Source organism: Phoenix dactylifera, chromosome 10 (genome assembly GCF_009389715.1).
Source record: "Phoenix dactylifera cultivar Barhee BC4 chromosome 10, palm_55x_up_171113_PBpolish2nd_filt_p, whole genome shotgun sequence".
In the NCBI taxonomy this organism is placed as follows: domain Eukaryota; kingdom Viridiplantae; phylum Streptophyta; class Magnoliopsida; order Arecales; family Arecaceae; genus Phoenix; species Phoenix dactylifera.
The window spans coordinates 11,221,588-11,365,766 of record NC_052401.1 but is presented as its reverse complement, the minus strand read 5'-3'; the positions used below and the strand labels follow the sequence as shown (position 1 = coordinate 11,365,766).

Genomic DNA, 144,179 nt, shown 5'->3' with positions numbered 1-144,179 from the left:
AAGCAATTGCAAAACTTGAGGTTAGTCTGAGCCAAATAGCTAACTCTCTAGGGGATAGGAAGAAAGGTGAACTACCTAGTCAACCAGTGCCTAACCCTAGTAGATAACAAAATCAAGGTCAGATAGGTCAGTATCAAATCAATTCTAATGGAAATCCGACCTATGAAGTTAAGGCAATTACCACTTTAAGGTCTGGCAAGCAAGTGGACAATAAAGTCCAACTTCCTAAAAATGAAAAAGAAAATAAAACTGAATCCGATAAGAATCCTATTCAGAAGAGGGGTCAAGAACAGGACAAACCAGAAAAAAAGGAAGAACCCATAGAAACATACAAACCCAAGGTTTCCTTTCCCAGTAGACTTCAGGACTCCAAGAAATAATCTAACTTTGATGAAATCATGGAAGTCTTTAAAACTGTTCAAATAAATATACCTTTTCTCGATGCCATAAGACAAATTCCCTCCTATACAAAATTCTTGAAAGACCTCACCACGGTCAAAAGAAAAACAAGTATTCCTAGGCAAGCTGTTATGGCTGCACAAGCCTCATCTCTCATTCAACAACAGATTGCCCCGAAATTCAAAGACCCTGGTTGCCCAACTATTGAAATAAAAATAGGAGAGATGATCATCCAAAGAGCTCTATTAGATTTAGGAGCCAGTGTAAACCTACTTTCCTACTATGTGTACCAAAAATTAGGTTTGGGGGAATTAAAGCCTACAAATATTACCCTTTTCTTAGCAGATAGGACAGTGAAGTACCCCAAGGGGATTGTAGAGGATGTAATAGTGAAAGTAAATGAGTTTTACTATCCTGTGGACTTCGTTATCCTTGAGACTGAACCTGCAATACATCCAGACAGTCACACACCTATAATTTTAGGTAGACCTTTCTTAGCCACAGCAAATGCTGTGATCAACTGTCGAAATGGGATGCTGAAGTTATCTTTTGGCAACATGAAAGTCGAGCTTAATGTCTTCAACATAAGTAAACAACCACGAGACGACAAAGAAATCAATGAAGTTGACATGATTGAAAGTCTGGTTCAGGAGACTTTCTTACAAACTTATAATAAGGACCCTTTAGAAGCTTACCTTGCCCATTCCGAGGAAGGGGTCAAGCATGCGCCTCTTAGTTCTATTCCCCTTTTGAGCATAGATCGTCATCAGCCGACTGTTCTTCATCGGACTCTTCCAAAACCATTCTGAGATAATGGTTGAAAAAAAAAGGAGATTTACATTTTGTCTGGCTGAAACATAAAACTTAGCGCTCTTTGGGAGGCAATCCAACATGTAAGTTTCTTTTATAAAAAAAAATAAATAATAAATTACTAACATGCAGGTTTGGGGGATTTTGCCCCAACTTTCAATTAACCCACCTATATCAAGTACTTCTCCTCTGTCCTCTTACTGCTTTAAATTTTCTTTAACATTGAGGACAATGTTAGATTTAGGTTTGGGAGTATTTTTACGCATTTGAAACTTTATTAAAAAAAAAAGTTTTTAGTTAAAATTTTTGAAAAAAAAAATATACAACACACAAGGTATATAAAATCTAAGAGCCCAATGACTAGTTGAAAGTAGTGCAAAGTGAGTTCTTTTTATTAAGTTCCTTTTTGTGAGTTGTAAGCTAATTAGTGCTTTGAATTTCACAACACATCTGGCCTGCATTTTCTAAGGTATAGGTTCGACATTGTGTTGAAGAATATTGTAGCAACCTCGAATCCTGATGAACCATCTTTTTCTGATCCAAAAAAAAAATGGTGGATTTAGTCAGGTACATCGAAAAGGGCTACCTATTGTCAAAGGTCAGCGGGCTTGTGATGAGGAACCCGAGCATAGGTCCGTAGGGGAGTCTTGATGCCCGACACCTCATGCCAACTGGTGTGAGAATTGTCGACTAATTGCTCGCTACATGGAGGAATAATCACAGGAGTAAAAGTGCACAACATATACATTATCATTTCTCTTTAATGCAAAAAAAAAAACAAACAAAAAAAAATTTAAAAAAAAATGTATATTGACCTTAAGAAAGACAATAGTGTGAAAGCCGTCGTTGTAAAAATTCGAGTAAACTGGAATATTACAGATAAAGCCCATGAGGTATTAAAGTAAACATCCACAGCTCTCGAAATCCTGCAGAAAAGATGATTTTGAATCAGCAAATAGGTCTTGTCCGACCAATTCTTGGAAACTACTAATATTAGCGATATTTTGGAGATCCAAAACCTTAGCTTGTGTATGGTCCAAACTTCACTGAGCACTCAAGTATAAATAAGTCTTACAACTTCCTAATGAAAAACTTAATAACTTCAACTTAAATTGCATACTAACCTAGAAATTGGGCTACTTAGTAATTAAAACCTTGTGTGCTTTTGAAATTCTTATCAGTTATGTACTTGAAATAAGACTTTCATTTCACAAACCAAATTTTATTTTGGGATTGAAGTCTGTGGGTAACTTCACTGCAAACCCTCACGAGACAACACTCGTCCACTAGGGTAACTTAGGGGTTTAAAGGCTTGTTGCACGTGCTAAGTGCAATCGTAATGCTCTACGAAAGTGAGTATTTATCTTAGTATATTTATATAATAAATAACACTTTTGCACTCTCATTTTATCATTGTCGCACTAAATTGCTAAAGACTAGCAATAAGCTGGTTGGGGGGTGTGATGAGAGCACAAAAGTGCAATCGTCAGGCCATTTTAATTAGTATTTTAGCTAATCATTTAAAATAAAATTAACTAATTAATGTTTTATTGTACAAGCATCCCACATTCCATGTCCAGGTTCAACCGAGCCCAACTGCATCTGACTTGTCTTAATTCCCACGGGCATCACCCTGATGGAGTCGAGTCACTACCGGCTGCCACCCACCGTTGTCTCAGCCCAACTTTGATTCCAGCTCCCAATTGCGCGCATCAGAGTATCATTGATTCTGGTATAGCACCAACTTGACCCAAGCATGGCACGTTTCCCCCATCTCAGCAATCAGAGCACCATCCCACGGCCACATCTTTCCAAGCTTCATCCCAGCGTATCACCTATTTTCTATCGCACCCATGCATGCATGGGAAGCCCACTTCCCAACACAACATATCCATTCCGGCAGCCTGAGCTCAAGCCCAGCCAGCCATTCCGGATATTCTGCCATCAGCAGAGTACCACCATTTCAGCCCGCATGCATGGAGATTCGGCCAGCGTTGCAACCTCCCATCCGCATCAACGATCCGGCGTCCCCCTCTCCCGGATTCGAGATCCCCGCGACCCAATCTCAGCTGTGCGCCCATTCCGTGATCGGCTCTTCCGGCTTCAGCCCCTCCTCTGCATTCTTCTCCCAGTAGCCGTCCACAAAGCTTTCGCCCGTGATCAGCGATCCAGCCTGCTCCCAGCGCCCGGATCTCGTCCGTGATCGACTCCTCCCCGCCTTCCTTCCGCGATCCGGAAACCCAGTAGCCTCCCAGCAAGGCAGATCCCAGCCGCGTTCTTCACGCGCTGCCAGCATCCCAACCGCGCCCCAGCCTGCTCCCAGCGCCCAGATCTCGTCCGTGATCGACTCCTCCCCGCGTCCTCACCGCGTCTGCCATCTTCCTTCCCCATTTGAGCATTCCGGCCATGGCATCACTTCCAAATCCGCCACGCCATCAACGCGTCCAGCCCCTTCTCCGTGATCCCAGCAGCGCCCGAAGAAGGAACTCCGCGCCTCCCTTCCGCATCAGGCATCCGTCCGCGGCTATAAAAGGAGGAGGAAGAGGAAGGGGGGTGTGCTCGGTTGGGGATCAGTTCCAAAGAACAGAGGAGCGAGGAGAAGTCGAGCGAGAGGAAGAAGAAAGGATCGGCAGTAGTGCTCTGTTTTCAGATTTGAAAACAGAGCATTACATTTCTTTTGTTTTTTTATTGTTTTAGTTGTTTTTCTTTTAAAGGTTATATTTTTAATTGGTGTTTAATCGTTCTATTTTGGGTATCATGTTGTTCTTATTTATTTATTTTTATTTTGATTGAGAGCAATGTTTTTAGTAAGAGTTTTATTTTGAGAGCATGTTGTCTTGGGGTTTTTAGTTTTAGTTTAATAGAGAGATCTATTTATGCTAAAGTTTTTAATTTCTATTATTTTTAATTTCCGTTCTCCAAATTCTATAATCTTTCTTCTTTGTTATGCAATACAATTAAATCTTCCTTCATGCAATTTGTGCTCGCTTCAATCTTCTTATTTTATCCATTTTAATTTATGCCAAAACTCTTCTTTGATTAATTAAATAAATGCTTTTTGAATTTAAATACCTGTCTTTTAGTTAATTTCAATAAAAAAAATATTCTCCGGTAGACTAGAGAATCCATCAACATCCTCAAAATAATGTTTTTCTTCCATCATTCAAAAGTCGATTTCGAATCCACGTGAATGTTCTAATTTTTATGCAACTCCAATCGCCTCCCTGTGGATCGATCTCTTACAACCGCTATTCTTCGAGTCGAACAGGTAAGAGTAAAAATTTAAATTAAACTTTGTTTGTCGGTTCTAACAACGATCTGTTTAGCATATTTTTAGTTAGACAGAAAAGGACGAATAGGGTCGGCCAGTGTGTAATGAAATTCCAAAGTATTAATTAGCTTACAACTCTCTAAGAGAGACTTAATAAAAAGAACTTAAATTTATATTACTTTCGACTAGTTATTGGGCTTTTTAGATTTTATATACCTTGTGTATTTATCATTCTCACATTCATGTATAGAAATTAGGTTTTTAAAAACAAAAACTTTTTTTTATTTATTTTTTTTATTATTTATTTATTATTATTTTCTGAAAATGAACACACATTTTTTTTTTGGGATGAAAATCAAGATAAATACCCCCAAACCTAAACCTAACATTGTCCTCAATGTTAAAAAAAAAAAAAAAATCTAAGAGAATTGGGTTGCCTCCCAACAAGCGCTAAGTTTATTGTCTTCAGCCAGACACAGTGCATCCTTAATTATTTTGATAAACAGGATTCGTCAAATTAAGGGATTCGATCAATTGCCCATCGGTAACACAGTCCACATAAGGTTTTAACCTTTGGCCATTGACTTTTAAAACATGTTCACCATTGAGGTGTTGGATCTCTACTGCACCATAAGAAAAACCTTTTTCACTACGAATGGTCCATCCCACCTAGAGCGAAGTTTACCTGGGAAGAGTCGCAACTTGGAATTGAATAGTGTGGAGTGATTGATTATAACCCTATTTGATTTTGATGAGCTCAAAGCATTTGAGTATATCTTATGTTTACTAATGAATTCAATCTAGCGTTTCAGTGATATTCTTGTAAATTTTATTGTTAAGTGTCTCTAGATTTGGTTCAAGACATTTTGGATAAGTTAAGAAGTCAATATGAACCAAAGTCTGAGACTCGAGTCGACTCCGGGATATTTCGAGTCGACTCCAAGCGTATCAGAAGCACTGGCACAGGCTCGAGTCGACTCCGGGACATTACGAGTCGACTCCGACTGAGAACAGACAGACGAACAGAAAGATACAACTCAAAACCTGTCAGCGAGTCGACTCCTGAAGAACGCGAGTCGACTCCGATGCTTGCCGAGTCGACTCCAGAGTAGTATGAGTCGACTCCAGGGGGTTACAGACAGAAAGACAGAGAAGGTATATTGGACCCTGAGAGCCGAGTCGACTCCTGAGGAACGCGAGTCGACTCCGATGGTTGGCAGGTCGACTCCAAAGGAAGCGAGAGTCGACTCTCAGTGTAATACAAGGCAAAAGTCAGAGAGCAATTTTCGGACACTGAGAGCCGAGTCGACTCCCGCAAAGGCCGAGTCGACTCCGAGACAGCGCGACCCCAAAATGACAGAAGACAGTATTTTTGTCTCTGAGAGGCGAGTCGACTCCAAGACAGTTCGAGTCGACTCCAAGGCAGCGCTACCCCAAAAAGACAGAAGACTGCTTTTCGGATACTGAGAGCCGAGTCGACTCGAGAACAGTCCGAGTCAACTCCAAGACAGCACGAGCCAAAAGACAGAAGCTCGGGAGTTCGGACTCTGAGTGCCGAGTCGACTCCCAGAATTCACGAGTCGACTCGAGTGAGCAAACTTGGAAAATGCATCCATGGATTCCTTGGGATGAGCCGACTCCAAAAGTGCCAGGTCAGCTCCAGACTCTGGAGAGTCGACTCCGGGTTAAGTCGAGTCGACTCCGGGTTAAGTCGAGTCGACTCCCAGTCGAGAAGACCACTTTAATTCAAATCCGGAACAGTTGCCGAGCCGACTCCAGAAAAGCATGAGTCGACTCCTGCTGCAGCCGAGTCGACTCCAGATCACGCGAGTCGACTCCGATCCCAACGAAAATATTATCAGGATGTACAGAATGTGCAGAACGGCTAGTAAAGTGTGTCTAACGGCTAGTTTCCATGGAGAATGGCTTAAATAGCCACAGAGGACTGTAGCAAGGTAGAGAAGTGACACTCCTTTCAAAGTAAACTCAAAATCTTCCTCTGCCAAAGGATTTCAACGAAAAAGAAGGAAGAGGGTCATTAACTCCATTCAACCAACTCTTCCAAGCATTAAAGAAGTCTCCTCCAGCCTTCAAGTCTTCAAGACATTCAAGAGGAGACCCAGAGTTCAAGAAGCCCTCCTCTACATCATCTTAACCTTGTTTGAGGGCTCTTAACTTCTTTTTTATTTATATCGCTGTATATCTGCTTATTTAGAAGCTTTACTTTTTCTGTTTGTCTTTGTTCAAACTGTTTGCTCATTACTTGATTCAATCAGGGGATTGAATCAAGGGTGTAAAGATTTGTTGGTGAGCCTAGGTTGAAACCAACGGTGTAAGGGTTTGATTGTGATCCCGGGAAAACAATCGGACGGTTCTAGTCGGTGAGCCTGGAAAAACCGACCGAGTTCGTTGTGACCTCGTAAAACAACAAGTTAGGTTGTGAGCTTGTAAAACAACCGGCTGTAATCCGAGGGGTTATAGTGAATTCCCAAGTGAGGCTTGGGGAGTGGACGTAGGAGCAAGGGTTAGCTCCGAACCACTATAAAATCTTTGTGTTTGTGATTGCCTTGTCATCTCTTACTTTCATTTCATTCACTGCACATAGCATCTAATTAATTAACTTGCAAAAAATATTAATTAGTTATCCACAGACATTTTAATTGCAATAACCCCAATTCACCCCCCCTCTTGGGTTGTCTATCTGGGCAACAAGTGGTATCAGAGCCTGAACTCTACTACTCAAAGAGTAAAAGATCAAAATGACAACCCCATTTGGATCTTCTCACATTGAGGGCCAGTCCACACATAGACCTCCATTCTTAATGGATCCGACTACTCATATTGGAAGGCTAGGATGAGAATATTTATCCAAGCCCAAGACTATGAGATGTGGACCACCATACTAAATGGACCATACATCCCATCCATTCATGTAGAAGGTGTCACTGTACCCAAGCTTGAAAAGGATTGGGATGACAATGACATAAGGAAGGCACAACTAAATGCCAAAACCATGAATGTACTTTATTGTTCTTTAGATAGAAATGAATTCAATAGAGTCTCTACTTGCAATTCTGCAAAAGAGATTTGGGATAGACTTGAAATGACCCACGAGGGCACAAATCAAGTAAAAGAATCCAAAATAAATATATTAGTTCATAAGTATGAATTATTTAAAATGGATTCTAATGAAACAATCACTTGCATGTTCACTAGATTCACTGACATTGTCAATGGCCTAAAAAGCCTTGGCAAAAATTATTCTAACAGTGAGCTTGTCAGGAACATTCTTCGTTGTCTACCAAGGTCATGGGAAGCCAAAGTGACGGCAATCCAAGAAGCCAAGGACTTGAACAAGCTTCCACTTGAGGAGCTTCTTGGATCCTTAATGATGCACGAGCTCACAATGAAACAACACAGCGAAGAAGAATCATCTCATAAGAAAAAGGTAATAGCTCTTAAATCTACTTCTTCTAACAAGAATTTATCTTGCAGTAGCAGCAGTGAAGAAGAAGATCATGAGGGAGATGATGATGAGGCTCTTCTCGTACGTAAGTTCAGAAAATTCATCAACCGAAAGAAGTCCTTTCATCAAAGGAGAGGTCCCTCAAGTTCCTATTACAAGGATAAAGGTAACAAAAGGGAAAATGAGGGAATCGGATGCTACGAATGTAAGAAGCCGGGACACTTCAGAGCGGACTGTCCTTTGCTCAAGAAGGCCAGCAAGCACAAGAAAAAGAAAGTCCTCGTCTCCACCTTATCGGACTCCGATACATCATCTTCATCATCGGAGGAGGAACAAGAAGAAAAGGCCAATCTATGCTTTATGGCAAACGAAAATGAGGTAACATCTGAAACGCATTTAGATTTTACATTTGATGAGTTATATGATGCGTTTAACGAATTAATGGATGAATATAAGACAATAAGCCTTAAGAATAAAGAGCTAAAACTAACCAATCAATCTCACCTCCATAAATACGATAAATTAGTTAAGGATAAGGATTTTATCACTAAAGAAAATTTAGAACTTAAGACAAGCAACCAAATGTTAACTCAAAAAACTCATACCTTAAGTAAAGATAACGAAAAACTAACCAAGGAAATTTCTGAACTTAAAAAGGATAAGCAAACTATTGGAGGTAATTTCATAAAAGACTTAAATGCACTAAAAACAGAAAAACAAAAATTGACACTAGAACTTGAAAAGTACAAGCCTTTTGTAGAAAAATTTACATATAGCTCAGAAAAATTAGAAATGATACTCAATAGTCAACGAGCTGTGTTTAATAGAGCCGGTTTAGGGTATAAACCTAAGAATAAGCAAAAGCTCCTTAGTAATTTCTTTGTAAAAGCAGGAGAAAGTAAAACTAAGGATATAACCTGTTTTTGCTGTGGAAAAGTAGGACATAAAGCTAATATGTGTGACCATAGGAAAGGAAAAGCTAAAAGGAAAATTAAAAAGGTTTGGGTTCCAAAAGGAACCAACATTACTAACCATGAAGGACCCAAGAAAACTTGGGTACCTAAAATTGTATGATTTCCTTATGTAGGAGTGTCTTGCAGCCAAGGTCGACAAAAACTGTGGGTACTTGGATAGTGGCTGCTCAAGACACATGACGGGTGACAAAGACCAATTCTTCACCCTTGAGCCCAAGAAGGGAGGTGCTGTGACATTTGGAGACAATAACCAAGGTCACATCATTGGTATAGGTAAAGTACAAATTACCCCCTCAACTTTTATTGATAATGTTCGATATGTTGATGGTCTTAAGCATAATCTACTTAGCATTAGTCAATTATGTGATAGAGGTTTTGATGTGTTGTTCAAACCAACCATATGCATCATAACCAACTCAAATGACAATAGTTTAGTTTTCAAAGGAATAAGACGTGGGAATGTGTATGTAGTAGACCTTGAGGATCTTGCCAAACATAACCCTTGTTTAGTTGTTAATGAAACTAAGGATAATGATGCTAGTTGGTTATGGCACCGTAAGTTAGATCATGCGAGTATGGACACAATATCAAAACTAGTTAAAAGAGATTCGGTGATAGGTTTGCCAAAACTAAAGTTTGAAAAGAATAAGATATGTGAAGCTTGTCAATATGGCAAACAATCAAGGAACTCCTTTAAATTCATAAATTGTGTCTCTACCTCTAGACCTCTAGAACTACTACACATGGATCTATTCGGACCAACTAGAACCACAAGTCTAGGAGAAAATAAATATGGTCTAGTTATTGTAGATGACTTTTCTAGATATACTTGGGTCATGTTCTTAGCTCATAAAGATCAAGCATTTTCAGTTTTTAAGAAATTTCATAAGGAAGTAATAAATGCTAGAGATACTTCAGTCATAGCTATTAGAAGTGACCATGGAACCGAATTTGAAAATCATTTATTTGATGAGTTTTGTAGTAAAAAGGGAATAACTCATAATTTTTCTGCACCTAGGACTCCACAACAAAATGGAGTTGTAGAAAAAAAAAATAGAACCCTAGAGAAAATGGCTAGAACCATGCTATGTGAAAGTAACCTCCTAAGTACTTTTGGGGAGAAGCCATTAATACCTCATGTCATATACTAAATAGAGTTTTATTGAGACCCATTATAAAGAAAACACCTTATGAACTTTGGAAAAACAGAAAACCAAAGGTAAACTATTTTCATGTCTTTGGATGTAGGTGTTTTGTTCATAATAATGGAAAAGATAATCTAGGTAAATTTGATTCTAAATCTGATGAGGGTATATTTTTGGGGTATTCTACAACTAGTAAAGCCTATAGAGTCTTTAATAAAAGAACCCTTGTTATTGAAGAATCAATACATGTAGTTTTTGATGACTTTAGTGATAATTCTTCTAGCAAGAGAGTTGATCTTGATGATGATGCTGAAATATTTGAAGAAAAGATTGATGAGATGACATTACAAGAAGATGAACAAAAATTAATGGGATGCATCATCAAGCCAAGAGGCTGTTGTGGATCATGGGCTGACTAAGGCTTGGAGGTATGCTCATGGGCATCCTAAGGATTTAATTTTAGATGATCCATCTCAACCTGTTAGGACTAGAGCATCTCTTAGGAACTTAAATAATCATCTAGCTTTTGTCTCACATTTCGAATCCAAACACATAGAAGAAGCTGAAAAAGATGTAAATTGGATAAATGCAATGCAAGAAGAATTAAACCAATTTACTAGAAACAAGGTATGGAACCTAGTTGAACGACCCTCTGAATATTCAATTATAGGTACCAAATGGATATATAAAAATAAACTTGATGAAAATGGAATTGTAATTAGGAATAAGGCTAGACTAGTAGCAAAGGGCTATAATCAAGAAGAAGGTATAGATTTTTATGAAACCTTTGCTCCTGTAGCTAGACTTGAGGCAATCTGACTATTACTAGCATTTGCATGCTCTAAGGATTTCAAATTATTTCAAATGGATGTAAAAAGTGCATTTTTAAATGGGTATATTAATGAGGAGGTGTATGTGGAACAACCTCCTGGTTTTGAGAATCATCAATATCCTAATCATGTGTATAAATTGAACAAAGCACTTTATGGTTTGAAACAAGCACCTAGAGCATGGTATGAAAGACTTAGCAAATTTCTACTAGATCATGAGTTCTCTAGGGAAAATGTAGATGCAACACTATTTTTGAAGAAGAAAAACAAAGATATGTTATTAGTGCAGATTTATGTTGATGATATTATTTTCGGTGCTACTAACAATCGCCTCTGCGAAGAATTTGCTGACTTGATGCAGAGTGAGTTTGAAATGAGCATGATGGGAGAGCTGAACTATTTTCTCGGGCTTCAAATCAAACAATCAAAAGAAGGGATCTTCGTCAATCAAGCTAAATACATCAAGGAGATGCTTAAGAAGTTTGATATGGAGGAAAACAAGTCAATCAGCACACCCATGAGCTCATCATGCAAACTAGACCAAGATGAATCAGGTAAATCTGTAGATCAAAAGCTGTATAGAGGTATGATAGGATCTTTATTGTATCTCACTGCAAGTAGACCTGATATCATGTTTAGTGTATGCATGTGTGCTAGATATCAGTCTAATCCTAAGGAATCTCATCTTATTGCAGTAAAGAGAATCTTTAAATACCTAATAGGAACAAAAAGTATAGGTTTATGGTATTCTAAAGAATCTAGTCTGAACTTAATAGGATACACAGATTCAGACATTGCTGGTTGTAAACTTGATAGAAAAAGCACCAGCGGGTCATGTCAATTCCTAGAAGAAAATTTAATTTCATGGTTTAGCAAGAAACAAAACTCGGTTGCATTATCTACTGCTGAAGCTGAATATGTAGCTGCCGGGAGTTGCTGTGCTCAAATCATATGGATTAAACAACAACTTGAAGACTATGGCATTAAACAAGACAAAATTCCCATTAATTGTGATAATACAAGTGCCATTAATCTCACTAAAAATCCAATTCAGCATTCAAGAACTAAACATATTGAGATAAGACATCACTTCATAAGAGATCATGTACTGAATGGTGATGTGACACTTCAATTTGTTTGCACTAATGATCAATTAGCTGATATCTTCACAAAACCTTTGAGTGAAGAGAGATTTAGTGTGCTTAGGAGAGGATTAGGAGTGATTGATCCATCCTAGTGATATTCTCTTCTAGTTCATTGATTTTGATGATTAGCTTGTGTTAAATATGGAGTTTCTCATCTATAATCATCGAATCAGATCATAACTTAGTGATTGTCCCTTGGTTGGTACGAAAATAGCATGATTTTTAAGTGCGTGCCAGAGTTCGAGTCGACTCGAATAAGTTTCAGAGTCGGCTCATGACGGGGAGTCGACTCGCACATAGACGGGAGTCGACTCGAGGTCGATGGAAGCATAAGGGGAGTCGACTCGCACATTGACGGGAGTCGACTCGAGGCCAATGGAAGCATAAGGGGAGTCGACTCGCGCATATTTTGGAGTCGACTCGAGGTCGAGTCGACTCGAGGTCGGGATCCGAGTTTTTAACCCTAATCCAAGCGTTTAATCAACACTTCTATTCACCGCCTCCACTGTTCACAAACCCTAGAGCCGTCTCCTACATCGTCTCCGACCTCGGTTAGAGTTTTTCCGTCGACCTTCTTCCGTCCATTAGGGTTCTACCCCATACCTAGGTCAACCATGCCCCGTAAATCGGTTGTCCCAAGCCGGAAGAGGCCCCAACCCGCGAGCGACACCGAGCGACGGTCCAAAGCTTGGAACGATCCCGTGAGGCCACAACCTCCGGTTCGTTCCCTGCCAAGGCCGGTACCCTCGCGACCGTGCGTCGGGAAGGCGGTCTCCACCGGGAGATACGTCAACTTCGACTATCTCTCTCGGGAGGGCTTCACTATAGGAGATAGGTTGAGGGCCCAGGGACTCGAGTTCTTTTGTTCCTTAGATCTTCCCACGTACCCAGGGCTAGTTAGGGAGTTCTATGGTACCGTGTCCAGGGGGAATGGTGGGATACAGGGAACCGTAGCGGGTGTCCCGTTATTCATTTCGGAGGATGTCATTGCTCAAATCCTCCATCTTCCCCAAGTGGGGGTATCTCCTACACATCCGGCCGATAGGACTGAGGCCCTTACGGCCATATTAGGGAGTCCACCCCAGTCCCCATTAGATGAGGTGTCCGCCAGCTCACTGTCAGTTGAGATGCGGCTCCTCTTGAGTATCATCTCTAGGACCCTTTTTCCGAAGACCGGCCGCTTTGATTTTATTTCTGAGAGGGACCTAGCCCTTATGTTCTACATCCTCCAGGACACCCCAATTAACTTTCCCAAACTAATCTACAAATACCTGTGTGAGCCACTAGACAGACCTAGGCTCACCCTTCCATACGGGATGCTGTACACTTTGATCTTTAGGGAGTCCGAGATCCCTATTCCTGAGGGGGAACCCTCTCGCGCACTGCGATGGACAGATCGCATGGGTGAGAAAACCCTACACAGGATGGGTTTTCATAAGGTAGAGGGAAGCTGGGTCAGAAAACCATCCACCTCCACCCATACTACTAGACACTCCCTCAGTCCAGATCCAGATTCTGACTTTCCCACCTATCCCTCCACCTCAGCACCATCCACCTCTGCCGGACCCTCCACTGCACCACCTACTCTGCCACTAGAGGTCCGGATCTCTCCTGAGCAGCTTCGGGAGTTGCGGCAGGAGATTGTACGGGACCTTCGGGACGACCTACTGAGGGAGCTCCGAGGTCCAGCCACTGCCCCATCTTCTGCATTGGTTCCCTCCCTATCAGCCGTGACCGAGATGACGGCCCATCTGAGGGAAGAAATCTACAATGTCAGAAGTCTGATCCAAGCCCAGTTCTCCAATATGAGCGATATCACAAGCAACACAAGGAAGATGCGAGATGACATCAGACATGACATGGGCACCCAGAGCCAGGGGGCCGAGCGTCTGGCGAACGTGTTGATCGCCAAGCTGGACACACTCCAGGAGAGTGTGACTGAGCTCTCCTCGATTCACAGTAGGGCTACTTCGGCGATCATTACACAGCTAGGGCACGTCACAGATGGGGTCTCCCTACTCATGGAACAATCCAGACTGCCCAAGGGAGCCACATCCTCCTCCAAGAAGCCCTAGCTTTTATTTTAGACTTGTACTCATTGCTTTCCTCTTTGTATTCACAAGTGTACTTACTTATACATCAATACAAGGAGTAGACTATTTTCTTCAAAAATGTGCAAATCAATATCTTATAGCCTTACTCTCATTGCTTGTGTAATGTGCTTTTTTTCTTTTTGCTATGATGACAAAAAGGGGGAGAAATATATTTAATAGACATGTAAAGAGAATCAATGAAAATTAATAAAAAGAAAACTTTTACAACACACAATAATTTGTTCTTAGTGGATTCGATACCTCGAGGCTCATTATCTCTCTGTTGGGGCTCCTAATGGAGTAATCTCCAGAATCTATTCAAGGGATATTCGGAGATTAGTTGAATCATACTCAAGAACAAATTGACAGATTTTCTCTCAAAAAAAAAAACCAAAAATTTAAGTTCAAAAGCTTCAATGCACTAAAAGAAAATTCTGAGAATCAGAACAAAGTTGAATGCATGTGTTGAGGGGGAGAATCTGAATTTTTAAGAAAGCAAAATCATTAAATATATATAAGCCAAACAATTGATTGCATGATATGAAGGCTTATATAATTCCAAATGAAAGGGGGAGCCTTAACTTCAAAATTTATTGTTTCACACCTTTCAGGTTTGGATAAATTAAATAACCAGACATTTGAATTCATTTTAAAATTTTACTATAAATCTCATTGTTTGTTGAGCAATTCACTTTACATATACTCAATGTTTTGTCATCATGAAAAAGGAGGAGATTGTGGAGTGATTGATTATAACCCTATTTGATTTTGATGAGCTCAAAGCATTTGAGTATATCTTATGTTTACTAATGAATTCAATCTAGCGTTTCAGTGATATTCTTGTAAATTTTATGGTTAAGTGTCTCTAGATTTGGTTCAAGACATTTTGGATAAGTTAAGAAGTCAATATGAACCAAAGTCTGAGACTCGAGTCGACTCCGGGATATTTCGAGTCGACTCCAAGTGTATCAGAAGCACTGGCACAGGCTCGAGTCGACTCCGGGACATTACGAGTCGACTCCGACTGAGAACAGACAGACGAATAGAAAGATACAACTCAAAACCTGTCAGCGAGTCGACTCCTGAAGAACGCGAGTCGACTCCGATGCTTGCCGAGTCGACTCCAGAGTAGTATGAGTCGACTCCAGGGGGTTACAGACAGAAAGACAGAGAAGGTATATTGGACCCTGAGAGCCGAGTCGACTCCTGAGGAACGCGAGTCGACTCCGATGGTTGGCAGGTCGACTCCAAAGGAAGCGAGAGTCGACTCTCAGTGTAATACAAGGCAAAAGTCAGAGAGCAATTTTCGGACACTGAGAGCCGAGTCGACTCCCGCAAAGGCCGAGTCGACTCCGAGACAGCGCGACCCCAAAATGACAGAAGACAGTATTTTTGTCTCTGAGAGGCGAGTCGACTCCAAGACAGTTCGAGTCGACTCCAAGGCAGCGCTACCCCAAAAAGACAGAAGACTGCTTTTCGGATACTGAGAGCCGAGTCGACTCCAGAACAGTCCGAGTCAACTCCAAGACAGCACGAGCCAAAAGACAGAAGCTCGGGAGTTCGGACTCTGAGTGCCGAGTCGACTCCCAGAATTCACGAGTCGACTCGAGTGAGCAAACTTGGAAAATGCATCCATGGATTCCTTGGGATGAGCCGACTCCAAAAGTGCCAGGTCAGCTCCAGACTCTGGGGAGTCGACTCCAGGTTAAGTCGAGTCGACTCCCAGTCGAGAAGACCACTTTAATTAAATCCGGAACAGTTGCCGAGCCGACTCCAGAAAAGTATGAGTCGACTCCTGCTGCAGCCGAGTCGACTCCAGATCGCGCGAGTCGACTCCGATCCCAACGGAAACATTGTCAGGATGTACAGAATGTGCAGAATGGCTAGTAAAGTGTGTCTAACGGCTAGTTTCCGTGGGGAATGGCTTAAATAGCCACAGAGGACTGTAGCAAGGTAGAGAAGTGACACTCCTTTCAAAGTAAACTCAAAATCTTCCTCTGCCAAAGGATTTCAACGAAAAAGAAGGAAGAGGGTCATTAACTCCATTCAACCAACTCTTCCAAGCATTAAAGAAGTCTCCTCCAGCCTTCAAGTCTTCAAGACATTCAAGAGGAGACCCAGAGTTCAAGAAGCCCTCCTATACATCATCTTAACCTTGTTTGAGGGCTCTTAACTTCTCCTTTATTTATATCGCTGTATATCTGCTTATTTAGAAGCTTTACTTTTTCTGTTTGTCTTTGTTCAAACTGTTTGCTCATTACTTGATTCAATCAGGGGATTGAATCAAGGGTGTAAAGGTTTGTTGGTGAGCCTAGGTTGAAACCAACGGTGTAAGGGTTTGATTGTGATCCCGGAAAAACAATCGGACGGTTCTAGTCGGTGAGCCTGGGAAAACCGACCGAGTTCGTTGTGACCTCGTAAAACAACAAGTTAGGTTGTGAGCTTGTAAAACAACCGGCTGTAATCCGAGGGGTTATAGTGAATTCCCAAGTGAGGATTGGAAAGTGGACGTAGGAGCAAGGGTTAGCTCCGAACCACTATAAAATCTTTGTGTTTGTGATTGCCTTGTCATCTCTTACTTTCATTTCATTCACTGCATATAGCATCTAATTAATTAACTTGCAAAAAGTATTAATTAGTTATCCACAGACATTTTAATTGCAATAATTATTTTAAAACCCAATTCACCCTCCCTCTTAGGTTGTCTATCTGGGCAACAAATAGCCAAACCTTTTGACCAGGTTCGAAGGACTTACGGTTAATATTTTTATCATGAAAAGCTTTAGTCCTTGCTTTATAAATTTTAGCATTTTCATAAGCCTCATTGCGCAATTCTTCAAGTTCACTTAGTTGGAGTTTTCGGTGAGGACCAGCTACTGCCATGTCTAAGTTAAACTTTTTGATAGCCCAGAAAGCTCTATGTTCAATTTCTACCGGTAAGTGGCAAGCTTTTCTAAAAACTAATCGGTAGGGAGACATGCCAATAGGAGTTTTGTAGGCAGTACGGTATGCCCAAAGAGCATCATTTATCCTTTGAGACCAATCTTTTCTATCGGGACGTACCGTTTTCTCTAAGATGTGTTTTAACTCCCTATTGGACACCTCGACTTGTCCACTCGTTTGGGGATGGTATGGGGTAGCAAATTATGGGTGATGTTATATTTGCGAACCAAAGCCTCGAATGACCGGTTGCAAAAATGAGATCCCCCATCACTGATGATGGCTCTGGGTGTGCCAAAACGACAAAAGATATTTTCATGTAAAAATTTAACCACAACTTTGTGGTTATTAGTTTTAGTGGCGACAGCTTCTATCCATTTTGAGACATAATCAACCCCTACTAGAATGTATTCGAAACCAAAAGATGGTGGGAAAGGGCCCATAAAGTCAATACCCCATACATCAAAAATTTCTACAATTAAAATAGGATTGAGAGGCATCATATCTCTACGGGAGATGGTACCCATCCGTTGGCACCGTTCACAAGTTTGAAAAAAGTTATGGGCATCTTTGAAAAGTGTGGGCCAATAAAATCCACTCTGTAAAACTTTTGCTGCAGTTTTTCTACCCCCAAAATGTCCCCCACAAGCTTGTGAATGGCAGAATGAAAGAATACTTTGAAATTCGCATTCGGGGACACATCGACGGATTACTTGATCGGAACAATACTTGAATAGATCGGGATCATCCCAATAATAGAACTTTACTTGTGAAAAGAATCGGTTCTTGTCTTGAGTTGACCAATCATCAGAAATTCGTCCTATGGCAAGGTAATTTACTATGTTTGCAAACCATGGCGTTTTCATTCCTTGTACCCCAAATAATTGTTCATCTGGGAAAGCATCATGTAAGGGTGAGGTATTCTTAGAGGGCTCAAGAAGAATCCTAGATAAGTGGTCTGCTACGACATTTGCAGTTCCTTTTTTGTCACGAATTTCTAGGTCAAATTCTTGTAGTAAAAGAATCCATCGAATCAGACGGGGTTTGGTGTCCTTCTTTGCAAGAAGGTGTCGAAGGGCAGCATGATCAGTAAATACGGTAACCTTGGATCCTAATAGGTAAGATCGAAACTTGTCTAGCGCGAATACTACAGCTAACAATTTTTTCTCAGTGGTGGTGTAGTTCAATTGTGCATTTGAGAGTGCTTTACTAGCGTAGTAGATGACATGAGGTACCTTATCTAGCCGTTGCCCTAAAACTGCCCCAATGGCATAGTCGGATGCGTCACACATCAGTTCAAATGGAAGGGTCCAATTAGGAGGCTGTATGATAGGTGCAGTGGTCAATTTCGAGCGAAGATTTTCAAATGCTTCTTTGCATGCTTCATTAAAGACAAAGGGAGTGTCCTTGGCAAGAAGATTGCACAAGGATTTGGAAATTTTACTGAAATCCTGAATGAAGCGACGGTAGAATCCATCATGGCCAAGGAATGATCGGATTTGTTTCACAGTTTTAGGTGGAGGGAGATGGGAAATAAGATCGACTTTGGCTTTATCTACTTCAATGCCCCTCTTGGACACGACGTGTCCTAAAACTATGCCTTCTTGAACCATGAAATGGCTCTTTTCCCAACTTAATACTAGGTTGGTCTCCTTACATCTTTTCAAAACTAAGATCAAATTGTCCAGACAATCGTCAAAAGATAGGCCAAAAACTGAGAAATCATCAATGAACACTTCTAGAAAGTTTTTCACCATATCTGAAAAAATGGCCATCATGCATCGTTGAAAAGTTGCGGGTGTATTGCATAGTCCAAAAGGCATCCTCCTATATGCAAATGTCCCAAATGGACAAGTAAAGGTGGTTTTCTCTTGATCGTCCGGGTAAACAGGTACTTGATTATATCCAAAATAACCATCTAAGAAGCAGTAGAAACCTTGACCAGCCAACCGTTCCAAAATTTGATCTATGAAAGGTAGAAAAAATGGTCCTTCCTAGTCATTGAATTAAGTTTTCTGTAGTCAATGCACACGCGCCAACCTGTGGTTGTGCGTGTTTGTATCAATTCTCCTTCCGTATTTTCAACCACAGTGATACCTGATTTCTTGGGTACCACTTGTGTCGAACTCACCCACTTTCTATCAGAAATTGGATAAATGATTCCGGCATCTAATAACTTCACCACTTCTTTCTTGACTACCTCCTTCATGTTAGGATTGAGTCTTCTTTGCATTTCTCGAGTGGGCTTTGCATCATCTTCGAGGTGGATTCGATGCATGCATATGGAGGGGTCAACCCCTTTCAAATCAGCTACAGACCATCCTATGGCATGTTTATTCTCTTCTAGTACCCTTAAAAGTTTACCCTCCTGTTCAGTAGATAAGTTGGCCGCGATGATTACAGGGAGGGTATCTTCTGGTCCTAGAAAGGCATACTTGAGAGTTGTCGGAAGTGGCTTTAACTCAAGTTTAGGTGGAGAATCAATGGAAGGACAAAGTGGTGCGCTAGCAATGGGGGGAAGAGGTTCAGGTCGGATCTTCCAAGGAAGGAAACTCATGGGAGATTGATTGTCGAGTAAGATGTTGACTTCTTCTATGGCCTTGTCTATGTCAAAGTTGTCAATGTCAAAATGGGCCAAGCATGCCTCTAGGGGGTCATCTGCTAAGATATAGGGAAGGGCTTCCTCTACAAGATCATCCATTTCATCAATTAGGCAACACCCGTCTTCCCTCACATGTTGGTCAGCGGCATGAAACACATTCAACTTAATTTTCATGTTCCCAAATGATATATCCATTGCCCCAGTTCTACAGTTGATACATGCATTGGCTGTAGCTAAAAAGGGACGACCAAGAATCACAGGGATTTGTTTTTTAAGGTTGGGCACATGTTCCATGTCAAGGACGATAAAATCTACTGGAAAATAGAATTTGTCTACCTTGACAAGAACATCTTCAATCATCCCCCGTGGTATCTTCACAGATCGATCAGCCAATTGTAAGGACACCGAGGTAGGTTTTAATTCACCTAACCCAAATTTTTCATAGACTGAATAGGGTAGAAGATTCACACTTGCCCCTAGATCTAAGAGTGCTCGGTCGATGGAGTTATTTCCTATGACACAGAAAATAGTGGGAGCACCAGGATCTTTGAACTTTGGAGGGGTGTTGTGTTGGAGAATGGAACTTACCTGCTCAGTTAGGAGGACCTTTTTAGGCACATGTGTCCTAGATTTCCGCTTTTGGGTGCAAAGGTCTTTGAGAAATTTGGCATAGGAGGAAACTTGTTTGATGGCATCAAGGAGTGGGAGGTTGATTTTAACTTGTTTGAAGACCTCCATCATCTCTTCTAATGAAGTTCCCTTCTTGCCAAAGGGAGAGGGTGCATTAAGTGCTTTAGGGAATGGAGCCTTTGGAATGTGGGTTGTGGCAGATGGTGGACTAACTGAAGAAGGTTTTGGATTTTCATGTGATACATTCCTCTCCTCTTCTTCACCTTCCTTATTGTTACCCTCCCCAACCTTATTATCTATTATACATCCACTCCTTAGGGTAGTCAAAGCATTGGCTTGCCCATGATTTAGTCGAGTTTCTTGAGCCACGTATTGTCCCCTAGGATTACTCATTGGTTGACTTGGAAGCTTACCTTCCTCTCGCTTGTTTAATGCATTGGCTAGTTGACCCATTTGGGATTCTAGCTTAGCAATTGATTGCGTGTGAGAGTGCAATAGTTGTGTGTTTGCCTCCAAACCTTGAAGGGCAGTCAACACTTTCTCCTCAAAGGCTGTATTTCTTTGGGTTGCAGGAGAAGGGTGTTGAAATTGAGTTGAGGGACGTTAGAGATGAAAATTCTGAGGGTTTTGAAAATTTTGGGAGTAGGGTTGGGTAGTATTCGAAGCTTGCTGCCTCCAAGAAAAATTTGGATGATTCCGCCATCCCGGATTATATGTATTGGAAAATGGATCATTACCCGGTCTGGGTTGTGTTTGAGCAGCATTGATGTGTTCTTGCACGAGTTCGGAGAATTGGGGTGCTGAGGGGCACTCATGAATAGGATGCGATGGGCTAGAACAGATAGCACACACTTGTGCTTGGGAAGAGCTAACGACATGTCCTCCTATCATCAGTTGGTCGATCTTATGGGACAATGCATCTACCTTGCTAGACAGGTCCATAGAATGACTTATTTCATAAATGGTCCCTTTTCTTTGAAAACTCGGAGGTACTTGACGAGAACAGAAAGCATGGTGGAGGGAGTTTTCATTAAGATTTTCAAATAATTGCCATGCTTCATGCTCATTTTGAAGCATGAAAGTCCCCCTGCATGCAGCATCGATCATCTGACGGTTTCGTTCAGTCAATCCGTCATAAAAACATTGCACTAGTTGCCACTTAGGTATTTGATGATGAGGGCATTTACGGATTAGGTCCTTAAATCTCTCCCAAGTTTCATGAAATTCTTCTCCCTAAGTTTGGAAGAAGCTTGTAATGGCACGTCTAAACTAGTTCGTTCTTCCTATGGGAAAGTATTTTTTAAGGAATTCTTGTTGCATTTGATCCCAAGAACGAATCGAGTTAGCTTCTAAAGAATTCAGCCATTGTTTGGCTCTATCTTTAAGGGAGAAAGGGAATAATCTAAGTTTCAGAGCATCATCAGTGAAGTTCTGAATCTTGACTGTGGTGCAAATCTCAAGGAATTCATCTAGGTGTTTATATGGTTCTTCGTTGGTGAGCCCATAAAAAGATGGGAGCATTTGGATCACACTAGACTTTATTTCGTATTGTACAGCTGCTACTTCAGGTAATCGAATACAAGATGGGGAAGTATAAATAGTTGGAGTAAAGTACTCCCTCAGGAGTTTGGATTGTTCTTCAGCCATCTTAAGAGGTGGGGATGATCCTAATGTTTTGATCTTAGCTCGAATGTTCCTAAGGGTTCGTTCTATTTCAGGGTCAAAAGGTAATAGGTTTCGTACTCTAGAACGACTACCTTGCATACACTAGTACTCGATCAGTCAAGCATGCAATAAAAGATAAACACATCAATCCTTGTATTTGTCCTAAAATCACTAGACAGCTCCTAACTGGTTTGAAGAGGGCACCTAAGCCTCCAATCCGGTCTAATGAACCGAGTTGACCAGGTAAGCTCCCAGGTAAGTGGAGGGGTCACGATGCGTTCGCAAAAGTCCTACTTAAAACCCACTTGCCTCGAACAGATGAACTGTCTCCCTTATAGGGACAAAGCTTGCCTAGACATCAACTAAGCCACAGAGTGAAATTGGTGCAACTTTCGGTGATCTTCGTCCTATTGAGCTCGAATGTCCCTAGGGGCCAATGTCTAATTGATTTTAATTAAAGTGACACTATGTGAGATTGAGTTCACCTAAATTGGGCAAGAGTCCGGTGATGAAATCCGGCTCTTATCTTGTTGGGGTGATTGTCCTTACTATGTGCGGATTAATTTGTGTATGTGTATCAAGCATGCATTCACACTTTTGCTAAAATTAAAATCAAACAATCATCACAAAATTTCAAGCTAATAATTAATTTAAATAAGAAAGGTTTAGAGGTTACCAAAGGGAATTTTTCCAGCAATTTAAAATTTTTTTAAGCAAACCTCTAAAGCATTCCTTTTTGATAGCCCAGATCTCCTCTTCGATTCCTGATCAAATAAGACCAAAAGAAAAATTAAAAAAAATAGTAGAAGAGAAAAAGGAGATAAAAAAGTAACAATAATAGAAAATAATTTTTTATTTTATTTTAGATATATATATATTATTTTGAAATTTTTTTTAATTAATTAATTTTTTTTAATGATAGGAAAAATAACTATGCTAGCAATCCTCGGCAACGGCGCCAAAAATTGATCGATTCTTTCAATTTCAAAAATAAACCACGCAATAGTACGTATCCTGTAGGATAGTGATTACGGGTGTCGGTCCACAGGGATTGAAGAATAAGTTATTTTTCTTTTAAAAATAAATCAAGAAGAAGAATTTGCTAACTTGATTTAATTAAATTAATCTATGAGTACGAATTGAAATTTATCAAAGTAGATAGATCTAGGGTTTGGAATCCACCGCGTAGCATTGCATTAGAGACTGTGTTCTTAATTTTTATCTTTTGGAGAGGCATGCAAATTGGCTACAAGCCTTTTAAAATAAAAGCATAAAGAGTGTTAGGAAGATCCATCTTCGGTGTAGCATGAAGTGTCTACCTAAGTATGCTAATCTAGGATACAGCACACTTCATCTTCCAAGGCATGAATCATCTTAGACTACTTTAGCAAACATGATTAGTAACTAGCATGCTCAAAGTTTAAATATCATAAAGAAATATTTCATTGAAAATAAGAATTTAAACAAGCTCCAAAATAATAAAAAAAATAAGAACTACAATGCCCTGATACATTGCTAGGGCTTCATCCAGCCCTAGACTAGACGTTTAGCCGCGCATGGCTTCCGGACGACCTCCCATCTTCAAATGAAAGCCTTCACCTCCCATTATTCCCAATATATCACAAACTATTCTCTTTCCCCCCTCCTTTCTCTCATTTTTTTATTTCTTTTTCTCCTCTTCCCTCTCGATTTTCTTCTTCTTTTCACTGAAACAGGGGGTCTCCCCTGTTCTCTCAACCGAGCTCTCCCTTCATTTCTTCTCCCCTCTTCCTTTTATAGATCCCCACCAAGAATCAGCCAACGATGGATCCATGATTTCGCGTGGAGAGGAGGAAGAACGCGTGCGTGATCGTTGGGATGGAATCCATGGGATCGGCTGGAGCTGACCGTGGGATGGAGGCGCTAATCCGGAAAAAGCTGGCTGGGTGGCTGAATCATGGGAGTCTGGGATCTCGGAGAAGACGGGAACGGAGCTAATCCATGGGATCGGCTGCAGCTGGAAAGGACTGATGCGGAAGAGCGGGATCTCAGCTGCAGATGAAGAGGCGGAGGAACTGGGAAGAGAGGCTGCACCGGCTGATGGCGGAGAAACAGGATGCTGGGGGGAGCGGAAGAAGAAAGTGGTCGGATTCATGGCGTGATACGCTGGGATGCGATGCTGTCTCGGATGCTCGGAATGGCAGCCGTGCGGAGGCGCTGGTCACGGTGTGGAGCTGGAAATCCGGAAGAGGAGATGCCATGAACGCGGTGGACACGACGCGGGATCGACGGGAGGAAGGTGGACGGCCCTGATGCAAGGAGGGAGGAAGAAGATAAACAGTGGCTTATATATATATTTATTATTTTTTTATTTTATTTTTTTTATTGTAACACTGTTCATATGAAGAGTGTTTTTCATGGAACACTGTTCATATGAACAGTGATTCCAGTAATTTTTGGGAAAAATTATTTTTCTTGCTTTATTTTGACGTGAAAATGGGCATATATGAATTTAAAACAAGGATCTCCTCTATTTTGCTTAGTTTGGAAACATGATGCGGAGACGGGAGTTTCTGAACCGTTGGATTGCTTGGATAGTGGTCGCGAGAAAGGAATAGGATTGGTTTGGAAATTGGCTTTGAATTTGAGGTAGGTTATGATCTTTAATTTGCTTGAACTTGGTCTCGAGCCCAATATTATTTAAATTCAATTCTTACTAAACTGCTTCAGACCGGACTCGACAAAACTAAAAACAAGACCGTGACTTAATAAAATTAATCAAACATTTTCCCCATACAAAAATTATTAATTATAGCTTTTAATCTAATTAGGACCAAAACCCATTTAATTATAACCTTAGCCGAGTCAACACAATCTCCTTATATGTTTTTCTGTAGTTTTCATGAAAGATTGCAACCAAGAGAGAACAAGTTCAGAATCTGGTTTAAGAAAAGAATTATTATTATTTCTTTTACCATATTGTAAATTTATTTCAACGATTATTCAATTTTATGGTAAAATACGTATTTATCAGTTTAAGAACATTGATAAGTGCTATGGAAAGATAACTAAATTATAAATTATTATGCACTTATCAGAGTCCTTCTAGTCACTCTTCCATATTGAAAACTCCAATTAGGCTAATTCTTTGAATCTATAAAATAATAAGAAATCATATAATAAGCTAGACAACCCAATAAGCAATGATCACTTTAACTAAATAAAATCAGATAACCAAATAGATAATAATTTGTAGAAAATAAGTATATATGCAATACTAATATACTAATCGAATCTTTCTTAAAATATTAGATTTTGTTCATGGATTCAAATTCTTTCAAATATTTAATTCATCTTACCAATCCTGAGCTATTAGATTCAAAGTCCTTCAGGATTGCTGGTCTGCTGGTGGTATATCGCTAATCATCTTGGACATAACTTTTAGAACAAATGTGTCAACGTATTAGCCTCCATTGGCAGGGTTCTCAATATAGCCAGTTTGAAATTCAAATAGTTCTAAGTTTCATATTTTAGTTCTAAAGTCATGCGATATCAAAATCAATCAATCATATCTATTATAAGATCGTATATTGTCATAATATTTCAAAATAATGTTTTCCATAATAATATACTATCCATCAAATTCATACATCATGAATAATGCCACTCAAAAGTCATGAATATAATAATTTAATGATTGCTGATAAATTTAGAAAAAGTGAAACAATACTTACGTTGCGAGCAAATCTAAAGTATCAGTCCAATCAGTTTCAAAAATCCTTCTAAGATATTGATATTTAAAAATTATCAGAATTTATCATGATCATTCTGAAAATAGAAACTCTAATTCTAATACTCTACCAAGCGAAAGTACCCGACACCTCAGTTAGTCTAATCAAGGCAAAACTCATATGATCATATTCGAACTAGAATACATGTGGTTCAATATTGATCGGAGGTGACCAAATATAATAGTGTCCGAAAAGGGCCAAAATAGGGGCTAGCATGCTGCCTGTCGATCATGGTTTGGGGCCCTTCACCAAGGTTGATCCAAAATTTCGAAGAGAAGTATCTTACTAGGTCTATCATATTTAGAGAGAGTACAGAGAGAAGTCCAGTAAAGAGAGGAACTCCATTAGAGAGAATCAAGAGAGAGAAAAGATGGAGAAAAGAAAGAAAAGAGAGAGGAAAGAGAGAGAACAAGCTTCTCTATCTAACCAAAGAAGAGGAAGGGAGGCGGCCAAGTGGTGCCTAGCATTAGGGAATCGAGGTGTCCCGGCAGCCGAAACTCTGGCTAAGGCTATAGGCCGCTGCGAAGGAATGTAGGGAGGCCTCAGTGACAAGAACCAACAGCAAAACCTACCGGCATCGGAAGAAAAAAAGGCTTGTTTCTCGAAAATAGGGGAATCAAGGGTTTTGCCTCTTCTTGGCCAAATTCTTGAGATTACCGGCCGGAATTGGACTTCCAAGATTCACAAAAGAGGAAGAAGAAGGTCAATCTAAAGTTGTCGGGTTCTTACGTAGCTTCCAGCGATGGTGGACCACGACGGCGATGTTGATACGGTCGACATGTTGGAAAAATTAAATGCGCACGCGGCCATTCTCGGGCCGCGTGCGCAATAGCCAGCGGGCGCCTGCTGGCGCCCCCTGCTGTTTTTTTTCGTTTTAATAAGTAGCCTACTTGACAGAAAGGGCGGGCACTCTCGGCTTTAATGAAACACGTTCGTGAAATCACCGCGGGCGTGCTTTTCACGGACGTGTCCGTAAAAAGACCCATTTGCCCTTGCACAATTACCCCTATAAATATCCCTTGATTTCATCTCTTTTGGGACATGAAAAAATAGAAAAAAATATTGAAAAAATTCTGAAGAAAATTTTTTCCTCCTCTTAGCCACTCTAATTTTTATTTTTTCTCTTTTATATTTTATTTTATTATTTTTTTTTCATTTTTGGCTAGATCTGCAAGTCCGATCAGGTTTGTTTTGACTTCTTCCAAGACGTACTGAAGAAGAAATTGTAGGGCCGTCGTATCTCAAAGGAGGATTGCTGGAAGACCTGTACGTGGGGGCAAATACTTCTTTAGGACAGCATCTATGCGCTTTGACCTGCTTTCAATCAGGCTATTTTCTCTTACTCTTATTTTAAATTTAATATTATTAAATCTATAGGATTTGCAACTTTATAATTTAAATTTATTAAATGAATAGATTTATTTTGTGCTAGAATAGATTTTTTTTGTGCTATAATAGATTTATTTTGATGCCAAATAATATTCATATATATATTATTCCGTTTAAGATTTTCTATTAATTACAATTATTAGATTTATTTGTTTATTTAGGTGATATATTACTAACAATCCAAAGAAGTGTTTGTTTATTTTTTTATTAGTAATATATAATTCAATAAACATTCTAAAAAAGTAATAATTTATTTAACCTCCAAGAGGTTTATCATACCTCCATTTGGACTCCTCAAGGAGTAATTTTTAGATCCCATTCAAATAAAAATTCAAAAATTGGTTAATACATAATAATTAATTCATTGAATTGACTTATTAGATCTTAATCAATTATTCTAATAAGGTAATAAATCTTATAATTCATTGAATTGATATTTTAGATCTCAATTACAATAATTGATTTGCTAGCACAAAATTAGTAATTAATTATTCTAATAAGATAATAAATCTTATAATTTATTGAATTGACATTTTAGATCTCAATTACAATAATTAATTTGCTAGCATAAAATTAATAATTAATTATTCTAATAAGATAAGAAATCTTATAATTCATTGAATTGATATTTTAGATCTCAATTATAATATTTGATTTGCTGGCACAAAATTAGTAATCAATTATTACTAATTCAAAAAATTAAAATAAAAAATTTGAAAATTGGTTAATTTGTAACAACAAATTTAAGTTTGCACTTAGGCTTTTGTAAAAATTAAATTTGTGTGATTTCTAGTGATTATATCCACTAACTAATAGTGTCAAAGAAAAGCTTGTCAAAAAGGCATACATACTTAAGAAAGGCTGGTACTTAAGTGAGCCTAGTGCTCCACCACCGATCTGGAGCTGATCTAGCTATTATTTTTTAGATATATCAATTAGACATTCAAAATTCAATACAAATTTTAGTACAGTCTTTTGACATAGACATTTTGCTTTTATTCAGATTTTTGTCCCTTCTCTATAACCTTGAACCTATGGCCTCAAACACTAGTTACCACCTTAGTGCCAAACCTGAAAAATTTGATAGACATAACTTTAGAAGGTGGCAGAACCAAATGCGATTCTGGCTCACCACATTAGGATTGATCTCAGCCATAGATGAGAGCACCACTGAAGTTGATAATGAGTCCAACCCAACTACTTTACGATATGCTACTCGCCAAAACTCAAACCGAAATTCATCCTCCTCCCACACTGAACCTTCTGCCTCTATCAGTACATCCTCTAGGATACTTGATGAAATAGACTATAATTGCATCCATAGAATTCTAGGTGCCCTTTCTGAGAGGCTGTATGACATTTATTACACAACCAAGAGTGCCAAAGATCTCTAGGACACCGTAGAAAGCAAATATGGTCTTGATGATGCTGGGGTGAAAAGGTTCAAGGCCTCCGACTTCAATAATTTTAGGATGGTGGACTCAAAGCCTATGAATGACCAAATCTATGACCAAATCTATGATTTTGAAATTCTGATCCACCAGCTTAGTGCTAATAGAACCAATTTGGATGAATCATTCCAGGTAGCCTGTTTGATAGATAAACTACCTAATTTCTGGTCTGATTTTGCTAAGATTCTGAGCCATACCCAAGGATGTCTTATCCTAACCCAAGTTTTGAACTCCATTAGAATAGAAGAGCAGCATAGGCTAAGGAGTAAAACCTCTACTGGACACAAGAATAATGCTTATATTGTAGAAGCCCCACCTAGGAAAAATCAGAACCGACCCTTCAAAAATATGCATTACAAAAAGAAACCTTACAACCCTAAAAACCCTAACCACCATAATGAAAAACCTATCCAATCCCAGGAGCAGAAAAAGAAGAAAGAGGATGGTGATGTCTGTTTCTATTATGTGTGTGGTCGGACCAACCATTTGTCTTCCCAGTGCTTCTATAAGAAGACTACACCTCTTCAATCCAAGAAGAAGGGTCCACATATAACCAATGCTCAAGTCAATATGGTGACTTCCGGCGTTGGCTCCTCTGAGACAGTTTTTAGATCTGTTTCCTTCACTCCTGAAGTTAACATGACTTTACAAGCACTTGATTGGTGGATTGATATCGGAGCTGATATTCATATTTGTTCGGATCGCTCCTAGTTTTTTTCTTACCAGGTCTCAAGTGGAGGAGCTGTGATCATGACAAACAGCTCGGAGACGCGTGTGCTAGGAGTGTAACGAGTGGACTTAAAGCTTACCTCTGGAAAAGTCTTGTCCCTGCACGATATCCAACATGTTCCAACTGTTAGGAGAAACCTCATTAGTGGTTCCTTGCTTGTCCAGCAAGGCTATCGTCTTGTTTTTAAGTCCAATAAAGTTGTAATTTCTCATAGTGTAATGTTTATTAGAAAAAGGTTTCTAAGTAAAGAATTGTTTAAGTTGAATGTAATAGCTCCTTCAATGAATGAAAATCCTTTGATTATGATCATAGAACCTCCTTCTATTTAGCATGGTAGATTAGGTCATATAAATTATAATTCAATTAAGCAACTTATGAACCTAAATCTAATACCAAAAGGTGATCTTAAGAACCATGAGAAATATCAAATTTGTGTAGAAGCCAAGCTCCCTAGGAAGCCTTTTAAATCTGTTAATAGGGATTCAGATCTATTAGAGTTGATCCATAGTGATATTTGTGACTCAGGTAGAACTTCTAGGGGAGGTAACAGATACTTTGCGACCTTCATAGATGATCTATCCAAGTTCTGTTACATCTACCTAATTAAAACGAAGGATGAGATGCTTAGCAAATTTAAGATTTTTAAGATCGAAGCTGAGAACCAACAAGAGAAGAAAATTAAAATTCTTAGATCAAATCGGGGAGATGAATATACATCAAATAACATAACTCAATTTTGTTAAGATCATGGAATCATTCATGAAGTGACTGTACCCTATTCTCTCCAATCAAATGGAGTAGCAGAAAAGAAGAATAGGAATTTAATAGATATGGTTAACTCCATGCTTATAAGCTCAAAAGTACTAGAGAATTTGTGGGGAAAAGCTCTAATTTCAGCCTGTTATATCCTCAATAAGATTTTCTCTAAAAATAATGATCTAACCCCATATGAAGTTTGGAAACATAGAAACCTAATCTTAGCTATTTGAAAGTGTGGGTGTGCTTGGCAAAAGTGAAAATACCTGATTTTAAAAGAAAAAAATAGGACCTAAAATAGTGGATGCGATATTCATAGGATATGCAGCCAATAGTAATGCCAATAGATTTCTGGTGATTAATTCAGAAGAAAATGATATTAGTAACAACACTATCATAGATAGCTAGAGATGCAACATATTTTAAAGACACCTTTCCACTTAGGACTAGAGTAGATAGTGGTATAGCTAGTAGCTCTAGTAGAATAAGGACAAGTGAAATAGAAGTAGAAGCAGAACCTAGGTGGAGTAAGAGATCTAGGGTAGAGAAAATATTTGGAGATGACTTCTATACCTTTCTTATAAAATACTCTCCAACTACCTTTAAGGACGCAATGAAATTCTTGGATTCACCTTTTCGGGAAGAAACTGTGGACAATAAGATGCAATCAATTATCCAAAATCATACTTGAAAATTGACTGATCTTTATCCTGGCTATAAAACTATAGGGTGCAAATGGATCTTTAAGAAGAAACTTAGGCCTGATGGCTCTATAGATAAATTTAAGGCTAGATTAGTTATCAAGGATTTTACTCAAAGATCTAGGATAGATTTTTTTAATGTCTATGCACCTGTAGCTAGAATTACAACTATTAGGGTCCTTATAGCATTAGCCTCCATCTATAGATTAATAATTCATCAGATGGATGTCAAGATAATTTTTCTAAATAGAGACTTAAATGAAGAAATCTATATGAAACAGCCAGAGGGATTTGTAATCCTGGGCCAAGAAAATAAAGTTTGTAGACTAGTTAGATCTCTCTATGGTCTTAAACAAGCACCCAAGCAATGGCACTTGAAATTTGATGAAACCATAATGACATTTGGATTTGAAATCAATAACATAGATGAATGTGTATATCATAAGAGAGTTGGATACAAATTTATGATCTTGTGCCTCTATATAGATGATATACTGATCTTTGGGACAGATCTTCAAATAATTGATGAAGTAAAACAATTCTTAAGTCATAAGTTTGGTATGAAAGACTTGGGACAAGCTGACTTAATTTTAAATACCAAAATAATTAGAAATGCAAATAGAATTGAGTTATCCCAAAGTCATTATGCTGACAAGATACTCAATAAATTTAATTACTCTGATTGTCAGCGTATCTCTACTTTCTTTGATCCCTCTACACACCTTAAGAAGAACTTAGGAATTCCTATCCTTTAAAGCCTATATGCTCAAATCATAGGTTCACTAGAATTCCTAGCAAACTATACCAGGCCAGACATAGCATATGCTGTAAATAGACTTAGTAGATATACTGTTAATCCAAATAGAGATCATTGGACAGTCTTAGAGAGGATCCTTAGGTATCTTAAGGGTACCAAGGCCTATAGTTTGCACTTTAGTGGGTTTCCTGCTGTTCTAGAAGGCTATAGTGATGCCAACTGGATCAGCGATACCTTAGATATTAAATCTACCATAGGATATGTTTGTCTCCTAGAAGGTGCTGCTATGTCTTGGAAATCCACCAAACCAACCCTGATATTTAGGAGTACCATGGAGTCTGAACTAATTGCCTTAGACACCACTAGCACTGAGGCTGAGTGGCTCCGAGATCTACTAATAGACCTTCTGTAGATGAGTCACCTTTACGACCTGTCTCATTATATTGTGACTGTAAATCTGCAATAGATAAGTGCAACCAAGGAAATGCCAATATAAAAATGAATAGACACTTAAAAGTGCGTCATAAATCATTAAGATATATATTCAAAAATAACATTATTGCTCTGAATTTTGTAAAATCAGAAAATAATTTGGTTGATCAGCTTACAAAAGGTTTATCTAGAATAGTGGTTCTAGAGTCGTCGAGAGGGATGGGGCTTAGTCTATAAAGATAGATCACCACGGTGGGAACCCAACCTTAAAAGGCTCAATGGGTAGAAACAAACCGGAGTATGACTAAAAGGAGCACTATTTTATGTTTTCCTCATCCCTATGGCACTAGTACTCATAAAAGCAAGCGGTAGGATGAGTTTATTTGTATAACTCTTAATGAGTCCGAGACCCAAGAGGCAGGAGCTTCCTTGCTAGCTTCTTTATTAGGACTCACCTATATGTGCAGTCGTGAGGCCGCGATTATGAAAAATGGGCGATTCCCTAAACAACACATGAAAGATAACTGCGCATGGCCATATTAGCGCAATCCGCTTAGAACCCATATCAGGCTATATTATGTGTGCTGTTGATTTATTCTGAGCCATGGACCGAGGTTTAAAGTTAAGACCACCTTAGCTCCACAAATGTAATCATTTGTCACTAAGTGAAGGTTCAAACCGAAAGGTACCTGCACCTATTATATAATATAAGATATCCAGCATTTTTTTGATTTTAAAATTATTAAAAAAATAATTTTTATGGAGGATTGTTGGAAAAATTAAATGCACACTCGACCATTCTCGGGCTGCATGCGCAATAGCCAGCCCCGCTGCCATTTTTTTTTCTGTTTGAATTTCGCAAAACACGTTCATGAAATCACTGCGGGCTCCGCGGACGCATCCGCAAAAAGATCCATTTGCCCCTGCACAGTTACCCCTATAAATATCCCTTGATTTCATCTCTTTCGGGACACGAAAAGATAGAGAAAAATATTGAAAAAAATCTGGAGAAAATTTTCTCCTCCTTTTAGCCACTTCTGATTTTTATTTTTGCTCTTTTATATTTTATTTTATTCTTTTTCTTTCTTTTTTGCTGGATCTGCAAGTCTGATCAGGTTCATTTTGACTTCTTCTGAGATGTACCGAAGAAAAAGTTGTAGGGTCATCGTATCTCAGAGGAGGATTGCCGGAAGACCTGTACATGGGATGTTGGGAACCCGCCCATGCCGCTGATATTTCAAAAAAATTCAGATGGCAGCGGAATCGGCATAAGCGGGATCGACGTTCATCGCATGAACGTTGTTTCATGAACCGTTCGTAGTTAGGCAAGAATTAAAAACTTTTAAAACCTTTAGGAAGATCAGATCTTCACCTTGTGCGGGTAGATGATCACCGCAAACTGATGATCGTGGTTTTGGATGAAGGTTCGCTTGAAGCCGTTCAAGTGCCCGACCTCTACGGGTATCCACACGAAGCAGAGGACCGATCAAAGCTTTCTTGTCTTCCCGGGGTGCTAGCTCCCTTGCAAAGACTTCTTTTGATGGCTGATTTCCTCTCTTTCAATCAACCCTTGATTGTGCTTGAGAGGAGGAAGAAGAAGGATGAAGAAGAGGAAGAAGAAGAATCCCCATGCAGCCTTCTTTCTTTTCCCTGCGTTGGAAGGAAGAAGGGAGGAAGAGGATGCCGCCAACACCTTTGGCTTTTATCTTCCTTGCTTGCGGCTGAACCAAGAGGAGAGGAGAGGGAGGCGTACGGCAAGGAGGAAGAGGACTTCTTCGATGCACTAGGTGCCGCCCACAAGTCCCTTTTTATAGACATGTGGAGCTCCTAACATTTAGGAGTTCTTGATGTCTTTCCTAAGAGGGGGCTCCGTCTCTTCTCCCTTCTCCACGTGGAAAGGGGAGGGGCTTATCCCCTTCCTCATGGTAAACCCTAATCCATATTAGGTAGGGATTGGAATGCCCTAATGTGGTCAAGCCCTAATCCAATTAGGCTTAGCCCAGGGTGAACCAATTTGGATCCAATCTAGGTAAGTCCTAATCCAATTAGAACTTAAATCAATTTTGACTCAATTGAACTCTTTAATCCTAATCCAATTAGGAGTCTTATTGATTCATTAGATTAATAATTAATTGTGACTTAAGAAACCCTAATCCAAATTAGGACATATATAATTTTAGTCCTAATCCAATTAGGACTCTATTTGAATCCGAAGTCCTAATCCGATTAGGACTCTAGGAATCCTACTCCAAGTAGGAATCCAATTTTGATTCAAAACTCCTAATCTCATTAGGATTGCAGGAATCCTATTCCAAGTAGGAATCCCAGTCCTACTCCAACTAGGATTTCCAGTCCTAATCTAATTAGGACTCTAGGAATCCTACTCGAAGTAGGACTCTTGTTTCAAGTCCAATTAATTAATTCCCTTTGTTCCTTCTTCAACTGAATATCAATCGAATTGATTACTTGTGATTCATAATCACTTTTCAACCATCGGATCGGTCAATACTTCTAGTGTGTGTGACCCCATAGGTTCTACTCTGACTGGTAGTGAGATATATTGTGATCTCTATCACTATATCATTGAAAACTCCTTTCAATGGGTTGGAACGATTCCAACTCAACTCATTAGGGTTTATCGATCATCGAGATAATCCCTGTGAGTCCCACCATCCACCAGTGACACCTAGCAGCATGTAGTGGCTACCCAGTAGAATAGAAAGATGAACCTCTAGGTGCAGTTACCATGTGATACAGTCCTACTATCTTGGATCCCTACAAGACGGAGGTCATGGACAACTGTGGAGTGATTGATTAAAACCCCATTTGATTTTGATGAGCTCAAAGCATTTGAGTATATCTTGTGATTACTAATGAATTCAATTGAGTGTTTCAGTGAAAATCCTGTCCAAGTGTCTCTAGATTTGGTTCATAGTATTTTGGATAAGGTAAGAAGTCTGCTGAACCAAAGTCTGAGACTCGAGTCGACTCCCGAGTATCACGAGTCGACTCCAAGCGTATCAAGTTCACTGGCACGAGCTCGAGTCGACTCCAGATTAGTACGAGTCGACTCCGACTGAGAACAGAAAGAAGAACAGAAAGCTTCATCTCAGAACCTGTCAACGAGTCGACTCCTGAAGTGCACGAGTCGACTCCAATGTTCACCGAGTCGACTCCAGGGAAGTAAGAGTCGACTCCAAGCAGTCACAGGCAGAAAAGTCAGAGAGCAGTTTTCGGGTCTAAGATTCGAGTCGACTCCAGTGGAACGCGAGTCGACTCCGATGGTTGGCAGGTCGACTCCAAAGAAGGTAAGAGTCGACTCTCAGAGGAACACAAGAAAAAAGTCAGAGAACGATTTTCGGACTCTGAGATTCGAGTCGACTCCCGCAGTACACGAGTCGACTCCGAGACTGAGCGACTATCAACAGACAGAAGACCATGTTACTGCCTCTGAGATTCGAGTCGACTCACAGACAGCTCGAGTCGACTCCGAGACAAGCTTCACGTCAAAAGGCAGAAGACCAACTTTCGAAAACTGAGAGCCGAGTCGACTCCAAGGAAGTTCGAGTCGACTCCAAGACTGGATGAACCAAATGACAGAGAATCGAGAGTTCAGGCTCTGAGATTCGAGTCGACTCCCAGGACAGTCGAGTCGACTCGAGTGGACAAAATTCAAATTTGGATCCACGGACTTCAGTGGATGAGCCGACTCCAAAAATTGCCAGGTCAACTCCAGAAGTTGGCGAGTCGACTCCAGGTCAAGACGAGTTGACTCCCAGTCAAGACGGCAACTTTAATTCAAATTTGGAACAGTTGCCGAGTCGACTCCGGAAAAGCGTGAGTCGACTCCTGCTACAGCCGAGTCGACTCCTGATCGCGCGAGTCGACTCCAACCCACCAACGGTCATATTGTCAGGCTGCGCAGAGTGTGCAGAACGGCCAGAAAAAGCAGAGTAACGGCTAGTTTCCGTGGGGATTGGCTTAAATAGCCACAGAGGACTGTAGCAAGGAAGAGAAGAGATACTCCACTCCAAGCATTCAAGTTTTCAATCTCTCCAAGTGCTCTTAAACGAAAAAGGGGAGATCTGCATTTACTGCTCCAACAACTTTTCCCTAACAATCAAAGCTTCCTCCTCCTGCATTCAAGTCGACCACTCTTTCAAGAGGAGACCGGAGTTCCAGAAGCCATACCTCTTCACCAGCTTAAAAGCGTTTGAGGGCTTCTAACTCCTTTACGATTATATTGTCTTAAATCTGCTTTTTGAGAAGCTATTTTCTGTTTTCTCCTATCTCTTGTATTTACTTGATTCAATCGGAGGATTGAATCAAGGGGTTTAAGGTTGGTTGGTGAGCCAAGTTAAAACCAACGTGTGTAAGGGTTTGATTGTGAGCCCGGAAAAACAATCGGGGTTGGTTCTAGTCGGTGAGCCTGGGAAAACCGACCGAGTTCGTTGTGAGCTCGTAAAACAACAAGTTTGGTTGTGAGCTTGCAAAACAACCGGCTGTAATCCAAGGGGGTTATAGTGAAATTCCCAAGTGAGACTTGGGGAGTGGACGTAGGAGCAAGGGTTAGCTCCGAACCACTATAAAACTTTGTGTTTGTAGTGCATTGTCTCTCATCTTCTTCCCCGCACATTACTCACAGCACTAGGCTTTAATTAAATAACTTGCTATAGTTTTTAATTAATCATCCACAAAGTTTTAATTAGCCAAATTATATTAAAAACCCAATTCACCCCCCCCTCTTGGGTTGTCTATCTGGGCAACAAGTGGTATCAGAGCCAAAAACTCTTCCACTCAAGAGTTAAAAGATCAAAATGACAACCCCATTTGGATCTTCTCACATTGAGGGTCAGTCCACCCAAAGACCCCCTTTCTTCAATGGATCTGACTACTCATATTGGAAGGCTAGGATGAGAATATTCATCCAAGCCCAAGACTATGAGATGTGGTCCATTGTAGTAAATGGGCCATACATCCCATCCATATACGTAGATGGTGTTAAGGTACCTAAACTTGAAATGGACTGGGATGAACATGACATGAGGAAGGCACAATTAAACTCTAAAGCAATGAATGTCTTCTATTGTGCCTTAGACCGTAATGAATTCAATAGGGTCTCTACTTGCAATTCTGCAAAAGAGATTTGGGACAGACTTGAAGTGACCCATGAGGGCACGAATCAAGTGAAAGAGTCCAAAATAAATATTTTGGTTCATAAATATGAACTATTTAAAATGGACTCTAACGAAACAATTACATGCATGTTCACTAGGTTTACTGATATTGTCAATGGCCTAAAAAGCCTTGGCAAGAACTATACTAACAGTGAACTTGTCAGGAAAATCCTTCGGTGTCTACCAAGGTCGTGGGAAGCTAAAGTGACGGCAATCCAAGAAGCTAAAGACTTGAACAAGCTTCCACTTGAAGAGCTCCTTGGATTCCTTATGACGCATGAGCTTACCATGAAACAACACAACGAGGAAGAGTCCTCCCATAAGAAAAAGGTAATAGCTTTAAAATCTACTTCTTCTAACAAGGACTTGTCTTGCAGCAGCAGCAGTGAAGAAGAAGAAGATGAGGAAGATGGTGGTGAGGCTCTTCTTGTGCGCAAGTTCAAGAAATTCATCAACCACAAGAAGTCCTATCATCAAAGGAGAGGCCCCTCAAATTCCTACCGCAAGGACAAAGGTAAGGAAAGGGAAAGTGAGGGGACCGGCTGCTATGAGTGCAAAAAGCCGGGACACATCCGAGCTGAGTGTCCCTTACTAAAGAAGAGCAGCAAGTACAAGAAGAAGAAGAAAGCCCTTGTCACCACCCTATCGGACTCCGACGCATCATCTTCATCATCGGATGAAGAACAAGAAGAGAAGGCCAATTTTTGTTTCATGACCAACGAAAATGAGGTAACTTCCGATACGCACTATGATTTTTCATTTGATGAACTTTATGATGCATTTAATGAATTAATGGTAGAATATAAGGCTATAAATCTTAAGAATAAAGAACTGAAAATAACTAATCAATCATACCTACATAAATACGATAAATTAGTTAAGGATAAGGATTTAATCACCAAAGAAAATATAGAACTTAAAACAAGCAACCAACTTTTAACTCAAAAGACCAACACCTTAACTAAAGAAAATCAGACACTAACTAAAGAACTTAACAAATACAAACCCTTAGTTGAAAGATTTACCTATAGTTCTGAAAAATTAAACATGATACTAAATAGTCAACGTGCAGTGTTTAATAAAGCCGGTTTAGGATATAAACCAAGGAATAAGCAAAAACTTCTTAGTAACTTCTTTGTTAAAGCTGGGGAAACAAAAACTAAGAAAATAACCTACTTTTGTTGTGGTACAGTAGGCCATAAAGCAAATGTATGTAATTTTAGGAAAAGTAAAACTAAAAGAAAAATTAAAAGGGTATGGGTTTCAAAAGGAACCAACTTGACTAACCATGAAGGACCCAAGAAAACTTGGGTACCTAAGATGACATGATTTGCTTGTGTAGGAGTGTCTTGCAGCCAAGGTCAACAAAAATTGCTGGTATTTGGATAGTGGCTGCTCAAGGCACATGACGGGTGATAAAGACCAATTTTTCACCCTTGAAGCTAAAAAGGGAGGTGCTGTGACGTTTGGAGACAACAACCAAGGTCACATCATTGGTATTGGTAAAGTTCAAATCACCCCTTCTACTTTTATAGATAATGTTAGATATGTTGATGGTCTTAAGCATAACTTGTTAAGCATTAGTCAATTATGTGACAAAGGAGATGATGTTATGTTTAAACCATCACTGTGCATTATAACAAATACTAATTGTTACGGGGGAACTTAGCCACCATGCCCCACGTGACCGGCATGCGCGCCCAGGAAGACTACGGCAGCCCCTTGATCCAGCAATCCGACCCTGAGTCGGACATCTTCGGCTCCGCAGCCCGACCCCGAGTCGGCAGCCCCTTGATCCAGCAATCCGACCCCGAGTCGGACATCTTCGGCTCCGCAGCCCGACCCCGAGTCGGCTGCCCCTTGATCCAGCAATCCGACCCCGAGTCGGACATCTTCGTCTCCGCAGCCCGACCCCGAGTCGGACATCTCTCGACAACGACAGGCTATTCCCCAGAGGCACGCCGCAGCCTCCTGCTCCACTACTCCCTGCAACGGTTGTATCTGGCGCTGCTCCACGATCCCCTGTAACAGCCGTACAAGGCGGAGCTCCACTACGCCCTATCATGGCCGTACCCAGCGCTGCCCCACGACGCCCTGTAACGGCCGTGTCAGTGGCAGCTCCATCGTGCCCCACGATGACGAACCCCCCTGAAAGACCCCCCCAGCCTGGTATATATGCAGCTGGGGGGAGGAGGGGGGGGTAAGCAAGAACTTCCAGTGCATTCTCTTACTTGCTACTATTATCTCTCCTTCTCCCCCAATCTCCTCTGACTTGATCGTCGGAGGGCCCCCACTACCCCAGTGGTGGTGCGAGGCTTGCTTGCAGGTTTCCCGGTGGAAGGTGGAGCGCAATCAACACCAACCAAGGCAACTCAAACGGAACCCCGTTCACACCGCTGTGCCAATCATTCTCGGTTTGGACCACCAGCAACAGTTGGCGCTAGAAGGAGGGGCCGAATCTCAGAGCGATCGTAATGGCACGGCGAGGTGGTCGTGGAGCTTCCAATGCCTCCGACCGCGGGGCCTCTCACGCCTCCGGCCGGGAGGCCGCTGCGTCTCCAACACATTCTCAGCAACACTCCACCGTTCCACCCCCCATTCAGATGGTCGAAGCCGCTCAGTTCGACCAGTTAGCCCAGCAGGTTCGCACCCTCGCGGAGGCAGTGCAGAACCTGCAGGGTGTGATGTCTCGGGCGCCACAGCGGGCCCAGGAGCCGCTGCTCCCTGAGCGCTCACCTGTCCTCCTCAACCCGCACTCCTTCCTCTCCCATGGGGAGGAGCGCCGGCGCGAGGAAGATTCTCGAGCACGGTCTATTCTGCCGGGACCTTCCCATCGGAGCTGCGCGGGGTACGAGAGGCGGGCCCGGGCGCGTTCCCAGACCCCCCAGTCCTCAAGGAACCCGCGCTCCAGTCGGTCCCCCTCTCGGTGCTCCTTGTCTCCCACCCATCGGTCGCGCTCCCTGGACCGGCGGGTGGACGATCTCCACCGACAACTCCAGGTCCTGAAGGGCCACTCCAAAGATCCCTTCGCCGACTTGGAGATCTCCTCCCAGCCGGCGCTTGCCTCGAGGATCCTGCGGACCCCGAATCCGCCGGGGTTTAAAATGCCGGCGATCGAGCCCTATGACGGGGCGGCGGACCCGCGGGATCACGTCGAGAGTTTCAGGACCCTTATGCTCCTCCACGGAGCATCAGATCCTCTCCTCTGCAAGGCCTTCCCGGCGACCCTCCGTGGCCCGACAAGGGCGTGGTTCGCCGGCTTGGAGGCTAACTCAATCCAGTCCTTCGACCAGTTTACTCGCCTCTTCATCACCCATTTCGCCGTCAGTAGCCGGCGGCGACTGGTCTCCGACTCCCTCTTTGATGTCCGGCAAAACGAGGGAGAAAGCTTGCGGGATTATCTTACCCGCTTCAACAAGGCTACGCTGGAAGTCCGGAACCTGAGCCAGGAGGTGGCTCTTTCAGCCCTGAAGTGTGGCTTCCGAAAGGGCAGACTCACCTTCTCCCTGGACAAACGCCTGCCGCGGAGCTTCCCGGAGCTGTTGTCCCGGGCGAACCAGTATGCGGACGCCGAGGAGGCGGCCGCCCACCAGAGCAAGGAGGCCGCCGAGATCCCTCCAAAGCTCGGGAAGAAAAGGCGAAAAGAGGCACGCCAGAGGAGGAGCCCGACGCCTCAACGTCGGCGCAGAAGCCTGTCGCCGGCGAGGAACCACGGCGCCCTACGCCCTCGTTCTCCGCCCCGACGTTTCAACCGGTACACTCCTCTCCTGACTCCCCGGGCCCAGATCCTCATAGAAATCAAGGGGCGGGAGGACCTCCCGGTCCCGAGACAGATGAAGAAGATTCCTGGGAGGAGGCCCTCTCGGGCGTACTGTGAGTACCACCGGGACCACGGCCACGACACCGAAGACTGCTTCCAGCTTCGGGACGAGATCGAGGCTCTCATCCGCCGAGGGCGTCTCGGTCGATATGTGAACGACCGACGTCCCCCCGCAGACCCGCGTCCGGCCGACCCGGCCCCTCAGGAGCCTCGGAAGCAGAATCGACCCGTCGCGGGCGTGATCCACACTATCACTGGGGGCTGCCCCCGGCCCGAGAGGAACGCAGGGGGCTCGACTGAAGCGTCAGGGGCAGCCGTCGCAAAGAGGCAGAGGGTCGGTAATGTAATCACTTTTTGTGATGAAGATGTAAAGGGGGTTCAGACCCCCCACGATGACGCCATGGTGATCTCCCTCACTATGGCAAACTATGATGACACTCCGGGTGGCCTGTACCCCTAGGTCCACATATCTCCGCTCGCGCCCAGGCCGCATCCGCCTCGAAGAACGCGCGTATCGCGGCCGCTTAACTGACACTCCTCGCAAGCAGCAACTGGCGATCCGATTTCCCAGGTAACTCCTCAATTAGCATTTAATGCCCATCTGGTGTTCCCCAGGCGACGCTTGGAGAGGAGGAGAAACACGATCGCAGCTGGCCACGGAGAAATCCCGTCGGGCGGCAAGCGACAGGCGCACGACCAGCGAGCGGAATTTCCCGAGGCTCGGCCCTCGGATGCCAGGCTAACCCGATGGTCATCCCGGGAGCAGACTAGCCTGAAGCCCCGACCGGTCGCCTCGGCTTGCGCCAGCCTTGGCCGACCAATGAGCGGAATTTTTCGAGGCTCGGCCCTCGGATGCCAGGCTAACCCGATGATCATCCCGGGAGCAGACTAGCCTGAAGCCCCGACCGGTCGCCTCGGCTTGCGCCAGCCTTGGCCGACCAACGAGCGGAATTTCCTGAGGCCTGACAACCCTCAGATGCCAGGCTAACCCGATGATCATCCCGGGAGCAGACTAGCCTGAAGCCCCGACCGGTCGCCTCGGCTTGCGCCAGCCTTGGCCGACCAACGAGCGGAATTTCCCGAGGCTCGGCCCTCGGATGCCAGGCTAACCCGATGATCATCCCGGGAGCAGACTAGCCTGAAGCCCCGACCGGTCGCCTCGGCTTGCGCCAGCCTTGGCCGACCAACGAGCGGAATTTCCCGAGGCTCGGCCCTCGGATGCCAGGCTAACCCGATGATCATCCCGGGAGCAGACTAGCCTGAAGCCCCGACCGGTCGCCTCGGCTTGCGCCAGCCTTGGCCGACCAACGAGCGGAATTTTCCGAGGCTCGGCCCTCGGATGCCAGGCTAATCCGATGATCATCCCGCGAGCAGACTAGCCTGAAGCCCCAACCGGTCGCCTCGGCTTGCGCCAGCCTTGGCCGACCAACGAGCGGAATTTCCTGAGGCCTGACAAGCCTCAGATGCCAGGCTAACCCGATGATCATCCCGGGAGCAGACTAGCCTGAAGCCCCGACCGGTCGCCTCGGCTTGCGCCAGCCTTGGCCGACCAACGAGTGGAATTTCCTGAGGCCTGACAACCCTCAGATGCCAGGCTAACCCGATGATCATCCCGGGAGCAGACTAGCCTGAAGCCCCGACCGGTCGCCTCGGCTTGCGCCAGCCTTGGCCGACCAACGAGCGGAATCTCCCGAGGCTCAGCCCTCGGATGCCAGGCTAACTCGATGATCATCCCGCGAGCAGACTAGCCTGAAGCCCCGACCGGTCGCCTCGGCTTGCGCCAGCCTTGGCCGACCAACGAGCGGAATCTCCCGAGGCTCGGCCCTCGGATGCCAGGCTAACCCGATGATCATCCCGGGAGCAGACTAGCCTGAAGCCCCGACCGGTCGCCTCGGCTTGCGCCAGCCTTGGCCGACCAACGAGCGGAATCTTCCGAGGCTCGGCCCTCGGATGCCAGGCTAACCCGATGATCATCCCGGGAGCAGACTAGCCTGAAGCCCCGACCGGTCGCTTCGGCTTGCGCCAGCCTTGGCCGACCAACGAGCGGAATCTCCCGAGGCTCGGCCCTCGGATGCCAGGCTAACCCGATGATCATCCCGGGAGCAGACTAGCCTGAAGCCCCGACCGGTCGCCTCGGCTTGCGCCAGCCTTGGCCGACCAACGAGCGGAATCTTTCAAGGCTCGGCCCTCGGATGCCAGACTAACCCGATGATCATCCCGGGAGCAGACTAGCCTGAAGCCCCGACCGGTCGCCTCGGCTTGCGCCAGCCTTGGCCGACCAACGAGCGGAATCTCCCGAGGCTCGGCCCTCGGATGCCAGGCTAACCCGATGATCATCCCGGGAGCAGACTAGCCTGAAGCCCCGACCGGTCGCCTCGGCTTGCGCCAGCCTTGGCCGACCAACGAGCGGAATCTCCCGAGGCTTGGCCCTCGGATGCCAGGCTAACCCGATAATCATCCCGGGAGCAGACTAGCCTGAAGCCCCGACCGGTCGCCTCGGCTTGCGCCAGCCTTGGCCGACCAACGAGCGGAATCTTCCGAGGCTCGGCCCTCGGATGCCAGGCTAACCCGATGATCATCCCGGGAGCAGACTAGCCTGAAGCCCCGACCGATCGCCTCGGCTTGCGCCAGCCTTGGCCGACCAACGAGCGGAATTTCCTGAGGCCTGACAACCCTCAGATGCCAGGCTAACCCGATGATCATCCCGGGAGCAGACCAGCCTGAAGCCCCGACCGGTCACCTCGGCTTGCGCCAGCCTTGGCCGACCAACGAGTGGAATTTTCTGAGGCCTGACAACCCTCAGATGCCAGGCTAACCCGATGATCATCCCGGGAGCAGACTAGCCTGAAGCCCCGACCGGTCGCCTCGGCTTGCGCCAGCCTTGGCCGACCAACGAGCGGAATCTCCCGAGGCTCGGCCCTCGGATGCCAGGCTAACCCGATGATCATCTCGGGAGCAGACTAGCCTGAAGCCCCGACCGGTCGCCTCGGCTTGCGCCAGCCTTGGCCGACCAACGAGCAGAATCTCCCGAGGCTCGGCCCTCGGATGCCAGGCTAACCCGATGATCATCCCGGGAGCAGACTAGCCTGAAGCCCCGACCGGTCGCCTCGGCTTGCGCCAGCCTTGGCCGACCAACGAGCGGAATCTCCCGAGGCTCGGCCCTCGGATGCCAGGCTAACCCGATGATCATCCCGGGAGCAGACTAGCCTGAAGGCCCGACCGGTCGCCTCGGCTTGCGCCAGCCTTGGCCGACCAACGAGCGGAATCTCCCGAGGCTTGGCCCTCGGATGCCAGGCTAACCCGATGATCATCCCGGGAGCAGACTAGCCTGAAGCCCCGACCGGTCGCCTCGGCTTGCGCCAGCCTTGGCCGACCAACGAGCGGAATCTCCCGAGGCTCGGCCCTCGGATGCCAGGCTAACCCGATGATCATCCCGGGAGCAGACTAGCCTGAAGCCCCGACCGGTCACCTCGGCTTGCGCCAGCCTTGGCCGACCAACGAGCGAAATCTCTCGAGGCTCGGCCCTCGGATGCCAGGCTAACCCGATGATCATCCCGGGAGCAGACTAGCCTGAAGCCCCGACCGGTCGCCTCGGCTTGCGCCAGCCTTAGCCGACCAACGAGCGGAATCTCCCGAGGCTTGGCCCTCGGATGCCAGGCTAACCCGATGATCATCCCGGGAGCAAACTAGCCCGAAGCCCCGACCGGTCGCCTCGGCTTGCGCCAGCCTTGGCCGACCAACGAGCGGAATCTCCCGAGGCTTGGCCCTCGGATGCCCGGCTAACCCGATGATCATCCCGGGAGCAAACTAGCCTGAAGCCCCGACCGGTCGCCTCGGCTTGCGCCAGCCTTGGCCGACCAACGAGCGGAATCTCCCGAGGCTTGGCCCTTGGATGCCAGGCTAACCCGATGATCATCCCAGGAGCAAACTAGCCTGAAGCCCCGACCGGTCGCCTCGGCTTGCGCCAGCCTTGGCCGACCAACGAGCGGAATTTTCTGAGGCCTAACCCTCGGATGCCTGGCTTAGCGCCGGAAGAATTCCCTGAGGCCTAACCCTCGGATGCCTAGCTTAGCGCCGGAAGAAGTTCCTGAGGCCTAACCCTCGGATGCCTGGCTTAGCGCCGAAAGAAGTTCCTGAGGCCTAACCCTCGGATGCCTGGCTTAGCGCCGGAAGAATTTCCTGAGGCCTAACCCTCGGATGCCTGGCTTAGCGCCGGAAGAAGTTCCTGAGGCCTAACCCTCGGATGCCTGGCTTAGCGCCGGAAGAAGTTCCTGAGGCCTAACCCTCGGATGCCTGGCTTAGCGCTGGAAGAATTCCCTGAGGCCTAACCCTCGGATGCCTGGCTTAGCGCCGGAAGAATTCCCTGAGGCCTAACCCTCGGATGCCTGGCCTAGCGCCAGAAGAATTTCCTGAGGCCTAACCCTCGGATGCCTGGCTTAGCGCCGGAAGAAGTTCCTGAGGCCTAACCCTCGGATGCCTGGCTTAGCGCCGGAAGAAGTTCCTGAGGCCTAACCCTCGGATGCCTGGCTTAGCGCCGGAAGAATTCCCTGAGGCCTAACCCTCAGATACCTGGCCTAGCGCCAGAAGAATTTCAAGAGTCGGGAGTCAGCGAGACGCTACCAAGAGTTAAAAAGAGGAAGGATGTCCGCCGAAATCCTCAGACTGCCAGGTCAGCAACAACCGCTGTTGCCCAAGGTGACAACCCAAGAGGGGGGGTGAATTGGGTTTTCTAAAAATTATGTTCCCTAATTTTTACTTTGAATAGAATGCAGCGGAATAATAAGATGTTATTTACTTAAGCTCTAGGCAATTACAAGTAAAGCAGTGGAAGATTAAGCTAGAGCAATTATACTATGGCTTTAGGGTGCAATTGATCTAACATTAACTTATAGTTGTATGATCAATTTTAATCTATGTGTATGGTAAGAATGGAGTGGAAGCTAAGCAAATCACTTATAACTCTATAGAAACAAATCTAGAGATATTACACAATCAAGCATGAATGGAAGGCATGAAATACAAGAGATAAAGCATCACAAACACAAAGATGATAGTGGTTCGGTGCACCCCAGCACCTACATCCACTCCCCAAGACCTCTTGGGAATTTCTCTATAATCCCTTAGATTACAGTCGGTTGTTTTACAAGCTCACAACCCAACTTGTTGTTTTGCGAGATCACAACGAACTCGGTCGGTTTTCACAGGCTCACCGACTAGAACCAACCGATTGTTTTCACGGGCTCACAATCCAACCTAGTTGGTTTTCCCAAAGGCTCACCAACCACAATCTTACAATGATTGTTTTCCGGGTTCACAATCAACCCGGTTGGTTTTCCCCAAAGGCTCACCAACCACAACCTTACAACGTTGGTTTTTCCCTTTGGCTCACCAACAAACCTTAACCCCTTGATTCAATCCCTTGATTGAATCAAGTTACAAGATATTAGAACAAGAGTTTAAATCAAATACAAGCTTCTCAAATAAGCAAATATAGCAAATGTAAATAAGTAAAGAAAAGAGAAGAAGCCCTCAAACTAATTTGTAGATGGAGGAACTCGGCTTCTTCTTCACTTGCCCCCTCTTCTGATTTTGCACGAAGTAGAGGATCTCCGAGGCAGCACACGGATGGAGAGGAAGCTTTGGGATTCACTTGGATGCTCTTCTTCTCTCTATTTTACTTTGAATGGCCCTTTTGTGCTTATGGAAGATTTTCCTTGTAATCTCTTTCAAATCTCTTTCCTAAATGTTTTCTCCCACTTTCATACCTTCTCCCCTAGCTCTTCTCTTGATTTTATAGCTTTAGAGGGAGTCCCAACAAAAATCTAGCCATTAGAGACAAAAATAGAGCCATTGGAATCAAGAAAAAACTAGCCGTTATGCCTCCCAGCGTGCTCGAGTCAACTCGGCTGAAGTAGGAGTCGACTCGGCTGAAACAGGAGTTGATCTGTGAATAGTAGTCTGCCGGCACTGTAGCTGGGAGTCGACTCCTGAAGTTGGGAGTCGACTCCTGAAGTTGGGAGTCGACTCGAGATCACTGTAGCGCAGAAAATCAACTCTCTGTCTTTTTGTTTGTTCTCAGTCGGAGTCGACTCGTAGAGTCCCGGAGTCGACTCGAGCACTGTTCCTTGAAACTCTAGAGTGCCAGAGTCGACTCGAAACTTCCAGGAGTCGACTCGAGGACTATTCTTTTGAATTTTTCTTTGAATTTGCTCCTTCAACTTGAATTCTTTGAACTTGAAGCTTGGGCCAATGAATTGTAGCTTTCTTCCAACTTTTCTTGAGAACTTTGGAGGCCTTCTTGTATTCTTCCAACTTGCTATGTTCCTTGCAAAATAAATATCTCTCCTTGCAACACAAACATTAGTATTTATACTTCAAGGTTTTGTGATCATCAAAATCAATCTTTGAATCAATCTTTGGGTCATCAGTCTCCCCCTTTTTGATGATGACAAAACTTGGAGTATATGCAATATAAAAGATATTGTTTTCTAGAAGTAATACATAGCAAAGTTGCATGAAGTAGAAAACATATATATTTAAAAAACATACTTCATGATAATGCTTTAGATTTAATCAACTTAAGATAATCAATATATGTCAATTCCAGCTGATTTGTATTCAATTCAAAACATAAAGCATTATGCTCACTTAAGATAATCAATATATGTCAATTCCAGCTGATTTGTATTCAATTCAAAACATAAAGCATTATGAGCATATACTTAGATATTTCTCCCCCTTTTTGACAACATCAAAAAGATAGGAAAACATTAAGCACAAAGATCAGAATACTCATATATTTCTTTTCCTTATTGTACTCTGATTTGAATGTTAAATTATTGCAAGGATATGAATCATATAACTCAAGGCAATAATATTGGAATCAGATTAATGAGCACAGATCAGAGCCAATTAAGATAATTTCAGAACAGAACACATTAAATGTGATTTCAAGAAGTTTTCTAATTTGATACCACAGATAGTTTTCTATTCAAGTGTAGGTGGAATCTTCCTTAGGTTAATCCAAGAAGTACTACAAATGATATTCAAAGAAAACACGAGTGGAAATCTAACCTCTCTTCAATAATAAGTATGAAAGCTTGTTCATTTAAGACCTTTTGCCCAATCTATTAAGTATTTTATCAAACATGAGAGCAATTTTAGTTAATTTTCAGCGTAAAAGATCAAAACTTATATATTTGAGAGACATATCATCATGTTGGATCATTAATTTTTAATGTCTTCAAAGTTCTTTTATTCCTTTAGAAAATAAGCACAATTTGATACATATATAAAAATATGAATTGGCACAGAATTGACGTTCTAAAGAGCAAGCTAATTAGGACTTATTAGTGAATTTCAAAATAAATTTTCTAAGAGATACTCAAGACCATTCAACACGTTATTCTCCCCCTTTGTCATTAAGTTAAAGGCTCTTAAGATCAACTTGCAATTTGGTTCATGATTTATGCATAAGATATACTAACCAAATAACACGCCTCAAGGTGTATCATAAAGGTTTTCAGATTTAAATTTCAGATGATACATATTGGAGAGTATTAGGATCACTTTTCATTTAGTATTCTTTCTCTCTCCTTTATAAATTTATGCAATTAAGTTCCATCAGACCTCTCCTTCTGAAATTTTCTTTCTCCCCCTCAATTGATCATTCCATCTAAGAGTTTTAAAATTTGAAGATAATGTTCAATAAAATCGTCAATCTCAAAAATATATTTTCTATAAGTTTCAGCTTATTTTCACAAGACTCAAGGTTTGAGATAAGACAACCTTTATAGAACTCATCTCAAGGTAATTAAAGCATGTCTTGCAATATAAGGAGGTTCATCAAAATCAATCCATAAAGTGCAAGGTATGCATCAAATTGAAGTGACTTTAGGATAAGATACTGAATATCTAAAGCTCCCCCTTAAAAGATGCATTCTTCTTTAATCTTTCTTTTCTTTTGTCGAATTTCAGATTTTAATGATAAACGTGAATAGAGCTGAAACTTTATGATATCAAGAATGTAGAGTGATCTAGAAATATTCACAATTTATAGTAATCACTCTTTTTAATCTTTTAAGAACAAGTTATGTTTTCTCCTAATCTTAGAGAAAATGTATGAAAATATTAATCAAAAGTAATTCATTTGAAGCTTAGTTTCTTTCAAAAGCATTTACATTTTCTTTCTTTTAGATCATTCACTCTATTGATGAAAGTCTTTAATGATATAGGAGACAAAAAACATATAGATGATCATGGAAGTATATGTATTTATAGAACTCAATTTCTTAATCACAATTTTTCAGCAATGTATACATGAAACTCAATAAATTTTTAAATATTAAAATAAAGTCATATATTTTAAAAATATTTACTTGCAATCAAGATCATTGAAAGACACATCATTTAGACCAATATTGGTACATTTTAATGATAAGAAAAGATATGTTTCGGATGCGTATCGGAGCAATCAAAATAAATTCTGTTTTTCTTACATTAACATTTTATTTAGTAATCATATGGAGTTTAAGCTTTTATACAAAATCAAATTCTGAATTTCATAAAGATTTTCAATAGAGGCCTTTTAAGTCATAATTTGAGATATGTATCTTTCACATTGTGGCTCATCTTAAATTATTATGATTGAAAAATACATATTTCAATACCATTAAAGCACTTTCAGAATCTTTGTGTTTAATTTTGAGTTTCGATACAAAATAAAGAATATTTTAACAAGTATTAGGACATTATGTATCAAAGTTAGGCGAGTAGAAAGATAGATCAAAATCAATTTATTTTCCCTAAATAGAGATATTCTTCTCTTCTCCTTTCTACAATTTTATTTAGCTTTCAGATTTTAACAATGATTGTGAATGACAAATCTGAAATTTCTTTTCAATAGAACTAAACAAAAGATGTTATGTAGCAATTCATGCATTCAATCAAATTGTCCAAGTATGAAACATTACAAAATATTGAGAACCCATAAATCAAGACATCATACTATATGCAAAATATATTAAGTGTTAAGTCATGCATTAAAATAATAATAACAAGCATGTCAAGGATCAAAGTCAATTCTTTTCAAATACACTCCCCCTATTTAAATATCATCTTGCATTGACTTCATCCTTATGGTGTGTTTCCAAGTGACTAATAATTAGACTTGATTCTTCTTATATATTTTCATTTACTGTGTCTTTCATTTTCAACTTTCTTATGCTTTATATTCTATTTGCTCCCTATCCGGTGGAGTTGGGAAGGGGCACGAGGTACTACCACTAGCCTCCCTCTTGTGCCGTCCCTAATATGCCCTACACCGAATAGTTGGGTCAAATAGTGCCGGGTACTACCACTAGCCTCCCCATTGGCACCATCCCTATGATGAGCAATATAGAAGGATTAAAATGTTTGCTTCGAATTCTCCCTGTTTAAGTGTAATTAATTATGGATTTTATCCCTTCCAAATGTGCCAAATATATTATGCTTGTTTTACTTTTCCTTAAGATTAGAGTATTTGCCTTTGCTTAGATTCTACACCTCTTGAATAATATTCATTTTCTTTTCTTTATCTCTCTCTCTTTTTGTTATTCTCAAGTAATTTACATGAAAGAGCAGAATAAAGAATTAATCTTGTGTATCATATATATGTATATCATGCAAACAACATTTTTATTATGCTCATGGATTCATAACTTCTCACAAGTTATTTTACATCAAACTTTTAAGCATATACTTGTGTATTTCATGGTTATGATATAGGCAAAGAAATCATTTAGTTTAGGCAAACCATGAAACAATTTCTAAGAGCATAAGTCAATCAATATGTATAGAGCCATGATATCAAAAGTTAATAATTAAAGAACTTAATCATGCCATAATAAAACTTAAGTTGTTGACTTTGCTCAAGAAGTATCTAGAATTACCAATCCATTCTGCATTCTTCAGTCAAATACCTACTAGATTTCTTATGTATGAACCTTTGGCTGAAGAAGGTCCTCTCTCTTGTTTGCAAGTGAATGTTTATTGTATCTTACATGGAGATATCCTTCAAGTTGAGATCTCTCATTTTCTTGCTCAAGGATCCTGCATTATTAACAAACTCCTTTTCTTTCTTGAAAGAAAGTCATTGGTTTCTTCAAGATACAAAACATTCATCCAACATATTTTTTTTTAACTAGATGACTCAATATAAGATATGACAATAGTTGAATATTGAGTCACTTTACGCCAGAGATTGCCTAAATATAAGCAAGCACATATCACTTGAACTAAAGAGATAGTTTCATTAACCAAGATGGTTCAAGGACAAGTATGTGAGGCAATAGGAAGTTTTATCAAGGTCAAATCAATTTCTCAAAAACGATTTAGTTTAGATTTTATTTGCTTAAGATAATTATTAATAAGACATGCTAGCTAAGTTTTAATCAACTTATCTTAAACAGTTGTTTCTATCAAAATTCAGATTATGATTTATTTGTTATCAATAAAATATGATTCATTAAACTTAGATTGAAGGCTTGCACAAGTGCACATAATGAGCATACAATCTGGTCTACTAGCTGTATGATAAAATAATTATTCTATCATGCTTCACTACAGTTTTAAAATAATAGATCTACTTTGCTCATCCTTTTCAAATTCTACAAGATGGGGTTATAGACATACCTTCTTCATGCCAATCTTCTATAAGAGTTTTCTTGTGGACTAACTTTGGTCAATGAAGATCCCCTTTCTTGTTTGTCTTAATTTGGAGTTTGAGAGAAGATGTTAATTCATTCATCATACGTATTTCAAACTCACCTTACATGAGCTCAGTAAAATCTTCATATAACTCTTCATTAGTAGGACCAAAAATGATGTCATCAATGCATATTTTGGGCAAATAAGATATCACAAATTCTTCTTTTTGATGTGTAGATTTATCACTATTACTTTCTATCAAAAAGGTTACTTAAGCTTTTATATTATGCTTTTGATGCTTGTTCCAAATTATATATTGCTTTATCATATTTATAATGAGTGTTTTCAAATATGGTGGTTATTTAATATATATCTTCTTTAATAAAGTAAGCATATAGGAGTCCATTCTACACACTCATTTGATAGAATATAAAGCTCATAAAGCAAGCAAATAATAATGGTGATCTTTATTTCTAATCATGCAAGAATCAAGATCTATTTCATCTTCTAAGCAAACAATTTTTCTTCATTAAATGTATTTCTGAAAAACTCAATTTGGTTATAATTATTAACAAGTTTTTAGATTGTTATATGTAAAAGATTAACCATATACATATATAATTTAATTTTAGTATTTTGATAATAAATCAGTAGTCTCATAAAGAATAAGATACCTTGATATTTTTGCACCTAAAAACTTTTCATTGAATACTCTATATGCATTGCTTGATGAATGATATCCAAGGGTAGACATATCTCTATCAGATTTGGCATTATTTTCATAAGAGCATATTAAGCATAACATGTACGACTGAAAAATGTGAAAGATATGCAATGGTTCATTTTCCATTTTTTCAGAAGATCAAAAGGAGTTTTCATCAAAAAATAGATCTAATAGAAATCATATGTATGACAAGCAGTGATGATAGCTTTTTTTAAAAATTATTTAAGTAGATGACTAACATACACAATTGTCTTTTTCATTTCTTCAAGAATTCTATTAACCCTATTTTACTTAAGGTGTTCTTGGTGCTGAAATAATTAATTTCTGTATAAACTTTATCAGGATTTTGGTTTTCAACATTGTGCCATGATACTCTTTATCTTCACAGTTTGGAAACCTTTATCATTTGAAACATTTTTATATGATTTAGCAAATACAGAAAATATTTTAATTTTATTTGCCAAGAACAAATCCAATGTAAGCTTTTGAAAACTTAGTGATGGAAACAACAATTTAGAAATTGATTTTTGTTTGTTTCCTTAGTTAGCATGCATAGCAAACTTTGACCTTTCAGAAGATAATCTAAGTAAGCCAATGGCAAGGTCTTTTGAGATTAAGTACATACTAGCATGAGTTGATTTTATATGCCAAAGATGGTTTCTTTAATCTTGGTATTCATAGTGCATATATTCAAAAGCACACCAAGTACACATTATCATATCTATGATCAATAAACAATAATGCCATGGATAAAAAACTCTCAATCAAGCATATAGAGAATTCATAGAGTTATTTTTAATAAATTGATTAATCATTTAGCAACTTATCCAATAGTGAGTAAAGTATACTATAAAATGAAGTGATTTGATTATATTTCCAAAATTATTTTCTATATCATAAAATTGATCAATACTTGCAATTCATATTTTAATCAAATACTAAGGCAAAAATAATGATGAGATGCAAGGATTACTGATTTCATTATTATTATTATTATTATTATTTATTTAAAAATTACTTTTCATAAGTATGTTTTAAGTTTCATTTTTCTTGACGTGTGTCTAGAACACCCATTTGTATGAAAGTTCTATTTGTTCCATGGGTATCTTGGCACACCTATGTCTACATCCTCATATTTTAATTTTGGGTACCCAAGCTTGCTTGGGTCCTTGAGAGTTAGGACATATGGTTCCTTTTGGAACCCAAATTTGTTTAATTGTAATAACTTTACTACTTGATTTAATTATGTTAGAACGATAGGTAAAGTTGTTATGTCCATTCTTTTCATGTTCGAAATATGTTATCTTATTTAATGGTTTGCTTGATAAATTCAAAACATTTTTCTTTAGGGATTCATTGCTAAGTGAAGGAATCAAGCCAAATTTTGATTTATCAAAATCAGCATGTTGGCTTTCAAACATCATTTTTAATCTTTCTGAACTTACAGTGAACTTGTTAATAAGAGATTTCAGTTGGTTAACTTCTTTACTCAAGTTTTGGTTTGTTTTGATTAAGCTATGATTTTTCTGAATCAATTCTTCTGAATTTAACCTTAAGCTTTTATTTTCAGAATTTAGTTTGTCTTGTATTTCAGCAATAGAATTTCTTTCTTTTGAAATTTGCAAATTTAGCTTTTTAAGATTTTTATTTTTCATAGCTAATTTTCTACATTCACCATACAAATCATGGAAAGCATTTAAAAGTTCATCATAAGAAAATTCTTCATGAAATTCACTAGATTCAGATTTTACTTTATTTTCTAGTGCCATAAAACATAAGTTAGTTACCTCTTGTAGTTCATTGTTGCTTCTAGCTTTCTTGCTTTTTATCTCTTTCTTCCTTTCTTCTTGCTTCCTCTTCTTCTTTGACTTTAGGAAGCTTTTGAATTTTCTTGCTGTTATTTCTTCCTCGAGTCGACTCGAGTTTACATGGAGTCGACTCGACTGACTTGAGAGTCGACTCGAGATCTTCGGGAGACGTCTCGTTCTCAGAGGCCTAAAAGATGATTCTCTGTCTTTTGAATTGTTCTGCCTCGGAGTCGACTCGGGCCTTGTCGGAGTCGACTCGGCTAACTTGGGAGTCGACTCGGAACTACTTGGAGTCGACTCGTTCACAGGGTCTTCAAGAATGTGTCTCTGCCTTTCAGACTGTTCTTCTCTAGGAGTCGACTCGGACAAACTGGGAGTCGACTCGGCTACTGTGGAGGATTCTGCAATCTCATTGTTAGTATGCAATTGAAGCACATGTGAGCTAATCTGAGATTTATCATAAATATTTTCTAAAGTATCCCAGATCTCCTTAGCAGATAAGCATGCAGAAATTTCATTAAACTTCGTTTCATGAATAGCACAATATAATATGTTCATAGCATTAGCATTCAATTGTGCTAAGTCCTTTTCATTAATAGTTTGAGAGAGTGTGTGAAGGTCATTTATTATGATTTTCCATAAATAATAGTTTTGTGATTGAATAAAAATGCGCATGCGTGCTTTCCAATATGTGTAGTCTATGCCATTAAACAGTGGAGGCCTATCAATTAACTGTCCCTCTCCTAGAAAACTATCTATTTGAGTTGTCATGATCTTTGGCTCTTGATCGTGAGATCAACAATTAATCTTGAGCACCTGCTCTGATACCACTTGTTGCCCAAGGTGACAACCCAAGAGGGGGGGTGAATTGGGTTTTCTAAAAATTATGTTCCCTAATTTTTACTTTGAATAGAATGCAGCGGAATAATAAGATGTTATTTACTTAAGCTCTAGGCAATTACAAGTAAAGCAGTGGAAGATTAAGCTAGAGCAATTATACTATGGCTTTAGGGTGCAATTGATCTAACATTAACTTATAGTTGTATGATCAATTTTAATCTATGTGTATGGTAAGAATGGAGTGGAAGCTAAGCAAATCACTTATAACTCTATAGAAACAAATCTAGAGATATTACACAATCAAGCATGAATGGAAGGCATGAAATACAAGAGATAAAGCATCACAAACACAAAGATGATAGTGGTTCGGTGCACCCCAGCACCTACATCCACTCCCCAAGACCTCTTGGGAATTTCACTATAATCCCTTAGATTACAGTCGGTTGTTTTACAAGCTCACAACCCAACTTGTTGTTTTGCGAGATCACAACGAACTCGGTCGGTTTTCACAGGCTCACCGACTAGAACCAACCGATTGTTTTCACGGGCTCACAATCCAACCCAGTTGGTTTTCCCAAAGGCTCACCAACTACAACCTTACAATGATTGTTTTCCGGGTTCACAATCAACCCGGTTGGTTTTCCCCAAAGGCTCACCAACCACAACCTTACAACGTTGGTTTTTCCCTTTGGCTCACCAACAAACCTTAACCCCTTGATTCAATCCCTTGATTGAATCAAGTTACAAGATATTAGAACAAGAGTTTAAATCAAATACAAGCTTCCCAAATAAGCAAATATAGCAAATGTAAATAAGTAAAGAAAAGAGAAGAAGCCCTCAAACTAATTTGTAGATGGAGAAACTCGGCTTCTTCTTCACTTGCCCCCTCTTCTGATTTTGCACGAAGTAGAGGATCTCCGAGGCAGCACACGGATGGAGAGGAAGCTTTGGGATTCACTTGGATGCTCTTCTTCTCTCTATTTTACTTTGAATGGCCCTTTTGTGCTTATGGAAGATTTTCCTTGTAATCTCTTTCAAATCTCTTCCCTAAATGTTTTCTCCCACTTCCATACCTTCTCCCCTAGCTCTTCTCTTGATTTTATAGCTTTAGAGGGAGTCCCAACAAAAATCTAGCCGTTAGAGACAAAAATAGAGCCGTTGGAATCAAGAAAAAACTAGCCGTTATGCCTCCCAGCGTGCTCGAGTCGACTCGGCTGAAGTAGGAGTCGACTCGGCTGAAACAGGAGTTGATCTGTGAATAGTAGTCTGTCAGCACTGTAGCTGGGAGTCGACTCCTGAAGTTGGGAGTCGACTCCTGAAGTTGGGAGTCGACTCGAGATCACTGTAGCGCAGAAAATCAACTCTCTGTCTTTTTGTTTGTTCTCAGTCGGAGTCGACTCGTAGAGCCCCGGAGTCGACTCGAGCACTGTTCCTTGAAACTCTAGAGTGCCAGAGTTGACTCGAAACTTCCAGGAGTCGACTCGAGGACTATTCTTTTGAATTTTTCTTTGAATTTGCTCCTTCAACTTGAATTCTTTGAACTTGAAGCTTGGGCCAATGAATTGTAGCTTTCTTCCAACTTTTCTTGAGAACTTTGGAGGCCTTCTTGTATTCTTCCAACTAGCTATGTTCTTTGCAAAATAAATATCTTTCTCCTTGCAACACAAACATTAGTATTTATACTTCAAGGTTTTGTGATCATCAAAATCAATCTTTGAATCAATCTTTGGGTCATCAACCGCCATACGCCATAAAGAAGGCGGGGAGCTCGAAGCGCGCGCGCCTCTCCGAGGGATGGCGGCAATCTCGATGCATCACTCCCTTCACCCGTTCCCCTTCTGGTTCCGGGCTCGGAAGTGGGGGGCTACTGTTACGGGGGAACTTAGCCACCATGCCCCACGTGACCGGCATGCGCGCCCAGGAAGACTACGGCAGCCCCTTGATCCAGCAATCCGACCCTGAGTCGGACATCTTCGGCTCCGCAGCCCAACCCCGAGTCGGCAGCCCCTTGATCCAGCAATCCGACCCCGAGTCGGACATCTTCGGCTCCGCAGCCCGACCCCGAGTCGGCTGCCCCTTGATCCAGCAATCCGACCCCGAGTCGGACATCTTCGTCTCCGCAGCCCGACCCCGAGTCGGACATCTCTCGACAACGACAGGCTATTCCCCAGAGGCACGCCGTAGCCTCCTGCTCCACTACTCCCTGCAACGGTTGTATCTGGCGCTGCTCCACGATCCCCTGTAACAGCCGTACAAGGCGGAGCTCCACTACGCCCTGTCATGGCCGTACCCAGCGCTGCCCCACGACGCCCTGTAACGGCCGTGTCAGTGGCAGCTCCATCGTGCCCCACGATGACGAACCCCCCTGAAAGACCCCCCAGCCAGGTATATATGCAGCTGGGGGGAGGAGGGGGGGTAAGCAAGAACTTCCAGTGCATTCTCTTACTTGCTACTATTATCTCTCCTTCTCCCCCAATCTCCTCTGACTTGATCGTCGGAGGGCCCCCACTACCCCAGTGGTGGTGCGAGGCTTGCTTGCAGGTTTCCCGGTGGAAGGTGGAGCGCAATCAACACCAACCAAGGCAACTCAAACGGAACCCCGTTCACACCGCTGTGCCAATCGTTCTCGGTTTGGACCACCAGCAACACTAATGATAATAGTTTAGTTTTTAAAGGGATTAGACGTGGAAATGTATATGTGGTAGACCTAGAAGACCTTGCAAAACATAACCAATGTTTAGTTGTTAATGAAACTAAAGATAATAATGCTAGTTGGTTATGGCACCGTAAGTTAGGTCATGCAAGCATGGACACAATAACTAAATTAGTTAAAAGAGATTCCGTGATAGGTTTGCCAAAGTTAAAATTTGAAAAGAACAAAATCTGTGAAGCATGTCAATTTGGCAAACAATCTAGGAATTCTTTTAAACTCATAAAATGTGTCTCTACCTCTAGGCCTCTAGAATTATTACACATGGACCTATTTGGTCCAACTAGAACAACAAGCCTAGGTGGAAATAAATATGGTCTAGTCATAGTAGATGATTACTCTAGGTACACATGGGTCATGTTTCTAGCACATAAGGACCAAGCATTTTCCATGTTTAAAAAGTTCCATAAGGAAGTAACAAATGCTAGAGAGTCTTCAGTCATAGCCATTAGAAGTGACCATGGTACCGAATTCGAAAATCAATTATTTGATGAATTTTGTAGTAAAAAGGAGATAACCCATAATTTTTCTGCACCTAGGACACCACAACAAAATGGAGTTGTGGAAAGGAAAAATAGAACACTAGAGAAAATGGCTAGAACGATGTTATGTGAAAGTAACCTCCCTAAGTACTTTTGGGGAGAAGCCATTAATACTTCTTGCCATATATTAAATAGAGTTCTATTAAGACCCATCATAAAGAAAACACCTTATGAACTGTGGAAAAACAGAAAACCAAAGGTTAACTATTTTCATGTTTTTGGATGTAGGTGTTTTGTACATAATAATGGGAAAGATAATCTAGGAAAATTTGACCCTAAATCTGATGAAGGAATATTCTTAGGTTATTCTACAACTAGTAAAGCCTATAGAGTCTTTAATAAAAGAACACTAGTTATAGAAGAATCTATACATGTTGTATTTGATGACTCTAGTGACATCTCCTCTAGTAAGAAAGCCAATCTTGATGATGATATTGAAATACTTGAAGAAAAGATAGATGAGGTGGGATTACAAGATGGTAATCAAAAGTTGATTGAAGGAGAATCATCAAACCAAGAGCCTATAGTGGATCATGGGCTAACTAAAGCTTGGAGGTATGCTCACGGGCATCCTAAGGAACTAATTCTAGATGATCCATCACAACCAGTTAGGACTAGAGCATCTCTTAGAAATTTGAATAACCATCTAGCTTTTGTTTCACACTTTGAGCCCAAACATATAGAAGAAGCCGAAAATGATATAAATTGGATAAATGCAATGCAAGAAGAACTAAACCAATTTACTAGAAACAAAGTGTGGGATCTAGTAGAGAGACCTTCTGAATATCCAATAATAGGTACAAAATGGATATATAAAAATAAACTAGATGAAAATGGAATTGTTATAAGGAATAAGGCTAGACTAGTAGCAAAGGGTTATAATCAAGAAGAAGGCATAGATTTTGATAAAACCTTTGCTCCCGTAGCTAGACTTGAAGCGATTAGACTTCTATTAGCATATGCATGCTCTAAGAACTTCAAGCTATATCAAATGGATGTAAAAAGTGCTTTTCTAAATGGGTTTATTAATGAGGAGGTGTATGTAGAACAACCTCCTGGTTTTGAAAATCATCAATACCCTAATCATGTGTATAAACTGAACAAAGCGCTTTATGGACTAAAACAAGCACCTAGAGCATGGTATGAGAGACTTAGTAAATTCCTATTAGAACATGAATTCTCTAGGAGAAATGTAGATACAACATTATTTCTGAAAAAGAAAAATAAGGATATGTTATTAGTACAGATCTATGTTGATGATATCATTTTCGGTGCTACTAACAATCGCCTCTGCGAGGAATTTGCTGATTTGATGCAGAGTGAGTTTGAGATGAGCATGATGGGAGAGCTGAACTATTTCCTCGGGCTTCAAATCAAACAATCTGAAGGAGGCATCTTCATCAATCAAGCAAAATATATCAAGGAGATGCCCAAGAAGTTTGATATGGAGGGAAACAAGTCAATCAGCACCCCCATGAGCTCATCATGCAAGTTAGACCAAGATGAATCAGGTAAATCTGTAGATCAAAAACTTTATAGAGGTATGATAGGTTCTTTACTGTATCTTACTGCAAGTAGGCCTGATATTATGTTTAGTGTGTGCATGTGTGCTAGATATCAGGCTAATCCTAAAGAATCACACCTAGCTGCAGTTAAGAGAATCTTTAAATACTTAATTGGAACTAAGAACATAGGGCTGTGGTACTCTAAAGAATCTAGCCTAAACTTAATAGGGTACACAGATTCAGACTTCGCTGGATGTAAGCTTGATAGAAAAAGTACCAGCGGGTCTTGTCAATTTCTAGGAGAAAACCTAATCTCATGGTTTAGCAAGAAACAAAACTCGGTTGCATTATCCACTGCAGAAGCTGAATATGTTGCAGCCGGGAGTTGTTGTGCTCAAATCTTATGGATTAAACAACAATTAGAAGATTATGGCATTAAACAAGATAAAATTTCCATTAATTGTGATAACACAAGTGCCATAAATCTAACTAAAAATCCAATTCAACACTCAAGAACTAAACACATTGAGATAAGACATCACTTCATAAGAGATCATGTATTGAATGGTGATGTGTCACTCCAATTTGTGTGTACTGATAATCAATTAGCAGATATTTTTACAAAACCCCTAAGTGAAGAGAGGTTTAGTGTGCTTAGAAGGGGATTAGGAGTGATTGATCCATCCTAGTGGGAGTTTTTCACTAGATTAATTGATTTTGATGATTAGAATGAGGTTAAAATAGAGTTTCTATGCAGTGATCATCAAATCAGTCCTTAATTAGGTGATTTTCCCTCATTTGGCACGATTATGGCATGGTTTTTAGGTGCGTGCCAAGGTTAGAGACGACTCGAGTAAGTTTCAGAGCCGGCTCCTAAGGGGGAGTCGACTCGCGCATTAGCGGGAGTCGACTCGCAAAGTTGGCAGGTGAGGGGGAGTCGACTCGCACACTGTCGGGAGTCGACTCGAAGTCTACATGAGCTAACAGAGAGTCGACTCGCGCACTTCAGGAGAGTCGACTCGCAGTCGGGATCCGACTTTTTAACCCTAGGTTTGTCGTTTCGCAAACACTTTTCCTCAAGCCGCCACTGTTCACAAAGCCCTAGAGCCGACTCCTAGGTCATCCCCGATCGTCTCCAAGCCCTTTTCCCGTCGATTCTTCGCCGGACATTGAGTTTCCGTCCGTTCCTAGGTCATTTCCGGTCCGTCCCGAGATTCCTCTGTCGGTTCTTCACCGTCCTCTAGGTATTTTTCTTCCCGTTTAAGTCAAGATGCCTCGTAAGACCGTCGTTAGGAAGAGGTCCCGTCCCGAGGCCGGTCCCGAGCGACGCTCCAAGGCGCGGCACGATCCCGCGAGGCAACCACCTCCGGATCGGTCCCCGCCTAGGGTGGTTCTCGTTAGGGCGTTGGCCGGGAAGGCCGTCACCTCCGGGAGGTTTGTCGATTTCGACTATCTCTCCCGGGAGGGGTTCACCATAGGCGATAGGCTTAGAGCCCAGGGCCTAGAGTTCTTCCTCACCTTGGACCTTCCCACCTATCCTGGCCTAGTTCAAGAGTTTTACAGTACCGTCCATCGGGGAGATGGAGGTATCGAGGGTACGGTAGTAGGTGTCCCGTTGCGTGTCACAGAGGACCTCATTGCCCATATCCTTCATCTTCCATTAGTAGGGGTGGCTCCCGCACACCCTGAGGATAGAGTTGCGGCCCTTACGGTCGTCTTAGGGCATCCACCTCAGTCCCCCCTAGATGAGGTATCTGCTAGCTCACTTCCTATTGAAGTGAAAATCCTTTTGAGCATTCTGTCCAGGTCCATCTTCCCTAAGACAGGGAGATTTGATTTTGTGAATGAGAGGGACTTAGCTATTATGTCTTATATCCTTCAGGACACCCCGATCAACTTTCCAAAGCTCATTTATAGGTATATGTGTGAGCCCCTAGATAGACCTAGGCTCTCACTCCCATACGGGATGTTGTTCACTCTTCTTTTTAGGCAGTACGAGATTCCCATTCCTGAGAGGGAACCCTCTCGTGCCTTGCGATGGACTGATCGCTTATGTACGGGGACTATGCACAGGATGGGGTTTCGGAAGAGAGAAGAGATCTGGGTTAGGAAGTCCACTCTTACTGCTCAGACCACCAGACCATCACCCAGTCCTGAGCCAGATTCAGACTACCCAGACCTTCCAGACCATCCAGACCTCCCATCCACTCCTCCTGCTCCTACCACCTCTGCCGGACCTTCCTCCTCAGTTCCACCATCTATGGAGGTCCGTATTGATACAGAGCAGCTCCGGGAGCTGCGGCAGGAGATCGTCCGAGATCTGAGGGATGAGCTGCTTCGGGAGCTCCGAGGTGCAGTGCCTGCCCCCACTCCTGCACCCGTATCTTCTCAGTTGGTCCCTTCCTTGACAGCCGTGACTGACATGACGGCTCATGTACGAGAAGAGATCTACAATGTCCGGAGTTTGGTCCAGGCCCAGTTCCACAGCATGAGTGAGGTCACGAGCTCCACTCGACAGATGCGAGAGGAGATAGGTCGTGACATGCACACCACCACCGAGGGGGCCGAGCGCTTGGCGAATGTACTCATCGACAAGCTGGACGCACTTCAGACATCGGTGACTGGGCTTCAGGCGTCGGTGACAGAGCTCTCCACTACACATAGCAGAGCCACCACGTCTATTATCACGCAGCTCGGACATGTGACAGATGCAGTCACCCTCCTCATGGAGCAGAGCCGATTGAGAGGAGGTGCCACATCCTCCAGAGGAGGAGATGCATCCTCGAGAGGGGGATCTTCATCCTCGAGGAGACCATAGATGTTCTTTTTGTTTTGTTTTGTTTTGCTTTACTTATTGTATGCTCAAATGTATTCACATTCATATCAATACAATGAGTAGACATCTTATCTTCAGTTCTGTGCCATTTGATGATGGGTTGTGCCATTTGTGCCATTGATTGTGTGTGATTACCTCCTTTTTGGTATGATGACAAAAAGGGGGAGAACTACGTATAAAATGTGTAAAAGGGGAGAAATATGGAAAAATATGTAAAAGAAATCAATGGAAATAAATAAAAAGATAAACTCTTAAAAACACACTCAAATTTGTTCTAAGTGGATTCGGTACCTCGAGGCTCATTATCTCTCTTTTGGAGCTCCTAATGGAGTAATCTCCAGAATCTATTCAAGGGATATTCGGAGATTAGCTGAATCCTACTCAAGAACAAATTGACAGATTTTCCCTCTAAAAAGATAAAATTCAGTTCAAAAACTTCAAAGCATTAAAAGGAAATTCAGAGAATCAAAACATAGTTGAATGCATATGTTGAGGGGGAGAATCTGAATCTTAATCAAGCTAAATCATTAATGACATATAAGCCAAACAATTGATTGCATAATATGAAGGCTTATATAATTCCAAATGAAAGGGGGAGCTTTAACTCCGAAATTTAATGTTTCACTCCTTTCAAACTTGAATAAATTAAATTATCAGACATTTGAATTCATTTATGGATTTTACTTCATTATTTTATGAGCAATTCATTTTTCACATACTCAAAGTTTTGTCATCATCAAAAAGGGGGAGCTTGTGGAGTGATTGATTAAAACCCCATTTGATTTTGATGAGCTCAAAGCATTTGAGTATATCTTGTGATTACTAATGAATTCAATTGAGTGTTTCAGTGAAAATCCTGTCCAAGTGTCTCTAGATTTGGTTCATAGTATTTTGGATAAGGTAAGAAGTCTGCTGAACCAAAGTCTGAGACTCGAGTCGACTCCCGAGTATCACGAGTCGACTCCAAGCGTATCAAGTTCACTGGCACGAGCTCGAGTCGACTCCAGATTAGTACGAGTCGACTCCGACTGAGAACAGAAAGAAGAACAGAAAGCTTCATCTCAGAACCTGTCAACGAGTCGACTCCTGAAGTGTGCGAGTCGACTCCAATGTTCACCGAGTCGACTCCAGGGAAGTAAGAGTCGACTCCAAGCAGTCACAGGCAGAAAAGTCAGAGAGCAGTTTTCGGGTCTAAGATTCGAGTCGACTCCAGTGGAACGCGAGTCGACTCCGATGGTTGGCAGGTCGACTCCAAAGAAGGTAAGAGTCGACTCTCAGAGGAACACAAGGAAAAAGTCAGAGAACGATTTTCGGACTCTGAGATTCGAGTCGACTCCCGCAGTACACGAGTCGACTCCGAGACTGAGCGACCATCAACAGACAGAAGACCATGTTACTGCCTCTGAGATTCGAGTCGACTCACAGACAGCTCGAGTCGACTCCGAGACAAGCTTCACGTCAAAAGGCAGAAGACCAACTTTCGGAAACTGAGAGCCGAGTCGACTCCAAGGAAGTTCGAGTCGACTCCAAGACTGGATGAACCAAACGACAGAGAATCGAGAGTTCGGACTCTGAGATTCGAGTCGACTCCCAGGACAGTCGAGTCGACTCGAGTGGACAAAATTCAAATTTGGATCCACGGACTTCAGTGGATGAGCCGACTCCAAAAATTGCCAGGTCAACTCTAGAAGTTGGCGAGTCGACTCCAGGTCAAGACGAGTCGACTCCCAGTCAAGACGGCAACTTTAATTCAAATTTGGAACAGTTGCCGAGTCGACTCCGGAAAAGCGTGAGTCGACTCCTGCTACAGCCGAGTCGACTCCTGATCGCGCGAGTCGACTCCAACCCACTAACGGTCATATTGTCAGGCTGCGCAGAGTGTGCAGAACGGCCAGAAAAAGCAGAGTAACGGCTAGTTTCCGTGGGGATTGGCTTAAATAGCCACAGAGGACTGTAGCAAGGAAGAGAAGAGATACTCCACTCCAAGCATTCAAGTTTTCAAGCTCTTCAAGTGCTCTTAAACGAAAAAGGGGAGATCTGCATTTACTGCTCCAACAACTTCTTCCCAACAATCAAAGCTTCCTCCTCCTGCATTCAAGTCGACCACTCTTTCAAGAGGAGACCGGAGTTCTAGAAGCCATACCTCTTCACCAGCTTAAAAGCGTTTGAGGGCTTCTAACTCCTTTACGTTTATATTGTCTTAAATCTGCTTTTTGAGAAGCTATTTTCTGTTTTCTCCTATCTCTTGTATTTACTTGATTCAATCGGGGGATTGAATCAAGGGGTTTAAGGTTGGTTGGTGAGCCAAGTTAAAACCAACGTGTGTAAGGGTTTGATTGTGAGCCCGGAAAAACAATCGGGGTTGGTTCTAGTCGGTGAGCCTGGGAAAACCGACCGAGTTCGTTGTGAGCTCGTAAAACAACAAGTTTGGTTGTGAGCTTGCAAAACAACCGGCTGTAATCCAAGGAGGTTATAGTGAAATTCCCAAGTGAGACTTGGGGAGTGGACGTAGGAGCAAGGGTTAGCTCCGAACCACTATAAAACTTTGTGTTTGTAGTGCATTGTCTCTCATCTTCTTCCCCGCACATTACTCACAGCACTAGGCTTTAATTAAATAACTTGCTATAGTTTTTAATTAATCATCCACAAAGTTTTAATTAGCCAAATTATATTAAAAACCCAATTCACCCCCCCCCCCTCTTGGGTTGTCTATCTGGGCAACAACAACTCGTCAAACCCCATCGTCTGTCATATGTCAAAATTTATTCGACTCGAGTTCGATAGTGGAAAACTCTTTCTCCACTTTATATTACTGCCCTGGCCAAGGTCTTAGAACTCAGTCTAACAAATCACATAGGATCACTCCTCTTCTATCAAGGTCGATAGATTCCTTGTAGGTGCATACCCTACTCCTACAGTGAACCTACTGCAGCCAATCTACACTGCATGGACCCATATGGCTAGAGACCATGTATGTGTGCAGTCAAACTACAATAACCTTACTGTGAGTAGCCGAAGCACCGCAGGTCAAAGGACCAGTCACACTACTGCAACATCAAGCAAGTCACTGACGAGTGGATAGACATCCAAGTGACTTCTTGTCTTGGTCACGCTCAGTACCCTTGTTCTCTAACAAGCACCTGCACTATCACTTCAGTGTCCCTACACTGTGGACTCAAGTCTCGTCCATCCAGAAGGAAAGTGATCTGTGCACTGATCGGATCGATCACCGTCCTCGTGATGATCCATTGATCAGGAGCATTTAGAAATTAATCACCAATGATACATGGCTCAAATTCTCAACTCTTGAGAATATGTATCATCATCTTATTAATTTCTTGGACGATTCATAGACACATAAATAATATGAATGAAAAGATGCCTTTTATTTATTCAATAATAAATAGTCAAGTACAAAATTATGTCCCTAGAATTAACAATGTGTCAGCCAGATTGGCTTCTAGGGCATACATCTAACAATCTCCCACTTGCACTAAAGCCAATCAGTCATATATCTAAGCCCCATCTTCTCAATGTGGGCTTCAGTCTTTTGCTGACTTAGCTGCTTAGTGAACGGGTCTGCCACATTTTCTGTGGAGTCTACTCTCTGATCCTCTACTTATTTTCTTTCGAGGTAGTCGCTTATTAGGTTAAACTGCCGCTCTATGTGCTTCAATTTTTGGTGAGACCTTTGGCTCCTTAGCTAGTGCTATGGTGCCTTTGTTATCGCAGTAGAGTGTTTATGACATCTGATGACATTACACCTAACTCTGCAATGAACTTTTTAAACCAAAAGATTTTCACTGCACCCTTAGAGACGGCTTAACATTCAGCTTCTAAGGTAGAATCTATAATGATCGGTTGTTTGGAACTCTTTCAATTTACTGAACCACCATTGCACATATTCTGATGTAGACTTTCTATCATCAATATGTGTGCATCCTTCTACCTTCAACTCTGATCTTCTCCCAAAGACCAAGAACATGTCCTTAGTTCTTCTCAAGTACTTAAGACTGTTCTTCACAGCTATCCATTGCTTTTTGCCTGGATCTGATTGACATATGCTCGTGACATTCACAGCATTTACTATATCAAGTCATGTACATAGCATGGCATACATGAGGCTCCCTATTGCTGATGCATAGGGGATCTTGCTCATGCGTTGAATCTCTTCAGATGTGTTGGGGCACATCTTCTTGTAGAGATTAATTCCATGCCTTAGGGGTAAGAGACCCCTTTTAGAGTTTTCCATGCTGAACCTTTTCAGCACTTCCTCTATGTACATCTTCTGTGATAGGCCAAGCATCCTTTTAGATCTATCTCTATAGACCTTTATTCCCAAAATATAGGATGCTTCCCCAAGGTCTTTCATGGAGAACCTTTTTAACAACCAGACCTTGACCGAGGTTAGCATGGGAATATCATTCCCTATCAGGAGGATATCGTACAGCACGAGAAATACGACAGCGCTCCCACTAACCCTTTTGTAAACACACGGTTCCTTTTCGTTTTTGATGAAATCAAATGTTTTGATTGCGTCATTGAAACGAGTGTTCCAACTCCGAGATGCTTGCTTTAGTCCATAGATGGACCTTTGCAGCTTGCAGACCTTGTGATCTCCATCACTGAAAGTGAAACCCAAAGGCTGTTCCATATAGATGTCTTCATCAAGATATCCATTCAGAAAAGCTGTTTTCACATCCATCTGCCAGATTTCATAATCATGAAATGTTGCAATGGCAAGCAATGTTCGGATGGATTTCAGCATGGCTACAGGTGAAAAGGTCTCCTGATAGTCAATGCCCTCGCGCTGACTATACCCTTTCGCCACAAGCTTTGCCTTATAGGTCTCTACCTCTCCATCCGAACCTATTTTTTTTTGTAGATCCATTTGCATCCAATAGGTACAATACCTTCGGTGGGTCTACTAAGGTCCAGACTTGGTTGGAATGCATGGAGTCTAACTCTGACTTCATGGCTTCCAGCCATTTCTTGGAATCGATATCAGATATCGCCTCGTCGTAGGTTTTGGGATCTTGTGTATGATCCCTATCTCCCACTAGGAACATTTTCTTGGTATCCTCTTCTAGTATACCTAAGTATCTATCGGGAGGATGGGACACCCTACTAGATCTACGAGGTGGTCGAGGGACATCGTGTACTGGCTCTGTATGAATGGGTTCGATAGGATCCATGACTTGTTGCTTTTCAGAGACTTTCTCTTCAAGCTCAATTTTCCTCCCACTACCTCTATCAAGGATAAATTGTTTTTCCAAGAAGATGGCATGACGGCTCACAAACACATTGTGATCCTTTGAGACGAAAAATTGTATCCTAATGACTCTTTAGGATATCATATAAAACAAGCACTTATGGTCCTAGCTTCTAGCTTGTCCGCTTGTAGTCTCTTGACGTGGGCCGGACATCCCCAAATCTTGAGATGACCAAGACTTGGTTTCTTACCATGCTATATCTCATACGGTGTGGTAGGAAGGGATTTAGAGGAAACTCTATTCAACAAGTAAATAGCTGAAAATAGGGCATCTATCTAAAGAAACAAGGGTAAATCAGTGAAGCTCATCATGGACTGGACCATATCAATAGAGTCTGATTCCTCCTCTCTGATCTCCATTGAGCTGAGGTGTACCAGGAGGAATCCATTATGAAACTATACCATTCTCCTTGAGATAATCACGGAACTCTCCATTAAGGTATTCACTTCCTCGATCTGATCGAAGGACCTTAATGAGTTTTTGTGCTTGTTTTTCTACTTCATATCTAAGTTTTTGAACCTTTCAAAAATTTCATATTTGTGTCTCATACACATATCCATACCGTGAGTAATCATCGGTAAAATGAAGTAAAAAATTACAACCCCTAGCCTGCACATTGAATGGGCCACACACATCAGTGTGTACTAGGGTAAGTATTTCAGTGGACCTCCCTGTGTCCTACAAAGGATAATTTGGCCATCTTTCCTTGAAGGCAGAATTCACAAATCAAATATGACTCAAAAGTCAATGAGCCCAAAAGCTCATGTTTCTCCAATTTGTTTATTCTGTCTTCTCCTATATGGCCAAGCCTGAGGTGCCATAAATACTTTAGATTTATCTCATTAGATCCTATGGTATTCACTGTTTGCTCAGATATATTCACAGATACATCCATATGTATGTGATAGAGACTGTCAATCATAAAACCATTTTGAATCAATTTAATTTTCAAATAAATAAAAATCTTTCTGTGCTACAGAAATCAAATTTCTGCTAGCAATAGGTAACAGTCCCCAAGTATCCTGAGCATATCTGACAAACCTTCTGAAGGTCTGTCACCCTTCATGTTCTTTATGCTTCCCATGTATGTAGGACAGTTCCTCTTCCAATGGCCGCCCATTATGCAATGGAAACACTTTTCCTTACAATTGGCCTTTTTCTTGGAACTTCCTTACTTGGTGTTTTCTTAGTCTTCTGCTTCTTCACAGGCTTCTTCTTCTTCCAAATAGACTCTCTCTTGAAAGTAGAAACCTACTTGACAGTGAAAACGATGCACCTTGAACTTCTTCTAGGTCCCTAAGGTAGTTACCAATTTATTTAACAATTCTATTTTAGTGCATACAACCTTGTTCATATGGTAGTTTACTATAAACTATTCATATGAAGCTGGAAGGGATTGCGGGATCAAATCCGTTTGCAATTCCTTGTGCATGGTCATGTCAAGCTTCTCAAGCTTCTCTAAGTCCTTTATCATGGTCAAACCATGATCATGGACAGACTGCCCATCGTGCATCTTGGCTTTGAAGAGCCTCTTGGACACTTCAAAACATGCTGCGCGACTCTGATCGCCATACAACTCTTGCAGGTGATTTAATATGTTCCTGGCAGTCTTCATGTTCTCATGCTGGCAATGTAATTCATTGGACATGGATGCCATTGTGCAGCACCTAACCTTATTGTCATTGTTCGTCCACTTAACAAGCGTCTTACGCTGATCAGTGATCGGACGGATTGGTAACATGGGGATTCCATGGTCTAGCATATATCCGAATTTCTCACAATTCAAAACTATTTTTGAAATTTGCTGAGCCAATCTTTATAATTGGGTTTGGTCAAACGGTTGTTCTATAGGATATGAGTTAAGAGTCTAGAAGCTGACTTTATAATCCTCAGAGAGTAAAGATTCTAGTTAGACTTTTGTACTTGATCCTAATCTGTTCTAAGGTCTTTTAGAACAAATGTAACTCCCACTATTTTCTCGAATTCCTCACACTCCCCTGGTAGAAAAATGGAAATCCCACACGACTAGGGTTTCTAGTGGGTACTGCGGTCCCACCGATTTACATGCCACCTCACCTAACAGTTATTGGTAACACATAGATTGATGAATGTACAACTCTTGTACAATGCTTCTCAAGCATGTTGCAGTGTAACTTGGTCTCTAAGCCATGAAGACCTCACCTAACAGTTATTGGTCCCATTTCTTAGTTAAGTCAGACCCACCGTATAACCGTAGGAATAAAGTCGTCATTGGGTCCTCACCTAACAGTTATTGGTGCCCAACCCCACCTTTATCCTACAACATCTCATGTCTATAGAGAGGTCCAGCCCCCCGATGCAACTTGACCACTGTATCCAGCCGAGACAAATCAACATCAGAAAGGCCTTAGCAGCTCTACTACAGTGGAAGACCTATTGACTTAATATTGGTTAATCAGGTCTTAGCGTTTGCAACTTGAGCTCTTCATAAGAGGTAATCGAACAATTGGCCAGGTAAGCAAGTGGGAGGCTCCCCTTACTCAGAGAGTAAGGTCCTAATTAATTAACCACCTTTCATGCTTTTCTAGACACCAATTAGATCAATTAATCTAATATGACTTGCTCATGTCGATTCACTCTCGACTTGATTGAGGAGGTTTTGATTTAGGTCTCAATTGGGTTTGCTACATCACATGTAAACCTATCTACCCGACTCACATTCACATCACATGCAAACGGCACATTGCAGGCAGTTATAATCGCAGCAATAATTAAAGCTAAACTTTAAATAGGTGATGATCATGGATTCTAGTTAGGTCGTATTACAAGCACATGCACGTCAATCGATCAACTGGTCTTCAACTCTTGAATTGGTTCCAAGCCTCCTTGATCCGATCCTTGACCAACTCTTGATCCAATCGCCATCAACCGCTTAGACCCCTGCTCATCTCATGCATCATCTTCGACTTGATTGTTGACGTACATCACATCACAGAAATACAACCAGATGTAAAATAAAAATAAAAATAAATTACATCTCCTTTTAGGAGGCACGCAGGCCTCTCAAAATATCAAATAAGATGCATGCAAGCATCTAAAAAATTACATGACATTGCAGATCACATCGCAGGTCATTACATTTGATACCAAAAAGGTTTGAATCCTATGATCATCACCATATGCAACAATTATAATTTTCAGATCTGAAAACTAACTGATTATATCATGACATAGGTTGCTGATCATGCTAATCATGATTCTAAACTTTGTAATCTCATTAACAACGCAATTAGAATCATCATTTTATCACATAAAAATCAGCATGCAAAAATCAGCACCCCTAAAAAATCTGCATGCAGAAATTTTCAGCATGCATGATCATTCAATTTTCAGACCTAATAAGCCTTTAGATAATTAATTCTTACCTTAATCTACGAAGCCTAGGCTCTGATACCACTGTTGGGAACCCGCCCATGCCGCTGATATTTCAAAAAAATTCAGATGGCAGCGGAATCGGCATAAGCGGGATCGACGTTCATCGCATGAACGTTGTTTCATGAACCGTTCGTAGTTAGGCAAGAATTAAAAACTTTTAAAACCTTTAGGAAGATCAGATCTTCACCTTGTGCGGGTAGATGATCACCGCAAACTGATGATCGTGGTTTTGGATGAAGGTTCGCTTGAAGCCGTTCAAGTGCCCGGCCTCTACGGGTATCCACACGAAGCAGAGGACCGATCAAAGCTTTCTTGTCTTCCCGGGGTGCTAGCTCCCTTGCAAAGACTTCTTTTGATGGCTGATTTCCTCTCTTTCAATCAACCCTTGATTGTACTTGAGAGGAGAAAGAAGAAGGATGAAGAAGAGGAAGAAGAAGAATCCCCACGCAGCCTTCTTTCTTTTCCCTGCGTTGGAAGGAAGAAGGGAGGAAGAGGATGCCGCCAACACCTTTGGCTTTTATCTTCCTTGCTTGCGGCTGAACCAAGAGGAGAGGAGAGGGAGGCGTACGGCAAGGAGGAAGAGGACTTCTTCTATGCACTAGGTGCCGCCCACAAGTCCCTTTTTATAGACATGTGGAGCTCCTAACATTTAGGAGTTCTTGATGTCTTTCCTAAGAGGGGGCGCCGTCTCTTCTCCCTTCTCCACGTGGAAAGGGGAGGGGCTTATCCCCTTCCTCATGGTAAACCCTAATCCATATTAGGTAGGGATTGGAATGCCCTAATGTGGTCAAGCCCTAATCCAATTAGGCTTAGCCCAGGGTGAACCAATTTGGATCCAATCTAGGTAAGTCCTAATCCAATTAGAACTTAAATCAATTTTGACTCAATTGAACTCTTCAATCCTAATCCAATTAGGAGTCTTATTGATTCATTAGATTAATAATTAATTGTGACTTAAGAAACCCTAATCCAAATTAGGACATATATAATTTTAGTCCTAATCCAATTAGGACTCTATTTGAATCCGAAGTCCTAATCCGATTAGGACTCTAGGAATCCTACTCCAAGTAGGAATCCAATTTTGATTCAAAACTCCTAATCTCATTAGGATTGTAGGAATCCTATTCCAAGTAGGAATCCCAGTCCTACTCCAACTAGGATTCCCAGTCCTAATCCAATTAGGACTCTAGGAATCCTACTCGAAGTAGGACTCTTGTTTCAAGTCCAATTAATTAATTCCCTTTGTTCCTTCTTCAACTGAATATCAATCGAATTGATTACTTGTGATTCATAATCACTTTTCAACCATCGGATCGGTCAATACTTCTAGTGTGTGTGACCCCATAGGTTCTACTCTGACTGGTAGTGAGATATATTGTGATCTCTATCACTATATCATTGAAAACTCCTTTCAATGGGTTGGAACGATTCCAACTCAACTCATTAGGGTTTATCGATCATCGAGATAATCCCTGTGAGTCCCACCATCCATCAGTGACACCTAGCAGCATGTAGTGGCTACCCAGTAGAATAGAAAGATGAACCTCTAGGTGCAGTTACCATGTGATACAGTCCTACTATCGTGGATCCCTACAAGACGGAGGTCATGGACAACTCGTCAAACCGCATCGTCTATCATATGTCAAAATTTATTCGACTCGAGTTCGATAGTGAAAAACTCTTTCTCCACTTTATATTACTGCCCTGGCCAAGGTCTTAGAACTCAGTCTAGCAAATCACATAGGATCACTCCTCTTCTATCAAGGTCGATAGATTCCTTGTAGGTGCATACCCTACTCCTACAGTGAACCTACTGCAGCCAATCTACACTGCATGGACCCATATGGCTAGAGACCATGTATGTGTGCAGTCAAACTACAATAACCTTACTGTGAGTAGCCGAAGCACCGCAGGTCAAAGGACCAGTCACACTACTGCAACATCAAGCAAGTCACTGACGAGTGGATAGACATCCAAGTGACTTCTTGTCTTGGTCACGCTCAGTACCCTTGTTCTCTAACAAGCACCTGCACTATCACTTCAGTGTCCCTACACTGTGGACTCAAGTCTCGTCCATCCAGAAGGAAAGTGATCTGTGCACTGATCGGATCGATCACCGTCCTCGTAATGATCCATTGATCAGGAGCATTTAGAAATTAATCACCAATGATACATGGCTCAAATTCTCAACTCTTGAGAATATGTATCATTATCTTATTAATTTCTTGGACGATTCATAGACACATAAATAATATGAATGAAAAGATGCCTTTTATTTATTCAATGATAAATAGTCAAGTACAAAATTATGTCCCTAGAATTAACAATGTGTCAGCCATATTGGCTTCTAGGGCATACATCTAACATGGGAGTAAACACTTCTTTGGGACAGCGTCTACGCGCTTCGACCTGCCTTCAATCAGGCTATTTTCTCTTACTCTTGTTTTAAATTTAATATTAGTAGATCTGTAGGATTTGCACCTTTATGATTTAAATTTATTAAATGAATAGATTTATTTTGTGCTAGCATAGATTTCTTTTATGATATAATAGATTTATTTTGATGCCGAATAATATACATATATATATTATTCCATTTAAGATTTTCTATTAATTGCAATTATTAGATTTATTTGTTTATTTAGGTGATATATTGCTAACACGACAATTGTGGAAGAATCGAAGAGGAGTACGACGACTAAACTCCGATTAGGCTTGGCTTTCTGATGGGGGAGGATGGGGAGGAGCTTGTATAGAGCGGATTCCAGGATTTCTAGTCTCCGGCAGAGTTCGAGGAGGAGGAGGACTCATCCTCTTCTATCGTGCTCAACCAGGTCTCTACCCCGGTTCTGGTTCAAACAGGCCTGCGGGCCGCGTTCGGATGCTGGGCCAGGCCAACAGTCCAGCCCAATAAAGTTGGGCCTCACACATGGCATCCAAACATCATGTTGTCTGATATCTTTGAATAATTTATATTGGCCAAAACATTAAGAATTTATATGTCAAAATATTTTGCATTTGTGAATGCTTGATCCATCAAGGTCTCAGCTGTAATAACAACAATTTCTTTTCATAGAAGTAGGCATAACCCCTTTAAATCAGCGGTTGAACCAGCTGATGAAATATTCGCAAATACGGGCACAGAAATTCCAGAAGCAAAGGTAAATTTCATTCTTTCTTCCATCTCGTTTTCTCCGTCCCATTTGCACTCCCCAAGGATGGCATTTTGCAAAACCTCGGGCCTTGTTTTGTCTTCTCCAATCCTTGCCAAGCAGTCCACTTGCCAGATATAATCCGTTAATTCCAACACTCTACTTCAAAATTATCATAAAAATACTATATCCAATTCCTTCCTTTGCACGCTATTAAAGCCCCAAGAGACCTACGCAACAATTCCGTTTCCTTCGCATGGCTAAAGCTCCTCTAATCTCATTCTCCTAGCATTATTTTTCTAACGGGTATGGATGAAGAAGCTGGCCGCCGTGATGCCCGGGGGATGGGAAGGCACGTCCCTGGGCAAGGGAAGAAGGAATTGCCCGCCGAGGATTTGGACGCGCCCCGAGAGTCGCCCGACTCCGGTTGTGGAAGCAAGCATGTGGTCGTAGTGATGGATGCACTCGAGGAGTTCTCCACCAAGCCTCTCGAGTGGGCCCTCGAGCACTTAGCGGAGCCTGGATATCTCGTCACCCTCCTTGGGGTCACGTCGTGGCCCAGCCTCCCTCGTAAGCATCATCTACCGCCCTTCGTGCATATTTATTAGCAATTAGAGTAGGTTTGATGCCTCATTAGATTATTTGATTGCCTTTTGCATACTTCAACTACAATATCATGCATCAAGATGCATGTCATACACAGTATATTGCCGTCCGTGCTCGCACCATCTGCATGCAGCGACATATTGGCATTTCATCAAACTTAAAAATTGGTCTAATGGCCAACCACAGTATTTTGTTCAGAAAGAGAACAACAAACAAAACATTGACTTCACCTACACATGGACATGTTGACCCTGATCTGTCAATGGGGTAAGTGATAACTGGATATGGTCATGACTAGCTCAAGTGCTGTGTGGGAGAGCAAGTGTCGAGAGAAGGTAGGCGACTGATGATATCTTTGGATTGCGTCATGAACGAGGATTTTATGTTCCCCGAGAATTAAGGTCACCCAGTTACAACAATTCTTAAGATAACACTGACATAGGGTACATTTGGTTCGCCATTGAAATCGGAATCAAAATAAATTGAAATGAAATTTGGAATGACCATATCAGAATGGGAATGGGTCTCTTTCTAACCAAACGGCTAAAATGAATCACGGCCCTGAGGTAGCCATGTGATAGCAAGCTGCCTTCAGTGTGCCTACGCTCGATTACCCTTTAACATGACAATAGATGCAAAAATCTGAATGTTAATCCTTCACAACTCTAGTTGTAGAAGATCCCAATAATCATGGTAAAATACTAGACAATTATATATGGGATGAAACAATTTAATAAATTCACCTTTTATTTTTTAATATATTCTATTGTACGATATTAGATGGTTATATTTTTAATATAAATCTTTTTTCTCTTATATATTCTCATGTCAATTTTTCTTTTATTAATTAAGATAAACATATGTCCAAATTTACCCATGTCTCTGGTGTCCATGCAACACTAAAGAAGAAATGTTGAATGAATTTGTACAGTTTTTACATTGGGCTTAACATGCTTAACCATGATATATTTTGTAGATATATGGTTTTACTCGGTGTTGCCGCTGAGAACTGGCATGTCCTAGGCACCGGGTAGGAGAGGTGCTAGAGTGCTTGGCGACGAGCTATTCCGAACGTGAAAGACCACGATTCAGAATAAAAAGCTGCCATTGGGGTCCTGGCCTGCAATAAAATGTAGATCTGAAACAACAAAGACAAAAAAAATCCTCTTACCGGAGTGTGTCAAACGGGGAACCCTCCAATATCTAAGTCAGGACGATGCTCAGAAAATAGAGGATATTGCCAGAGCACGTGAACGCTTCTTTGGTTCCCTAAGCATCGTTCTAACTTAAACATCAGAAGGTCCCCCGCCGGATGCACTCCAATAAGAGGACTTCTTTGTCTTTGCTATTTTAGGTCAGAACTCAGGCCAAAAATCCAACGGTAGCTCTCCATTCTGAACTGCAGCTTTACACGACCAGAATAACTCATCGCCGAGCACTCCAGCATCTCTTCCGCTCGGTGCCTGGGACAGGCCGATTCTCAACATTAACACTTGGAATCTGTCGGTTTTGAAGAACTAGGAATGAAATCAACAGAGCTACTAGCCGGCGCCATTATCATGGTTATAAGTTGGATCTAGTTAGTATTTTATGATATGCTCCACCTTGACCCAACCTGCTGACATCAGCAAGTGCCAAAAGACTAATGTACGTACAGAACAACTATGTACAACTGCAATTGCTAATTATTGCCTCCTAACTATATACTTGATACGTATCGATTAAACAAGGATGGCTAGGCTATGCTACGTGAGAATTCTTGTAAAATAAAGTCAAGATTGTTCCACGAAGTAATATTTGGTATATAGTTAAGAGCCTCGCATTCTATCACTGCACTTCGCGCAGTTTCGTGCAAAACCAGGTTGGACGTATGGACCTTGGACTTTGAGGATCTATCTACCATGAAAGAGTGCCCTGAATGGAAGAATGACGCTCGCTATCAAAAGCTTCACACAGTAGTTGAGCTCTGTGAAGCTCGTGGGGTATGTGCACCACTAACAACTTTACCACAAATTTTAATATCTTCATTTGATTATTTCTTTTTTCCGTTTCGAAAGTAAAGTTTTTTGCTTCATGAATGGATTGCAGGTGGTTCCATTGAAAAAGGTAGCCATGGGTCATCCAGTACAACTTTTAGTTTTGGAGCAGACCACAAACCTTCATGCAACGTGGGTGGTCTTTGACAGGTATATCAGAGAATCCTAGGATTTTAAATTAACAACATTCGAGGAATTAACTTCGCTTTGTGTGATCTGGTAGACACCACAGGAAGTGGAGCACTTTCTACGAGCAGAGGATACCATGCAATATGGTGATCATGAATGGTGATGGGCAAGCGGACATGCTTAAGGTCAAATCTATTTTTGAGGAAACCATCACTCCCAGCATTGGCAGCACCAGTGCCCCTACTTCTATCTAAAGCATGGATGGAGATCTTTAACAAAGAGAGAAAGAAGGAAGTCAATGAGCGTTTAATTCATCTTGAGTGATTTTAACTATTTAATGTACTCGGAGAGCAAGTTATAGAGCTCTTAGATTGTCCAAAATATTGTATAGAATTGGATTTCAGAGAGTCTTTATTTGTAGGGAAAACTAGTAAAGCCTACTGAAAGAGTTAATGTGCCCGACAAAGCCAATATTATATTAATAAAGTTCTGTTACATGCATAACCTGGATAAATTAATTTTATTATATGATGATAAAATTTGTCCATGATTACAATGTATGAAGATCATGTAATAATAGAGATTAATACAGACAGATATGATACACCAATTTTCTTGTAATCTAAAATAGTTCATAACCTAAATAAATATATATTGGGCAAATATATTTATAGTATGGTTGTCACATGTTGTACTACTATAAATGATAGCATGATGTGTTTCAATCATCATAATAGAGATTCTTAGTAAATATGTTGGTATTTGTAAGATAACAGATACTAAACAGGACCAAATATTAGAATACTCTTGAACCATAAAATCTATTAGAATGAAAGAGTGGTTCTAGTTACATATTCATAATTCCTTAATGACCTAAGGATATTACACAATCCCATGTGGAGTTTGTGTAGCTTTGACATTGTCAACCGTTGATGTCTTGTAAAAGACTATATACGGATATATTGGGTTGCATAAAAAAAATATGAAGATTTGTGAAGAGTCATAAACATCCAAAAAGGAAATTCACCATTTCTTAAGAAGGAAAGAATATTCAAAATTGTGTTCTTTAGAATGGAATTTGAAACCCGGCTGATACAATTTTGAGAAATTGTATAATTCAAATTAAATAAAAGAACACATATATGAATTACTAATAGACAGTCTCATGGTAGACCATATCAATACAGTAGTTCATATGGAATATTAGTTGAGGAAGAAAATTATATGAAAATATAATGTGACAAGGGATACTCACTACATGTTCTATTCTTTGGGTGAGACTATAGTTTGCAAATAGGTATAATTGCAGTTGCCAAACTAAATTAGATTTTGGCTTACCAGAGAAAAGAATATCCCTAATGAGTCCCACGCAACATGCTCATTCTCTTACTAATTGGCATCCAAAAGGTCATAATACGAAATGTCATATTATGAACAGTCTCTTACTATTCATTAGATGAATGTTACTAAATTTGATTAATTTTTCATTCCAATGAATATGGTAGACTAAACATTAGTATATGAAAAGACATGAATAAAAGTAGTTTCATTATAATGAATGTCATTGAATGAGATTTCTATTATGAATAGTTTCTTACAATTCATTAGATGAATGTTACTAAATTTGATTATTTTTTTATTCATTACAATGGAATGAATATAATAGACTAAACGTTAGTATATGAAGAGACATGAATAAGAGAGGTTTCATTATAATGAATGTCATTGGATGAGATTTCAATATACTTCCTCTACAAAAAAAAGTGAGAGCAAGTAGAGATGATATACGAGAAATTTTTCTCACCAATTAAAAAGGATAGCCAAAGTTGTAGAAGAGGCATCGCGTGTGAAGTTAGGAGGACTTTGCTTTTGTGAAGTCTTTTGTGAGTAATATCATCACTAAGGTATGTCCCATGACATAAATCCATGTACATCAAACAATGATTTAGACTCCACCAAATTTTCATATTATGAATATGGATAAAATGAAATTATTTTGAATAAGATTTGAAATTCTGCTACAAACTATCAATGGTATCAAAGCAAGATTCTTTGATGTACATGGATTCATGAATAATTTTTGAATTATTCGTTTGTTGATTTTTGTTGATATAATTGGGTTAGACTCATTCAACATATGATATGTTTCTTTGAATGTTAAATTCATAACTTGCTATGTATATTTAATGTGATCTTGTTTTATTTGATTGAATGAGATTGTGACTTAGAAATTCTTTTAGTTTATATGTATTTGGAATATATTTTTGACTTGTGTAGCATTTCAAAATATGATTTTAAGAATTACACAAGTTTGGAGTTTTTTTTTATGGTGATGGATTTGTCTATAGGATAAACTAAACATTTATATCTAATTGTATGACAATTATATGCTCCCTTATTTTATTATTTCAAGTATGGAGATAGAGATATAATCCTATGAAGATTTTCTCTAAAGGCCTTCCATTGTTGATAAATAATTGTGATAATTTTAGAAATGAGTCGATGCTAAAATGATAAGACTTATTTCGAAGAATCATTGTTGCTATTTATTTTATTGGATAATAAATATGTCATGGTTAGTGGGAACTACAACTAAAATGGGGTTGCTACGTACAATAACATAATATATTTAGACAATGGAAATGTACATGAACAATGGGAGTGTGACAATCTAAAACGATGGTGGTCTACTCTGATTGGAGGCCAAATTATAACATAAGTCCTTTAATTGTTATTGGTAGATAAGTTGTATCTGCTTCTTGTAAGAGCTTAATATATCCTAAAATGGGTTATTGAGTTTTTTGAATGAAGTTCATGTTACTCACAATAATATTTTATGAAAATATTTTATGCATCTAAGGGAATTATTGTTGTAAGAAATTGTGAGTGCACCATTAAAATTAAAAATAAAAAATCCCAATTTTAATGGTTTTATGCATGTATATGTTGTGGACTTAATTTTTCTTTTATCTTATTGTATTGTGATGTAGGCATCATGTCCAACTATACTCCTTTAGCAAAGATTTTGGATGACAATCATTTAAAGGGTTCAAACTATAGTGATTGGAAAAGAAATCTGAATATTGTACTTACTTTTAAAAAATTGAGTCATGTGTTGACTAATGATGTACCCGAAAAATCCAACAATAATGCATCCCAAAAAGCACTGGATGCTTATGAGTATTGGAAACAATGTGATTCTTTGGCAAAATGTTACATACTTGCATCAAACTCTAGCCAAATCTTGGTCTAAATTAAAAATGTCAAATTCGGCTTCAAATATTCATAAACACAATCATAAATTCGATTTGAAATAAATCATATTCAACTCAGCAATCTTTAATTATGGCCACACTTATACCCAATGGCAAAGTCACAACCAATGTGCTCAATAATAATTAAAGTGCCAATGTATAACCCCCAGTTGGTAAAGTGCAGAACATAGTTAGTCTGAGAGTTCAAATCTGATACATATCAAAATTCTTTCACAAAATACATATATATTATAATCCAATCAAAATATACATACACGATGTAAGATCAATAAATAATATAACAATAGTCCAAAAAATATTATTCTGAATTACATTTCTATTTTTCATTCAAAACACAATCTTATAAAATTCATAAATTACATATAAATCAATTAACAATTTATTTTATATAAAAATAATATTATATAAATAAAAAAATCTAGAAAGGTAAATTATTATTTACCTTGCGAGCAAAACCAAACTATAGATTCATATAATTTCAATACTTTCTTTTCAAACCTTAGCCTTTGGTGAGCACTTGACTGAAATCTTCGATAAGGACTAGGAGACAAGACCATTGGAATTCAAGAGGAGAAGGAGAAGGAGCCAACGGTGGTGATTAGCAAATCCTATCGGTGGTGGGGTGAAAGGGAGTCTGGGGGTCTCTAAATAGCTATTGGAGGCTAGGTATCCAAGCTCCTGTAGAAAATCGGGATGAAGGAGGAGTCCGTCTCCTACTCCATATCGAGCAAGGCTCTATTCCTATTTTTTCGGTCTCCTACTCCAAGTCGAATAAGACTCTCCTTTTTTTCCATATCCTATTCCAACTCTTATATCTGGGACAATCAAGTGGCTAGGTCCGGTTCATTATTACTTGGGTTGGGTGTTACATTCTCCCCCCCATTAAAAAAAAAAAAAAAATTGTCCTCAAAATTTTCTTGAGTCTTCAAAAGGTTGAAGATGCTTTTTCTAAATCAAGTCACAATACATCTCAAATCAAAGTTATAGTATCTCACCAGTTTCAAAATAATTTAATTCACCATGCTTTTGCCGCAAAACTCTAATTTAACCCACCTATATGTTGGATTGCCCCACAGCGGCGCGACGTTCGCGGCGGAATCCGCATGCCGGGCCCGGTGCATCGCATACTGAATCAGAACGATTCAGAACCCTTTTGAATTAAGATGGGAACTAAACTAAGATCTAATAATTAATTATGAATTGTTAAACTACCAGAAAATCAGAAATATAAAAGTTCAAATGAAGATCTCATCTTCACCTTTGTGCGGGTAGAAGAACACCGCAACCGATGATCGTGGTTTGGTTCCTTGTAGCCGCACAAACGTCCGGCCTCTACAAGTATCTACACGAGGTTGCTGAAGATCAGAGATGGGGCTTCACCGGGGTGCTAGCTCCTTGCAAAAGCCTCTCTTGGATGTCGAAGAAGAAGGAAGAAGAAATCACAAGGATCCCACCTTGTGCAGCCTTCAAAAGGAAGAAGAAAACCCTTCACTATTTTGATTCTTTTCTCTCCCTTTTTGCTGATTTAAAAATCCCCAAAAACATAGCCTTGCTGCCCCATGTCTGGGAGAAGAGCTCTCCTTTTTCTTGGGGCGTGGGGCTCCCTTTTTATAGGGTTCAAAACCCTATGCGCCAGGAAAGAATCAAGGGGCTCCGGCTCACAGCAAAGAAGGAGAGGGGGCCACGCCCCTCCTTGCCCTCTTGGCTGCCCCCTCTTGCCTATTTTGACTCTTCAAAATAAGGCATCAAGAGGGAGGCTCTATTCAGGGAAAAAGGCTGAATTAGGCAGGGTTTTTAGGGACTCAATCTAGCCAACTCTTGACTAGGATTTGAGTCAAATTTCTTTGGGTCAGACCCAACATAATTTGACTCAATTAATCAGCAATAATAGACTTAATTATAATCTAATTATAATTATTTAATTCTTCCATTTAACTCACTAACTCTTAGTGGATTATTTCGAACATCAATCTTATTGACAATTGACATTGTGATTCTAAATCACAATTCGACAATCCTAATAATCAGAACCTCTAATGTGTGTGACCTCATAGGTTCTAATCTGACTGGTAATGAGACATATTGAGATCTCCATCTCAATATCACTGAAATACTTTTCAGTGGACTGAAAACTTTCAGTTCTACTCGTCAGGGTTTACCGATCATCAGGTAAATTCCCGTGAGTCCCAACATCCACAAGTGACACCTAGCAGTATGTAGTGGCAACCCAGTAGAATAGAATAATGAACCTCTAGGTACAGTTATCGTATGATACAGTCCTACTATCGTGGATCTCTACAGGACGGAGGTCATGGACAACTCGTCAAACCCCATCATCTGTCATATGTCAAGATTTATTCGACTTAAGTTCGAGAGTGGAAAACTCTTTCTCCACTATGCATACTGCCCCGGCCGAGGTCTTGCAAACTCAAGCTTATAAATCACATAGGATCTCTCCTTATCTATCAAGGTCGATAGATTCCATATAGCTGCATACCCTAGTCCTACAGTGAACCTACTGCAGCCAATCTACACTGCATGGATCCATATGTCTAGAGACCATGTATTCGTACAGTCAAACTACAATAACCTCACTGTGAGTAACCGAAGCACCATAGGTCAAAGGACCAGTCACACTACTGCAACATCAAGCAAGTCATTGACGAGTGGATAGACATCCAAGTGACTTCTTGTCTTGGTCATGCTCAGTACCCTTGTTCTCTAACAAGCACTTGCACAATTGCTCCAGTGTCCCTACACTGTGGACTCAAGACTCGTCCATCAAAGAAAGCAATATGTGCACTAATCTCAGCGGATCAATCACCGTTCTCGTGATGATCCATCGATCAGGAGCAATTCAGAAATTAATCACCAATGACACATGCCTCAAATTTTCAACTCTTGAGAATATGCGTCATTATCTTATTAATTTCTTGGACGATTCATGGACACATAAGAACATGAATGAAAAGAATGCCCAACTTAATAGGTCAAGTACAAATTTATGTTCCAGAATAAAATAATGCGTCAGCCAAATTGGCTTCTAGGGCATACTTCTAACACTATATTCTCTGAATTCACTAAATATATTCCAACAAAAAGATCCCAAAGTATCAAATAGATATTGTACAATATTTTTTTTATTTAGAAATTCTTGAATAAGATGTCTCATCTTCAAATAACTAATTCTGTAATCAATATAGATTAACATCCTAATGTCCATAGTGTCTACCACCTACACTCAACCTATGTTTGATTCTTTGACTTATATTTTATCTACTTATGCTCTAATACTATATTAATTATCACGCCCCCGACCAAAGATTACGAGCTAGGGGTCGCGGCAATAGCCGCATACTCATAGGGAACTCTCCCTACAAGCATGCAAGGCATTTCATCACAATATCAAAAAGCAAATAGTAAAATAAATTTAAATAACCAATATTCAAACTTTAATTTAAATAACTAGAACCAAATTTTTAATGTCTTACAGAACCAACAATATTCAAATGATCTTGCATCAAACTCTAGTCAAATCTTGATCAAAATTAAAGATGTCAAATTCAGCTTCTAGTCATTCATGATCATAACCCCATGCCATCTTAGTTCTCATATCTATAAAAATAATAAAATATAGTGTAATGAGCTAGACAGCCCAGTAAGTAATGAATATCTTAACTAAACAATTCATGTAATAAATATAATACAATAGTAAAACATAAATTACCATGAATCAGTGTAAAGACGTAACCAATTCTATTTCAAAATACAAATCCATTAAGATCCATATCTTTCAAATATTCATATACATAATCGTAAATCTAATTCAAAACAAATCATATTCAACTCAACAACCTTTAATTATGGCCATACTTATATCATGTGGCTAGGCCAGAAATAAAACCAATCAGTAAATAATATAACAATAGTCTAGAAAATATAGATATGAATGAAAAATCTAGAAAAGGGATCTTTAAATAGCCGTTGGAGGCTAAGTTTTCTAGCTCTTGTAGAAAATTGGGATAAAGGCAGCCTTACATTCCGGAATGGGCAGTGTTCGAGGGCGACTCAGCCCTCGAGAACGTTGAGACGGCGCGGCAAATCTTCCACATCGCACTTCTTCCAGCCGACAGGGCGAAAATCCAGGCCATGAGCCTAAACAATTTTTTGGAGTCAACTCGCCTCTCTGCTGTTCGGGTAAGTCTTTATTATTTACTATTATTCATTCTTTGCGCTTTTAGCTTTTATGCCCTAATTTTATCCTCGGCCTAATTTCTCTTCACCTTGCTCACAGCATCTTCATGAGATCGATACGCTGATCTCGATCAGCGCGGACTATAACGAACGAGCTCGTCGGTGTTTACGGGCACAAGAAGAGGCCGAGAGAAAGCTGGCGGAGCTCGAGCTCCACAAGAAGGAGCTTTTGCTTAGAGTGGGGGCCACCGAGGACGAAGTCCGAATTGTGACCGCGGTGCTCGAAGAAGAGAAGGCCGCTCATGCTCTGATTAGATCAGAGCTGCGGGCCGCCGAGGCTCGCTTGGCCGAGGCACGGTCCCTGCTCGTCGTCCGCGAGCAGGAAATAAAGAACGCGGAGCTCAAGGCCGAGCAACTCGAAGCTCAACTCGGAGCTCGGGAGAAGGAGGCCCAGGAGCAGGCCCAGAGCACCGTCCAACTCTTCCGTGAATCGGAAGAGTTCCGTGACCTACTCGAAGAGGAAGCCGTGAACGGGCTCATCCAGGGCTTCAATGACTTCCGCAATCAACTGAGGCGGCTTTGCCCCGATTTCGACCTCGACCTGCTCCAACCGGGAGCGGGGGTCGAGGAGTCCGAAGCTGAAGAAGCCGCTCGAGAGGCTGAGGCTGCTGCCAAGGAAGGTCCGGCGGGAGCACCTGAGGCTGCTCCCGAGGTTGCTGAGGACGGCCGGGCCGAGGCCGCCGCGGAGGAACTAGCTGCTGCCGAGGGCTCGGCAGGAATTCCTGAAACTGCCCCCGAAGCTACCGAGGACAGTGGAGCCGAAGGGATCCCGGCTGCTGGTGCCGCGCCCGCCCCCTAGGATTTTCTTTTTTCTTTTGTTATTTTTGTAAAGGAGGCGGCCTTTGTCTGTTATGCGGCCGAGCCTCGATTTTGTACTTAGCCTTCGGACTTTTCTTCTAAATGAAATTCCTTTTCTAAATTCGTGTAAATTGATTTAGGTCTCGCCTCTCAGTAGATCTAGGGTTCTTCGAGTCCACTCAAGTCCATGGACTTGGGCTCTGCAGTTTCAACCACGTTCGTTACGTAGTCAGACTTAAGTCTGGCATATTTGCCAAGTCCCTAGATTCGGGTTCAAAGTTCCCACTGCTCGGACCCTCGACCAGCGATCTCGTCAAGCCTTCGAGCTTGGCACTGAATCCTGACGAGCCCTAGAACCTGCCGAGCCCTAGAACCTGAGGTCGCTAACTCCGTGAGCTCGGAGCTCTAGTTGCCGAAGCGAATTGTCGGACCCTCCTCCCGACCTAAACAAGTCTAGGTACAGGCCCGATACAAGTCCCCAAGCTCGGGATCAAATTTCACCGAGCTGCTGGTATCAATCGAACTAGGGTTCATTGACGAGTGGTGCGCGCGGGGTCAATGAGGTCGGCCCGTGATTGACCCGAAAAAGCGCCCCAATGCTGGTCGGGGCTTTATCTAAGCATTCAATCGGTGCAGGAACGAATGAAACAACATAAGTACTGATTGAAATGTACCTTTTGTACTGTTGGAGTCGAGCGTCTCACGCCGAGGTCGGCAGCTTTGCTCCTTGGCTAGCTTTTGAGGATGCTCTTTTGCTCGGGGTCCGCTTTCTAGGGACGCCGGCACATTAGGAAAAATAGTTGCCATCTGAGATCTGTGTGGGCGTTGCTTTGTTGTCAATCACGAACATTTTGGAGGATCGCAAAGGTACTACCCCGTCATCCCGAGGTTGAGGGAGCTCGGGCTCACTGTCGACTCGTCGGGGCATCTCGACCTTAGTCGAGGAGGCGCTACAGGGGGCTGCGAAGGTACTACCCCGTTGTTGGTGTTGAGCGCCACGGAGGGCTGCGAAGGTACTACCCCGTCTTCCCGAAGTGTCGAGGGGTCTGGGCACGCTCTGTCGACACTTGGGGTATCCCGAATCATCGGAGGGTCGTACACGAGGTCGAGGGGTCTGGGCACGCACTATCGACCTGCGCGACGCTTTCCGAGGCCGAGGGATCTGAGCACGCACTATCGGCACTCGAGGCATCTCAACCTTGGCCGAGGTATCGTACGCGAGGTCGAGGGATTTGGCCACGCTCTATCGACCCACGACGCTTTCCGAGGTCGAGGGATTTGGGAACGCACTGTCGACCTCGAGGCATCTCGACCTTAGCCGAGGTATCGTGCGCGAGGTCGAGGGGTTCGGGCACGCTCTATCGACCTGCGACGATTTTCGAGGTCGAGGGGTCTGAGAACGTACTGTCGACCTCGGGGCATCCCAACCTTTGCCAAGGTATTTGAGGAAGATCGAGACTGAGCTCGACATTGGCACTTCGGACTCCTGGCCAGGGCGTTCGGTGTCGCCCGGTGTCGATTGTAGTATCCGAGCGAGGTCGTATATACGAGCCGGGCCGGGTCGTCTGAGAATCGCGAAACATTTAGTCATCAGGGGAAACGCAGCATGATTAAACGATTGCAGATAAATCATTGTAAAAAGGTGAGACTCATGTTCCGATCAGAGAGAACCCCTTGGGGTCCTACTGGTAATACACCCAGAGATTTTTAGAACTCCAGCTTCGTGGAATGGGGGTCCCCTCGAGAGACTCCAGCTTGTACACCCTGGGTCGCTGGACGCGCGCGACCCGGTAAGGTCCTTCCCAATTCGGAGCCAACTTTTCTTGCTCGGTCGGCTGAGAGGCTTCAGCCCTTCTGAGGACGAGGTCCCCCACTTTGAAGGATTTGACTTTGACTCTGGCATTGTAGTATTGCGCCGTCTTTTGCTGGTACCTCGCCATATGAACTCGGGCGGCTTCCCTTGTCTCCTCGACTAGGTCCAAGTTATTTCTGAGCTGCGATGAGCTGGAGTTGGCGTCATAATGCTCTACCCTCGGAGAAGGGAGCCCGATCTCCAATGGGATAACGGCTTCCGTTCCATACGTCAAATTAAAGGGAGTTTCGCCGGTGGGTACACGGAACGTGGTCCGATAAGCTCACAGGATGTTGTATAGGTCTTCGACCCACTGTCCCTTGGACTGGTCGAGCCTGGCTTTGAGCCTCTGCAAAATAGTACGATTCATTACCTCGATTTCTCCATTTGTCTAAGGATGCGCGACCGAGATGAAGCGGTGGTCGATACCGAGCTCGGAGCAGAACTCTCAAAAGCGAGCGTTATCAAACTGGCGGCCATTGTCTGATATGAGGATGCGGGGAAGTCCGAATCTGCAAATTATTGACTTCCAAACGAAATTCCGCATCTTCTGCTCAGTGATCCGGGCCACTGGCTCGGCCTCAACCCATTTAGTAAAATAGTCAATAGAGACGACCAAAGACTTTCTTTGCCCGGTTGCCAGGGGAAACGGTCACAGGATATCAATTCCCCATTGGGCAAATGACCAAGGGGAACTGATCGAGATCAACGGGGTCGAGGGTCGGCGTTGAATATTGGCGTTCCTCTAGCATCGGTCGCATCTCTGGACGAAGTCTAGCGTATCCTTCTGGAGTGTCGGCCAGTAATATCCCTGGCGTAGAATCTTATGTGCCAGTGCTCGGCCTCCCAGATGATTTCCGTAAATTCCTTCATCGACTTCGCGCATCGCATAATCCGCCTCTGTCGGACGAAGGCATCTAAGGAGGGGAGAGGTAAAAGATCTCCGATAAAGCTTGCCTTCGTACAATATGTATCGAGCGGCTAGACGCTTGACTCGGCGAGCCTCGCGTTCATCACTGGAGAGGACTTCATCCTGCAGATAGCTGATGAGCTCGTCCATCCAGCTTGGCTCGACTTCAATGTAAAGGGCCGGCTCGAGTTCCTCCGTGCAGGGCATTTGGAGATACTCCAGCGCTGCTGGTTTGGGGAGCTCGCTCATACGGAAGGATGCTAACTTCGACAATTGATCTGCCCTGAGATTCTCCGACCTGGCAATGTGTTGGATATGGAAGGAGCTTAGAGTCGAGATGAGATACTGCACTTTCTGAAGATATTTCTGCATTGATGGTTTCCGGGCTTCGAACTCTCCCAAAACTTGGCTGACAATTAGTTGGAAATCGTTGAAAACCTTCAGGTTCTCGACCTTCAGCTCCTTGGCCAATTTGAGTCCGGCAATAAGTGCCTCATACTCCGCCGCATTATTCGAGGTGGGGAATTCGAGGCGCAGAGCTTGTTCTGCAACCACCCCATCCAGGCTAGTGAGGATGAGGCCTGCTCTGCTACCCCCCGAGGTTGAGGAGCCATCCACATGCAAGGTCCACGGCTGTTCTAAGGGCTCCTCCACTGTAGGTATGGGCTCGGGCTCGTCGGGTACAGTACACTCCATGATAAAGTCGGCGAGTGCCTGCGCCTTGATCGCCGGTCTGGGTCGGTATTCGAGGTCGAACTTTCCGAGCTCGATGGCCCACTTTGTAATTCTTCCAGCACGATCTGATCGTTGCAGGATTTGCTTCATCGGCTGGTCGGTCAACACGGCCACCGTGTGGGCTTGGAAGTAGGGCCGGAGCCTCCGAGCCGAAACGACCAGGGCAAAAATTGTCTTTTCCAGCTTTGAATATCGGGTCTCGGCATCCCTCAAGACCCGGCTAGTGTAGTATACCGGTCTTTGAAGCTTGTTCTCCTCTCGGACCAGGACCGAGCTCACTGTAACTGGCGAAACAGCCAAGTACAGATAAAGAAGCTCACCCTGCTGAGGCTTCATGAGCAAAGGAGGAGAAGCGAGAAGATGCTTAAGCTCTTCAAAGGCTTGCTGGCATTCTGCCGACCATAAAAAGTTCTTCGGCCTCTTGAGAGCTGCAAAGAATGGAAGACAGTGCTCGGCAGATCGAGCAACAAATCTTTCGAGAGCTGCGACTTATCCCGTGAGCCGCTGTACCTCTTTAACTGTCCTCGAAGGCACCATCTCTTGGAGCGCTCGGATCTTCTCGGGATTGGCTTCAATTCTCCGTTGGGTGATCACGAAGCCAAGGAACCTGCCTGAGGTGACTCCAAATGCACATTTTGCAGGATTGAGCTTCATCTGGTATCTCCGAAGCATGGTGAATGCTTCGTCGAGGTCAGCCACATGATCCTTCGCCATTCGACTCTTCACCAATATATCATCGACATAGACCTCCATGTTTCGGTCTATTTGGTCTTTAAAGATTCGGCTGACCAGCCTTTGATAAGTTGCTCCAGCATTCTTTAAGCCGAAGGGCATCACTTTGTAGCAATAGGTGCCCCCGTCAGTAATGAAGGCCGTCTTTTCTTCATCTTCTGGCACCATCCGGATCTAGTTGTACCCTGAGAAGGCATCCATGAATGTCAACAGCTCATGTCCCGAGGTGGAGTCTACGAGCTGGTCGATGCTAGGGAGTGGGAAGCTATCCTTCGGGCAAGCTCTGTTCAGGTCGGTGTAGTCCACGCACATGCGCCATTTCCCGCTAGATTTTCTGACAAGGACCACATTGGTGAGCCACTCCAGTAGGATATCTTCCGGATGAAGCCGGCTTTGAGGAGTTTGTCGACTTCCTCGGCCGCCACTCGTTGTCGTTCCGGGGCGGCGCTCCGCTTCTTTTGCCGCACGGGCTTGCAGGTTGGCTTCGTTTGGAGCCGGTGGACTGCGACCTCCAGATCTATCCCCGGCATATCAGCGGGTGACCAGGCGAAGATATCCATGTTGGCCCGCAGGAAGTTGACAAGGCAATCTCTCTCACGAGCATCAAGGCTGGAGCCGACTTGCATGGTTAGCTCGGAAAAATTTTCTCGTAAAGGAATTTGGGTGAGTAGCTCACCAGGCTCTACCCGCTTCTTCTGAGGGTCGACCCGTGTCTCTAAAGTTTCAGCTGAGAGCTGGTCATCTGGTGTCGAAGTTGACTCTTTGGCCGGTTGCTTCGCCTCGTGGGTCGCCATGTAGCATCGCCTTGCTACTGCCTGGTCCCCACGGACTTCGCCGACTCCTTGGCTGGTGGGGAACCGCATAAGTAGGTGGCACATTGAGGCCACGGCTCGAAGAGCATTGAGCCCTGGTCTTCCAAGGATGGTGTTATAGGCCAAAGGAAAGCGCACCACGAGGAAATCCATCCTTACGGTACTCTCTCAGGGGGTGAGCCCGACCGTGACCAGGAGATCGACCTCGCCCTCCACTAGAACTGAGTCTCCAGTAAATTCGACCAGTGGGGCGTTCATCCTCCGTAACTGCTTTTCCGTCATCCCCATTCTAGAATAAGCATCAAAGTACAAAATATTCGCTGAACTTCCATTATCAACTAGGACGCGTTTTACATCAAACTTGTTTACGACCATAGAGATGACTACAGCGTCATCGTGGGGAGTTTCAACTCCCTTCAGGTCCTCATTCGAGAAAGAGATGACTTCAGAGGTGCGGGGGCGCTTTGAAAGAAGCCTTTCCCCAACTGGTTCTCCGGCTGGGGCCCCCCTGTCTATAGTGTTGATAGTGCCAGCTATGGGTTTGTTAGCATTCGGCTCTCCATGCTGCACGGCGTCCTCCACTAGCCTTTTCTCTTCACGCCGGTTCCGCACGAATCGGTTGAGCACTCCTCAGCGGATGAGTGCCTCGATCTCATCCCGGAGCTGGAAGCAGTCCTCCGTATCATGGCCGTGGTCTCGGTGGAAGCGGCAGTACTTCTTGGGATTGCGCCAGGCCCCGGGATTCCGTATCGGAGGTGGAGGCCAAAAATAATCCCGACCCTCGATCTCCATGAGGATCTCAGTCCGAGGAGCGTTAAGGGGAGTGTAATTTTCGTACCTTCCGTTGGGTATGCGGGGCCGCGGTGGAGATCTCAGACGAGGCGGGGACCTTGGTCGGAGCGGTCCCCGCAGCCGAGGTGGACTCTTCAGATGAGGCGGGTTCTTAGCTCGGCGCAGAGATGGGCTTCTAGGACGGCCGTGCTCCTCACGACGCCTCTTTTTCTTTTTGGAGGTCTGCTCGGCCCCACCCCGTCTAGAAGCGACGGCTTTCTCGGCTTTCGCGTACTTCCACGCCCGGACTAGCATCTCGGTGAAGTCAACTGAAAAATTCTTCTCGATGGAGAAGAGAAACCTATAAGACCGAGCTCCAGTCTTGAGTGCCGACATGGCTATTGACTGGTCGAGCTCGCGGACCTCCCAAGTTGCGGCAGTGAAACGGTCCAGATATTCCCTAAGTGACTCTCCCTCCCTTTGCTTTATATCGAGGAGGGAGTCTGAAGTCCGCTGCTGGGGTCGGCTGGCAGCGAAGTTGGTGGCGAACTGCCTGCCGAGCTGCTCGAAAGAGGAGACCGTGCTGGGTTTCAGCCCGGCGAACCAAAGACGAGCTGCTCCTCAAAGCGTTGCGGGGAAGGCCTTGCAGAGCATGGCCTCCGAGGATCCTTGCAGTGCCATCAAGGCCCGGTAACTCTTCAGGTGATCGAGGGGGTTAGTCATGCCGTTGTAGGGCTCCACCTGGGGCATCTTGAACCTCTGCGAGACCGGCTCATCCTCGATTTGTTGGGAAAAGGGGGACCTCGTGGTAAACTCGAAATCGCCCTCGCGTCCCGCCCTCCTGTCGTGGAGCGCCTCGATCGGTGCTCCAACTTCTCGACTTTCTTGTCGAGCTCGTCGCCCTGGGGGATCGCCACGGTGGTCTGCTCGGGCGCAGGTTGCCCTGGGACTGACTCGACCTCCGACGGTTGCGGCCAGTCGCCTGGACCCCTCACTGGGGGTTCTCTCCAGGATGCTCGGGCATGGAGATCTTGGCCTTGGGGGGGCCGGTCCACTTGAAGGGGGCACCGGCTGAACCGGGGCCTGAGGAAACGGTGCTATCGGGACACCCTAGGTTGCAGGCCTTGGACAGCAATAGCCAAGGCCTGAACCTGCTGCACCAAAGCATCAAACTGTTCCGGCCAAACTTGAGGAGTCGAATCGGCCGGAGGTGGTGAGTTCTGGATAGAGTGTCCAGGGCTAGGTGGAAGACGTCGGGAGGCATTAGAAGTTCCCTTGCTTCTCAGCTTCATGGCCGCGACTCGGTCCCTTCCTCTAGCGCCAACTGTTGCTGGAATTTGGACCCGGAGGCGACCACTGGGCCAGAAAGGAGGAGCTCCGGTGAGAATTAGCGGGCGGCGGTCTGACGGCGCGCGACGTCCTCCGGAAGACCTGCAAGAAACTGGTGGCCGGAGTTCCCGGCGCTGGCCCTCCGATGCTTAAATCAGAGGGGGCAAGTGTATGAACGGAAGGAGTCGTGAATCTCCAGAGTTTCAATCTCCCAACCCTTTTTAAAATGGGGAAGTTTCCCTTTTATAGAGTGGGCTGGGTTACCTGTGATGTGACAGGGCAAACGGTCCATCGTACGATTAGGCATGCAGTAGAAATTAATGCTCGATCGTGTGAATCAATGCTGTTGCCGTAGGAAATTAGGCCGAAGCTCTCAAGTCATCGTGGAGTCATGCCATCATTCGTAGCCAAGCAGGTTTGTCGTAAGAGGCTTGATGTCCGTAGACAACAGAAGCCATACGCTTTAATTGTTGAGTAAGCTGAGTGCCTGTAGGGGCCATACGCATTGATTGTTGAGTAAACCGAATGCCTGCAGGAGTCATACGCATTGATTGTCCATGAAGGCAAGGCGTAGTTTTTCGGTCGCACTGCGGGGGGATGTGACCACAGCGCGAGTCGGGCATCTTCAGGTTGGTAGGGCTGCTCGGATGCTTCCAGGTCGGAGGAGGTCTGCTCGGCTAGCTCCAGGTCGGAGGAGGTCTGCTCGGCCGCCTCCAGGTCGGAGGAGGTCTGCTCGGCCGCCTCCAAGTCGGAGAAGGTCCGCTTAGACGTTCATGCAAGCGTGACGACTTATATTTTCTTACCAACAAGAACGACACTTTTAACACTTAATTTTTCTGGTTGGCTACATTGGGTCATGGGCTCCGGAAGGTGTGTAGGGCTCTCATCACTAACACTTAATTCTTTCAGTAGATTTTTATTTAGTGTATAAACTTCTATAATCATAGATTCCACATCCTTCATAGCAAAATCATATGTTTCATGGAAGGTGCAACCATCATATGCTAATCTTAAAAGATTTTTATATAGCCCATTGAATCTTTTAGTTCTTGACATCGTGTGCTCCTGGCTTTCAGTTGCCCTCGTTGTCGTATCTACAACTCCTTCTTTTGCATATTTGGTCCAAAGCTTAAATATGTAATGTTTGGGAATGTGATAATTTTTTAGATGAATAAGGAATCTTAAGACATGAGTGTAGAGAATACCACTGAATTCAAACATGAGACAAGTACATGAAAATTCTCATCTAACAGGATGCATTTTAGCAGTATGGTGTTCTCTTGTTTTGATTCCCATTGGTACCATTGATCTCATTTACATAATACAAGTAGTACTTCTCAACCTCCTCCATGTCATGCATGATGGTCATTTCGAGTTGCTCCCCCTAAACACCTTAAACATATTTCTAGTATACAATTCAAGAGCATGCTTCTCAATTAGGTACCCGGATCATAAAGTCAGCTGTGAATGCATCGTGCAGAAGTCCTCCTCATCCTCCTAATCATATTGGCACTCCCAGACTACTTCATATTTAGTTGCAAACTTGAAAGCATTCATATGATTGCCAACAAAATCCTTGTGAATACTTTCACTGCATAGTATTGTAGTCATGGAAGCGAAAAATATGTGCCTAAAGTATGTAGGTACCTATTGGTCTCGTATGCTAAACATGTGTTCAAGATAAGTGTTGGACTTCAAGAAGTGCTTTTTTATGAAGCCATCCCACCAATGCTCAAACTACTTTGGAGAAATGGAAGCATTTGATGCAATGGTGAAGATCTTCCTTCAGTCCATCCTTTGTATTAAACAGAACAGTCAGACATTCCCTGATATTCCTCCAACATACCACTTGCAAAACTGGTGGACAGTATTAGGGAACACTTGCTCAATTACCCTTTTCTTTGCTGGGTCTTGATCGGTTAATATGCATTTTAGATGCTTACCATACATTGGCTCTAGAAAAGTTTGGAAGACTCAAACACATACCAAATAAAATGGACTGCAAGTGGTGGTTAACACCAAGACATAGTGCAAAAGGGATGTTGTATTTGTTTGTCATGTATGTGGTGTCAAAAGCGACCATGTCACCGAAGTATCAATAAGATGTCTTAATCCTCCAATCAATCCAAAAAATATTTTGCACACTATTGTCAGCATCTAATCAGATGGTGTTAAAGAAGATTGGATTCTCATCTTGTAAAGACCGGAGATGAATACTTGTTTTTTGTAGGTCAATGTTGAATAACTATTTTCGGGGCTTCGATCTAAGGTTGCTCACATCCTTCCTTACAAAGATTGCATTACGGAAACCTCCATGTAGTTGTAAGATAGCAATTATGAATCGTTAAGTTGAAATATTTTGCTCATGTCAAGTCCCTATAAATTCCTTATCTTCTGCAATAACCTGTCTATGTGATCGAAGGAAGCGAGTTTTAGATGGCTACAAATGATCTCATGATTGTGCAATCCATAAGTGACTACAAAGGAAGATAAAGTGAAGTGTTGTGGCGGTATAGCTTTTGATCTTTTTGGTTCTATTTGTTTGTTGTGACATTGTTCGACGATATTTTCATATGTTGGGGCTACTTCCTATTTTTTCTTTAACCAATAGAGAGGAGCGAGGGGTACCTTGTGAGAGGGAAGAAATGAAGGATGGATTCTAACAAGCGGCGGATGAGGGTTTGACATTTGGAGATCTTTCCTTGTGCACAAGAAAAAGATTGGTTGCTCTCCTCTTCCTTCTAGGCAAGACAGAAAGGAGGACACAGGGACAGCAAAGGTGTGCGAGAGAGGAGAGCTTCCCTCGGCCAAAATATAGAGAGAGGGATAACTGGTTTGAAACAAAGAGAGGAGTGAGCGGTTTGAACACGGAGAAAGGGCTAGGCTTCCTTCCGATGAGAGAGAGAGGTGGGGGATTGGGCTTTTTTCCGGTGAGAGAGAGGATAGGGGAAAGGTGGGGGGTTAGGAAAGAAATGCTATGGAAAGAGAGGTCGTGGGGGGGCTTCAAAACGGAGAGAGAGGTATGTAAGAAAGAGGAGGATCTGGGGAGGGAGGGGGAGAGAGAGAGAGAGAGGTGAAGAAGTTGGATTTCGGATGAGAGCAATGTGGGAGGGTCTAGCATCGAGAGAGAGAAAGAGAGAGAGAGAGAGAGAGAGAGAGGGCTTCAAACGGAACGTGAGCACATGCATCCTTCCCTCCCATCTTATTAAATATTTTTTTTCTTCAACCCACCTGAATCTAGCCCCAATCCAGTCGAAAGAAGCCCAATCAAGCTCGCTCGCTCGCTCTCTATACATACATACATACATACATACATATATATATACATATATACATATATATACATACATACATACATATATACATATATATATATATACATACATACATACATACATATATATATATATATATATATATATATATATATATATATATATATATATATATATATATATATATATATATATATATATATATATATATATATACATACATACATACATACATATATATATATATCTATATACATACATACATACATATATATATCTATATACATACATACATACATATATATATATATATATACATACATACATACATACATACATACATATATATATATATATATATATATATATATATATATATATATATAGAGAGAGAGAGAGAGAGAGAGAGAGAGAGAGAGAGACACACACACACACACACAAATATATATATATATTCGATGTTTCAATGTAGGTTGATCTTTTGAAAATCCAAATCAGAACCAAACCGGTTTTTTCATATTGAAAAAATTTGCGAACCAAAATTGAACCAACTATAGAAAAAATCAATTTAAATCAAACCGCTCAGTTTAGGTTCACTGTCTGTTCATTCATTTTGCACGCCCCTAGACATGGTATGTCCTCTAAACCAAACCCACCTCGTCATTATTAAAAAGAAGAAAATTTTTGTATTGCTTTTGAAAATCCAATCTGAGAAAATGTGAAAAAGTTTCCAAATTTCATTTTTTTTCTCTCCCTCATATCATATAGGTCAATACTGCAGTTTTATCAATAAACTAGTAGTAATATCTTACTCTCCGATGATTCATTAAGCCATGGACCTTCTCATTCATCTACATTACATGCATTGCATGAAGTGCCTGCATTAGACGCCTGCAACGTAATCTGTCATTCAAAAATACAAATACTATGAGATTTGCTTTTAAGTGGCATCAGTCTCACCTGTGGTAAAATATTCAATCATTTACCCACTAGTAGATCTTGTGACAAAAAACCAAATATGTATTATAAATTACAAAAAATGTATTACATAAAGCACTCAATAAAAAATTTACAGAAAAAAAAACTGAAACAAAAATCATGCTTAATCCTTTTCCTTCAATGTTATCAAACATTCAGTACACTAAAGGCAGTATACATGAAGTGCCTGCATTAGACGCCTGCAACGTAATCTGTCCTTCAAAAATACAAATACTATGAGATTTGCTTTTAAGCGGCATCAATCTCACCAGTGGTAAAATATTCAATCATTTACCCACTAGTAGATCTTGTGACAAAAAACCAAATATGTATTATAAATTACAAAAAATGTATTACATAAAGTACTCAATAAAAAATTTACAGAAAAAAAAACTGAAACAAAAACCATGCTTAATCCTTTTCCTTCAATGTTATCAAACATTCAGTACACTAAAGGCAGTATACATACGTAGTTGCTTTAGCTGTGCACCACAGGATCCTGGACAGTAACACTGACTGATTTGGAGAGTGATTGTCTTCTTGAACCACTACATCAGTGTTCTAGAATCAACCGGAGGTTAATATATTGACATAAGCCGGCGATGCTACGTAACAAAATCATAAATCGAGCATTCCAAGTCACAAGCACCATTTCTCCAATGTAAGAAGGACAGAATCCAAGCAGCATTCCAAGAAATTGAATTTATCCAACAAAATATGCATTCTCTTCAAATCTCAAGCTAATTGTGAGGTTTACTAGAAGACCATCCCTAAGAAACTCATCAATTTTTTTCACAAATTGTGAGGATGGGTCACTTAGCCCATGAACTTGGTATCACGCATATATTGAGACCTCAGTATGCATGTCTGCTTGCTAGCTGTGTAAGAAATCTACAGATATCATGGGTGTAACAAATTCCACAGCAACTGTCACAATCTGCATTTCTCAATGCCAACTCACATATAAAAGTAGCCCATTTCTTTATTGAAGATATTGGAGTAATAATCGTTGTAGTTGAGATAGCCCCAAAAATGGCAAAAATTGAATTCACCATGTTTTGGAGACTTGAGATATAAGAGGTACAGATCTTTAATGTTTTTCTCAAATGTAGTTTTGATAACAAAGACCTGAAGCATAGACATAACAGCCATCATTCAAACAAAATACCGAAGGGGGAAAAACTTGCACAAGACAACAGAAATCCAGAAAGTTGCCCACAAATCCCAATTATAGCTACCTAATTTAGCTTCTATTTCTTCTACCACATTGTCCCATATGTCTTGAAAGATCCAAGGTCTTTAGAAATTTGATGTTATACTAAATTGGGAACTTGGGTAATAATAGTATTCTGTTCATGAACAAAATTATCTTTTTAAGAAAAACTCAAAAAAGAGAGAACTTCCAAAACTCATTGCTTTACTTGGAATGGAGGGTATCAGATGACCTATGAAGGATAATTTATTATAAAAACTCTAAATTATACCAGTCATAGAATCAAATACAAATATCTCTGTCCACCTATTAACATATAAAAAATAGTAAAACACAACTTGTACCCCAAAATTTTTGGTTAATTAATACACTTTAAAGATGAGTAATGGGATTTATCAAAATTCTCTGGATAATGCAAGCTCTTTCCAATGGTTATTAGATGATAACTTCCTCATTTACTTTGGCATATCACCCAAACCACGGCTTATTGATAATTTTAACTTCATGAAGAAACTGTAACATACAACAGAAAATAAAATACCTGAGAAAAGTTTATCTGAGATCGCAAGTTCAATGGATCTGCTTCATTGGTTGCATCATCCAAATCACCTCCAGTGAAACAGTGCCGGAAGTCCAATGCACATTGCAAAATGTTTTTGATGATAAGAGCTACCGGTTTTGTCTCAACAGACAAAAAACATCTGGAAGGCAAAACATGTGTTTCACTGAAATGAGTCAGAACTAGTAAACTTCATGTTACAGAATCAGTACCCAGCCTACCCCGACAAGTTTGGGACCAAGGCTTAGTTGAGTTGTAGAGTATCACTAACCAATAAAGATAAGCAATAGTCTGTGAAACACAAATATAAAAGAAACATTATCACTACATAGTAGCAAAGAAAAAGGAGAATCAGTACAATTTGAAAAAACTGTTTTTTTTTTAAATCAAATTATGGAAAATTATGTAGTAGGACTGATATTTCCTATTACCCCATCTAATCTTCCTGATCTTCCACCAGACTTGGAGGAAACACTTTAAGTTCCTCACTAGAGACCTGAAATCAAGCTCCTACCAAGCCTCCCCATTACATTTCCCAACCATTCTTCAATCATTTCAAAAAATGATTTTCTACCAAGACGCTCTTACCTATCTGGTGTTTTTACTGCTCGATGTTATCCAGGTCAAGGTTTCAAGTCTTAGAGGAGGAAAAGGAGAAACAAGAAAAAGGAGAAATTAGGAAGTACAGAGACATATTTTGGTAGCTAGATTCAAGCAGGTATCATTCCAAGAGACAACCATGACTAACAAGGAGACGAAGGCACCAATGAACAAGAACGGGAAGAGAAAATATTGGAGGCAAGAGTTTATCATAGTTAACCACAGAATGCTAATAAACAATCCAAGCATAGAAAAATGAACATAAAGGGAATAAGTAACAAACTAATCAAGTAGGTAATGACATGTATGAAAAACATAGTTCACTGTCTATATAATTATCCATAAGCACATGATATAGTGTTCACAACCAGAAGAGAAGCTGAAAATAGGCAATCAGCTATTTTCCGTAAACTGCTTATAAATTTTGTTTATACAACAGATACCCAATGGAAGTTATCCTTGAAATCAATTATTGACCTGCAAAAATCCATAGTTCACAAGAATGCATCATAGGAAAATATGCTAGGTAATGCTAATAATTTCACATGAGATTACATAATCATTGAGACTTAACTGATGAAGTCACAGCATTCAATGCAGTAGAACATCTTGCCTTTGAAAAAAAAATCCACGTATTTAGGAATATTATTTACTTACATGTGCAACGCATCAGCAAGATATGACATGTGCACTGATTCTAAGTCCAGTACGTCATTGACCTATAAAACATTGTCCCATAAAAAAACAAATATCTAAATAAAAATTTAGGTAAGACAGCCATAATATTAAACAACATTGCACTAAAGCTGATTTAGAAATACTTAATTGAGCAATTTAGACATTTACAACTGGAAAATAAAAGATATATCTGCATTAAGTGGTAGAACATGTATAATCAAAGTATTTAAAATGTCATAAGTGTCAAGTTCATGCTCATAAATGATTACTTATTGAGCCCATATACATTTGTGATTAGTATCATAAACTATATTATGTAGGTTCCGATAGAAGCCACATCATAATGTAGTTGTTTGTACTCTGTGTTATTTGAAAGGAGCTTCTAGGTGAGGAATCGAAAATAGACGGAACAATCATGTTAAAACTGATAGGATTTTCTAAATGTACATTTAATATAGGAAACCTAGAGACATGCTTGACTGTGTTTCGTCTGTGCTGTGGTGTGTTTATGTGGCTGTAAGTGGCTGTGGCTGAAATTATTTAGGTGTTGTTATGTTTGTGTGCATAATTTGTATTATTTTGTTAGGTATTGTCTTTTTGATGTGTTAACATGTGAACCTCCTCCCTTCTCGAAAAGATGTCTCATGGCGAATTAATTTCAATTAATTTATAACTTTAAACTTTTGCATTGGACATGAACCAATATGGCCCCATATTGGCCAGTTCAAACCAGATTGTAAGAACACTACTCATACTCATGCCCAAGTGGCAGCACAGCCTGGCATAATTTGAGCCCTACAACATGCATCAGCAGCACTGAGAACCGTGATTCTTAATTAGTTACTGCCTATGTTAAGAACCCTAAAAAATAGTAGTTGCAAAGATCCTCACTATTGTGGAGTACAGTGAGCTAGTTGTTGTTGTCAATTTACACCCTTCCTCACCTCATCGTTTGGTATAAGTTTTTACCCTTTATGCTATTCAACTTCCAAGTTTTCGTGCATTTGGCTTATAATTGGATTTTGTTAAATTAGGTTGAGCATCAGTCTAATGGCCCCTACTTGATTTGGCTGAGTCCAAATATAACTAGTAATTGATTAGGTCCAACCAAGAATCGCTGAACCAGTACCGATAGGCGTACCGGTTGGCCACCGAACCAGTTCGGTGCTGGTTCAGACTGGTTCGAATCGGTACCACTGGTTCAGCCTGATTTATGTATCCAAAATCCCACAAAAATTTGGCCTAGCCGGTACGGGCCGGTACCGTTTTTTACGCCACCAGACCGGTCAAAGACCGGACCAGTTTGGTACAAGCTAAACTGGCCGATACAGGCCGGTTCAGCATTCCTTGGGTCCAACCTATTTCTTAGATCATTATGCCATAATATTAATTTTTATGACTTTTTTAATAAAGATAATACTTTTCTGTGGCATATCATATCATGCTTTCCTTAGCTTCTTTTCTTTTAAATCCATAGATTAGCATACAACTTTCTTCTTGTGCATTTGGTCTATACAATTATATGCTTCCTAATAGATTTAATTATTTCTGCGCAATTTGTGTTTATAGAATTGGATATTTTAATGCTTAATTCTTTATAATTACACATCATTTTCTTAAAATTTATTCTTTATAGATATTAATTATTAGCATTTTCAGAAAGTTTGATTTCTTTGAAATTTTAATTTTGATGATTCGTACTTTGACAGAAATATAGAAAAAAAAGTCTTGAGAAAAACTAAAAATAAATTCCACCATCGTCCATAGGTTTTCTAGTGCATCAGTATGTTTACCAAAACCTTGCCTCCTTAAGACAACTAAAGAAAGAGCTGACATTTCACGCTAGTAATCTTCAATATTTACAATCTTAAAAGGATTGAGATTCAAGATGTCTTTTCTTATGCTTTCAATATAGCTAGGTTATTCAAGCCCACATGTATGTCATAAGGACCCCCTATTTTTGATATCTGTCCAAACAATCTGTTTGAACCTTATTGGACGGTCCGTGCACATTTTAAAACACGTCATGCTCAGTCCTCCACTTGGGGTACTTTGGTCATTCTTCCTTATTACTGAGGTTTGCCCTAACAATCTAATAGAAGAAAGGTGTGGATGGTCAAAATACCTTGCTACAGTCTTCTTGTTTCTAGCTTTTCACTTCTTTCTTTTACTTTATTGATAATTATTTCACATTTTCCCATACATCCAAATTAAAAGACTACACAGATAGGTGTTTATTTCAAATATGCAGAACCTTGTTGTTCAAGTGGAAGCTATCAGAATGAGTGCTGAACTGTAGTTTGCTTTAAAACACAAATAGAATAGTGTGTAAAATTCTTACTCTTCATGAACCATGTAGAAATTAATATAAGTTACGACATCACATCCTCTGCACTTTTGAATAAACCTATGTTCTAAAATAAGAGAGCAAGTAGCTCCAATACTCCAGTTCATTCATCATTCCACCTTCTACCAATCATTCCTTTATACTCTTACATCTTCCCCCTTACCCTTTCCATATATTTTTCCTTCTCATCTTCTTCTTTACCTTCCCTTCTTGCTTTAATTTCTATTTATACTTACCTTATTATTGGCTTCCCTTTTTCATTTTCATTGTTCTTTTCCTTCTTTCTCTTCTTCCTCATCTATTTCACCTTCTTTCCTTTGTTTTTGTCTCTCTTTTTTCCTTCTTCCCTCAAGAAGTTCAAATACCCACAATTCACTTGTCTGCCTTGACAATCTTCGATGTATGTTAAACAAAAACAATATATGTTAAAGAAGGAAAAATGTAATGCAATATTTAAGCATTAAAAATTTGACATATTCAACAATAAGCAAAACTAACCAACTATTGCCCCCCTTAGGCATCTTCAAAAGTATCCTGTTGTAACCCATGAGATGAATGAGGGCACACATTTACTTAGACAAGAAACAATCAGTTTTCCTCATTCAAGAAACATAAAGCATGTAAATCCTTTCTGACATTAGTGGAGGTGAAAATCATTCCATAAAGAAGGGATTCAAGTAGTGGTTGGTACAGCCCCATACCCGCAGGTACATACCACCCATACTGACCTATATCATCACAAGGTACCAACTTGCTCACAGAAAGTATGTAAGTATGGGACCCTACCATGGTTTTTAAAACCATTCAAGTATTTGTATAGTACAAGTGAGTAGAAATAGCAAGGACATAAATTAAGTAGAAGTAATTGAGCAGTTAAACAAATATTTATACCTGATGCTTGAGGGAATGTTGAAATTGGCACCATGACACATCTGATAATTGTGAGTGCACATATTGTTGTAGTGTAGAAACGAAGTGATTTATTTGTTGCCTAGAAATAATGAGAACGACAGAGTAAGGTAAAGCTACTAAACTGTTGGAACTTCTATAAATAAGATAGTAGAATGGATCGATGTATATAGTTTTTGTTTAATATGGCATGAAGTATACAAGGTAGTATGGCATGACACAGCACACAATTTATTATGGCATGACATAACGCACAAGTTAATATGGCATGACAGAACACATAAGTTAATATGGCGTGACATGGATATATGAGACGAAAGTCACAGTCAAAAGCTAAAAGCAGTAAGATGTCAAGATAATCCTCCACATGGAGGAGTTCACCAATAAAATTATGTTATTAACTTCAGACAGATACCGTTACCTTTGTGAAGCTTGTCCTTTAAAACTTCCAGCTCTACTGAGATGACCAAATTAGGTTCTTGTAGAGAAGGTATGGCCAAGATATTGACAGGTGCAGAGAGATGAAGTAAAACCATTGGTGGATCTTGGTTATTTAAATATATGTACCTAAAGGCCTCAATAACTATTACTTTGACATTTGGTGATGCAGCCATGCTGGGAGCATCTTTCTAATTTATTGTTGTCAGCCATCTTGAAGTTACTTTGTATCCCTTAAGCTAGTTATGCAAAAGTTTTTGATTGCTACTTAGAGTTGTTTATGGTAGAGTTTGAGGTTGAAATTAAACTGAACTCTAAATCTAAATGGCACAAGGCACCTAATATAAATGTAGATAACAGAATTTACATATTATTGAAGCTTTCAGTGGATTTTCCATGTTCTCTAGTGGTTTAGTAGGTTCCTGCCATTACATTCTTCTCATTATTCGTTTGCTCCCTCCAATACACTTCCTTAACCATCTCTTCTTAATTTGCCTCTTTCGAGATTTTCTACAGTATTAGCATCAACTCTTAAGATTGTCATATCAACTATACAAAATCAATAAATTGGAACTACAAATACAAAACAAAACCAAGAAAGCATTACCCCGGCAATTTGGGTCCCCGTGATCCATGAAGGAAAGGATGTTTCTTCAGGCTCTCAATCTTATCAAACCTAAGATAGTTCTAGGCCATGGTAAATTTGAGCAAGACAGAAACTTACATACAGGTTTGGTCGGGGGCTAATAGGGCATGGCTTATTATATTAATTAGCTGGTTTGAGGTCCATGAACCTTGTGCACCAACCTAACTTTACCCTCAACTGGGAAGAGCCTATGGGACGAGGGAGGTGGAATAATTTAATGTAGGAAATTATACACTCTGACAGTAGAAATAATAGGCCAAAAGCCCAATCAAACTGTAGACAACAATTTTGAAAAGGAAAAATTGCAATGCTTAGGGCCATAAAAGAACCGAGCTATACATCAACAGCTGAGGATCAGCTTGATAATGGCTCATTCAAGATCATTTCAGCTAAGAAGAGCTGAGCTCGGATAATTTTTAAAGCTAGGCTCACGAAAGAGCTAGTTTGAACAACTTAAGCTCAGAAAGATGAATACAAGCTCGGCTCCACTCAATAAGAAGCTTGTTCAAGCTTGGTTCACATGACAAATGAGACAAGCCTGAACATACCATGAAGCTAGAACGAAACTTAGTTACCCCTTTTACATAACAAGACAAGCCTAAGCAACCTAATACTTGGCTCGGCTCAGCTTGGCTCATCTGAATGCTACCAATCCTCCAGCCATCTATAAAACTGTCCCCTTCCCCCAACTGGAGCCTATCCCCTATGTGAAATAAAGTTCTAAGAAGGCCAGATACAAAATGGGGGTTACTGTTTGTGTAAAAAGGCTGAAGATAAGGACAAGAAAAGATAAGGAAATTAAATGGTGCTGCCAGAGCACAAGCAGGAAAGATCACCAGAATGGACACATCAACTATGCAGAAGGTACCTACAACTGAAGTCTGAGCAACATTAGGTGAAAAAAGTATGGAGTTCTTCAATTATGAACTAAAAAAAAAAAAAAAGAATTGCTGAGAGACATCCAGATATAACATATAGAAATGCTAATTTTATACTATCAAATGAGGACAAGGAAATAGCTCACATGAAACACACTGAAAGAGAATGCAATTACTACAAATACAAAAATTAAAAAAGAAAAGGAAAACTGCTCCAATTACCTCATTTTCATTAAGATATTGAAGTCCAACATTACATGAGAGTTCTTATGTCGACCGCGACAAATTGAACGCATCAGGGCCTGTTAAGCACCAATATCAGGTGATTGGTTCAGATACTGTACTAATTTATGACATTTATATGGCAAAATGTAATTGATCAACCATAAACTCAACCTATAAGAGAATTAATATTTAAGGACTCTTAACTACATTCATGGGCAGATAATTCACACAGTCAATATTTCAGGACTCTACGGAACATGACTTAAGAAAGTGGTTTAGAAGAAACCGTACTGATGTTGTTTGTGTGTGTATAATCAAGTAGAAAGAGTGAATCAGAATGACACCATGTTATAATTTTATGCAACACTCTTCTAGTTGGACACTTATGTTGGTTAGTTCCCTTGGTCCCTCTATTCTTCCCTTCATTCCTTATGCAGATGACAATAAAGTCCTACTCTAGATATCACTAAATAGGCCAACATGACATAAGTAATGCAATTTCTAATGTTTATACAAATCTGTATCATTTGAAGAAAGCATTGCAGCAAATCAAACATATATATTCGGTTTAAACGATGATAATCTAACAACGATAGAATTAGTGCCACAATTTACATGGCACACAAGAAATCTATGCTAATACTCTAACATTTGCTAGCAACACTATTAATTAAGGTTCATACTCGCAATGTCCGCCGTACCAACCGTACCGACATATCAATGGGCACCAGTACTGGTACGGTACCAGTACCGTACCGAATCGGTTCGGCTGGTTCGGGGCGCGTTTATTTTGGGAGGGGGGAAGTTTTCTCACTTTTGGATCTTTTTTTGATGTTTCTATATTTAGGTTTAAGGTTTAAACTAGATGCATCTTATTACTTTCAAATAATTCAAATCATGAAATAAAGAACATAAAATATCTTCAAATTAAGATACAATCAATTACATATATTTAAAACACTCTCGGATATCTAAAATCAGGTCGAATGGCGATGCTTCTCGTCGATATCCGGATCATTAACATAATAAGGAGGCAGATCAACCCATCCCTCTCACCAAGCGGCGTTGTCGTCTTGTATGCTCAATCCCCGAAGAATGTGCGTCGAATCATAAAAACTCTCGGATCTCTCACTGAAGCTCTGGCTTCGAGAGGTATCCTGTTGTTGATAATATGGCTGTGGAGGGGTCCATCCGAATATGCCGACAGCAAAATCCAACCCATAAAACCCTTCAGGCTACATAGGATAGTAGCCACCGAAAGATGACTCCGATGCACCATATCCATAGGCTGCCTGAGGCCACGGATAATAGGAAGACTCGAAACTTGATACATTTATGGATCCTACTCCATATACGAGGTCATCTACAACTGCATCTTGTCCTCCTAAAGAACCTTGAGGATTCCATCTTTGATATGCAATGGTATCCGACTAGGATCTATCAAATGGCCTACCGTAGTCCCTATCTTGTATAGCATGTGTAAACTAGAACTCACCGGTGTATCGAAGACCTACCTCCAGCTGTGTCTCATAAGTAGTACCATATTGTCTTCCACTCCCTCCATAGTTAGCAGATCCATCACCACCAGAACATTTATCGTTGCTCGTCCAGGTCTCCTCGACACTCTCCATTGGGGCCCTTTTCTTTTTTTTTCTCGTTTGCTAGGATTGACGCCCTCCTAACTGAGTCAACCGGGTACCAGAGCATCCTCGTCTGAGCATTTCTCGATCCTCTCTAAGAGGATGTGTCATACCAGTCATGTGGTGACTGGCTCCCCTCTGGCTGCGGCTGATCAGCTGTGGAAGTGCGTGGAATGTTGCGCTCAACCCATTGCTGTGGATCGACCCTAGCCTCGCTAGCTATGAAGTCGACTGATCGCGGAGGCGATCCTAGCTCGTCAAGCTCAGGCTCCTGCTGCTGACCCACAAGCCAACTGAGCATAGGATCATCGTCATCATCTATGAAAATCCTATAGATGAGATCTATATACTTGAGCTCCACTTTCTTCTGAATGTATTTTACCTTCAACCGCTGATTGTAGTGCACATAAACAAGGTCGTTGAGGCGCTTTTGTGTCAAATAGTTCCTCTGTTTGCTGTGGATGAGGGCGAAGATGAACCAGTTGCACTCACAGTCACTCGGAGAGACCATTTGAGAGAGAATCTGGATAGCTATCCGCTTAAGATTTTTTATGGATCCGCCAAAATGAATCCACCATTCAGCTGTAAAAATATTGAAGATAATTACATATATGATGACCTCATAGTTGAAGATAATTCAGCTACAAAAATGTCTTGCTGATTTGTATTGTACCTAGATTCATAGTTGTCTTACTCACGACAGCTCGTCGTTGTCCAAAACTATAGCTGCCCTCTCTAAATAATTTGGTCCGTGAAAAAGAAGCGTGTTGTACTATGTTAATAATAGAAGATCCGATATACTTGCACATGCTACTAAATCATAGTTACCTCTTTTATACATGACGCGGCGACTTTTGGATCAGACTCCATCTTGTAAATAACATTACGCAGAGCATCCAGAAGTTCATCCATACCAATTCGATTTTCATACTAAAACCGGAGATTCAGGTAGTATGCTGCACATAGACAAGACCGTCTTAGAAAAATTATGCAAATATATCCATCATGATAATTATCAATATTATTGCTTAGCTGCTAGATGCAATTCTCTATCCATTTGGGCTCCTCACTATTACTCAATGATGTTGATGTACTCCTGGGCATGGGCTGGATCTGTCTCCATGATCTGAGCCTTTGCCTTCTCCATCATGTGATACAGAAAGCCCATTTGGGAGTACCTCTCGCTATCCACAGCCCGCAACACTTTATATAATGGTTTGATAGCCTTGACTATCGCAATGGCCCACTGCCAGAATAACTGTTTTGTAACCAAGTCTTTTATCTTGCTCCCTTCAGTGTCGTCCTAGGCATATCTACTTTACTACCACTCCGGACTACAAATATCCGATGTAGGGCTTCTCGATAAGGCTATCAAATGCAATGTAGTTCATAGCAAACCGTGTGACTCCTGATTTCAAAATCTCTCCCCCTGCAAACTTTTTCATCAGCGAAAGAACCCAGGTATGGTTATAAATATACCTGGTGATGCGCTGGGCTATCTCCACCATATGCTGCACTCTACGGATCTTTTCAATGTCCATCAGCATGAGGTCGATACAATGTGCAGCACATGAGATCTAGATAATATGTGGCTGCCGCTTTATCAAGATCTCCCCGCCAATATATATTGTAGGCCATTATCAGTGACAACCTGCACAATATTCTTCTCTCCTACCTGATCAATCACCTCCTCCATAAGTCTGAGGATATATGAGGCATTGTGCACCTTACCCGAAGCATCAACTGACTTGTGGAAGAAGATCTTCGCATCACAGTATGTCAAAAAAGTTGATGCTCCGCCTTGTCGGACCGGTCCAACCATCACATATCAAAGTGAGCCCATATGTGGGCCACTTGCTCTTGTAGGAGACAATCTATTTCTCTAGCTTCTCCTTATTGTTGTCAAGTAGCTCACCGTAGATATTCTTCAGGCCCAAAGAATCGACACCAGAATCAGCAGCTTGTATGGCGGAAATGACAGACTTATAGTACATATTGTCTATCACATTCACGGGGATGTGGCTGAAATGAAACCATGATCCAATAGCTCGCCACATATCATTCTTGCATATTGTGTCTACCCTCTGCTGCTTCGAATCTCTGCTAGAGAAGGCATGCGGATCTACATTATAGATTGACGCTCCCGATGGAATCCCTCCGGAAGACTTCTTTCGGCTACCAAAATCATCCAGGATAGATGCAATCCGGCCACGTCCTCTACTAAATGAGGTTGTCCTTTGGAACTCAAGATCTTATCTGCTTCCACCAAAAACGACGTCCGACTCGTAAAACTAGAGCCCAAATCGAGTCCGATGCCTCGCCACCTCCTCCTGCTGCCACTGATCATCCAAGCTCGTCCGCATGGCAGTCTGAATCTGTGCCTCCTCATCTGAACTCTCGACCTTTTTTGACTCCATAAAGTGATAAAAAAGTGGCTCTGCGGCTTGGCGTTCCACCTTCTTCTTGGCAGTCATCTCCTTAGCTGCTTTGATTTGAGCGAGGTTCTGCTTCATCAGCAGACGAATCTTCGGTGGACATTTGGGGCACGCAGATACCTCACGGGAATTACCAGCTAAGTATTGCTTTAACCTGATTACCCCTCCTCCTTTGAAGCACTTACAGCAGTTATTGCACTGAAACTAGTGTCGTTCATCGAGCATCTTTCCATGCTCCCAGCCAATATCACGCTCTAGGGTTGTCCTCTCCTTGATGGCTCCATTCCTACAAGAACATTAATTTATTTTTAAATTTTAAATTAATTTTTAATTTTTTTAATTACTTTAAATTTTTCAAAAAAATTCTGCCTCCAAAATAACTTCTAAATTATGTACAATGCACTACTATTTTTTAAAAAAAATTATTTTTTAATTTTTTTATTAAAAATAATTTTTAAACTTTTATTTTTAATTAAAATATAAATTATATATATTCTGAAAAAAAATCACCATGCGCATTGTCCATAGATCTACGACATATAAAAAAAATTCAAGACGAAATGGAAACATTAGGCATTATTTTCTATTTTTTGGCAATTTTTGGTATTTTTTTAAGCACATTAAAAAAAATATTAAAAAATATATAGAAAAAAGAAACCACACCTTAATTAGCCTTTGCTGGATTTTTTGGGAAGGAAAATGACGCTCTCTCACCTTCTCAATATTTTGCATGCAGCCTCTGCAAGATCCCTGCTCGATCCGCCTTCTCTTCCTCTGCAGGATGCCTTCCTTTTCCTTCCCTTCCTCCATCTTTTTTTAGCTAATTCCTACCCTTCCCTTCCTCAATATTTTTTGGGCTAATCCCTTCCCTTCCGTTCCCTTGCCTCGCCTCTGAAATGTGCTCCTCGTTCGGCTTTTATAGCCGAGCGGGGAGAGGCCAACCTCAAATTGAATGGACAGCCACGCGTTGTCGGAAAAATGCGTGGCCCTGTGCCACTTTCGCGTTGTGGCCAGGAAGACAGCGTTATCGGCCGCGGAGAAAAAAGGCTGGCAAAATTTGGTTCCACCAACGTACCGGTGTGAACTGGGCCAGTTCACACCGGTATGGGTATGGAACCGATTTTAAGGGCTGTACCAGACCGGTGCCTGTCGGGTACCGGTCCGGTATGGGCTGAACCGACCAGTTCCAGTCGGCTCAGCATACCTTGGTTCATAATCTCCGTACAAAATGCATACTATAAGAGATCAATATGGTACAGTATTAGAACCGTATTTAAAGTACTAGCAGACCAAAAAAATATTTTTTTTCAATTTTTAAAACTTCCTTGTCATGAAATCATGCCAAAATACAAAATTTGGCATTATTTTCGGATATTTTTTAATTTCATGCCATTTATGGGATGTAACAAAAAAAGGGAAGTGTACCTAGATCTGACTTCCTGTTCATCCTTCCACTTTCTCCCTCTCTCCTCTCCTCTCCTCTCTTACTCTCTTACAGTTGAAACAAGGGGACAAAAGGGCATCAGGCCCTTTCTCCCAAAATAATTGAGGCCCTAAACCAGTATAGGTCCCCTACCAAGCCAAATTGCTTGGAACAGGTCGATTCTAGACAGCTCAGTAATCAGCCCAATAAGGAATGGTTCAAGCATAAACTCATACTAAGACCATGTACTGTCTCAATTCATGGTTAAAAACAAATGGTCTGGCCAATCTAGGCGGCGTGTTCCATTATCATATACCATGCATTAAATATCGAAACCAAATCAAGCATCCTTTTTTTATCAAAACAATATGATACTATTAGAGTACCGGTACTGATGGTACATAACGAAACTGATGGCTTCAAGAAAATTGTTGGCATGCTCTGGTACAATCAGTAAGGTACCACCGTGCATTGGTCATACGCCAATACATGCCAGTGTATAGGGTTTTCAGCATCACTAGACCCATGTCGAAGCCGATTTCGCATCAGAACGATACGATACCACTCATACCTTCCCATCTTGACGTTTTTTTAATCCACGTTTGATAGGTATCAACCGCTAAGATAATATTAATGATTGTTTCTTGGGTACTAGAATTTGCCACATGCTCTGCATGTCGATGGAAATATTCAACTTGTGCACTGCCTCTTCTTTAAACCTTGCCGTAGGAGTTCAATGCAAGATCTGAGCTGAAGATATGCACAAAGGGTATTTCTGGAAATAAAAAATGGATCCAAGCAAACTGGAGCCTCATGGACAGAACTAGAAATACTCTTTGCGGTGTTTCAATTTAATACTAAAATATTTCCTGGGTATGGTATTTCATGATCAGTGAGATAGTATAAACCATCCCACTGAGAAACATTCAATAAGGTAGTTGTACAACTATAATAAATATCATGGTAATCTCAATAAAATTGTGCAACATTGACTATTTTTGCTTTTCCACCAAAGGGTTATTCATAGGACCATAACAAAAAGATATACCAACCTAAGAGGTTCATGAGTTATGCAGAACCTTTTCTTTTTTTATTTGTTTTTTCAGGTGGCACGCTGTTATACCTACCATGTGAAGCATGCATACTAGGCTTTGATTATTTCCATAGTCAGATGGAAGGAACAGCATGGATTTCTTTCTTCATTCTGACATGGCATGCATGAACTCAATTCCCAAACCTAAAGATGGTAATATATTGTATTTTACACTAAACATTAAGAGTCGTGCATAATTAGCTTATGAAATTTGTGATTGATAATAAATTTAGTAACTTCCAAATGTCAAACCTATATCCTTTAACTTACTTGTATTCCCCATAAATTCTTACATTTCTAAACATTTTGGAAAAATTGATGGAAGTCCTAATGCTATGACACCTATGCCTTCCCTCATTGAGAGTCTGCCAACTCTTTTTATGCCTCAGCCTTCTTATATAATTTTACAGAACAAAAAATAGTTTAGGAATTTCCCAAATTTTTAACTCCCATGATATATTGGTCAAGAAAAGTTTAACTCAAGAAGCAAATAATGCCAAAAAAGAAAATTATGATCCTGAAATTTTTTGTTACTGCAAACAAATAGTCAAACAAAGTTAGGGTGTGGTAATACAGGATACAGATACAAGAAAACATGAGATTGACCTGATTTCTTTATTATGTAATCTTTTCCTATGGAGATGCTGAGCTTCAATGGGGCTAAATAAAATGGAGGTGATACATAGAGGACAAGAAATTAATGCAAGCAAATAAAATACTCTTGAAGTTTCCTTCCAATCAAGTGGCAGAGTATGTTTCCAGAGAAACCCTTCAATGATTTCCATAAGCTTCTTTGAGAAAAGTAAATGCTCCAAATGTTGTATGTTGAAAGCAAGGGTGCTTATTGTATGGAATGGTATTCTTCCTTACTGCTGGGATGACCAGAGAAACTATCAAAAGTTTTGGTTATAAGATAATCCTTACCAAGGTAGAAAAAACAGGTAAGTTCAAAGAGAAAGCTTATAATCTTCTTATGGTTAGTTATCTTGCGATAAATATATATCTGTTAGTCAAACCCATATTACTAGGACTGGATGCTAAGGTTATTGCGTATGGTATACATGCCTTTAGAATTTTTATCCTCGGTAACCAATGAATCATTGAAAGAATAAGAAATAGCCTTCAATGACTCTTCACAGCATGATCATAATTACATCTATTTGCATAATGACTGAGACAAAAGGGAAGATTAGAAATTATTACCTTTAAACAGTACCATACATCAGTTAAAGAAAAAACAGCACGTCTGACTTGAACAAGATAACCAAATATTTCAGCATATATTTTTAATGCATCTTGTGTCACAATGATACTGACAGGCCAGTCCACTCTGTAGCCCAACAAAATAAAATCAAATGCATGGATGCCTGCAATTTGAATTGATAAATTAAAAAATTTAAAATGATTAAGAAGAAATTCTAAGCCCTCAACTAGTGCAGTAATTGAATGGCAATATACTTTGAGGAATAAGATATGTACCAGTTATGGAAGCTGACAGATGCATCGTGTTCTGTCCCTTAATGTAGACAAATAATCTTTCCTTGTATTGGTCAGTCTCACATGAAGATCTCTGCAAAGCCAACTCAAGGAGCCCCTGGATTTCTGCTATTTTCTGCTCTGGCTCAACAACAGACCATTTCTTGCATAAAAAAAAGGCACCAATTAAATCATCAAGAAATTTACTTGGTTCCTATCAATCAAATAAGTAGAATAATTTTATAGGATTTGATAGTTCCCATAAGTTAGAACTACAAGAGTACTTGATTGCGAAGAGACATAAGGAATGAATCCGCCCAGTCAGCTAGTTCCATAAAATGGTAACGCCGCAATGCCAATAAATGTTCATGCAGATCAAATCCTTCATCAAGCAACTTTAAAGTGAAGTTGCTGACATACTTATACCTATTTTAGTTAAGGCACACAGAATGGAATCTGTGTAGCAACAGTTTGTACTATCATCGTTCAGATAAACCATATAGCAGATAACAATGGAAAGAAGCTTAGAGAAACTCATCAGCAAGGAATCAGCAGGTCGTAGATGAGTCACCTAATTTGAGTCCCAATTAAAATTTTCATAAGCTGAATCATATTTTTCTTTGTACATTTTTTATGGTAGTCTCTCCAATCCAAGTAGCATAATATTGTGCCTTTAAAATTCTCTGACTTTCTTTTCAGTCTAACCCAAGCAAATAATAATTACCCTTGAATAGCTCTTACCCTCTGCTTCCATGCATAATAAGTAACTAGGATCTACTTTCTATACTTGTTCAAGCAATATGCTCAGATTGCACAAAATCTTTATCATTAATTTAATCCACAAATAAGATAAAACTTCAAATATTCAGTGACAGAATTCAATCCCAGTTTCCAATTCTTCATGAAAGAAACATTTGTTTTTGAACAAAGCATCTTAACAAATCAAACTGTCAATCTTAGAATACAAGAAATCATCCCATTGTGTTGTGAAAGCTTTGCAAACCAAATACTTGTGTAATCATAAGGTCTGAACAACTAAACTCAGGCTAACTTAAACCTACAAGTCAATTCAACTTAACTAAGCCTTAATCCCAAACTAATTGGTTACATGAATCCTTTTACTCCATTCCACCCTCAATTTAGGGCATATTTTCTGGAAGATGCAAAGATGCTAATGACTTAAACCATTAGACATATATAAGCATTTAGCATTATAGCATACTGGACCAGCAAAACAATTTGTATTGGTATACTCTATTCTAGGTTGGAAAGCATGTAATATATGAAATGTAGATAACAGGAAATAGCCTATGTTTCTCTGTCTACCAAGATGATGTAACATATAAGAAAAGAATGGTCTATTGGCACCCAACTCACCAGCAAAAGAAGAACAAAAAGGTCATATTGTCATGATACATAATATGCTATTTAAAATTTGCTATCATGAATGAACAAGCTTAACCATACATAAAACCTGCTAAAGAAAAGGACAATTTTACATGCAAGGGATATGGTCACTCCAAAATGTTGGAAAAAGGACAAACCAGTAGATATCACGCTGAACCAGAAAACTATTGTCTATGTATATAAAAGTGCTAATCATAAGGATACTGAAGCAAGATTTCTTGAAGCATCCATTTGTCAATAGTGACATAAAGTGGCATCTCAAATATTGAAGAACCATCCAAAATCTCTCTAGAACTGAGCATGGCGCTTTCACTAGGATACTGTAATGATTGTGCCCATGCTGCACCACCAGAAGCACTTTGTGAAAGAATCCCTGATATATGGTTTCCCTCTGATAATGAGCAAACAGGACTTGAAACTGACAGATTTGCCATATTATCTTGCATGTTGCCCTCAGAATTTCCATTCACTTGCACAGAAGAAACACCAGAGTTCACAACTGGAGCCTCAACTTGAAAACCATGTCCAGAACTGGAAAATACACTCCCAGCAGAAGCCTTGCAAGGAACTATCACTGATGAGAAGTCAAAGTATGGGAGATCGGATCCCTCTTTTTTTGTGAAGATTCCATTTCTCGAGTAGTGAGCTTTTTTCCAAAGCCCAGCAGCTTTTGTCACCATGGGGTTAATACTGAGATCATAATAGTCACTGGAATTCCATAATTTCTGAATATGCGAAGAAAGATGTCCATTTCTGTGATTCATAAATTCTACCTTCTTATCTGTATCTGACCTCGAATTCAATGGAATGGACACTTCACCGAAAACCGATTCTTCCCTTTCTGGGGTTTCCGTGTTCCCATCAGTCATCTGTAGGCTATTCTCGGTGAAGTGTGGTTCTTTTCGATCCATACAGTTCCTATAGTTATAAAATGGATTTTTCGAAAGTCCTCCCAATGGCCAGCATCTACCAGAATGATAAGCTTCATATACCGAATCTGACATTTTGGCACTCCTGATGTTCCCTGATTGAATGGAAACAGGAATCTGAATCAACTTCTCATCCTTATAAGCCCGGTTGGAAAGCGGAAAGGAAGGAACCGTTCTACGATTATTTTGAAACGAAATCTGAAAATATGGCCTTTCAGTTTCAAAGGAGTTCTCTAGTACACTTTCAGTGGTACAACATGTCGATAGATTTGAAAGCAGAAAATGTTCTGGCTGTAGTACACCATCATGTAACCTGAAAAACACCTCAGTTTCATTTTCCTCTACAGAACTATATGAAGAAGAACATTCTGAAGATTGTAATGGTTCCAACTCATATGAAGAGTCCTCAGATGTATAAGAAGCATCCTTGTCTCTTTGAACCGATGGCCTGAAATAAGAAAACAGCTGAATATATTCATAACATAATACCACAATAAATGGTAAAAAGCACATGATAGGCAACTTTAAAAAAGTAAAATATAAGACACAGAGTCTCTAGAATCAGAAATATGTCAACTGATAAAACCAGAAACAGGTTGATGGATGGAGGGGTTTGGCGTTCAGACAGAGAGACATGTTTGTTGGAGAAAATTTTCAAAAAAAAAAAATGAGAGATGAATCTTACAAATTGGCTGCTGATTCTTCATCGGCTGTGCCAGAGAAAAGAAAGTCCTCATCAGAAGCCAAAAAAATCAGGTCATTCACATCTCTTCTTTTACCAAGCAAGTTAGGTGTGCTAGCAAAAGGAATTACCTGAAGAAAATTCGTTCAGTTAAAACCATAGAAAAGCTACTGCACAAACATGAACAATTAAACAATAATCTGCAGTCCCATTAACTTTAACAGGAATCTTGCAAAGTAATAATCAGATTTTATGGGGATAATGCAGCATGATCAACCAAGAAATAAGAAGGCAAAACAATCAAAACAGACTGCAAGCATACACTTACAATAATATTACCAGTACTACACAATTTCCATATCATTCAAAGAAGAATCATATAGGACATAGAATACAGATCAACTTGAAAATGAAAGAAATGTAAGCAAACTACAGCTTCCTAATTTGTATAGCAAGGCTTCAGTTAGTTTCCTCTGTGTAAATAATATTTTTCTACTTTCAATTAATCACTGTTGTCAAAAGCGCTTCCTAGGCGCCTAGGCACTTTGAGAGGCTAGACAGCCTAGGTGGTGGCCAACTAGGCAATATTACATTAGAAGACATATACAACCCATTGTTTTTTGGTTTTCTACAGGTGAAGAATGGACATGCATACAGGATAAGGATACAGCAATACAACATAACTTGAAAAAGTAGGATATGAATGTATGAAATACATATATATAAATCATCCATCAAGAATAGTAGGCCATAAAAATAACATAGCCCACACTTTACATGATAGCACCAACTTTTACAAGCTCATCACTCAATCATCATTCATTCAAATCTACAGACTCCAATATATACTTCATAATTTAACATTAACATTATGGACTACAACATTGATCAATCACCACTAAAAGGTTAATATTTAAAAAAAAGAAAGAAAACACCCTCTCCCTCATTTTTTGATGTACTGGGGAAATTTCTTGTGTGTATCCAAAGTATTCTAAGTGTTGTTTAATATTGATAAATACAATACTTTACACAAGTATCAGACACATCTACGAAGTATCCAACAAGTACTAGTATTTGATATTTATCCAATATAGACACAGCACATAATTCAAAGTACCCATGCTTCCTGGTTTTCTTCTCTCTTGTTTAGTTCATTTTCACTACTATGAGTTGTGAATGAGATGAAGTTATTATAAATAAATTAGAAGTAAAATAGCATAGCTGAAGATATAGTGTCACTCTGCTTATTCCTTCTCTGCATAGCCCTCCACCAGCTAAGCCTCTGAGGTCTCTTCTCAAGCCTATCAATAGCCCTTCAATAGCTGACAGCCCTCCAGTAGGCTGTCGACAGTCGTTTGACTATCCAAAGGCTCCAAATCTTTTTATTTCTCATACTTACTCTTTTCCTTTTTTTCCTTCCTCTTCTCTTTTCATGTTATTCCTCTCATTCTTCCCCTTCTCATTTGAAAGATCCTACTTTTTCTTCGCTTCTTCCTCTTTTCTTCCCTTTCAATCTCTAATCTTGTCTGTTTTTCTGTTTTTTCTTTTTGTTCTCTGTTTTCCTCCTTGTTGCAATCCCCTTTTCTTGGGAATGCAAATACAGAATTTCAATTATGGCTTACGAGCTTTATGATTTTTGTCAGACTTAGCAAACTAATATTTTTCAAATTTACCTTTTAGCAGTTTGCTTTTGTTATCACCTACCACTCTCATATTTTACTAGGTCGATTAATATGATGAAAACATGCCATGGTTTTAATTAATCGTAACTCCTATCATACTAAGATGATGTATTTGGTAATTTATATGCGTGGCTAAAGAAAAAGAAGGTTAAGTGTGTTAGACCTTTTAAATCATTTTTTTGTCCTTCTAAAAGATGAACTAAGTCACGAAGTTGTCCGCCTAGGCACCTAGGCTGCTACCAGGCAGTTAGGGTCCCTATCAACTGAGGAACACCTATCTGCCTTAGCAGCTTTCATTTGAACATAAAATTCAATACCTTAGTAATGTATCACAAAAACATAAAATAAGAAACAAAGGAACACAAAAAACCACAAAATCAAAGTCAAAAACCACATGCCCGCATAGATGATGGATAACAATTTTTGAGTTGAATAAGGACTAGGTAGTTCGGTCCCTACCAATTGAAGAACGCCTAGCCACCTTGGCAGCTTTTCATTTGATAATAAATTCAATACCTTAGTGACATATCACAAAAATTAAAATAAAATAAAATAAAACAAAGAAAACAAAGTACCACAAAAGTTAACATCAAAAGCCACATGCCCTCGAAGATGGTAGACAACAATTCTTGAGTTAAACATATTGTTATTCAATCAGAAGCACATCACCAGCTAGCAAAATTCTACGAAAACCTCACCCTCACATGCAGATATTGCTATTCCATTTACCTGACTTGTTTTAAGGAAAGCATGTTTCCATTGAACAATAAGGTCTTCCAATTTATTGTAACCATCTGCCAACACTCTAGAAGCCAATAAAAGTTCCATCCATAAGCAATTCTTCAAAGAGCATTGCTCTTTCAAGTATTCGGGCATTCTTCTTTCATTAGTCCTGACACCATGTTTTCAATAATGAGCCTGAATTGCTGTCTAATACTGTACTATTTACTGGCGTGTCCCTTAAAGTGATCCTAGACACAGAGTAAAGATCACTAACACCTGTTTTCACAACAGAAAATTATGTTCTCCAAACACTGAAAAGAAAAGGAAAAGAGAGAAGAAGAGATGTCGAACACAGAGAGAGTGCTAGAAGACAGGGTTCACATTTCAGAGACTCTTGACAATCTGTCCCCTCTCCATTATTTTAATCTAGGGCAAGCTGGTAATGTGATGCTTTTGGAGGCCCCTAGTAGCTCAGTTGGACAACCAAGTTAATGAATTACAGCACAATTGCATGAGAAATTGAAGTTGAAGTCCAGTAGCACATTGGAAGCATCAAAATATGGCAATAAATGTCATTATAATTTTTATCAACTTTTAACAGCAAACTCTGATTAGAAAAGCTGTGATATAATTCTTCAGAATTGACCTAGGGTACCATCATAACCATACAGCTGAAAGAAAGCCAAAACAAGAAGCTTAGGCCAATAATTTGGCTGTCAGTAATAACAAATCTATGTCACAGGTGCACAAATACCAAAGGAGTGATAAGCAAAGAGAATATGGTTCTTACATTGCGATTGATCTGCTGATTTCTGACAATAAAATTTGAGAAAAAACTTTGAAGCTTTTCCAGCATCATTTTATAAAGAGCGTCCCTCTTATGCATTAAGTCTTCTACTCTGATTTTGGTAAAAGCTAGTGAGTTCATAAGACATGCTGAGTCACTTGATGTGCCAGACCAATAAGGAAGAATTTCCTCAAGATCTGCAATATCGCAAGGCATACAAGCTCCTTCCTGACTGACAGAAAGACTGCATAAATTGAGAAGTTTCACAAGAACTTGAAGTTGTTGTCCCGCTCGGAGAAGGGGACGACAAACATCTTTCAGAAAACAAGGAATTGATACGCAATCTCGGACCTGAATTTCAACTTTCCATACAGTTAGAAATAAGAAATAGAATATATATATATTAAACCTTCCATATGTTCACGTATCCTCAAAAAAGGTGTTACAGGAATTTCTATGCACTCATGAAAAGGATGTTCCACACAAATTACCTATTTTTAGACTCAAAACAGGAAAGAAAGAGGAAATGAAAATGTACTACCTTGATGAATGTTAAAGAGAGGTCACTAGGAGAGTCAACTGCACCATTTGAAGTCGGTAAATAATCTACAAAAAACTCTTCATAAGGATCATCAACGGTAGCTCGATAAATCCATGATTTGATGAAGCCATAGTATGGTTCAAATGAGCGAACAAAGAGAAATTTAAGAAGTGGATGATGAACTCGATCAGCATCCTAAAATTAAAAATAGTAAATAAGATTTTTCAGCCTTTACTACAGAAATTGCATTTCACGATTGAAATAGATTATGCAGCTTACACAAACTACTAGTACGAATGAAACATGCAAAAAATACCATAAGAATAATGTTATGAACATAATAAGCTGTTCTTCCACCAAAATGTGCCATTATTTAGGCTTTACTTCCCTCTTGCGTAACATTAGGTAAAAAATAATAAGAAACCTAGGTATAAATCATAATAGCATATATCCCACGCATTATCCAAAATTAAATGGAAATGTAAGCAATTAATTATTAGTACTTCTGATATCAAGTTTGTGTCTCATATTTCTGCGGACTTTGAATGCAACCATATAATATATGGTTATAAATGTGAAAATTACAAAATAGGCATCAATTTCTTTCATATGAGCTCCACAGGGACAAATACTCATCATAGAAATGTTTGAAAAACTACTAGAGTAACTGTCACGCCCCGGATCCGGATCCGTGACACGGCCGTGCTATTGCCGACTATCGCCCACAGTAGCACGCAGCCTCATACAGGGGTAACAGGTAGCCAAAAAGGATTCATCCTTATATATATATTAAAAGTTTGCAGTACAACCTTCAAGTTTGAAACCAAAAATACAGAACTTCTATGCTATTCAAATGTACAGAAGTATATAAGCTTCTCCAAAAATACGAAGCTCTGTAACAAAATAAAAACATATCTGATGGCGATCACTGGTGAGGATCTGAAAGAAAACGAAACATAAACAGATGTGAGCTACACGGCTCAGTAAGTAATCCTGCATAATCCTACCGGATCAACCAGTAGACTAAACATGTAAATCAGGGTTTTGAGAAGCTGACATGCATGTTTATCTAATAATCATCCTGGCATAATAAGTATGCAATTTAAACAAAGCAGTAGTGCAAATCACAAAATTTTCATATTATATGCATATGAAACCGTGCCCCCCGGCATGCCGTGGTCCTTTTACTCTCGGATGCTACTGCGAAGTCAGACTCGGCCACTGGCGGGGCCAGCTCAGTTACTATTCAGCCACTGGCGGGGCAAGCTCAGTTACTATTCAGCCACTGGCGGGGCAGGCCCAATTCCAATTCAGCCACTGGCGGGGCAGGCTCAGTTACTATTCAGCCACTGGCGGGGCAGCTCAGTTACTATTCAGCCACTGGCGGGGCAGCTCAGTTACTATTCAGCCACTGGCGGCTCAGTCATTCTCAGTAGCATCTTTGAGCCCATTATAGTGCCTCTGGGCTAGCTAAGACTTTATAAACTTACATGCATGATTATAATATCAGTATCATCATGTTGCATACATAGCCATAGCTTCTGAGATCATTAAAGTTACTTATGCATTGTAACATATCATGTATGAAACATATATACTTAAAATAAATGCTTAGGAAACATTAATAACATAACATGATCCATAACAGGATTAGGACAGGTTACTTACTGAGCCGTGTAGCTCACATCTGTTTATGTTTCGTTTTCTTTCAGATCCTCACCAGTGATCGCCATCAGATATGTTTTTATTTTGTTACAGAGCTTCGTATTTTTGGAGAAGCTTATATACTTCTGTACATTTGAATAGCATAGAAGTTCTGTATTTTTGGTTTCAAACTTGAAGGTTGTACTGCAAACTTTTAATATATATATAAGGATGAATCCTTTTTGGCTACCTGTTACCCCTGTATGAGGCTGCGTGCTACTGTGGGCGATAGTCGGCAATAGCACGGCCGTGTCACGGATCCGGATCCGGGGCGTGACATCTAGTGGTATCAGAGCCTTAGGTTAAACAATAGAATAACCATAAAATGCCTAAGGAAAAGGGTAGTTAAGAATGTCACCGTCATAGAAAATGTTATAATATGCTAGTTTATCATAACCTCACTTTAAAAAAATTTTGACTGCTAGGTGATCATTAGGAAGATATGGATGACGACCGGAGACCACCCTCCCCGGAGCCCAGCGAGCGGTCAGTTTTCCCGAATACTCCACGGTCTGCAGCAGGTCAGGCAGGCCTAGCCGGAGTGTATCAGCTTATGGCGCAAGTGCTGCAACAGCAGCAGATGATGCAGTTGGCCGCTATGCCATCAGCAGACTCCTGCTATGAGAGGTTCCGCCGACTGAACCCCCCGACCTTTGAGGGTGGGTCTGACCCTATGGCGGCTGAAACATGGATCCGGGAGATAGAAAAGATGTTCCGAGCCCTCCACTTTCCTGATGAGGTGACAGTCCGGCTGGCGACCTCTATGCTGACAGGAAACGCCGAATACTGGTGGACGGCCATGGAGACGGCTTATGCCGTTGACAGACTCACCTGGAGGGACTTTAAGAGGATGTTTTACAATCAATACTTTCCGGACTCAGTGCACCTGGAGAAGCAGAATGAGTTTTTGACACTAACCCAGACTGACCAGATGTCCGTTCTGGAGTACGCCAATAAATTTAACGAACTGGGACGATTTTGCCCCCAGTTCATGGAGGATGAGAGAAGTAAGGTGAACCGGTTTGAGCAGGGATTGAGGTACGGGATTCGGTCCCGAATATCCTCCCATTTATTCTCAAGCTACAAAGATGTACTGGACCGAGCCTTGAAGGTTGAGGCTGACCTGATACGGTCCGGGAGAGAGAGGGAGGACCTGAAGAGGACCCGGTCATCAGGAGCACCGAGTAGTGGGGCTGGAGGCAGCAAGGGGTCTGTGCCCAAGAAGAGACAGAGCAGAGGCTGCCCCACCTGTGGCGGAAACCACAGGGGTACCTGCATGAAGAAGACCGGAGCTTGTTATTCTTGCGGGCAGACAGGACACATCGCCCGCAACTGCCCTAGCCGAAAGAAGGACGAGCCCAGACATACTGCACCAGAGGACCAGAGATCGAGGGGTAACCCTCGGGTTTTCGCACTGACTCGACAGGATGCCAGTGCTAGCGATCAAGTGGTGACAGGTACACTTCTGGTCAACTTGGTTCCTGCCCTCATTCTATTTGATTCTGGTTCTACGCATTCTTTCGTGTCGGTTAGCTTTTCCAGACAATTACATAGCACATCTGAGAAATTAGTGGAACCATGGCATGTTGCTACACCCCTTCAGAAAACCGCAATTGTTGACACTAAATATAAAGATTGCATAATTCAGATAGGAGAAAAAGAATTAGAGACAAATCTTTTACAGCTTGACATGCAAGACTTTGATATTATCTTGGGCATGGACTGGATGTCACAGTATCACGCCCACATTGATTGTTACCACAAGAGGGTGGTATTTCGGATACCTGGGGAGCAAGAATTTTTCTTTCAGGGCGATATACCCCTTCAAGATGCTCCTACACTACACTTTATTTCTGCCTTGAAAGCTGGAAAGGCTGTGAGAAAAGGGTGTATGGCCTATCTGGCCTGTGTAATGGATACCCAGAAAGAGACCAAACTGGAAGATATTCCAGTAGTCAGAGAATATCCGGATGTCTTCCCGGAGGAATTACCAGGATTACCCCCAGACCGAGAGATCGAATTCACAATCGACCTCGCACCAGGAGAGGGGCCAGTCTCCAAGGCTCCTTACCGGATGGCCCCTGCTGAGTTAAGGGAATTGAAGGTACAACTACAAGAACTCCTGGATAAAAAGTTCATCCAGCCCAGTGCGTCGCCATGGGGAGCTCCTGTCCTATTTGTGAAAAAGAAAGACGGGAGTATGCGGCTATGCATCGATTACCGGGAATTGAACAAGATAACCATAAAGAACAAATATCCCCTACCTCGGATCGATGACCTGTTTGATCAGCTGCAAGGCGCCCAAGTCTTCTCCAAGATAGATTTGAGGTCAGGCTACCATCAGCTGAAGATCAAATCTGAGGATGTGCCAAAAACTGCATTTCGAACCAGGTATGGGCATTATGAATTTCTGGTTATGCCTTTTGGACTGACCAATGCCCCGGCTGCATTTATGGACTTGATGAACAGAGTCTTTAAACAATATTTGGATCAGTTCGTGATAGTTTTTATCGATGACATTTTGATATACTCAAAGAGCCGGAAGGAACATGAAGACCATTTGAGGGTGGTGCTACAAATCCTTCGAGAGAAGAGGCTGTACGCCAAGCTGAACAAATGTGAGTTCTGGCTGGACAGTGTGGCGTTCCTCGGCCATATAATCTCCAAGGAAGGAGTGTCAGTGGACCCCAAGAAGATAGAAGCGGTGGTGGATTGGCCTCGTCCCACCAACGCCAAGGAAATAAGAAGCTTTTTGGGATTAGCCGGGTATTACCGGCGATTTGCGGAAGGGTTCTCCAAAATAGCTACCCCCTTGACCCAGTTGACTAAGAAACGGGCCAAGTTTATCTGGGACGGCAAGTGTGAGAGGAGCTTCCAGGAGCTTAAACAAAGGTTAGTTTCTGCCCCAATTTTGACATTACCGTCCTTAACGGGAGAATTTACCATCTACAGTGATGCTTCCAAGAACGGGCTAGGCTGTGTGCTGATGCAAGATGGCAAGGTGGTAGCCTATGCCTCGAGACAGCTGAAACCCTATGAACAGAACTACCCGACACATGACCTAGAGTTGGCCGCAGTAGTGTTCGCCTTGAAACTTTGGAGACATTATTTGTATGGCGAACACTGTGATGTGTACACCGACCACAAGAGCCTGAAGTATATATTCACCCAGAAGGAATTGAATATGAGGCAAAGAAGGTGGTTGGAACTCTTGAAGGATTATGACCTGAGTATTAAATACCACCCAGGAAAGGCCAACGTGGTGGCGGATGCCCTAAGCAGAAAGTCAGTTATAAGCTCCGCCGCTTTACTCACCACTCAACCACAGATTCAGAAGGATCTCGATAAAATGCAGGTTGAGGTGGTTACCCAAACTACAAAAATTTTGCTGGCCGCCTTGAGTATACAACCAACCTTGATCGATAGAATAAAGGTTGCCCAGCAGTCTGATGAGCACATTTGCCAGCTCAAGGATGAAGTGGAGAAAGGGTTGCGACCCGAACTCCAAATGCACCCAGATGGCACTCTAAGGTTTGGCCACCGACTGTGTGTACCGGCAAATGTTGACCTAAAAAGGGAAATCATGGAAGAAGCCCACCAATCCCGTTTCTCTATTCATCCAGGCAATACTAAAATGTACCGGGACCTTCGGGAACATTACTGGTGGAAGGGGATGAAGAGAGAAATAGCTGAGTTTGTGGCCCGATGCTTGACCTGTCAGCTAGTAAAAGCAGAGCACCAGAGGCCAGCAGGGTTGCTGGAACCAATAGAAATTCCTGAATGGAAGTGGGAGCACATCACGATGGATTTTGTTACAGGACTCCCCAAAACGGTGAGAAAGAATGATGCAGTGTGGGTGATTGTTGATCGCCTTACAAAATCAGCTCATTTTCTGCCATTCAGAATTGGTACTCCTTTAGACAAGCTGGCCCAATTATACATCGATGAGATTGTACGCCTGCACGGAGTACCAGTGAGTATCATTTCTGATCGTGACCCCCGATTCGTGTCCAGATTCTGGGAAAGCTTTCAGAAGGCCATGGGTACCGGACTGAGGCTCAGTACAGCATACCACCCCCAGACTGACGGCCAGTCAGAGCGGACAATCCAAACTCTGGAAGACATGCTGAGGGCTTGCACTGTGGACCTAGGTGGAAACTGGGATAGTCACATACCACTGGTGGAATTTGCTTATAACAATAGCTACCATTCCAGTATCCAGATGGCCCCATACGAAGCTCTCTATGGGAGAAGATGCCGATCCCCCTTACACTGGGATGATGTCGGGGAGCGGAAAATGCTAGGCCCCGAACTGGCCCAGCACACCAGAGACAAGGTACTACTAATTAAGCAAAGGCTTCAGGCTGCCCAGGATAGACAGAAAAGATGGGCTGACAGAGGAAGAAGGGCCTTGGAATTTTTGGAGGGGAACTTTGTCTTCCTAAAAATTTCACCATCAAAGGGTATTACCCGATTCGGAAGACACGGCAAATTAAGTCCTCGCTACATTGGCCCATTTGAGGTTCTTGCTAGAATAGGCAAAGTTGCCTACAAATTGGCCCTACCTTCAGAGCTATCAGGCGTACACAACGTCTTTCACGTCTCTTTGTTACGGAGGTACGTTCCGGATCCCAGCCATGTGGTACCACATGAGCCTCTGCAATTAAATAAAGATTTAACCTATGAGGAGGCTCCCCTGCGCATCATAGACAGAAAAGAGCAAATTCTCCGAAGACGCACCATTCCCTACGTTAAAGTCCAGTGGACCAACCACACTGAAAGGGAAGCTACCTGGGAATTGGAGGAAGAGATGCGACAACGCTACCCTCAGCTCTTCGAGAACCGAGGTATGTTTAATTTCGAGGACGAAATTTATTTAAGGGGGGAAGGATGTAATGTCCGGGCCCACAACCTACTAGGCCCAATAAGAAATAGGCCCAGTTAAGGGTTGGGCCCAAATTTCACTGTAGCCAGCATAATTATTATCAGGAATTAAAAAAAAAAAACGAAGGGATAAGACCGACAGGGAGGGGTTACCGCACCCCCTGCTGGCAGCCGATGCCGGCGCGCCGGAGACAAGGGGGGGCGGCGGCCAGTCCCGAAGTATGGAGGAAAGGAGAGGATGGGACCTCTCAGAGGGGGGTTTCATCCTCTAAACAAATATTTAAGCCTCTGCCGGCAACCCCAAATCACAGACCCCCCTAAACACCGAACGAGAGAAAGAGAGAGGGAGCCGAAGCCCTGGAGCCTAAGGCCAAGGAGCCCTGAAGCTCTGAAGAAGGGGGGACTACCAGGGAGGAAGCACTGCCCCGACTAAAACCAGGTATGGACTCCCTGTTAATAAAATTATAAAGCATGGAGAAACCCCTCTGTGGGGTGCTCTTCCCCTCTGTGTCAACAGTGACATAGAGGGGAGGAGGCCGGCACAGGAGAGGGAGAAAAACCCACAATCCCTGGGTCGGGCCGGACTCACAGGCCGCGACCATCCGGACCGAACCCAACCGGGTTTGGCCTGTTGACGAACCGGACACCGCGGCCTCGGCCGCGGGTACCTTGGGGTTCGGGGGGGCAACCCAGGCCGCCATATCTGGCCGGGACGACAACAGAGGCGGCCACAGGGCCGCCAGCCCCGGCCGGACCACCACCTCTTCTCCGGCAAGGGGTGGTGGTGCCGGAAGGAAGGACCGAAGAAAAGAAAAAGAAGAAAGAAAAAAAAAAAAAAAAACTCACCGGACCTTGAGGCTTCATCCCCTCCGGCCATGCCTTGCCGTGGACGGAGCGGGTGGAGGCTCTCGTTTATAGCCGGATCCCGACCCATCTCCGAGCCCTTCCCCTCTCCGGCATTACTTCGGAGGGAGGAAGGGCTGGCCTTCCCTTCCGCCGGCGCTCCGGGGGGGGAAACTCCACCTCGGTTGGTAGATCGGGGGGAGCCTCGTCTCCCCGGCCGCCTGCAAGGGAAGAAAAAGGAAGAAGAGGAGGGTTTCGGTGGGCCGGAAGTCAGGGTTTCGGTGAAAATAAAGAAAAAAAAAAAGAAGAAAGAGAGAGCAAGGGAGGAAAGGAGAGAGAGAGGAGGCCGTAGATCCGGCCGGAGGAGAAGAAAGCCGAGGGCTCGGCCGGAGGCTAGGGTCTCGGCGAAAACAAAGAAGAAAGAAAGAGAAAGAGAGAGAGAAGGAGAGGGAGTGACCGAGAGGGAGAAGGCCACAGATCTGGCCGGAGGAGGAGGGGGCCGGAGGACCGGCCGGAGGCGTGGGTTTCGGTGGAGACGAAGGAGAAAAGAGAGGAGAGAGAGGAGAGCGGGAGATGAAGAGGCGGAAGCCTCTGGAAGGGGGGAAGAAAACCTGATAACGGGTTCGCGGGTCGGATCCGAATCCGAACCCGCAACCCGTTAAGCCCAAAGAAAAAGAAAAAGAAAAAGAAAAAGAAAAAGAAAAAGAAAAAGAGAAAAAAAAAAAGGGGAAAGGGCTTAGCCAAATTTGACTAAACCCGAGCCCAATCAAATTGGGCTAAGTCTGGACAAGCCAGACTATAAATTTAACCAAAATTAAACCCAAATTAAACTTGGGATTAAGCCTAATGACCAATTAGAAGGCCAATTAAACCATATGGACCCAATCAAGGCTCCAATATGAACACATTAGACTTGGGCTAAATTTCGGGTAGAATCCAAACAAGTAAAAGGAAATAATATGCTCATTATAATGTGATTTTAGGTGACTCAGGATCCGTCACCAGGACGTAAGAAACTTGGGAGAAAACGAATCACTGTAAGTAACCTGTCCTAATCCTGTTATGGATCATGTTATGTTATTAATGTTTCCTAAGCATTTATTTTAAGTATATATGTTTCATACATGATATGTTACAATGCATAAGTAACTTTAATGATCCCAGAAGCTATGGCTATGTATGCAACATGATGATACTGATATTATAATCATGCATGTAAGTTTATAAAGTCTTAGCTAGCCCAGAGGCACTATAATGGGCTCAAAGATGCTACTGAGAATGACTGAGCCGCCAGTGGCTGAATAGTAACTGAGCTGCTCCGCCAGTGGCTGAATAGTAACTGAGCTGCCCCGCCAGTGGCTGAATAGTAACTGAGCCTGCCCCGCCAGTGGCTGAATTGGAATTGGGCCTGCCCCGCCAGTGGCTGAATAGTAACTGAGCTTGCCCCGCCAGTGGCTGAATAGTAACTGAGCTGGCCCCGCCAGTGGCCGAGTCTGACTTCGCAGTAGCATCCGAGAGTAAAAGGACCACGGCATGCCGGGGGGCACGGTTTCATATGCATATAATATGAAAATTTTGTGATTTGCACTACTGCTTTGTTTAAATTGCATACTTATTATGCCAGGATGATTATTAGATAAACATGCATGTCAGCTTCTCAAAACCCTGATTTACATGTTTAGTCTACTGGTTGATCCGGTAGGATTATGCAGGATTACTTACTGAGCCGTGTAGCTCACATCTGTTTATGTTTCGTTTTCTTTCAGATCCTCACCAGTGATCGCCATCAGATATGTTTTTATTTTGTTACAGAGCTTCGTATTTTTGGAGAAGCTTATATACTTCTGTACATTTGAATAGCATAGAAGTTCTGTATTTTTGGTTTCAAACTTGAAGGTTGTACTGCAAACTTTTAATATATATATAAGGATGAATCCTTTTTGGCTACCTGTTACCCCTGTATGAGGCTGCGTGCTACTGTGGGCGATAGTCGGCAATAGCACGGCCGTGTCACGGATCCGGATCCGGGGCGTGACAGTAACTAGATAGATTTGATTTTCTACAATTGCCCAATAATTTTCTTTTCCACTTGCACATATCATCCATCAATCAAAATGTGTTGTATTTTCCATCAGATAGTAATCCACTATTGCATCCATCATTCACAAAAAAGAAAAAAAGAATCACTGCAGTTGCTACACTAATTTTCATGCTCAAAAGGCATGTTGAGATTCCTTGCATCATACATACCATAATAATCAATATCAAGGTAAGCCAAACCAACACTAATAGTTGTGCCAGTAGGTGACCGGGATGGTATGGTACCATACCAGTCCATACCATATTGAACTGCAGCATACTGGAAACAGGGGAGGGAGAGGGAGAGGGAGAGGGCTAGAGAGGAAGGAGGGCGAGGGAGAGGAGAGAGGAAGGAGAGGAAGAAAGAGAAAGAGAGAGAGGGAGGGAGAGGAAGGAGAGGGGGGAGACTCTGGACCCAACTGAGAGTGAGAGAGACCAAACATGGAGAGAGAAGCATCCAACAACAGTAGGACAGAGGCCGAAGGAGGAGGCGACGAGAACCAAGAGCTTAGAACAAGTTCGAGCCGTCCGACAAGGCAGAGGAGGCAATAGGGACCGAGGGCTTCAAATAGGTTCAAGCTATCCGATGAGTCCCAAGGAGGAGGTGACAAGAACCGAGGGCTTCAAACAAGGCGTCGAGAGAGAGAAAAGGGGATATCACCTGGTCGGGACGTCATCGTCATCATCAACGGGGACAAAGGGCTTCAAACAAGATACCAAGAGAGCCGGAGGGCTTCAAGCCTTCGTTTTTGAGTCGAGAGCATTTATCCCATTTCGACGTGCTGAGTTGTGCTACTAATTGACTAGTCCAATTCAATACGTCCTGAAATGGACGATTCGGCATGGCTTGGCTTGCCTTGATCACTATAGTTTGAATGGTTGAGAGTTGAGACAGTGGTATGCCATAGCGATTTGTACCAATACATATGAGAGTACCAGACCATACAGGTACCGAACCGATATGCAATACGATGGGCGTACCGACTACCAAGTATCGGTACACCAAACACACCCCATACCATGTGTACCGACATTGTACAAAGATGGTAAAATGGTGTCCTGTACCGAGATTTCAAACCTTAGTTGAGACGTAAGATTATTATGTTAAAACACTGGAACACTAAAGTTCTAGTCTTAATTCAAAAATGCACAAGTTGTAAAAGCAAGATGAAATGAAGATAACATGTTTTGGAGAATTTGTTGCCTATTTGTAGTGGCATAGTAAAATGGCTCTCAAACAATCAAGTTATTCACAAGCTAACTCATGTTTAGCTCAAAATCCAGCTCGATTGATTAGCAAGTGACCCAACATAAAGCAAGACTTAGCTCACTCGATCTCAACTCAATTAAGGCGGATGTAAATAAATAAAGAAATTATATTGTATGATATACTACTTCAATAATTACTTTTATATATTTATTAACATAATTCAACATAATTTATATAAATATAATATATTTCAACTATCAAATTGAGATACAATAATGATAATTACCTCAAAGTACATAAATGAAAGCCTTGAAAGCATGGTTTGTCAAACTGACCTGAATAGGGTGGTTCAGCCCATACCAAACCAAATCGGCGCCAAGTCGGAATGGTTTAGCGGGTCGGATCGGGTTGGTTATAAAACCCCTCTCCACCCCCTAGTTCACTTAAAAACCACTACCGGTTCGTGCCTCCAGTTCATTTATTAAACCCAAAATGGTTTAAGTGGCATGCCACCCCCACCCAGTCACGATGTTTTAAGAGGCGCCCCCCTCCCCCCACTCACAAACACCCCCCCAATGGCTGCTTATGATGGCTCTTGAATGCTTCCTCTCTCTTGCGAACACCAATAAGTTCCTCTCTCTCACTCTTCCTCTCCCTCTCCCTCCCCCCTCTCTCTCTCGCTTCGAGGGTTAGGGTTTTCCTCCTGCTTCGCTCTCCCTCCCTCCCTCTCTTCCTCTCTCCTTTTCTCTCTCTCCTCCCTCCCCCTCTCCCCTTCCTCTCCAACTCTCTCTATTTGGGTACGCCCTGGAACAGCATGGTATAGACCCGTACCGTGCAAACTAGTCGCCGGCCAATACACCCTTCGGTACCAGTTTTATAAACCTTACTTGAAAGACCTCGATTTCTCCTAAAATCTCTTAGACGAGCAATTCATGAACAACTCAAGTTCAACTCAAAATTGAATGAGTTAGATCAATCGTAGCTCGAATGCAAAATAAGCCGAGGTTGAACTAGGCCTAGCTCGCCTGACCTTAGCTCATTTATACCCCTAACAGTATAACATGCCAACGAGCTAGGTTCATTTATACCCCTAATATTATAACATGCTAGCGAGCTTGAGCTAGCCTCTCTCTCCCTCCTCTCTCTCCTTGTCTCCCCTCTCTTCCTCCCTCTCCATCTCCCTCCCTCTCTCTTTTCCTCTCTCTCCCTATCCCCATCCCTCTCTCGCCCCCCTCTCTCCCTCTCTCCATCTCCGTCATTTGTGGAACAGAGAAAAGGAATGAAACATCGAAACCTCATTTTTTTTATTTGCAAGTTTTAAATTGAAGTCAACAAACTATTTACCGACTTCAGTTCGAATTTTAAAAATAAAAAAAGAAGCTCGAGCATGCCAAAATAGTATGGTACAAACCCATAGCATGTCAAACCAAACGCCAGCCAATACACCCTCTAGTATTGGTTCGGCAAACCTTGAGTGGATCAAATAGCTCTACAGTGCAAAAAAGCTAGCAAACTTATATAACAAAGATGAGGCCTTTTCTAAAACTTAATATTTATTTTATAATTTTAAGGAGAAGAGGAAAAAACATACGAACAAAACAGTATACAAAAGAAGGTAAATTTTAGTTAATCAAGTAGATATTTCTACCTACATGACGAAAGTTGTATTCAGTACATCCACAAAAAAGGAAATGGATAAAAGTGAAAGGCAGTGGCAATTTTCGACCTAACCTGACAACCCAACCCAAACCATCATTTAGGCCAGGTTGATATAAGTCATTTGGGACAAGAAACAATTGATGGCATCCTTTTTGGGTCATCATCTTTGATCGCATACTAGGGAACTCATGCATGTAACATTCAATACCTTCATAAAATTTTGAGAAAAAATAAAATGGAAACATATCCCTTTCACATTCAATACATTTTAAGTGCAAAACTCAATGATTATAATTGAACATGAACAAAAGATATATCCTTCGCAATGGATTGACCTTAAAGGAATGTTCATTTGAAGCATAGTTAGCCATATCAACCCAAACCAAATGGTACGGAGCTTACCGTACCATACCGGTTCAGTACCGGTACCCGATATGGGTGGCAAACTGACACTCGGTATGTCAAGAAGACTCCGTACCATACCCTACTAACAATATGCAGTGTGGCACGGTACGGAATCCTATATAGAGACGGCGAACCTTAATTTGAAGTAAAATAGATCATAAATAAATTGTGAATTATAATATTATTATTTTTAATTAATTATTTAAATAATTTTGTGTTATATTTGTTTAGCAAAATAACCTTCTTTTAAGCATTTTCTCATCATCGTACAAGCATGTCGACCTGTGCCATGAATCCCACATCTATTCTAATGCATTTAAAGACTCCCTGGCCACTACAAGAAAATAGAGAAAAGAAAAGAGATAAAACTCTCTTGTGTTTCCCATAGACTGCTATATTTTCTGGAACTGCATCATGAGCTTCGAGGTAGGAAAACAGCACCACCTCCTACATCTGACGAACACAAGAATGATAGGACTAATCCTAGCCCCAACATTTTCTTTCCTCTTAAGTGAAAAAAAGACAAAAAAGAAAATTAAAAAAATAAAGGAAAAAATATGCTCTGACAACTCCAAACCGCTAAGGCTTCACCTCAAAACCACAGAAAAAAAAACATTTCCGATTTATACTCGAAAAAATAGAACCAAACAAGAACCAAACAACAGCCCCTCTCTCCATAAATCCCCATAAAATATCCTCCCCTCATTTCATCACCTACACTCGTCAAACAATATCTCCTCTACTTCCTAAACAAATCATTAGTTAAAGCTCATGCCTTTTTCTCCATCCCCAACTCTCTTCTAACATCTCTCTCTTATTAGGAAATAGGAACAATTGATACCCAGCTTAGAAGCATGGGCAAAGATGATGACGCAGGTGTGCAAAGATATCAACTCCCTCCCAGCAGCCACCCGACAACCCATCATCACCACTACCACCCCATTTGTGTTGCTTAGGCCACCATCAGCCACCACATTGCCTATTTCTTTATTAAGGTGCGCGTCGATGATGTCTTCTTGCCCTTATAGGTAAACCAATGTTCTTTTTCAACTCCATCCCCTCAATGCCTAGCAAATAGTTCAGATTTGGAGACCTTTTGGACTTGACTAACATACTGAAAAGAACTTGCTTGTGCAGTTACTCCACGAGTCTGAACTCCCCCACCATTGATTACCTCAACTAGTTTAAGACTTTCCTAAGGGAGGACAAGAAAAGTGCACAAAGTTATCAATTTACATAAATAGTAGAAGTTTTTTTGGTAAGTAGGCTTATATTATATAATAGAGAAGCTACAAAGATGTAAACCAATTCATGTTGTGGACGTCCACAACAAATGCAATGTCTAGGCATCTCTAACACAAGATAACACAAAACAACCACAGCCAAACCCATACAACATAAACCCATGAAACAGTGACACCCACACAACACTCAAGGAGGGGAAGAGCCAAAAGACCAACCTCCACAAACCCACATCCATGGGATTGGAACATCAACCATAACTTCAATAACATAGCGGGAGAGGGCAGGTTAAAAGAAAAAAGCAAGGGCCAAGGATACACCAATGCACTTGGGGGCTAAAGTCAAGTAGTGATTCTCCAGCAAAAAAACAATGCACACATCAATGACACGCTGGTGATGAGGATGTTGTTACCCCCCAGCACCTCCACCACAAAGATGTCATAAGGCAGGTGTAGGAATTAAAGGTGGGTCCACCACCAAAGCAACAATGGTGAAGTCCTCTAGCTGACCATGCACCACCTGTAAGGTTATTGTACATTCAGAGAGCCATGAGATGGATAGAGACATTGCTCTCTAGTGGTCAAACACCTTGTCCCATGGTAACCTTTGGATGATGAGCTATTGTAGGTGCCAATAATAGCTGTCATGCCAAAGAGTGGGCTCAGCCAGTAGGAAGTTCAGGGCCAAACATGCTGCACCAGCCAAGTCAGCAGGAGGAAAGTTTTGCTGGAGTTCCCCCCATCAAGGAAAAGGGCCTTGCCATGAATCAGCTAAGTGGGAAGTACCCCATTAGGTCCTTACATTGACATGGCTCATCTATTTGCATAGGGGCGGTAACCACACCTCCAGCATGCTACCTTCCAGAACCATAGCCAAAAACAAGCATCTTCTAGTCCAAATAGTGATTATCCTAAATGAGGAATAATGGCCTCGTCCTTAGGGTCCGGTAGTGGAGATTCCTCATTAGTTGCATCATTGGATGAAACTGAGGACCCACATGAGCCAACCTAGTATCGTTTAAACGACTATTCCTTGGGTGGACCTAGCTACACATCTAGGCATCCCATAGTAAACAATATGGCCCTAGATGGACACAACCTACCGCCCAGTGAGCCAATAAGTGGGTGCTTTCTATATGCAACTTGTCACCATTGCAAACCATCATGTAAGTTAATAGCACTCGCGCATCCAAGTTCAAGCAAGTCATTGTATCAAGTCGAGTGACCGTCCACCTAATTGTATCAGGTTAATCCGCTAGCCTGTTTTGCTCCACCTAATTCATCGACCAACAAATTTGCACCTTAACCAATGACATCCATATAATGGCCACTGCGCCAGCAATGCCACGCCCTGAGAACCATGGCCATCTTGCTCTCTTATCGAACTCACTTCCAAGACAATGTTCTCCGAGGTAAAGAGACGACCCCACCTACCTCTCTCAAGAAGGTACAGCCTCTCGAAGGTGGCTAATGCGGCCATAGCCAAAGCAAAAGGCCCCTACATTTTCAAACACATGTTTGTCATATCTCTATCTCCAACGGACCAACGATAATCCCTTATACTAATGGATTCCTAAGATCAATATGCACGCATGAGTGGATAGTGGCCTGTCCAACCCGATGATGTGCCAACCTCGAGGGTGACATTAACCATACAAAAGGCACCCCCAATAGCAGAGGTGATATTCAACACAGCCATACAAAAACCCAATACTCCCAAGGGAGCTTGGGCATCTAGATCCACACCATCACTGCTTGAATAACCTTAGTTGAAGGAACAAAAGTAAGTTGCCATGGCTTAACTGCAAGGATCTGCCATATCACCTTATTAGGCCCTATGCTCCACACCTGCAACAAGTCTACCTCCATTTGAAATCAAAAACCAAACATCTCGTCAAGACCTTCCAGCACTTGGAAGTCATGGCACACCTTCTGATCTCCCAAGTTACAAAACACAGGCGAAAGGCAACGACTAAGAATTTGCCCACGAGGCACCATCTCCAAGGCTAATGGATGTGTTCAAGCTCCCATGACCAAATACAGAGTATTTGGTAAAAGAAGCACGAAGTCTCTCCACCTCGATGTGAGTCACCATCTGGGTCTCCCACCAAGTGCGAATCCCAACCTTTTTCACTACTACCCATGTCCTTTTCATTGTTGCTGAAACTCCAACCAATAGGTAAGTCATAAACAACACCCCCGAGGATGAGCCTTCACCCTAGACTCTAGGCTAACTTGCAGCCGCACATCTATTCACAACATTCTCCTTGCCTCACAATCCTTCACCCTCAATGATCACCATCTCTTTCATGGTTCTAAATAGTAGAAGTTTTAAAATGATAGGGGAATCATAGTCATTACTCAAACTTCTGTCATGTGCATTGCATGTGCCGGCATAACTTCATTTAATAAAAAAGCAACCAATGACAAAAATCCCTTGTTTGATAAGGCATTGTTAAGGCCAAACATGATCGTTATAGTGACATGTCTTTAATTCTCAAAATAAAATAGAGATTAAACATATGGATGCATTTGAGAACCATCTACCAAATTTTTAAGACATGCTCAAGAACTTCCATATAGATATTATAAACTTTTGGCAAACTTTGACTCCTTCAAAGTATCAGAGTTGCATGTACACAACAAATAAGCAACATAACAAAATTAGAAAATACTAAACTTCTGACACAAGGTGCTATATCTCAAAATAATAGTGAAAAGGTACCTAAAGTGAGTATTCAAGTAATTATGCTTTATAATCTAATAAAAGTAATAAGAGCACAAGACAAACCATGTTTCAAGTCCCAATTCTGGGACACATATTGATATCTTACACGTGCCCCAATATGGACACATGGCTATCACAATAATTAGTACCACGTGTGGGTGCAAGAGGTGTATTGAGTCCCATACCGCTCGTGATGCCTTATCAGTTTAATATTTCATGCCCTATACCACCCAGTATGGCACACTACTTAAAATGCTAAAGGCAATAATGTCATTAATAAAGCATTAAAAAAAGATCAAAATGATGGTTACTCAAGTTCATAGTCCAAGAATACTTGATAAAAGCACTTTGGACAAGTGAAAGGATCCTCTTTAAGTTTGTACATGTTACACAAAAGGTAACATGGCCTACATAACTACTAGAAAAGGGAAAAAAGATTTTATGTCAACCACCATAAAGAGATACCTCTTGTCATTTTAATATATAGGAACTGTACATGCATAATGGTCATCTTTACCATGGGATTGAACATGTCTCACTATTCCCAACGTCATGCTCAAGTGAAGCTAGAAGTAGACAAATGAGCATCACGCCAATTTTCTATAGTTGCATGGAGCAAGACAAGGAATGAAAAGGTATTCATCATGGAAATAAGAAGGTGGTTATCCCAAAAAATAAGAAGAAGGATAATTGTCTATGAAAATATTAGTATGCTTTGTAGGTCTTACAAAAATTTACTAATGGATCCTAAAAATACTATGCAATAACCAAATAAAACAAAAAATAAGAAAGTAGCAAAAAAAAAATGTCTACTTAGATGATGTGACTTAAATAGAAAGCATGATGACAGCATTAAAAGCTCAATAAGAAAGCAAAAGTTGGAGCATAAGCTAGTTTGTATTCTAATGTAATTACGAAAAACTGCAAAGCCCTTGTCTATCACTAAATATTGTCCATTCAAACAACAATTTATGGAAGGGAGAGCAAACAAGGGTAAGAAGAACAAGCATGAACGAATGCAAAGAAGAAGAATTGGTAACAGAATATACCCTCTTATCTGGGCAGCTTACCATCCACCTGATTATCAACACAAGGATGGTCAGTTGTTAGTTCATTCACAAGACAAGAGAATAAAGGAGCCAAAATATGAACAGGACACCTAGTCAAAGATTTGGCTTTTGATTGGATCACCAATCATATACCAATTTCATGTGAAGAAGAATATTCAACCAGATCATCGGTATCTTATAGGTTTTAATGTGTCATCTAGCTGACCTAGAATGACCCTATGATTGACCATAGAGTTTGGCTAAGAAGTTGGTCAAGGTGTTGATCTCTCGATGTTATTATGAGGTAAAATTCCAAGTGAGAAGTCTCCAACTCTCTAAAATAAAAGACTACAAGGTAGTCACTAAGTTTATATAATAGTAAGCATTCAACAACGAGATTTAGCCTGCCATAAGCAATGAAAGTACAACTGAAAGACTAAAATGGGTTCATCATTGCAACTGAAATTGCCTACAAAGCCAACTAGCATGAACCAGAATCACTTATTAGATATCGTTAAATCTATTGACAGAATTTTCTTTTCTTACTGCCTTTATTGAATAAACAATAGGATGTTTCTTTCTAAAGATTAAGATTAACTTCTCAGGTAACTTTCAAAATTGCAGGTTACTTACATAAAACACGATAATTTAGCTCCCGTATATGACTTAGATTTGGAGTTAATAATACATTAATGTTAATTTTTGTGGATAAAACCGTGACAAAAGAAATTCTGCAACACATTGACACTGCTAATGGTGGACTCATGCAAATATAAGTAAGGTCATCATACACATAACAAATTGCAGTGCATGCGAAGCAATAAGTAAAATACGCAGATGAATGTATAAAAAGAATCATAGATAAGAAGAAAATACAGGAAAGAAATCAAAAAGAGGAAATAGTTTTATCAGGCTTACTCGGAGCTGAACATACAAATATGTGAGTAAATCTGCTCCTCTTGGGAAGTTATGAAACTCTAACTGAGCATCGACTGTTAAATCCTTTCTAGACAGGCCAAGATCTGCAAACTTAGGGAAGCAGATATTTCCAAGAGACTCAATGTGTGTTCTTAGTTCCTTGGTGTGCAAGTAAACCTCCAGAACAGTGATTTCAGAATGAACAGCAGTCATGAGATTGACAGTTCCATCAGAAAATTTTGCACAGGGATTTGCATGCCTTAATTTTACTGATGCCAATAAAGTATCGAAGGCACAAAAGTATCCTTCTAAAACTTTCTTGACGGCTACTGAAAATGCCTGATTAACCAGACTGTAAGGAGGGTACATACCCAGTTCATTTTTATGGTGAACTTCCTTGGACAGTGGTCTTAGAAGACTTTCTGCAAACTTGGGATTGTTTAGATCTTCAACTTCCTCTTCTTTGTCCCTGTTTTCTGTCATTACAGCTTGACCCTCACAAAGATAAAAGTTTATGAACTTCTGGAGGAAAAAAACCAGAAGACCTGAACGATATATAGATTTAAGAATCTTTCCCAAAGCATTAGTGCTCAATGATCGACACCACAAACTAGGAACCCGATGAATTGTTCTATCTGCTGGGCTTGAACAAAATGCTGCTGAGAGCTTCTCAATTTCAGCAAGAGCTGACCTTACGCCTTGTAGAGCATTTGTAACCAACCGCACCAAAACAGCATCCTGCAAGAAAATCATTCAATTTTTACTACTACGGTGGAACCATGATTTAAGCTTATGAAGTAAAAAAAGGTACTGAACCAAGCATAAATATACCTTCACAGTAGAAAAAGCAAAGCAGATAATTGTAATGTCAAGTATTTGTAGTAAAGAATTTGATGAAAAAAATAGGTGTAAAGATTCTCATATTTCTTTCCCAATGACCAAATTACTGGATTAGGACCCAACTCACAAAATAAATCATAGACAATAATGCTACGATTGACATAAGAAAGATTCCATGCTGGTCATTCGAAGATTTAATGCAGCTTTTCTTGTTAGTAATGTACATATCTACTGCATAGATAGCATAACAATGCAAGATAATGTTGGAACAACATTAGGAACCCATAATTGTGCTTTTCTACAAACCCTATTTCCTGCAAACTGGTCCACCATCCTTTTAATGTTCTGAAAATACATAAAATAGCAGCATCTCGCTGCTAGGAACAAATCCAGAAAGAAAAGACAGCATTTCCTTGGCATAAATAATAACACTATAATCCCCTTCCACCGTTAAGTCATTTTAGAAAGCCCATAAGCATGATTTACATTTCCTAATAAGCACAAGCTTCCACTTCATTGAAAACCTTCCTGCCCGATGACAACACTCGCCCAAGTAATCAAATTTGTTGATGAAATCATGGTAAACTATTTTTTCAATGATAATTTCCCTGGTGTCTTCAATTCCTTAAAGTCAATACCCCAAAATTTCCATGGCGCATCCCAATACATTTCAATTTCACCTGCCCCGTATCAAATCTAGTCGTGCTCACTCTGTAATTTATCATTATCCCTACCGTAGGATGATTGCTTCTGTCTCTCTTCTTCAACCCATTCTTTCTACTTCCAACAATGCCTTCTAAAAATGTAAATTACCTTCTTCTGAAAACAATTCCACGTAATAAGATTTATTGACCACATTTTCTACCTAATAATCAAGGTCAATTGGACGCTCCCCCGACTCAGCCATGCTCCTTCAAGACAAAAGGCATGAAAAGGATGTGCTAAAAAAATCGAAACGAAAAGATTTAATTTTAAAGCAAAACAAGAACGATCAAAGTTTCGTCAAAATTGTACTACTAAAAAGGGCGAAAGGAGATTAAAAGGACACAAAAAGAAAAAAAATCACTTACGGAAACGGAAGAAGGATCGTAGACAGGATCTTGAGGTCCGCGACCGGAATCACCAGATCTAGCGGCTCCGCTCTCGGAGGGGATCGACTCCCACGTCTTTGGAGGGTTCCACGGATCGTCCATCTTGAGATTTCGAAGAAGCGAGGAGAAATTTCGGTCGACCTCCATGACAGGGAAGAGAAGCGGAGGTCCAGAGGCCAATGAGGGGTTTAGCGTTAGGGTTTACCTTTTCGTCGCTTCATTTAAATTTTGTTTGATCCAGGGCTTTAGATTCGCGATACCAATACCAAGTGGCTTTCCCGCTTCTGAGTTCTGACCAGCCGAAGGGAAACAAAATACCTCAGAACGTCCTTCTCGTGACGATATCTTTTTTCTTTTTTTTCTTTTTTTTTGTCTAAAAACGGTATCTTTGTTTTCCGAACGAACTTTTGTGATTGAATCAGCCACGAACGGGGCGGCGGTTACCAACCGAGGGTCGCGTCCTTCACAGAGCCCATTCCAAGACACGGGATGGTCGGTCTGTGATCGAGTGGATCAGGCATATTTCAATCATAATCGTCCAACGCGGACCAGATAGAGCCAAAGGCCTCTTGGCGTTAGCCTTTTATACTGTAGTGCTTAACGTTATTTCCCACGAAATGTACCTCGGAAATGCTGGATGAATTTTAGGACAGAGGGTGTATCTAATCAACACTGTTTGTTGGCAACGACTTGCTAAAACAAATAAAAAGCTCTTGTCAAAAAATAACACCCAAAAAGCAAGAACTATTTTCCAGGAACTAATTTACAGTTGTCAGAGCCTGCATTAATTGCATAGCCCGGGTGCCCAAATCTAGATTAGTAAGAGTAGAGGATATTTGCGAAAATTCAAACTTGGGACTGTTCATTCAATAGAATTGGTTACTCTCAGGTGAAACGAAACAGATTGATGGACTAATTTCTTAGAATTTTATCGTTGCTTACTTTGAACAATATATGATGCATGTGTATTATATTTATGAAGCTTTAAGGTATATATATATTGCATATATGTAGTTGTCATTGATAAGCCTTAAAACCGACCATAGTCAATGTAGCAGGCCGATTAATGGGAGCTCACCACATACCACAAGCCAACCAATAAGAGTCCGCCATATGGCCAATCTCAGAGATGCATGGAGAGTCTCTCAAATTTCAAACTCTCCTCTGAATTGGCAATAGTTTCATGATCGTAAACAGTTTTCTTAACTGCGTGACGTGCAAGGAATTCACACGGACGAGATGTGCGGGCGAGATGCATGAGCATGATCTTCGAGTAAGAGGTGATATCTGCTATCAAAATAGCTATCGCACGTGCCCGATTTTCTCTGTGACAGATGTTAGCCCTCACCTATATGAACCATACTAGGAATCCTTTAGGTAAGTCCTTTTAAGTTCTCTAAATTTTTTTAAGCTCTTAAAGAACTTTTTAGACCCCATTATACTGTCATTCTGCCACTTTCATAACATCTTCGCTAGTCCCTAAGAGCTAAATCTGACTTAATCCTCAAATGATCCCTTATCGGACATTGTCCGACTTTCTTTATCTATATTGTTTCAGGTCAAATTCGATGTTAGAGCCATCATCCAAGCACAGCCTTGTCCATCCCTTTCGCCTTGAAGACATGCAATGAAGTTCAAGCTAACTTCTCCGATCGAGACAGCAAGCAAGCCGACCTTTCCAACGACTTTGTCAGCTCGGTGCCTAGGTCGGGCTAGATCTCAGTGGCTGCAAATTGACAATAGGGGAAGGACCATGATCCCACTTTTGGAGGCTCGATTGATCGGAAATCGACTTGCATCCAAGAAGTCGAGAAAAGCACAAGCAACACTCACAATTACCCAACAAGACGCACCTCTGAAGTCCAATGGCTCTCTACTGAGCCTTTAAAGGGCTCCATATATGTAAAAGCTGCAGGCAACATCGACAACCATCATCGAGGAGTTTCAACTGCTCTTGCAACATGTTCAAATACTAACTACAACCATCCAAAATATGTGGTAGGCCAGTGCCAACTAGCAGTAGCACCAGTAGGCTCGTGCGCCGAGTGGCCACGAGGACCCAAGGTAGCCAAACCACCACTCCCATCCTCAGAGCCAAAGGCAGGCTCAGTCGAACTATCACTCCCATCCTTGGAGCTCAGGACGGGCCCAATGTAACCATCACTTAGGAGGTGTCGCTCGTCGACCTTATAATCTCGAGAAGAATCAACACCAGACCATTCCTCGCCTCGTCGATCAAAGGTCTCCAAGAGGGAGACCAATCTCAATCATAAATCAAGAATATAGTCCACCGCCTCGAAGCTTTAAGACACTGTAATGCTAAGCTTGAGAACAACATTGACTTCGCCACCTAGCTCCCATTCTCAACGAGAATAATAGAGGAGCCTCTCTCGTCTTGGTTTAAGATGCCGCAACTGTAGACATACGATGGAACTACATACCCCTTAAATCAATTGGAGAGCTTCAAAGCTCTCATGATACTTCAGGGGGCCACCAACTTGATGTTGTGCCAAGCTTTTCTGATCATCCTTCGGTAAGCAGCTCGATTATGGTACAATGGGCTTTAGTTAAACTCCATCCACTCTTTCAAGTAGTTTGACTAAATATTCATGGCCCACTTCATGAGCAGCTGGAGGTAGAGGAGAGGATTGGGAAACATTTTTGCCATCAAGTAGCAAGAGCACAAATCCCTTAGGGACTACAATAGCTATTTTAACATCGCAACTCTTAAAATCTGTGACTTAAACCACTCGATCGCAATGGCCGCTCTAAGAAGTAGATTAAAATAATCTTGATTCCTCTTCTCTTTTGGAGAAGATGCTTCTGAAAGATTTTGATGAGGTTCTCATCTGAGTTGAGAAGTATAACAATAAAGAAGCTATAGCGGCTTAGCAAGAGTCATCTAGGGACATGCCTAGCAAAAAGAAGAAAAATAAGCCAGCTCGGATAGAGAAAGAAGAGCCTAGAAGGATGCCCAGGAGAGACGATAAAAGTTTCAGCCAACCTAGGAGTCTACCTCGAAGATTCAAGAGGTATAACGCTTCTCAATTAAGAGCCGTGTCCTTTCTTGAGCCAGATTTCAAAACAAGGATTGTCTGTGATCATCACCGGCCCATGTAAGGTATGGGATATGAACAATCATGGTCGTCAAATGCTAACCAAATAGAACGAAAGGCCTCTTGGCCTAGCCCTATTAGCCTTTCATAGACTATAGTGCTTAATCTTATTCCATACTGAATTATGCTAAGTATTGCTATTAATAGAAAAAGAATAATTATGTTT

The 144,179-nt window shown here is 41.4% G+C and overlaps 1 protein-coding gene and 1 non-coding gene across 4 annotated transcripts; one reads left to right on the top strand and one right to left on the bottom strand.

Annotated features, from left to right (window-relative positions):
- The first annotated feature begins 21,470 nt into the window (after positions 1–21,470).
- LOC120112291 lies at positions 21,471–21,576 on the top strand. Its single transcript, XR_005513763.1, has one exon. It is a non-coding gene; the product is annotated as a small nucleolar RNA R71 (small nucleolar RNA).
- Positions 21,577–97,243: 75,667 nt separating this feature from the next.
- On the bottom strand, positions 97,244–141,247 carry LOC103722329. 3 transcript variants are annotated; one of them, XM_039131009.1, is made up of 14 exons: positions 140,877–141,244; positions 138,967–139,704; positions 120,247–120,441; positions 119,709–120,056; positions 116,517–116,644; positions 115,107–116,279; positions 113,780–113,921; positions 113,499–113,658; positions 113,223–113,386; positions 105,426–105,505; positions 103,224–103,323; positions 99,965–100,026; positions 98,690–98,849; positions 97,244–98,063 (listed from the first exon to the last, which is right to left on the bottom strand). In XM_039131009.1, the coding sequence occupies exons 1-14, from the start codon at positions 141,042–141,044 to the stop codon at positions 97,893–97,895; spliced, it is 3,789 nt and encodes a 1,262-aa protein (XP_038986937.1). In that variant the 5' UTR covers positions 141,045–141,244; the 3' UTR covers positions 97,244–97,892. The 3 variants fall into 3 exon arrangements, with proteins under 3 accessions (XP_038986937.1, XP_038986939.1, XP_038986938.1); XM_039131010.1 differs by lacking the exon at positions 97,244–98,063 and having other exon boundaries at positions 98,823–98,998; positions 140,877–141,247; XM_039131011.1 differs by lacking the exons at positions 119,709–120,056; positions 120,247–120,441 and having other exon boundaries at positions 140,877–141,243.
- Between the last annotated feature and the right edge of the window lie 2,932 nt (positions 141,248–144,179).

Bases quoted from the DNA above. Each gene is read 5' to 3' on its own strand.
- LOC103722329 (XM_039131009.1), bottom strand. From the start codon at position 141,044: ATGGAGGTCGACCGAAATTTCTCCTCGCTTCTTCGAAATCTCAAGATG. The intron at 139,705-140,876 runs GTAAGTGATTTT...ATTTTCTTGCAG, and splicing joins ACGATCCTTCTTCCGTTTCC to GATGCTGTTTTGGTGCGGTT. The intron at 120,057-120,246 runs GTAGTACATTTT...GTTGAAATTCAG, and splicing joins TCTCTTTAACATTCATCAAG to GTCCGAGATTGCGTATCAAT.